At 42.1% G+C, this 137,677-nt stretch overlaps 2 protein-coding genes and 1 pseudogene across 2 annotated transcripts in view; 1 reads left to right on the top strand and 2 right to left on the bottom strand.

Annotated features, from left to right (window-relative positions):
- Nucleotides 1-16,411: 16,411 nt before the first annotated feature.
- Nucleotides 16,412-96,434, bottom strand: C7 (complement C7). Its single transcript, XM_075543012.1, has 18 exons — nt 96,213-96,434; nt 91,002-91,057; nt 79,559-79,634; nt 76,736-76,877; nt 74,024-74,171; nt 72,102-72,240; nt 59,078-59,248; nt 56,996-57,239; nt 53,208-53,321; nt 50,124-50,290; nt 44,890-45,118; nt 42,588-42,759; nt 39,987-40,074; nt 37,268-37,400; nt 31,630-31,821; nt 28,570-28,660; nt 20,038-20,222; nt 16,412-17,510 (listed from the first exon to the last, which is right to left on the bottom strand). The coding sequence occupies exons 1-18, from the start codon at nt 96,216-96,218 to the stop codon at nt 17,329-17,331; spliced, it is 2,535 nt and encodes an 844-aa protein (XP_075399127.1). The 5' UTR covers nt 96,219-96,434; the 3' UTR covers nt 16,412-17,328.
- Nucleotides 96,435-117,041: 20,607 nt separating this feature from the next.
- LOC142439954 (E3 ubiquitin-protein ligase Mdm2 pseudogene) lies at nt 117,042-118,504 on the top strand (annotated as a pseudogene).
- A 15,518-nt stretch (nt 118,505-134,022) lies between these two features.
- CARD6 (caspase recruitment domain family member 6) overlaps nt 134,023-137,677 on the bottom strand; it is an 11,837-nt gene continuing 8,182 nt past the window's right edge. Inside the window, exon 3 of the mRNA XM_075540974.1 lies at nt 134,023-137,677. This exon is cut by the window's right edge and continues 3,065 nt beyond it. The gene's annotated coding sequence lies outside the window, so the exon portion shown is untranslated.

Genomic DNA, 137,677 nt, shown 5'->3' with positions numbered 1-137,677 from the left:
CAGGGAGGAGGTCACATGTAGATCCTTGTAATCAGTTCCCCCTTTCCAACCCACTCTCCCTCTCCCCTCCCAGTATCACCCCTCACAACCCTGGTCCTGAAGGTATCATCCACCCTGGATTCCCTGTGCCTCCAGCTCCTATCTGCACCAGTGTACATCCTCTGCTCTATCCAGACTTGCAAGGTAGAATTCGGATCATGGTAGTTGGGGGTTAGGAAGCATTTAGGATCTGGGGGAAAGCTGTGTTCTTCATCGGTGCTACATCACACCCTGACTGACTCATCTCCTCCCCTAGACCCCTCTGTGAGGGGATCTCCAGTGGCCGACAAATGGGCTTTGGGTCTCCACTCTGCACTTACCCCTTCATTCACTATGGTAAGATTCTTTTTTTTTATGATGCCTTTTGCCTGATCCCTTTGACACCTCATGATTGCACAGGCTAGTGTGCTTCTTCCATGTGGGCTTTGTTGCTTCTGAGCTGGATGGCCGCTTGTTCACCTTCAAGCCTTTAAGACCCCAGACACTATCTCTTTTGATAGCCGGGCACCATCAGCTTTCTTCACCATATTTACTTGTTCACCCGCTTTGGCTTCAGCAGTTGTGTCGGGAGGGTGAGCATCATAGACTGCCAATTTAATAGAAGAAAGTATTCATGCATTGAGGGAGTGCTTGAGTAGAGGCCCAACGTCCTTCCACCACCTTAATACTAAACCTATAAATATAGGCACATAGATCTATTTCCCCATCCTCATATGTATTTGCATGTACATGTCTTTGTCTAGACCTCTATAAATGCCCTTTGCCTCCTAGCTCTTTCCTCTATTTCCCTTGACTTTCCTCCTGCCCCACTATCATGCTCCGTCCCCACATGGGTTACAGCTATACCTCTTCTTTACGTAACCTTACCTTTGATCATAGGAGCAAATAGACACGTCTTTCTCCTTCAGAATGGCTGACGGGTCTGGGCCACTGGCCTTAGGATTAGCAGTCCATTGCTGAGGCTGCTTCCTAACTACTGCCATCATCTACTCAACTCCTCATTTGCCCTCCTAGCAGCACAAACCCCAGGCGATGTGGCAGGAGAGAGTTCACCTTAAGTTAGACTTTGTCATTGATTTCTGTTAATCGCCTCACACCCACCACTTTTCCTCTCAGAAAGTCACCAGCAGCCTTCCTTGATGCCTCGTTCCCCACTAACTCCTCCAAGGGCACTCTACAGCTCATCTCTGTGGTTGAAGCATCGCTGTGGTACACCACGGAGAGAGACTAGATTAAAGAGGGAAGGCACGTTCTGAGGGGTAAAATAATTAAAAATTGCTGTGAGTCTGGCTGCTGGCAACCCCATGTAGGGATAAAGTCATTAGGCCTGCCTTCTGAGGTTGTGTCAGTCTGGGTAGACTAGAGAAGCAAATTCATAGACATAAGAGCAATTGAATGTTGAGAAAACATCCCAGCCCAGTCCAGATCAAGTCTGATATTAGCCCAAATGTCTGATACAAATCTATAAAGTCCTCTTCAGACTCAGGACACACATGAAACAATGCTGAGTGCAGGAAGATCACTGGTCAGTGGGTGGGAAATCTTGTGGATCCAGCGGGGGTGTAAGCATCTCAGCGCTGGCAGGGGTCTCTATGTGGCTCCTCCAGCACTAGTGTACCTCCATGTGTCTGTCAGCTGCAATGTCTCCCAGGGAGTGAGTCTGTGTCCCGCTTGCAGCAAACTATTTCTCTCCTTTCGCTTCTAAATGAGGTCATCAAATTGTGACCGACCTGATTGACAGGCTAAACCACCCATTCACTCTTAAGTCTAAAATTGACAACAGATTATGTAACTACCACAGAGGTACTGTGTGAGGCTTTTGCTATAAAGAAACAAAACCAGTGACACTCCTAAACCTATACGAAATTTATATCAAGAAAGCAGCCCACACAACCACAGAGCAGGCAATTCCGGGCCAATTCAATCTGTGCCTCACATGATAAACTGGAGGCCCATCCTGATTCACACATCTGACAGCGGATGACCAAGGAATTAAGAGGTAGAAGCAGATAGAAGGAAGACTGCAGCCTAGTAGCGGCCTCGTTGAGTGGATTCAAGGCATGCAGCATGGCAGGCAGCCAACAGCTCCCCGGGTCAGCAGGCCACATGGCAGTCTGCTGGCCAAGTCCCAGGAGGCCAACAGGAAGTAGAAGATAAATCCAGCTCTCCACGATCTATTTATAGGTATGGAATAGGCCACACCCCCAAGGAGATACCATCAGGTTGTGAACTGCTCCTTATAGGGGAGTTCTTAAGGCCAACATACTGGGTTTGGCCCAACTAAGTTGATATCAAATGTAACTATTGTTGGTGCCTCAGCGTGAATGCGAACCTCCAATATTTGGGTCAGCAGCGGAAGAAAATATTGACTTTTTTTTAGTCTCACTCCTACTGCTTGTCTCATGAGGTGCATATTTAATAATTTTTTCAATTCATGCGTACTGCAGGATGGAGATTCTGTAATGTTCACAGACTGCTGAATGGGCTAGCTATGCTTTGGAGAACTCTGAATCACATTATGTTGCAATTCAATACTCTTTCCTTTAAACCAGTTGTGAGAGCCAGTGCTCTGCTGGTAAATTATGTACGTCTGGCTTGGCTGAGCATGCTCAGAAGGCATTTTCATCAGCATAGAGGAGAACAAGGCTCACAGATGGGAAGAAAGAAATAGGCTGCCTGAGCATGAAGCAAGGGGCATTTCTGAACTGGAATTGCCCACTCACTATCACTCAAAAGGCAAAAAGACACAATATGTACTTCATACTGCATATTAAAAGAAGGAAGAAAATAAAAATTAAAAAGAGAATAAGGGTCTCAAAAGACTCTGGAATTAGAGCAAAAATTTTCTAACAGTATTTTATTATCTGATTTAGTCTCCAACCTTAGCATTGCCCTTCAGTTTACTGAAGTACAAGGATGAGAAAAAAACATGGCCAATCAGACATAGTATTAATCTATAGTCTGGAGGCTTTAGTCTTTGCCCCTGACTGATATAAACTCAGGGACTAGGAATATTGTATAACTGCAGCCTGAAAACTCTCATTTCTTGAAATTTCTGCTCTTTACTCATTCGGTACAAGTATCGCTTCAAACAGGAGAGCTGAAAACGTAACTGAGTCAAAAGAAACATGAGAAAGAAATAGAGAGATTCATTATATAAAAAATGTGTGTCTGCATATTTCAAAATCTCCAAGTCAAGGCCTGAAAAATAGCAGTTGCTTCCTACCTCTATCCTATCAAGCTTTGTTTAGCTAACAAAAATATTCTTGCATATTTATACTCCTTCTGGGCAGTGTCCTGTACTCTATTTATGGAAGTAAGTAGTTATTATGTGGTTATACTGAAAGCAAGATAAATTTGAATACAATATTTCACATTATGAATCATAACTTCCTTTTCAACTATGGAGTCACTGAAGAATACAATATAAAGAGCACTCTCCTTTTCCATTACCTACCACTTTCTCCAAATCTTCAGAAGTAGTAACTCTTACAGGTTAAGATGGCCAATGCTCTAATACTTTCTTATCTTCACAGTGGTCAAACAAACAAAAAAACATTTATATTGGAGATGCAGAGCCTCAGGAATTGCTTATCACATACAGGATAGATTCACCAGGAGTCCCTGAAGTTTGCGTAGAGGGTAGAGTCAAACCCACCTTTACCCTATTCTAAACCAAACTAAACTCATTGCCGCCGAATCAGTTCTGACACATAGCAATTCTATAGGACAGGATATAACAGTCCATGTAGATTTCCAAGACTGCAACCCCTTACAGGAGTAGAAAGCCTCATCTGCTTCTGTGGAGCTGCTGATGGTTTCAAACTGCTAACCTCAAGGGTAACAGCCCAACGTGTAACCCACTACTCCTAGAGGTATCATAAGATCAAAGGGTGAAGAGAGACATCGGTCAGTGTAAGACATGAAAAAATAACAATAATCAATAAATCATCAAGGGTTCTTGAAGGAAAGAGAGTGGAGAAATGAGGGAATAAAAATGAGGGGCTGGTACCAAGGGCTCGAGTAGAAAGACATTTTTGAAAATGATGGCAACATATGTACAAATGTGCTTGACACAATGGATGGATATATGAATTGTGATAAGAGATGTAAGAGCTCCCAATAAAAGTATTTAATATATAAAAATAAAGTCATTTTTTAACTCAGAAGGTCAAGAATGGGTAGGAAGGGTGGATGAATGGAAATAGTATCTTAGGAAGGAAGTGGGAAAAGTGCTGTTACATTGAGGGGAGTGCAACAGATGTCATGAAATAAAATGTGTAGAAATCGAAGGGAGGAAAAAAGATCATTAATTACTGCACATTCAATTTAAGAGGCTCTGCTGAAGGTTGGCCTTGGCATCATGAATAGGTGCCACGCTTATGGATGGGGCCAGATGGGCAAAGCTTGTGGGGCTGGTGGTTTTTCTGTCTGCTATGTTCTACAAAGGCTAGAATGTCGCTCCATCAGGCTACAGCTGAAAGGTTCTATCAGTAGATAAAGATGTCTAAAAGCCTAGAGTGTATTCCCTCTGATCATGAATAGCCTTCCTGTCAGATAGAGAGCTCTTTGTAAACGTGATTACGGCTGATGTAGTTAGGTTAAAATGTAATACTTTGTCATTTGATCTCCCTTTTGACCCATTCTAAAGGTATTGCATAGTGTTTTTTGACAAAGAGAAGGGAAGATGCACATGGATTGAGCCATGGACCAGGGATGTGAACAGCCTTGCTCTCCTGCAGAGCGCAGTGGAAAGTAGATTGTGGCGGAACCAGTTAGGTTAAAATCTAACAGATTATCGGTTTTTAAAACTCATCTTATTGGGGGCTCTTACAGCTCTAATGGCAATCATACATCCATCCATTGTGTCAAGCGCATTTGTGCATAATATGCCATCATCATTTTCAGAGCAGTTTCTTTCTACTTGAGCCCTTGGTATCAGCTCATTTCCCCCCACTCCCACCCTCCCTCCCTAATGAACCCTTGATAATTTGTAAATTATTATTTGTTTCCTGTCTTACAACGAACACTGCCTCCCTTCATCCACTTTTCTGTTGTTTGTTTCCCTGGGAGGGGGTTATATATCGATCATGGTGATTGGTTCCCCCTTCCTCCCCTCACCTTCCCCTTCCTCTCCTGGTATAGCTACTCTCGTTATTGGTCCGGAGGGGTTTACTTTCCTGGATTCCCAGTGTTTCCAGCTCCTATCTGTACCAGTGTACATGCTCTGGTCTAGTGTGGGGAGGATTAAAGAACCAGAGGAAAGTTGTCTGTTTCATCAGTGCTATACTGCACCTGACAGGTTTGTCCCCTTCTGTGAGGGGATGTCCAATTGTCTACAGAAGGGCCTTGGGTTTCCACTCTGCCCTCCCTTCCCCTCATTCACATTAATATAATTTTTTGTTCTGGGTCTTTGATGCCTGATCCCATCGACACCTTGAGATCACACAGAGGGGTGTGCTTCTTCAATGTGGGCTTTGTTGCTTCAAGCTAGATGGTTTCTGTTTTATCTTCAAACCTTTAAGACCCCCCGATGCTATATCTTTTGATAGCCAGGCACCATCAGCTTTCTTACCCACATTTGTTTATGCACCCGCTTTGTCTTCTGCGATCACGTCAGGTAAGGTGAGCATCACAGAACACTGGGTTATTAGAACAAAGTGTTCTTGTGTTGAGGGAATACTTGAGTAAAAACCAGTTGTCCATCTGCTGCCTTAATACTTAACATATAAAAATAAGTACATAGGTCTATTTCCCATAGGTCCTTTGCCTCCTAGTTCTTTCCTCTATTTCCTTTTGCTTTCCTCTTGTCCCACTATCATGTTCTACCTTCATTCAGGTTTTAATAATTCCTCTCAGCTGCATTGCCCTTGATCAAGCCTCAACAGGCATCCTATGCCCTCCTTGCCATATTTGTTGGCAACCCCTTTCCTTTCCCTCGCCTCCCCTCCTCCCATGTCCCCCAGAATGTCAGCTTTGTTGTTTTCTCCTCTGGATTGTGTATCCCACCTATCTATCTAGATAGACAGACAGAGACAACAATAAGCACAAACACAAAGCAGAGCAAAACAAAACAACAACAACAACCAAAAAGAAAAACCTATAAATAGTTCCAGGTCTGTGTATTGACCTTTATTGACCCAGTGGGGTAATGCACAATTCCCGTACTGTTTCTCCAGTGCTGTCCCCCTTAGCGCTAAGGATGAGTGAGGGACATCATGTCTCATGGTGGGGCCGGCCCCATGGTCCTTTCTGTGCATTGGCTGCTCTGAGCAGGAATATGGTCAACTGTAGGTCAGGATGTGTCCCACTCTCTCTCCTTCCCTCTTCGTTTAGGCCTTATCATTGAATTCCCTTTTGACACGTTTTTTATTTCTTTTGGCTTTTTCTATTTCCTGAGTTATTTTCAATTGGGGTTTTTCTCTGTTTGTTTTTTCTGTTCTTACTGTTGAGGTTTTTTGTTTTGCTTTTTTATTGGTTTTGGTTTATTTTGCAGGTCTTTTAAAATATTTTCCAGCATATGAAATCCAGGATAGGGGTCATCATGGACATAGTAACTGGATTAATGGCTTATTAGGGTTGTGGATCAGGAGTGGTTAGAAGGAAAGACAGAAACAGTGGGTGCAGGAAGAAAGGAAACATTCAGGAACTGGTGGTGGTAATGATTGTACAACTCTTTATTATCTGACCTAACTACTGAAGTGTATGGCATGTGAATTGTATGTCAATAAAACTATTACAAAAATATGACTAAATAGCAGGCGGCCAAGTGTTAAGTTAAGAATTTAGGTACACTTTATCTAGAAGATAGTAAGTCGACAAAAGAATGTCTTTATCAAGGTAGTAAAATGATGAAATAAGGTCTTAAGGATGTGACTAACAGATGAGGTAAGCTGATAACATCAACATTCTATGTGGTACCCTGAGTTGACTAGAGAAACAAATCCAGAGACACTCATATGTGTGTAAGAGAGAGCTTTATATCAAAAAGCAATCATATATTGAAAAAACATCCTAGGCAGCCCAGATTAAGTCCATTAGTCCAATATTAGTTCATATGTCCCATACTAGTCCATAAAGTCCTCTTCAGCCTCATGAAGCACACATAATGACGCAAAATGCAGGAAGATCACAGGCCAGTAGGTGGAAAGTCTTGCGGATCCAGTGGTGTTAGAAGCATCTCAATGCTGGCGTGGGTCTCCATGTGGCTTCTCCAGCTCTGAGTATCTCCTCCACAGGAAGGTGAAGCAGAGAGAGAATTGTGGCCCACCTCCAGGGAGAATGAGAGGAAGTTCCCAGAATCCTCAAGAGAAGGCCATGCCCACAAGGAGGCATCATCAGGCTGTGACCTGATTGACAGGCTAGACTCCACCCCTATAACCTATTAATCAAGTTGACGTGAAATTATGGAACTACCACATTCTAACATGAGTTTTTAGACAAGGAAAAAATGGCAGATGATCTTGTCTGGAAGACTGAAAAGGGTGAGGCAAAGAAGACTAAGATCTTAAGCCTTTATGACCTGGAAAACAGGTGAGTATTGAGAGGTTAATGTACTTAGGATGAACTATCTTCTGAAGGCTTCTGAAAACCAAACAATAGCTTAGCTTAACGATGGAGCTTTCTACTCTCATAAACAGTTAAGAGTCTCAGAAGCTCAAAGAGGCTGTTCTACCCTTTCCTATAGGGTCACTATGAGTCAGCACTGACTCCATGGCAGTGAGAATAAAATGTCAGTCTCTGCACTATGCTATTTCAAGGTCTATCTATCAGAGACCAAGTTGACAACAGCCATTCAAAGTAAATAAGGAACTCTGAGGACCATGAGCTTAATCAGGCTGGAACGACTTTCTAGAGGACAAAAGAAACCCTACATTCAAATATAATTGATAGTGACAAAGTTACCAAGTTTTAATAGACCAAATACAAGACAGAGATACATCATCCAGATGAGGAATCCCATCCACAAGAAATCATAATGGTGTCCAAAGATTTACAGAAAGGCGACCACTTAAACAGGCCATGGAGTACAAAAGAAACAATCATTAAAACAAACTCCACTGTGGAGAAGTAAACCACAGCTTCAGGCTTGACTCTAAACTGGGCCCTTTGTTTATTATCTACAGACAATGAGCCATCAGTGACAGAGAACAAGAGAACAGTGACAAGACAACATCCCTACTCTCATCATTTCAGGGGATGCTAAGGTCTGAAGCTCTTCAAAGATGCCTATCCCTCACACTTCTAATGCGACTCTCGTGCATTCTGTTCACACTTGTGATCCATCATGAGCCTGTCCTGAGACTCAAATTACTCTGGAAGGCTTATTATCTTCATCCCACAGCTGCCGAATCCCATAGATCCTGCCCATAGTTTTCCATCACCCCTGCCTTCAGAAGGGCCTCTTGGGGCTTACCTTTCTGTGCGGAGAAGAGTTTGGGATTGTGGAGTGCAGTTGTGCTCCTGTGCGGAGTGCACTGTCTCGCCGTGGCTCTTCTACATAGGAGTCCTGGTGGCGGCTGGGTTTTCAGTTGGGCTGCAGCTCAAAACCACCAGCCACTGGTTGGGATAGGCGTTCTACTGCCAAAACGAGGTGGAGTCTCAGAAATGCACCATGGCAGTCCCCTGTAGGGGTGCTATGCAAGCCAGAATCTACCCTGTAACTCCCATCAAAGGATTGGGTGGGACTACACCAATGGGTTGCATGTAACTCTAGCAGAAAGGTGAGGACCGTTTTCATCATCACCCTCTGGCTATAAGGAGAAGCCTCTGGCTATAAGGAGAAGCCTCTGGCTATAAGGAGAAGCCTCTGGCTATAAGGAGAAGCCACGTTTGAATTATTGAAGCAGCAGAGAGAGAGACCTGGGCCCTTGGAAGTGGCAGAGGTCCCCGAGACCAGCTATATCAGAGACTTTGGCACAGAGTGCCGCAGTCTAGCCGCAGCGGGTTTGGGTCCCCCGCTAGGTGGATAAGGCTTCGATGAGTGGGAGACAGAAATCACACAACTCAAAGGTTGCAGTTACTGTTCCAATTTTATTCATGCAAAGCTTCAACTTATATATTCTTTTTCTTGGCTTAAAGCTTATGGCCTGAGATCATACATTAGGAAATTCTCAGGCCACAAGACCGTAACAAGTTACATCAATCACATCATGATTCTTGGTTAAAAATTAGTACATCTTGAAACTAAAACTTTCTCAACTACAAGGGTGATAGACATAAACCTTCTAACAATAACTGAGCACACTTCATCCAACTTTGGTGTATTGTTCTAACTATGAAATCAAGAAAGCATTAATACATTTCATTATCAAAAATTACTTGATGGGCTTTGGCTGTTCTTTCTTAAGCTGTTCTTCTAGGGCTTTCATTTCTTCTTCTTACTTTTCCACTAAGTTTCCATAAATTAAACTCCCAAAAGTCTTTCTGTATCAAGGCATGAGTTGCCTCACAATAGGTAGCTTTGCTTCAGTGGACTTCAAACATCATGGAGGCCCTCTTCTTGCTAACCGTTCCATAAAACTTAAACTACTAAAAGGAACTTGTACACCTTTCTTTGTTAACTATTCTTATGCCATTTTCATTGTAAGCCACTGTATAAGGTAAATCAGGGCCAGAAACTCTGTTTCTCTTTGGGTTATTTCCTGGAGGGGGATGCCGTATTCTGCCACCTATACGGTAACCAAGATAAGGAAAGGGAAAGATTGTGGGAAGAGGATGATAAACTTTTTTAGAATCTTGCACAAAAGCACTCCAAATAATTATGGCAAGGCCAATCAAACAAGTCCAAATACATGTCGAGAGTGGGTTTGGGCAGCCAACTCCCACCGTCTAGCTTCTTTGAAGCCGGGCCAGGCATCGTTCGACTCTGTCTTCAACATCATGCGGCAGGACTGGTCCCCTCAACAGAGGCTAAGAGTTGCAGCACCAAGATGATTGGGGTACCTCCTCCTCATCAGACCTGGGACTTTGAAAGTACAGGACAAAGTGACAGGCAGGCTGGCTTCCCGGCCCACAGAGGCAAAATTCAAGGGACTATGTAGCAGAGAGACAGAACAGGAAAGAGACTGCTAGCTGCAGAGACCAATGACTGTCCCCTTACTGTGTGCGGATCCTGACTTGTGGTAACCTATTGACTTCCCTAATAACCACTTTAATAGTGAGTATTGTCTGTGAGTTCTGTGTGGCATCTTTAATGAATTATTAAACGAGCACAGAGTGGTATGCGAGGAATGACTTAATGGGAATGGGTCAGAATAGAGAACAAAGGCTGGAACATGGAAGCGTGCTTGACCCTTGCCTGGGGACAGCAGGGAAGCCAGGGAGGTCAGCTAGTCCCAGATCCATGGCATTTGTCCTAGATCCTGGTTAAATGCAGTCATCAAGCTCACAGCTCAGTGGTCTGCTAATCCTGAGCCTTTCATGAAACCACTTTCTCAAAATGTCGGGGAAAACCCTGTCTTTTGTTGAGAAAATTCCACGTCATGACTGCAGAAAATCTCCTTGGCTTCTCTGCATCCCCAGGCAACTTGATCCCCTTGTTATTATTTAATGTGTCCGGTTGGCATTGCATGCCATGTAGCCTTCCGATCCATGCTGCCGAGCCTTGGGCAGCACGGAGCTGTTATCTGCTTGCATTGAAATACAGTGCATGCCTCTTCTCATAGGGACCCATGGGAATAACGGTGTTCACAGAGCTGTCCTTCATGCTTGCCCCTTTACAGGAAATTGTTCTCCGCCTGTGAATCGAAAAGAACGTTTTCATGTTCTTTCATTTCCTGCCCACCTCCTCACCTCCACCCCACCCCTTCTGAAGTATCGGCCATCTTTCCAACTCATGGTGTTAACCCTTTGCGGAAAAGGCAAATGCTCTCAAGTGATGGATGCTTTGCTTTTAAGTCTGAAGCCTCCCCGCCAGAGCCTGACAGAAATAAATAAAAAGACAAATTGTAGGTGCTTAGCTACCACAGCAGGAGCCCCCATCATGCCATCAGCTTTCTTGTCCCCAAAAGTGTGAAGTGTTTGAAAGACTAAAGTAATTGAAAGATATGCATAAACCTCTCTGGTTTCTCAGATATTAGCAGAAATTGCCTCCTGCTGGGGTTGCTTTCTGGCTCAGTGTTCCGGAAGGAAAACATTCCATTCCTAGCACAAGTATTGAATATATTTTAAAACATGTTTGCTAAGGGAGAACTATCCCAGGGCGCAAGAATGTAACAGGACTGATACTGCCACTCAGCTCTACCAATTCACTCTCGCTCCCTCTGTTGCTCTTCTCCCTTCCTCTTTACTCGCGCAACTGAGGTTTTCAATCAACTTCCACCTGTGTGAAAGTGCAGGGGTGGAGTCCAACTTATCAATCAGGTTACAGACTGATGATGCCACCTTCGGACTGCGGCCTTTTTAGAGGGACAGTGAGGACTTCTCTCCCACTGGCCCCTCACCTTCATCATCAGTGTCTACCGCCAGAGGTGGCCCCATCTGGGTTTCCCGACCCTGAGGGCTGTCCAACTCTGGATCGTCAAGACTCAACTCACTTGCCTGGGATCTCCCCCTAGCCCTCTGCACCTTTCGGTGCCGTTGGCCTGCAGCTATGTGTGTCATAAGAGGACTCTGGCTAATATCAGACTTATGGATAACTTCTTAATACAGAACTGCTTCCTGACCAGAAACACAGGGAATCCAGGGCGGATGATACCTTCAAGGCCAGAGGTGTGAGTGGTGATACTGGGAACATAGAAGAAGGGTGGGTTGGAAAGGGGGAACCGATTACAAGGATCTACATGTGACCTCCTCCCTGGGGGATGAACAACAGAAAAGTGGGTGAAGGAAGACATCAGACAGGGTGGGATATGACAAAATAATAATTTATGAATTATCAAGGGCTCATGAGGGAGTGAAGAGCGGGAAGGGAGGGGAAAAATGAGGAGCTGATGCCAGGGGCTTAAGTGGAGAGCAGATGTTTTGAGAATGACGAGGGCAATGAATGTACAAATGTGCCTTACACAATTGATATATGTATGGATTGTGATAAGAGTTGTATGAGCCCCTAATAAAACAATTTTAAAAAAGAATTACTTCCTGATATATAGCTCTTTCTTGCACATATGTGAGTGTCACTGGTCCTGTTTCTCTAGACAACCCAGGCTAACACAATACTTACCTACCCCCACCTCCACCTCTATTCAAAAGAGGGAAAGAGAAGCAGCAAATAGATCTGAATATGTTTCAGCGTTACCCCAAGTATGTGCATTTCTGGTTTCTTTCAAGGTTCTGTTGACCACCTTAACTAGGCAGTAGGCTACCAAAAACCTGAAACCCATTCCCACTGAGTCTATCTTACTATTAGCCACCCTGTCTAGGGCTTCTGAGGCTGTAAATCGTATGGGAGTGGAGCGCCTCATCATTCTCCCACAGAGTGATAGTTGGGTTTGAGCAGCCAACCTTTCCATTAGCAGCCCAACACTCAGTCAACACTGCCATCCTCAAATAATCCAAATGCTTCGGATGTGTGTAGGTGAACATAAGAAACGTGGGTAGGAACAGAAAGAAAATCGGAATCAAAGGTAAACGGTAGGAATCAGGAGTGTTGACTAGTGTGGTACACAGAGGGACTGGATGAGAGTGTGGTACAGCTAAATCCCCTGTGCTCATAATCACGGGTCTGGAGAGCTGACCCTGGTAGGGGAAGACCCTCACATGTAGGAGATACAAATGAATCTCCATACGCATTCTCATGACTGGACCCAGTCCCTCCAACAACCCCCCACCCCCAAAAAGAACTCTCACAAAGGAGCCACCATATGAGATAAATCATTCCTGCATCTGGCTATTCTCTGTGCTGGGAGTTTATCTGTCGGTGAGAGCAATCAGGTTCTACAGGTGAACCCACCACACAGCAATCCCCTGGGGAGGGCTAAGGGTGTTCAAGGTCAACTAGCTCTAGGTTGAGATGATGGCTCATCTCATTGCTGGTTTATTATGTTTCCAGCTTATGATGTTATCCATTGCCTATGTAATATGGTTGCTGAATGACAGGTTTGCTTTTTGAAAGATCTGTAAGCCCCATTACACATACCCATTGGAGAATACTACACTCACTCTCTTGGTCCTGACGTAGAGCTGAGGAGCCCCTGTGCCCGGCTTTGTCTATCTGTCTTTATTATTTTCCACAATGGCAAAGTCACTCCTGAGGACCCATTCGAGTGTTGGGAACCCTCTCATCCCCACAGAATAATACACATACTTGATTATAGCTGAATGGAAAAGTGAAAATGTATTAATGGGGAAAGGGCCAACTGGTTCAGAGAATGTTTCGAAAACCAGCTTCCCAAAACTGGCACCCTTGGCTGCTACTGGGCAGCTGGGCAGGAAAGCACAGCCCCATGTGCAGCTGAGATGGACCGTGACCTCGCTAGCTTAGAGTGGAAGCCCTCAGTCAACTGGGCCAGTTACCAGAGTTCCAAGGTTCATTTTTCAGATAGGTCTGCTTGTCCCACCTCAGCATCCAGAACGCTCTTTGCTCAGCTTTGAGGGGACCCCAGTGTCCTGAACTATCTGTAGGGTGGCGAGCTTGCACACAGAGCAGTTTGGATGGGGCTCTTCAAGTCCTGGGCACTGACGAGCATCACGGCTGCTGATCGGTTGGCAAACGTGTGAGAAGTTACACGAAGATCCTCCAAAAATGCCATTAGAAGCCCTGCCAAAGCAGCTGCTCTGCCCGATGACTTCAGTCCCACTTAAATGGTGAGTGACAGTCTTCAGGATCTGGCTTGCCTTCCATTGAACTCCCCGAAGTAAGTGACAGCTCAATCCTTAGCCAGTGTCCTCCTCTTCTCATTCACCTGCTGCAGATGACCATAACCACAGCCCTGCTGCCTGCCTTCTTCTCTAAGGCTGCATCCCGTCCTGGTCCAGGGATGCTCGCCAGGCTTGAACCAGTACCAGCAGGCCAGGAGTCCATGCTGACTCAAGGCAAACCTGTGCTGTCAGGGCAGTACTGTGCTCCACTGTTTGAGGCCTCACCTTTAGGTTGCCGGGTCCTTGTTCCACAGAACTCTGCGTAGACCCAAGCTGCCCTTTTCCCATTTAGCAGACTAACCATTTTCATCACCCAAGGACCCCAGGAGAGGGTTAGGGTAGGGGCACATCATATTCCTTCTGTGCTTTTCCAACCTGTTTCCATGACATAAACTATAGTCTGCTTTAGCCAAAGCCAACTCTTAAAATGTCCGTCTACTTTAGATGTTCTTTTTATTTTTTTATTTTCCATTTAAAACTGGATGCTACTGTCTGCTTGCAAGTAGCCCTGATGGCATAGTGGTTACACATTGGCCTGGTAGCTGCAAGGTCAGCAGTTCAAAACCGCCAGACACCCTACTGGAGACAGACAAGTCTTTCAACTTCCATCAAGAGTTAGAATCTCAAAAAAGAATAATAATAAAAAAAAAATTTAAGAGAATCGTGAGAACCCACAGAGGCAGTTCTACGCTGCCCGCGTAGGGTTGCTATGAGTCAGACTGGACTCAATAGGAATAGGTGTAGTTTGGTTTTCTTCTTTCATTCCAGCTTCAACCATCTCAATCCTTCCATAAGATGTCGCTGATGCCAGGGAAATTTGAGAGCAAGAATATCCAGAAAAGAATAAAGTTCAAAAATCAGTATTCCACAAGAATATTTCTCTACAATCACATTCCCTGCTCCCCTCTTCATCACCAATTATTAACTCGTTGGTGGTGGTGGTGGTGGTGGTGGTGGTGGTGGTGGTGGTGGTGGTGGTGGTGGTGGTGGTTACTTTGGTTTTGACTTGTGGCAACCTTATGTATGACAGAACAAAATGTTTCTTGGCCTTGCATCTTTTCCATGATCACTGGTATATTTCTACTCCTTCCCTAAATCTGCTGAATCTTTTGTCCAGCCTCTTGTCTCAGATTCTGAAACCTGGGTTTTCAAACCCAGCCCTCTACCCAGAGAGGTAGAGAGTCCCTGGGTACTACAAATGGTAAGTTGCATGCTCAGCCATGAAGCTAAAGGTTAGCAGTTCGAAACCATCGAGAAGATCAGTCTGGTGGCTGCATCTGAAAGGCCACCATCTTTCAACTTCTATGGAGCATTCTACTCGGCAACAAGGAGGGTTACAGAGTCAGATTCTTCTTGGTGGCAACTTGTCTGGTTATCCAGGGAATTAATGAATTCCATAATATCTCTGACAAACGCAATTGGCTCTGGTTTAACACTGTCTGATATTTTTTCATTTCCCCCCTTGTAACTATTACATACAGCCAGGACTCTGTCAACACGGTTAGATTCCAAAAATGTCATCATTCAGATATTGGAATTGGGGCAAAATGGAAGAGGTTTATTTCTTTCTGTTTCAGATATCTCATTTTTTTTTTACTTTTTATTTAGAAAAATTGTTGTAGAAATAGTAACAGCCAAGATCTAGTCATCACTGTGCTGCAGAGACCACTTAGGGATTATCCCTCGTGGAGAAGGAGGCGTGGAGGAGACCTAGGCAGATAAAAGACTTCCTCTGGAGCTTCCCTCACCAAGTCACCGGGGGTTCCATTTCCACCTCTGCAAACCCTACACTCATGACCCTGGAGCCTGCGCGGCCCTCTGGGCTGGTGAGTCGAGGGTGCTGGCACTCAGAGTCTACCTGTGACCCTGTCCCACCAAGGATTCCCAGTCAATGCAGCTCATTTTAAACATTATTAAACTGGCACACAGCCCTTCCAAACACCCGCCTTGATACCTCTGTCTGTCCTCCCTTCCCACCCCAGAGTAAATTTTAAGCTGCCCCTCAAGCCGCACCAGAACTGCTGGCTCTGCGCTAAGCCCACACTCGCCCAGAAGATGCAGGGAAGAGGGCCCCAAATGACAGCTGCGGGCAGAAGGGAGTAAGGAGATTGGACACTCTGACCCAGTTGTTGCTCGACAAAAAATGGATGCTGGAAACCATTGCCACTACCCCTCCTTAATGCAAAATCATTATCATCATCATCATCATCACCTGATAGTAGATTTTTTTATTGTTGTTTTTAGGTGCTATTGAGTTGGTTCCAGCCCATAGCGACCCTGTGCACAACAGAACCAAACCCTGCCCAGGGCTGCCCATCCTCACAACTGTCCCTGTGCCGGAGCCCCTGGCTGCAGCCATGCTGTGAGTCCAGCTCGTTCCTCAATGTCAGATGAGAGATTGAGAAGTGAGGGGTCGATGTACTATATCTGAACCTTCTCTCGAGGGCAGAGTTGACATCAAAGAACTGACTCTGAGTCGGACGTGAAACACCAGGCAACAACACGCAGTGACCATTCCTCATGGAAAGGACCTCTCAAGAGAAGTACAATACAAACCCCAAAGATTGTTCAAGGACTTTTTTTAATCACTGTCATTTTAAGTAAAGTTTTGCGAGAGTATATTAATCAGCAAAAGAAAAATATAGGGATATTATTTGTATATAACGGTGCCTTTCAGATGACATTGAAACCCACGCAGCTCACCTCCCACAGGTGCATAGCTGTGGAGCCAAGTGAAGAACGAGGAGCAAACAGAAGGCGACGCTTCCAACTCACCTGCCTGGCTGCCCCCTGAACAACGCAGAGTGGGTCTGAATGAGGGAACTGGTTCTCTCAAAATTGCAATCACCCTCCGCGGTTGGGGCATCGACTGGATTGTATTCATTCTCACACAGGAGGACAGATGACATTTAAAGGTTTCTGTCTCCTGAAATATCAAGCCAGGGACCCGCGGTGTGGTGCTTGACTCGGTAAGGGGAGCCATGAGATCATGCCTGGGGCTAGAGGTTCACTGTGTCCATCCTTTTTCACCCAAGGACCTGCCCTGGCTTTGGCTTCACTCAGAGCAAGCTGACCTCTCTAACCAAGGGATCCTGTCCTTTCTTGTTCCCTAATTAGCGTGGAGAGTGTGTTCTGGCCCCTGGGCTGGATCAATCATCCCTAAAAGAAGCACAGGGGTGAATGGAACATTCATAATTCTCTAGTCCCCATGGTGTAATGTCACATATTAAAATCCTAAGGTCTGGAAGTTTGCATCTTTTTCCAAGAACACAGCTGCCCTGCAAAGGCAAGCCTGACATTAAAAGGAACAAGGGCAAATGAAAGGTGAAAAATTGGAACTGGAGTATCCAGGAGTTTGGGACAAGAAAGAATTGTGCTTCTATTCGTGGCTGGGAGGTGACAAGCAGAATGGGTCTCTAAGCTGGCCCCCATCTGCTCCTGCTTTAACTTGGCCACAGGTGGCTGCTGGCTTCCAGGCAAGGCCACAGACTACTGAGTTTCCACCGCGCAGGGCGTGATGCTGGTGATGGAGAGGCTCTGCCCTTGGCATCTCAGGGCGCCAGCCTGGCACTCAGTCATCGTCTGCTCCCGGCCGTTCACTTCCACACACACCCGGAAGCCTCCGTCCTCACACTCTGCGGCGTCTCGGCATGCACACTTGCTGCCCTGGGCTGGAAAACACACGGGAGGCTGAGTTCAAAGAGCCGGCCTTCCTTAGGTAGAAACTGCTTGTGACACCCACGGGCCTCTTTAAGGCCGGAGACAGATGATAATAATAATTAATAATAATAATAGAACTTACTTTGAGAGAGAGTGTGAAAACAATCCAGAGAAAAGTTGAGACGGAAAGACTGCTGATGAAGGAGGGCCAGTAGAAGACACCAGCCAGGCGTCTCCAAAGGAAAGGACAAGGCTGCCCAGATGCCTGTGGTGACTGGCAGACCATGAGTGACAGGTGTGGCTAGATGTATGTGTGCTACAAAGCAAGACAAGGAGGACGGGCCATGGCACCAGTGGGTGGGGACCAGGAGAGGAAGGGCCTAAAGAGCCCACCTTAAGGATCTTTCTTTTTTACTTTCTCTTACAGAAGCCCTGGGGGGTTCACATGATGTGTGATTGGAACATTTAAAGGGAACTGTGAACCATTTAAAATTGAGAAACAATGTATCTGTCATAAGCACTTTTGTAAATATTACATTTAGCTACTTTACTACAGACACCTGCTTGGCTATGATAAGGCATGCCATAACCAAAACCAAACTCACTGACCCTGAGCCAAAGTCAAGTCATAGAGACCCTACAGGACAAGGTAGAAGTTGGTCCTGTGATATTCCAAATGGTAACTTTTTATGGGGGGGTAGAAAGCCTCGTCTTTCTCCCTCAGAGTGGCTAGTGATTTTAAACTTCTGACCTTGAGGTTCTCAGTCCAACATGTAACCCCCATGCCATCAGGGCATAGTCCTTAGTTTCTCTTTATTAAGGTACTCAGTATGCATCCCTGATAACAAACGCAAGGTTTAAGTTGTCCTGATGCAATGGGAATTAAACTTCCCTTGCCTTACTCTGCTCAGACCAGAGCGACTAGGCAGACAGTCCATCAAGCCTTGGATCCACTGGAAGACTAACACTCTCCCAGAATGCCTGCCAAGGTCTCTGCCTTCCACTCCATCTCTGCGGATCTTCCACCAAGGAAGAGCCACTAGTCAAGACCTTCTTCCAAGGCCACTCATCAAAGGCTGAAGTTTGGGGCTGGAAGTAGTCCTGGTGGCACGATGGGGCAACCCCTGAGTGCTACCACAAAGCCTCAGCAAACCTGTATATAGATAGGGTCCCTCTGAGTCAGAACTGACTCGGTGGCCATGGGTTTGGCATTAGCCTAACATTACCCTCACCTTACCCCCCAACATAAATGTCTTGGGGTCTTACCTACATGCTGCACCATGAATACACTGCAATAAAGGGAATGAGTTTATATACGACCCGCCTGAGCATTTCTCTCTTTAAAAATAAAATCTTCAGGAGACATAGAATATTGTTGGATCTGTGGGAGGTGTGCCGTGCCTTCTTCAAGGTTACTGTACGTGCTGCTTGGCTAACCTTGACTCACAACACCTAAGAGTCATCCTTTTCCTATTCTCTTCAAACCGTGACGATCTCTAGGAGAAAGCGTCACTGTGGGTCAGGTATGCTGTTAACACTCCTCCAGCACTTATGAAACTCCATTTAACACAAGGAAAGTTCTTCCTTCAAACTCAAGAGTTTGGCCGGAAGCCATATCTGGTTAGAACTTAAAGCTCTATCATGTTTCATTATACTGACCTGTTTTTATGCAGGACCTGGTGGCATAGTGGTTAGGCACTGATCTGCTGACAGCAAGGTCACCAGTTTGAAAGCACCCCCTGGGCCACAAGAGAAAGATGAGGTTTGCTACTCCCTTTAAGAGTTATAGTCTTGGAAACTGATTGGGGTGCTTGTAGCCAACACATAGGGTCACTAGCAGTTGGATTAGACTTGATGGCAGTGAGTTTGGGTTTTGACTTGAGTGTGTATGGTGCAGAGGTTAAGCACTCGGTGCTAACCAAAAGGTGTCTGGTTCAAACCCACCCCAGCTTCTCAGGGGAGGGAGGAAGCCTGGGAAAGTCTGTGGGGCACTTCTCCTCTGCCACTCTAAGTCAAAAAGACTTCACACACCTACCAACAACAGTGTGTATGGCCTTGAGTTGATTCTGATATATAGCAACTTTATATATAGGGTTTCTGAAACGATAAATCTTTACAAGAGACACAGCCCAATGCCTAACCCGCGGTGCCTCCAGATTTTTCCTTTTAAGGAAGTGACATAGTGTCTTAAAAAAGGAGTTTTATGTCTTTAGCAACGTATTTTAAGGGAAACTATGAGTACATATAGAATGCAGATACTAGGAAGGCAAAGGAAACACTGTGAAAGCAGCATGGGAGTCATAGACGTTTAGGAAGAGCGTGTGACCATCAGATAACAGCCCTTGTTTTCTTAGGCGCGTGGTCCGCCCCACTCCTAAGGAAGAGTGTAAGAGGACAGCTCACTCTTGGACCAGTGAACCATCAGGGACTCCCTTCCGTGTAGTTGTAAACTGGACCTGGCTTTTCTCCTAGCCCCGGTCCCATGACTTTAGTTAGCATTCTTACGGTTTCGAACCATGGAACGTGACCTGCTCTTACCATCGCACTTTTCCCACAGCGAGCATGCTCCACACGCTTTCTCGGCGGTAGCCCGCAGAGCACAGCTCTCTCTGGCAGCAAGAGTGTAACTCCTGCCCTGACAGGCAAGAACATGCATCTTGCACACTGTCAGAGGCAAGAAGCGTTTGCTCCTCCCATCCTGAGCACACACGTCTAAGGAAGATCTGAAAAGAATTTTAAATCACATTATAGTCAGTTCCCAACGATGACAGGCCTATGTTCCTAGCATTGCTTTGTAAATGGGTTTGACATAGAACGGATGCCTCTCTTCTTTCTGATTTTAGCTTTCTTTATGATAGTCTTTTACTATAAGTGCCTTTATCTGTACCCAATCTTTATTGCCTTTGGGGGAGAAAACATTCTGTATAAACTTACAGCCTTGACAACACAAGCAAATAACCTACTGCAATATTGCAAGCAGCATGTATAACTAGCCGTAAGATGTACACAACCTTTAAAAAAGGGTGGGGATTGGACTGTCAAGAGTGTATTGGTCGTAGGGAAAAACTACTGTATACAAACACTTGGGGGGTGAGGTCCAGGTAGTATGGCAGCGGCCAGACCAAATCCAGGGATACATATGGTAGCCAGGTAAAAGGAAGGGGAAAAGTGGGGGAGACATGGGTAGCAGGGGCACAGGGCACTAACCCACCCAAGGGTGGGGTATTGTTTCTATCTCCACAGGGAAAGAGGGACCAGACTTCAACCCCGTGCTCCAAGATGTGAATGCAACATGCCAGCATGAAGCAGGGAACTAGTAGAGAGGTCTGAGGGGCCAGCCCAAATCCCAACTACTTGGACAGCTGCCCCTCCCCCCAGAAGCATTTTCTTCAGAGGACAGCACTGAAGCTACAACTCAGGGAGAGGGACATGTCTGATCAGAGCACACAGGAGCAAATGAAGGGGGAGGAAGAGAGAGTGGAACACATCCTGGTCCATCAAGCCTTGAGGACGATATCCCTGCTCAGAGCAGTCAATGCACAAAGAGGACCATATGGTTGGCCCCACTAAGAGACACAACATCCCTTACTGACCCATAGCCCTATGAGGACAACACTGGACACACAGTGCAGGGATTGCACCCAATCTGACCCCACCACACCAAGGCGAAACACTAAGGGTGGGCAACAGAACAGTAAGGGGAGCAGAGCAAAGAAGTCCTGAGGGAATACCAAAAATAGACTTTGCGGCACCTCATCAGACTTGACCGGTAAACACTCCTAAAGGTGAATAAACAGACCTTGAACTATTTATAGGCCTTTCCTTTTTTTGTCATTGGATTTTTGTTATTGTTGTTTTGTTTTCTTTTGTTGCTTTGTTTTGCTCTATCTTTGTTTTTGTACATATTATTATCTCCCCAGGTCTATCTAGATTATATAGGCGGGATAACCAATCTGGAGGAGAAAACAATGGGGTAGAGGGTTCAGGAGGACATGGGAGTGGTGGGGGGGAGGAAATGGATGTTAACAAACTGAGGGACAAGGGAACAAGTGATCCAAAATTGATGGCAAAAGGGTGTAGGGGGCATGGTAGGGCGTGATCAAGGGCAATGTAACTGAGAGGAATTCATGAAAGCCAAGTGAAGGCTGAGTATGATGATAGTACAAGAGGAAAGTAAACTGGAATAGAGGAAATAACTAGGAGGTAAAGGACATTTATAGAGATCTAAATACGGGCATGTACATATGTAAATATATTCATATATGAGGATGGGAAAATAGATATATGTGCATATAGTTATAGGTTTAGAATTAAGGTAGTAGATGGACATTGGGCCTCTACTCAAGTACTCTCTCAATTCAAGAATACTTTGTTCTATTAAACAGGCATTCCATGATGCTCACCTTCCCGAAACAGTCACAGAAGACAAAATGGGTACATAATCAAATGTGGTGAAGAAAGCTGATGTTGCCTGGCTATCAAAAGATATAGCATCTGGGGTCTGAAAGGCTTGAAGAGAAACAAGCAGCCATATGGCTGAGAAGCAACAAAGTCCTCATGGATGAAGCAAACCAGCCTATGTGATCATGAGGTGTTGAATAAATCAGTTGTCAGGCAACAAAGAACAAATAATCATATCATTGTGAATGGGGGGGGGATTGTGGAGGGGAGACCCAAAGCCCATCTGTAAGCAACTGGACATCCCCTTACAGAAGGGATGCAAGGAGAAGACAAGTCAGTCAGGGTGCAGTATAGCAACGATGAAACATACAACTTTCCTCTAGTTCTTTAATGCTTCTGATCCCAATTCTACCTTAAAAATCTGACTAGACCAGAGGATGTACACTGGTACAGATAAGAACTGGAAACACAGGGAATCCAGGGCAGATAAACCCCTCAGGACCAATAATGAGAGTAGTGATACCAAGAGGGTAAGTGGAGTTGGGGTAGAAAGGGGGAACTGATCACAAGGATCTACATATAACTCCATCCCTGGGGGACGGACGACAGGAAAGTGGGTGAAGGGAGACGTCAAACAGGGTAAGACATGACAAGGAGGAGGGACAGGGAGGGGGAAATGAGGAGCTGATACCAAGGCCTCAAGTACTAAGAAAATGTTTTGAAAATGATGATGGCAACAAATATACAAATGTGCTTGACACAATGGATGGGTATACGAATTGTGATAAGAGTTTTATTAGCCCGCACTAAAATGATTTTTTTTAAAGAGTACCATTGGTGGTAACGTGAGTCCACTATATCAAGGACCACCTGCATGTCCCTTGTGAAAATTGGAGGATGAGAATAAATTGGAGGATGAGAGAGCTCAGTGCCATTTATGACACTCCCAGAGCAAAAGACAAGCAGAAAGAAAACGCTAATCCCCTTCATTCTTAGACCCAATCCCCTCAGATCTCCAAAGTGAGCAGATTTACACTTCTAAACACTTAGTTATCTAGAATTCATTACATACAATAAAAAGAGAAAACAAGGTTGGCTAGCAACAGCAAGTAGGTTGCCAACAAAGAGGGAGACAAATTCTGCAGAGAGCAAACCCTCAAAGAAACACAATCAAAACCGGGAGAAACTCATCGCCTTCAACACCCTCAGGATCCCTGTCTATGAGACAGCAGTGCCAGCGAGGGACGACTCACTCTCTCAGGACAGATGCAACCAGATTTCTCGGTGCTCTTTATTGATGTCTGTCTGCATGTTTACAAGTTAGAATGGGTATTTCTATTACGGATGGACCCGAAGAACATTATGCTGAGTGAAATTAACTCAACTCACTGCCGTAGAGTCAATGCTGACTCACAGCGACCCGGTGTGGATTTCTGAGACTGTAGCCTTACAGGAGTAGAAAGCCGTCTTTCTTACATGGAGCTGCTGGTGGTTTCAAACTGCCAACCATCTGGACTCTAGCCCAACACGTAACCACAACACCAACGGGCCTCCATGAGTGAAAGCAGTCAATCACAAATGGGAAAATATGGTAGGGTCAACTAATAAAGAAAAAGCCAAGACAAAGTTTTTCATACCAAAGGAAACAGACTTTGAAGGTTACCAAGAGATGGAGAAAAAGGGAAAGGCGGGAAGAGGAAGCAATAGGCTAGAGGGTAGACACATGTTCTCTTGGATGAAGAAGAGGCCAGCCTGCCACAATGGGTGGGGGTGGGGCAAGCAGCTGGAGGGTGTGAGTTGTTGAATACAAAATTGATGATCTGAAATGTAACCCCTCACCCAATTCACAATCAACATCTTAAAAATGAAAAAAGAGTATTTCCATAAAGCATGTTGCCTTTGAGCATGGGTGCTCAAATGATAAGATCTATTTAGAAAAGTCACTGATAAAAAGAACCCTATGTGTGAACGATGCTGGACCAAGAAGCCCATAGTGTAGTGAAATCTGCGCTGTGCCAAAGAGAGCAGTGGGAGTCTACAGTCCCATATTTCACTTAGTTCTAATGTGTTCTCTTTCCAGAGGAGCTCTGGTAACTTAAGGGTCAACCACTCCACTGAACGTGCAATAACTCAAACCCACCAGTCACTCTGCGGGACTAAACACCTGGGGATCTTCCACCATAAAGATGTTCATTGTTAGACACCATCCAGTCAGTTCTCAATCATAGCAACGTTTTGTACAACAGAACTAAATCTTGGCCAGCCCTCTGCCTTCCTCAACATCTCTCACATGATGTTAACCCGGCTCACTGAGCATGTCCCTCTTCCTCTCTAGCCCTCTACTGCACGAAATACGATGTCCTTCTCCAGAGACTGTTCTCTCCTGAGAACACATCCAAAGTATGTGAGTCCAGCCATCCTTGCTTCTACGGAGCATTTTAACTTGTGGCAGAGAGATTTTTAGGTCAACCTTCCACCTATGTGAACATGTAGGGGAATCCAACCTGTCAGTCATGTCACAACCTGAGGATGCCTTCCTGGGGACGTGCCTGCTATAGAGAGGAGTAACCGCTTCTTCCTCACCTGCCACTCTGTCTTTCTCTTCACTGGGGCTCCAATGGGACTCTGTGCCTGCCCACAAGGACAGCCCCATGTGGGCTGATGCACCCTGAGAGCTGTCTGTTCCCTGGCATGCTTCCACCAACTTTGGAGTCACACAATTTTGCACCCACAGGCCTGTGACCTCTTTACATCCCATTTCACCTTTCTGCATCATTGACCTGCAGCTATGTGAGTCTGAATAAGGCCCCAGCTAGATCAGACCTGTGGACGTGAGTTGGATTGGGCTTGAAAGCCTTCTTGATGTGAAGTAAAAAGAAATTCTTTCTAAGCTGACTATTTTCTCCATTTATCTTTATGACTTGTGAGGATTTTTGAAATTGATGTTGATGTATAACCCATACTGAAGGCTATATTTTTTATCTTGATTAGTATGTGCTTCAAGTCCTCCTTACTTTCATCAAGCAAGGTTGTGTCGATTGCAAGTTCTTAATGAGTCTTCAATCCTAATGCCCAGTTTTCTTCATATCGTTCAGCTTCTCATCTTACCTGCTCAGTATACAGATTGAATAAATATGGTGAAGGGTTGCTATCCCGATGTACACATTTCCTAATTTTAAATCACACAGTGTTTCCTTGTTTTGTTTGATAAACTGCTTTTTCATCTATGTACAAGTTGTGTGTGAGCATAATTAACTGTTCTGGAATTCTCATACTTTACAGTGCTGTGGTTACGTGGATTGTTTGATAAGTTTTCTAGCCACAATATTTGTACCCCCACCAAATGACTGGTTGGGACCCTGCAGATGGGGTGGATTTCCTCTTTTCTTGATGGGTCTGGTTAAAATAAGACAGAGGAAGCTAATGATAGGATTATACAATTCAGTTGTAAGTGACTGCTAACAGCATTTGTTGTTATTATTATAAAACCTTGAAGTTATAATATGGAGATTGATCGATTTTGGCATCTGGCTGGGTATCAAATGAGCCATCTCAGAAGCAAAGAGTGAGGGTCTTACTATCATTCATTAAAAAAAAGGGGGGCCAGGAGTGGCACCCTGAGATCCCTGCACCCTGAACATTCTCCATCCAGGAGACAGAGTTGTGATATCAGGATAGTAACAGAGGAGGGATGGCAACAGCAAAAACAGAAACAGAGTAGGTAAAGCTAAGTATCTTCCAGCAAGAGGCTCACTTGCACAGTAGCGTGCCTCCAAGCACTTCATTGGGAGAGCTAAGTTTACTGATCCACAGAGATAGGTCTGAGACATATGGAAAGTGAAATTTCCTTGAACATTGATCAGCCACACTGGGAGGGGGGAGGAGCTTTTTAAAATTGCCCAAGCAGGGAAGAGGTTAGGCAAAAAGATCCAAGGTCAGGCAGGAGGCCAAAGGTGTGCCAGAATGCTCCAGGGGCCTGTCCTGCCATAGAACTGTCACCTGAACATTTGGGATCCTGAACTGTAATCTGTTAACTTCTCTAATAAGCCCCATAATTGTGAGTACAGACTGTGAGCCCTGTGTGGCACTGCAATTATCCAACACAGCAGAAAGAGAGGGCTGTGGGAGGGACAAGTAGGGGCAGATCTGTAATGAAGGTTGGAAGGTGGTGTTGGGCTGGCGAGTTTGATTCTCTTTCCTCATTGAGAAGACAAAGGACGCCTGATCCTGCCACCATGCTGTTTTTACAAATGTGCACCATAAGTAGTTCACACAGTGATGGTTAGAACTTTTCTCAGTTCCCTGGGTGAAGGCAGGGGTGGAACCCAAACTTTCAATCAGGTTGCAGCCTGACGACATCTCCTTGGGGAAGATGCCTTTGAGAGAGACCCTGAGCAGAGTCAAGCTCTTTCTTTCCCCCTTGGCTCCTGCTGGATCTGGATCCATCATCTGGTTCGCTGATCTGTTGTGTTGTCTTATGATCCCAGGAGCATCAACCGACTGCCAAACTTAGATTCATTCAGCCAAACTCAGATTCAACAATCTCTACATCCAACAGCGTGTGACTCTCTTGCTTTGTCATCCTGTTTCCTGTTCTTAGCTTCCACCGCTACACACATCAGGAAAAGCGCCCAGCTTACATCTACCTAAAAACGGGAATGGACTCCATTTACCGACTTCTACTGCCGTGTAAGCCATTTCATGATATAAATCTCTTTCTATGTTATTATTGTTGTGGTTAAGAGCCATCGAGTCAGCTTTGACCCATAACAACCCTATGCACAAAAGAACAAAACAGTGCACGGTCCTGTGCCATCCTCACAATTGTTCCTATTCCTGATCCCACTGATGCAGCCACAGTGCCGATCAATCTGCTTGGTGGCCTTCCACTTTACTAAACCTGATGTCCTTCTCCAGGGATAGGTTTCTCCTGATCATTTGTCCAAAGTATGTAAGGTGAACTCTTGACATCCTTGCTAATGAGCAGCACACTGGCCTTCCTTCATCCAGCACAGATCAGATTGTCCGTTTAGCAGTGTCCCATGAGCACTGACTGCCGATGCAAACAAGACAACACCCTTATCAACCTTTTCTCCCTTTATCACAGTACAGTTGTGAAGATTTGGATCTCCCTTGCATGGAATTGTAATCCATCCTGAAGGCTACAATCCTGCTGCCCATCAACAACAAAGACTGTACCATCTGCGTATGGCGGGCTGGAAAGAAGTCTTCCTCCAATCCTGATGCCACATTCTTCTTCAGATAAGCCAACTCCTATGATGCTCTGCTCGGCATTCACATTGGACAAGTATGGCGAAAGGATCGATCCTGACACACACGATTCCTGATTCAAAACCACGCTGTATTTCCTTGTTCTCTTCACACAACCGCCTCTTGATACATGTATATACACATACAAATATAGAAACGCGTATATACATACACGTATACATGCACGTGCAAATGTCACTGGTTTTTCTTCTCTAGAGACCCCATCCTAACACATATGGTAAAACACAGGTCAACATCTTTCTGCTAATCTCCACATTCAGCCAAGGTCTGTCTAGTATCAGCAGTGCTAGCCCTACTTCCACGTCCTCTTCTGAATCTGGCTTGAATTTCTTATTTTTAATTTTTAGTTTTTGGCAGTTTCCTGTTGATGTGCTTTGGCGGCCATTTAATTATCTTCAGTCAAATTTTGCTGTCAACTAATATTAATGATGTTGTTTAATAATTTCCTCATTCCATTGAATCATTTACCTCGGGAATGGGCACAAACCCGGCTCTCTTCCAGTCGTTTGGCCAGGTGACTAGCTTCTAAATTCCTTGGCAAAGAAACAAGCGACAGATTCCAGCGTGTGTGTTTACTGACGCATCAGCCTGGGTAGAATTCTCATAATGAAACTTTAGAGGTAATTCTTTCCAGAATCAGAAAAACAGCTATTCTTTATTCTATTCATATTGAGTTTATCCCAAGGGAATTTCAGTCCTTATCCGCTGAAGCTCTAAATCGTCATTTTGTGCCATTTTGTATACAGAGCATGCAGTGATCAAGCAACCCTTCCATTTTACTCTCTAGCCAGATGAGAACACGGATTGCCAACATGATGGCAGCCCTATCGGTGCAGGAAGATAGCGGATTGAATGCAGAGATCGTTAGCGGTGTCACTGACAAGCAATGCCTTTTGAGCTCGAAAGACTTGTTTTTGTTGTTGTTAGGTGTCTTTGAGTAGATTTTGACTCATAACAACCCCAAGTGACAGAGTAGGGCTTTCCTGGTTATGCTCTTACAGAAGCAAAGAGCCCGATCGTGTCTTCCACTGAGGTGATGAGGGGTTTCAAACCAGCAACCTTTGGGTTAACAGCTGTTGTTTATGCAGCCAGGGCTCCTCAAAAAGTGTCTCAAACAAACTGAAACCGATCCACCACCTAGGACAGAAGTCAACTGCCCTTTGGTTTTCTGAGGCTGTACACCTGATGGGAGCAGATAGCCTCCTCTCTCTCCTTTGGAGTGGCTGGTGGGTTCAAACTGCTGACCTTGTAGTTAACAGCCTAAATTGGAACCCCCTAAGAAACCAGAGCCCCTTCTAAAAGAGACCACTGGCAGCAAAATAACATCAATTCTCTGGAATAAAATAAGACCTACAGAAAAAGCCAGAGCAAGCTTACCCACACTCATAGGGCATTTTACAAACACATCTTGAACTCTGAAGTTTCTCCCAGGGCTGACATTCAGGTTCTGCCCGTGTCAAAGGGGCTTCTGAAAGAAAAGGACACGGTGGCACAATGGTCAGTAATGTAAGAGCAACAGTGTAAACGTATCAACTGCACTTTGTTCTGTTTCTTGTAGAATTATTGGTAAAGGTCTATCCCTTTAAAAGTCCCCGAAAAACCCATACTTATTTTGATAGTTAAGATTTTGTGGCAAGTTCGTTGTTGTAGGATTCTCGGTGGCTTAGCAATTAATACCTACTTAACCCCCAACTTAATTTAATTATTTAATTCAATTTAATCGCAGTGACCCACTTGTCATCCTCCATAATGGAATAAGATTAAGGTGGAATGTAACACCTCTACTGAGGTCACGCCCCTGAAGCAATCAGGGAGAATCATCAGAAACTTGCCATCTTGCCATCTGACCTTCAGTTCATCACCTCTGCAGCCACAAGCCTGTGGTCTTCCTGCTGATTATCAGCACCCCCAGCTATGTGAATCAGGGCAAGCCTCCAGCCTCATATCAGGCCAATGACCTTGCAACCTGCCTAGACTTAGACTTGTCTGCTTCTAAACTTTGACTTCCTTGCTATACATATATACACGTATACAAGTATCATTGTTTTTGCTACTCTATAAAACCTAGCCTAAAACACTTCTGCTTCAGAGTGTATAGAAAACAAAGTACCTGCGGCCTTTGAAAGCTATACAGCACATTCGGAGTGGCAGCATGGAAGGCCTTCTGTCCACCATGCTCCTTCCCTGCCCTGTCACCCGGTATTGACTGGGTAGCATAGCCCCGAGCCACCGTGAATAGCACTGCTCCTCCTAGCTTGCCTCCTCTCTGTGGTTGTAACTGTCTAATTCACCTAATTGTATCATTCAGGGTGTTAGACACTTCATCCACAGCACCGAAAGACAAATTGTAGCACGGACTTAAAATAAAAACCCAGTTAGATTAAATAGTGAAGTTCAGGCCAGTGTGCAGCGGAAGTATTCTGTGTGCCGGACACATGGCATGGTGCATTTGACCAGCCCCTTAAGGCTGCACAACACACAGAGAGAGTCCTAATGTCGAGTGAAGTGACCCCACGAGCAACAGAGCAGATCTGCCCTGGGGTTTCCTAGCTATACCCTTTATAGAAGCAGAGTGCCCGGCCTCGCTTCTTCAGTGCTTCTGGGTCGGTTTGAACTTCCAGCTTTAAGTTCGTAATCAACCCCAAGGCATGTACCCCACCAAGAACCCTAGCTCACATAAGCCTTCTCGACTTTGGTTTTGATTCCGACTCATAGAGTGCCTATTGGGAAAAGTAGGAATGCTATCTAAGTTAGCTTTAAATCCCTGTAGGAATAAACCACCTCAGCTTTCTCCTGCGGAACCGGATGGTGCATTCAAACTTCTGACTCTGTGGTGAGCAGCTCAGCGTGCAATCCACGACGCCACCAGAGCTCCTAACATAAGGATTACATTTCGCTAACATACTACTGAACTCCAGTAACAAGTGTCCTCCAGTGGTGCAAGATGTGAGTAAGTGGAGAAACGGGGTCCAAGGAGAAAAGGGTGCGCGGAAACTCTGTGTTTGGGCACCGTTTCTCTGCATGCCCACTGTGGCTCTAAAAATGGCAATGGGGCTTTTCATATGGTCAAGAAAATAAGGATAGTATATAAGATAGTGTCCAAATGAATTGTTCTTCTTTCCTTTTCATTAATACAGTATTTTTCTATTTATCTGAAAAACCTAAACAAATAGAAAATAGGTGATTTTAGAAACCAGTAGATTCGACCCGCAATATCTTTAAAAAGAACTACTTTGGCTTTCAAAACAGTTCTACCTAATTTTTAAAGGCTTTTTCAAAGTGTTATTTGCATGAAAGTTTACAAAACAAATTGCATTTCCATTTTAAAAATTCATGCACATTTTGTTTTGTGTCGTTGATAGCAATCCTCACAATGTAACGAAATTCTTCCAACTTCCTATCTGTATTTCCAGTTTCCATTCATCGCTCTTCACCATTCCTCCTTCCTTCTAAGTTCTCTGCCTCCCAAACTTACCACACCAGGCAGGTTCCAGCCCATAGCAAACCTATAGAATGGAACTCACTCCCCGTGTGGGCTTCCAAGACTGTAAATCTTCCCAGGAAAGCTGCTGGTGATTTCAAACTGCGTACCTGGCAATGGACAGCCCAACTCACGGCCCACTACACATATGTCTGGTTGTATAAGGAGGGCCCATGTCCTTGCTATTATTGTTCACTGTGTAGACCTGTCTGTTACTTCGATGTAAATTGAACACTAGAAAAAAATCAATTTTAAAGAACTTACTTTAATTTTTTTTCTGGTTCTCAGAATACTGTATTCTGGCTTTCCACCATTTTTATTTATTTATTTTTGGCTTTTCCACTATGAAGAGTAACTTCACAAGGCATGATTTTCTCTTCCATAACTTTTTCTTTTCAGTCTCACATTGCCAAAATTGAATTTTCAAATAAACTTTTCATTTTCAAAAATACCAATAAACCCTCTAAGAACTCAGAAGTGAGCATACAAAATCTTATGTAAATTATAGTATCAATTATGGACTTGTGGGGTTGGGGGAGAAACCCAAAAACATCTTTTAAAAAACTACACGAATAACAATGTGTACAAGGAAGAAAATGTTCTAAAAAAGACTGTGGTAAGCATTGTGCAACTCTTCTGTATGTGATTGAACTATTGAATTTTATAATATGTGGATTAAATGCCAATAAAACAGTTTTTTTTAAATCTTTCTTTTCTTAGTACCATACAGCAATATAAAATTCGTGTTTCTTATAGAGGATTTCATATGTAGAAATTTCAGTTTTGTATCACATGAAAAAACAAAAAACATATTACCCACCCAGTACACTAGCCTTCGTCCCGTAAAGGGACAGGGAGGGGAATGGATCCCACAGTGCAATACCATCAGGAACCAGGACAAGGACTCTCCCACACTCGAAGGTGGTGTTCTCTAGAGGACTCCGGGAGCCACTTACCTCTCCGCACGCACCGGACATTCTTCACCTCAGGACTCCACTTAAGGCTGGAGCCACAGAGAAAGACTGAAGGACCTTCTAAGGACATGTCACCTGAGCAAGAAAGAGTCACCTTCTCGCCCACCGAGTAGAAGAGCTTGTGGGGCTCGCTCTGCATGCCATCCATCAGTGCGGGTAAGACACAGGCTATTTCTAAATATAAAACAAAACAGAACACAAGGGCATTGCTCTTATAAACTATCTTTTTTTTAATGACAGCATTGATAAGTACTGTTAGACTTCGTCTCTTCCACCACATTAGAGAACAGGGAGAGGTAGGTTTTAGGGGGCCTTGGATGACACTTCCCATAGTGCCCGGCATGACTAATGAATGACCACATTCTAAAAACATTATCACATCTTTTCTATCCCTGCCCTCAAAGCAATGTGATATTTGAAATCAATAACCTTTATAACTCCAGAGTCCTAAATTCTGACCTGAGGAGCCCCGGTAGTGTAGTGGTGATGTTTTAGCTGCTAATCACAAGGTCAGCAGCTTGAAACCGTCAGCAGCTCTGTGGGTGAAAGACAATGCTTTCTACTCCTGCAAAGAGTTACAGGAACTCTGCGTGGGCAGTTGTACCCTGTTCGGCAGGGTTCAGCAATGAGTCAGAATGGGCTCGATGGCTGGCAGTTTGAGTGAGAAAATCTGGCCCACTGTTAAAGTCTGACTCTTCATTTTGGCCACTTCTCTCTGTGGTCAATGGCGGCCCACCAGAATACTCATGTTCTGATGCCTTTGGGTATCATTAACATATCTCCAATTCAATGTTTCATTATTGGAAACTTTCAAAGGGCTGATGTTAGTTAAACTTGAAACTATAAAAGTGTTAAAATTCCCCTTGCTCTCTAGCTCGGTTTTTTTCTGACTCAATTATAATTGTTAACTCATCTTCTCCTAAAAAGAAAAGAGATAAATGAGAAACATGTAAGTCACGATTCATTTTTAAACAAAAATCTTGATAATGTCCCTAGTAGACTTTGAAAATATTCTAGAAAATTCTACTCTACCTCTTTCCTTATTATTACTTTTAAAGTAGTTACACGTTTTCTTTTTCTACCCTTTTGTCTGGCTGTTGTTGAGGGTATGCACAGCATGTCATGCCCAACTCAACATTTCTACGTGTGCAATGCTGTGACATCGATGACCTTCTTCAAGTCATGCAACCACTCTCCTCCTCCTCCTCTGAATTGTTCCTCCCCTGCTCACATAAACTCAAGTCTCCTGTCTAATTTTGGGGGGTGCTTTGTTTTAAAAGATTTCAAGAGATCATTTTGGCTAAATTTTGGCTAAAGATCATATCAGGGAAATAGTTTGAAGAATTCATCTAGATTCCATGACTCCAAAAATTCTAGATTGCATGATAAAATTTCTGCTCTGATTCCTGACTGTTTTCATCAGGGAATGCATTCATTCACTCATTCATAAAAAACATTTTTTTAAGTTTTACTAAGTACTATTTTAGGAATGTCCGTTGATTTGGAGTGATTGTGTAATAATGCAGTCCCCAGGTAGATTAAGCCTCTGGTGAATCTCTTCTGACCATGAATCAGGGATGTGAATAGTCTTGCTATCAGTAGAGTGCATTGAAAAATGAATGAATGCAGATGTTGTTAGGTTAAAATTAACACCTTATCATTTGTTCTCCCTTTTGACCCATGTTTAATTTGTCCTAGTTTTTATTATTTTCTGTTTTCTTTTCAACAGAGGTTTTTCTGTAGTTAATTTTGTTCCTGTTGTTGGCTTGGGGATTGTACATTTTTCTTTATATAAAATTCAAGATAGGTAAATCCACAGTCAGTAACTGGCTTCATAGTTTCTTAGGGCTGTGGCGGGGGGTTGGAGGAAATGGGGAGCTAATAGCAGCAAGTACAAGAAAGGAGACATTGTTCTAAAAGTTATTGGTGGTGATGATGGCCCAACTCTTTTAATGCCTCAAAGTCACTAAATTGTGTTTTATCTGATTCTATAGCAATGAAACTGCTAGTTCTGTTAATCATTTATGGATTGCCTATATTTTTGCAAAATGCTGGACGTTGTTGATATCACAAGTCACATATTCTGCCCTCAAAGCGCAAATCCTCTCTCACTGGATTTGTTTGCTTCCGGCTGTGACACATTTGAAAATCTCACATTTATACTTCCACCAAAAATAAGTAGAAAAGCTATACAGCGATGAAAGTACAAAAGGATTTTTGAGAGAAGCAGGGTGGTACTCGGTTCCTCCTTCAAGCCCTTCCAGTGGCGGGCCCACGGCACTTCCAGCAAAGCGGGAAGGTCAAGCTTTCAAAAAGGAGAGAAGCCGCTGTGCTGATCACAGCATTTGCAGACCCTGCTCTCCTTGTGCAGTTGAGATTGTGAAGAAAGCGATCTGAAGGGCTATGGGATTGAACAGACAATCCCGGCTCGGAGGTTGGAAGCTGAGTAGTGTATTTGGCATTCCCACAGGGTTAACCAAACCCACTGCCTGAGAAGCTATTCCAACTCCTGAGACCTCTCTAGGTCCGAGCAGAATTGCCCCATTAGTTTGCACAGCTATCGATCCCTGCAGAAGCGGGCTGCCATATCGTTCTCCCCAGGAGTGGTTCAGACTGCCAACGGTTCAATTGCTTCCAAACTTTTATTCACTGGGGCTGCTTCTCATGACTTCAGGTGTCTAAACTTTTGAGACAAGTCTGAAAAAATAAAAAAGAGGGGATACCAGATAGGAATCCTCTACTCTTAGTTGCTGTTGTTGTTAGGGACTGTTGAGTCAGTTCTGACCCATAGCAACCCTATGCACAACAGAATGAAGTGCTGTCCAGCCTTGTGCCATCCTCACAGTGGCTCCTCTGCTTGAGCCTACCATTGCAGTCACTGAGTCATCTATCTCAATGAGGGGACTTCTTTTTTGCTCCCCCTCTAGTTTACAAAGCATGACATCCTTCTCCAGGAGCTGGTCTCTCCTGACAACAGGTCCAGTGTATGTAAGAGGAAGTTTCAACAGCCCTGCCTGTAAGGAGCACCCTGGCCGTGCTTCTTCCAAGACAGCTCAGTTAGTCCTTTGAGCAGTCCACAGTACTTTGAATATTCTTCGCCAGCAGCAATTCCTCTTCAGTCTTCCTCATTCCATGTCCAACTTCCACATGTGTATGAGACAACTGAATATACCATGGCTAGGATCAGGTACACCTTGGTACTCAGAGTAACCTACTTGCTTTCCAATATTCTAAAGCGGTCTTATGGAACAGATTTACCTAACGCAAATCATCTTTTGATCTCTTGACTGCTGCTTCCATGAGCATTGATTGTGGATTCAAGCAAAACAATATCCTTAACAACTTCAACCTTCTCTCTACATTTCATGATGTTATCAATTAGTCCACTTGTGAGGATTCTGGCCTTCTTTACACTGAGTTGCAATCCAGACCAAAGGAAGCAATTCTTGATCTTCATCAGCAAGTCCTCCTCACTGTCAGCAAGCACGGTTGTGTCATCTGCACATCACAGGTGTTTATAAGCCTTCCTCCAATCTTGACACTGCATTCTTTTTTAATAATTTTATTGACATACAATTCCCATAGCACACCCTTCCATAGACGGGCCATATTAAAAGAGTTGTAAAGTCATCACCAGATTTAGTTATATTTAGTTTTCTTCCTTCTTCTGTTCATTATTAGCTTCCCATTTCATTACATCCTCCCCGCCCCTGAGTCACCAATAAGCCATCAATCCAGTTACTGTGCTATAGTTTACCTGTCCTGGATTTCATGTACTGGAAAACATAATCCCCAAAAGACCAACAACAATAACAAAATAAAGCAGGGGAAAACACCTCAATTGGGGCAGGGAGCCAGAATAATTAAGAAGTAACACAACTTAAAATGGATCCAATGAGAGATTGGGTGATCAGGTCTTACATTTTAACCTAATTACACATGCCGGAGTTGAGTACACAATCCTCTCTGATGATAGCCAGGCTAGTCGCCTCCCTCAACTATGGTCGGAAGGGTTCATCCGAGGATGCATCCACGCAGGAATGCTGCAAATGGGTTTGGGAACTCCACTGCTATCCACAGCCCTCTGCAACCTGGGTGTTCATCATTAAACTCTGACACCATAATTAATGAGAGAATGTTCAAGAATACTCTAAAATTGGCACACAGCGAAAGTATTGACTCACACCTTTAAGAAGCATCTTAAGCTTCAGCAAGAAACATAACCCATGGCCATCGAGCCCATTTTAACTCAGCAACCCTACAGAGCAAGAACTGCCCCCCGAGGACTCAGCCTTTATGAACGCAGACTGCCGCAGAGCCCCCTGCAGGATCACTGGCGGGAGAGCAGCTGAGCAGTTTCACTACTGTGCCACCAGAGTTCCCGTGAACACCAGGCAGGATACGTGCAAAAGAGAAAAAGAAATATCACAACTGGTATGTTGGAGTAGATCCTCTGAAAAAATAGACTTAATAAATAAATAAAATCTTAAAAACAAGAGGAAATAATACATGACCTCCAAAACAGAAACAAGTAGACTGACAGTTGGCTTCTCCCCTAGAAAACAATGACATTAAAGGCAGTGTAGTAACATCTTCAAAGGACTTAATATAACTGCTAACCTACGAGGGGGACCCCCTCAACAGAACTTTTTTTTCAAAGCTATATATTTAATTTTTTACAAAACAACCTTATCCCCTTCAAAATACTCTCCATTACACTTCAAACATTAGCCAATTCTGTGATTCCATTCTTGAAAACATTTTTCAAACTCATTTGTTTGGATGGCTGACATCTCCTCCTTCGGTTTTTACTTCAGTTCTTCTAGGTCATCAAACTGCTGCCCTTTCATGTCCCTCTTCATTCAGAGAAACACAAAGAAGTCACACGGGGGCGAGGTCAGATGAGTAAGGAGCATGGGGCAGAGAGGCATGCTGCTTTCTTTTTTTTTTTTTTTGTCATAAACTGGTGCACTGAGATGGCTGCGTGAGCAGGTGCATTGTTGTGGTGGCAAAACCAGTCCCCTATCTGCCACAAATCAGTCCCTTTTCATCACACACTGTTATGCAATCTTTTTAGGACCTCTAAATAGAAAGTTTGATTGACAGTATGACCCGGTATTAGGAGCTCCAAATGCTCTATCCCTCTCACATCAGCAGAGCTTTTTAAAGCAGGGGTTTTTTTGGGGGGGGGGGCACCACCTCATACAACACCTTACCTAGGAAGAATATTCTTCAAAAATGCAGGTTAAAATCACTTATTCTTGCCCTTGTGTGTCATTCAGTCAATGCTGACTCGTAGTGAAGCTACAGAGCACAGTAGAACTGTCCCCATTGGACTTTCTAAGCTGTAATATTCGCAGGAACAGATTTGCAGGGTTCGAATCACCAACCGTTCAGTTAGCTAACGACTGCTTAACCATTGGGCCACCAAGACTCCTAAACAGAGAATAGTGAGGGCTTAATTGCAGGTACTCCTGAAACTTGGACAGGATCGTGTTTGTCTTTCAGGAAGAACAGTCATGATCTGGTTATACGGTGAGCAGGCAGTCATGTATCTTGATTCGTTCTCTTCCACGTATTCTCTCATCTTAAGCTGCATGTTAGAACCAAGGCCACTCACTCTGACAGTGCATGTCTCCAACAAGCCACTTTAAGTCTTCTCCACATCTGGCAACAGCGTTTCCAATAAGAGAGTATCCCTCTTTACAAGTGTATACTATGTTTTTCCCAACAGGAAACAGGGCACCTTCATCCTAAGCAAAATAAAGTATAGAGAGGGTAGATTTGTTGATTTTGCATAAAGAAGTTATTTCTTTAGGAAATATACCTTTTTTAATCATCCAACAGCCTACATTCAAAAAAATTTATTTAGAGAATTGTCTGTGAAACATTTTCCCCTGTATAGTCTTAGTCAATACCACCATAAATGAAGTAAGAATATTAATGGCACTATACTATAATGTATTGATTGCTTTCAAAATTACATCTGTTACTAAAGTTATTTTAATGGGAATTACCCAAACATCTTCTTTCCCTTATATTTTTAGGAAAAAATAGCATTATTATCTTTAGGGAACATATTAACAATTATAAGAGGTTCACTGGAAATAAACAACAACAAAGTCACTATTAATTCCAACTCACAGTAACCCCAAAGGCTTTGCAATGGTTAATTTTTCAGAATTATACAATCAGGATCTGTGACTGAACTTGAACTGCCAGCCCTTCAACTAGCAACCAAGTGCATTAATTGTACCACCTAGTCCATGAACAGTCAGGAATATGCAAATCCTATCAACATGTTCATGAAAGATTTTAAGTTTCTCACTGATACGTAACCCTCCATCTTTCTGCTGTACGTGAACTCGTGCTGGGGTGGGTAGCTTCAACATTTCATTGACCTATCGTGCCAGGAGGTCAAGCTTTCTCCCTGAAGCATGGAAAGACCTGAAGTAAGAGGGGGTACTTAGGCTCCTGGTGTCTTTCTTGATTCCTTTCTTTACCTATCCGGTTCTCTCCAATCCGAAGTGGTAGTGAAGAAACTCAGGCCGAGAGAGGACTTGGTCCTGGCCCTTCACCCACTCTGCACTATGAATTAGTACAAAGTTATCGAGTGGCTCCCTCCTCTCGCTGCCAGAGCTCAGCCTGGCCACTCCATTTGTGGGAGGGGTAAAACAGAAGGCACTTGTTGAGGTTTGAGAAACATGAGGTAAAGAAGGACACTTGGCCGGCTTTGGTCGTAGCCTCTAGAAAGGACTCCCTTACAAAGAAGGCTAACGCAACAAAGTTCAAACTCAGCTCTGTCTTAGAACCACTCACGTTAATTTAATAACATACAGACTCCTCGAGCTTCTAAATAAAAAATTAAAGATGAAGAGCTGGCAACCATCTCTATTGTTAAGTTTTCCAGGAGAGAGACCTTACAGCCCACAGCTCCTGACAAGACACTGTGAGCACTGCAGCTGTGAGCCACGGCTTCATGGTTGGATAAAGCCTGTGCATTTGCTTGGTCTCGTGCCTTATTCCCTGATCATAAGCTTCCCTTGGGAGCATCAGAAACCTTACTCAGGAACACAATTATTCCCCATTATCCCTCCCCGGTAGGATCTGCATTTGCGGAAATTATAAGGCGTTCTTAGAGAGTGATCCTCAAGGACCTAGAATTTTGGAGGGAAAAAAAAATCCTTCATGAAGAAAGCAACAATGACATTTCGGAGGAGGAGGAAGAGGAGAGTGAGGAAGAAGACAGTGAGGAAGGGGAAGCTGAGCTGTGCCGAGTCCTGCCTGCCAACAGAGGGGCAGGACCGAGCGCACCTTGGTCGGCCTGCCTGTGACTTGCACCATGCACCGTGCATTTCTGGAGAGGGCTCAAGAAGCCGAAATGCATCTTCTCCATTGAGGAGGAGGGCTCTGGGGGGCCTAGAGGGACTTGAGCTGGTACTAGGAGAAAAGGGAATCGGTTCTCCATGGGGCCCTGTCCCCCAGCCAACCAGGGCACGGCTTCCCTTTTCTCCCAGGAAGGATGGCTCAACGTCTACCTGACCCTTCTCCCCCCACCCCCAACCTTCCCCTGAGGAGTTGAGGTCAGTAGTTGTAGCTCAGGTTGCGTATTTTCACCCCTTTTGACATTTTTTGGATAAAAGTTGAAATAAAATGGCACGCATGTTTTGTTTTAAAAAGAAAGAAAGGCAGACAGCAGTGAGAAACTCACTGCGAGAGCAAAGACGAGACTTCACTGGGATTTGGCACCAAAGCCAAGGCGTGAGGCCAGCGCTAATTAATGTGACCCCCAAAGCCAGCAAACTCCCTGAGTGACAACTGGCAAACGACTAGTGATCCTTCCGAAAACAGGAAAACTGCTCAAAGTGCAATGACCTGCACTATCTCTAAATCTCTTCCTCCAGAAGTAAAATTAATACTTAATTCCCAGTCTCCACATTGATGGTGGGGCAGGGAAGGGAGGCCTCGTAAGGGCAGGAATAAGGAAAGTTGTCTACATTGAAGAACTTGCTTTTGATTTCTACTTTAATGTCCAGAGTGAAAATGTTTAGTAACCCTCTGGCATGATTACATTTCTAATTAACTGGGCAGCAATATTGATTTCTCTTACCACCAAAGATCTACTGTTTTCTGAAGAATCCTAATCACCTTGGGCCAAAGGAGAAAATTCACAAACTAAAAACCTCACCACTAAAAGTAAAATGTTCACATAAAGTAGTTTCAGCATTTTTTTTTCACCACAGAAGGAGGATTATGGCATTATGGATTATACTGGAGAGATGGAACTTGGAGCAAAGGCTATATGTGAAAGAAAACAATGATTAACTTTCATAACCAACTTGGATAAATCCGTCTTTCAAGTCAGGGGGTGATGGGCAGAATTCCGTCGGAACCAAAGACAAAGAAAAACAATGTGGTTCAAGTAATCTGAAAGAAAAGGGGAAAACAACGTGTAATTAATGTGACTGCTGTCACAGTTTAATTATTTTTCACTACAGTGAATTTTTTGTTCCTATCTGAAGATACTCCACTGATGTGAAATTGTTGTCATTTTCGGAATGAAATATCTCCTTATACTCTCAAACCCTAAAAAGGTATAAAACAGTCACTTTATCCATAATATGAAAAACAGACCAAAAGCATGAAAAATAAACAAACGTCATGGATACCATGCCTACTTGTTCTCGTGATGTTTGGATCTGAAATTCTCTTAATACTAAATGAATTCTAGCTTAAAAATAAGCCATTAGAATTAGTGATCCTGTGAGAGAGTATCAAATAACAAGGTCAGTGGTTCAAACCCAGCAGCTAATCCAAGGAGAAAGATGCTTCTACTCTCATGAAGATTTAAAGTGTCCAAAACCCAAAGGGGCAAATCCACTTTGTCCTGTAGGGTCGCTATGAGTTGGCATTGGTTCAATGGCAGTGAATTTTTGTTTCTGTTTTTTGCATCTTCACTTAATATTTAATGTATCTAGGCACCATGGGAGGTCCTCTTGTTGCATACTGAGTCAATTTTGACTTACAGTGACACTATTTGAGGGCCTCCTCCCCAAAAAATGGGGGAAATGCTCTGCTGGTGTGAGGGGGATAGTGTATTTGGAGTTCATTCCACCAGATCAGACTGTTAAGGTTTTTATTTAGAGGTTCTGAAAAGATTGTGTAACAGCGTATGACAAAAAAGGTCGATTTGTGGCAGGCAGAGAACTGGGTTAGCCACCATAACAATGCACCTGCTCACACAGCCTCCTCAGTGCACCCGTGTTTGGCAAAAAACAACATTCCTCTCCTGCCCCACACATCTTACTCACGTGACCTCACTCCATGTGATTTCTTTCTTTCTTTAAGTGACAAAAACTATGAAAGGACAGCAATTTGAAGATGTAGAAGAGGTGAATTTAAAAAATGAGGGAGGTGCTGTCAGCCATCCAAACACGAGTTTGAAAAAGGTTTCCAAGAATGTAATCGCAGATTTGAATGTACTAAGTGTAATGGAGAATACTTTGAAGGTGATAAGGTTGTTTTGTTAAAAAAAAATGTTAAATATATAACTTTGAAAAAAAATCCATTTGGGTGGGGTATTCCTTTGTAGAACAAAGTAGAACTGTCCCATTGGGTCTTTTTGGCTATCTTGAAGGAGGCAGATTGACAGACTTTTTTCCCCACAGAAGAAAAACCACTTGTGGATTGAAACTGCCGACCTTTCCTTTAGCAGCTACGTGTTTAACCTCTGCCCCATCAGAACTCGCTGCCAATTCTATACGGTCTCAATTCATACTCACAATAACTTTAAGAATACATGGAGATAACATAAAATGGAAACAACTGATGCAGGCTTATAAACTAATGACACTAGGGAGTGATTCATGTTAAGTGGCTTTGTCTCCTTCTTTATATCTTCTCAAGGCAATGAGGAAGAACAAGGAGCCATAGAGTATATATATATACATATATATGACCAGTATGTGATTGCTGGGGACTGGGGCAGGAATCTTAGACCTCAGAGGAGAGTCAAAGCCCTCCTGGCATCATAAGAAACTCTACGGAGAGCTAGAGTCATGAGAGTGATAGTGATGGCGTCTCCCATTATACAATGATTGTCAAGGACATCTGAGGTCAATATGCCACCAGAATTACCTCTAAGCTAGTGTTCATGTCTCAGGGAAAGTGTTAACATAGCCTATTGATTTTGCTGTTTGTACAAGAAACATTTCCACTCTCCAAAGTACCAAAAAGTGAAAATGTTTTCAACATCTTTCATAGGTGCCCCTTCCCTTCAGCTTTATGTCTAGCAGGAGAGACAGATTCACTTACTCAGAGACCTCCCATAAGTCCCTCATCACCCTGAAGCCCAAATCACACTAATAATAATCCAAAATCCAAAGCTCACTTCCATTGAGTCGATTCACATTCACAGCAACCCTGTAGGACTGGGTAGGACATTTCTATGGAGGGTACGACTACCCTGAGGGTTTCAGAGACTCCAATTCTGTATGGGAAGAGAAAGCCTGGTCTTCCTCCCAATAATACCAATAGTAATAGTCAGTTTTATACATGAAAAGCAATGCTATTATTTATTGAATAATCCCTCTGTACCAGGCAGCCACTGTACTAAGGACTTCATCACATTAAATCCTGATAACGTCCTATTATGATTTGATCTACTGTTATTATCCTCAAGTTACAAGTGTGGCAAATAACTTGCCCAAGGTCATAAAGCAATTGGGTGGCTGATTTGACCGGAGGACTGCCTGCCAGATCTGCCTCGCTCACATTCACTGGCTCAGTGAAATCACACGCAGGAGTGCGAAGTGGCTGCAGGAGTTTCCCTTCAACCTCCAGTCATTGCTAAAATTGGTCATTTAACTTGCAACCATGTTGTTCACATTCACAGCGAGGGCACGGGCCAGGTAACTGCCCCGGGCTCTGTGCCCACTTACCGGAGATGCTCTAACTCCTCGTCTTCGCACTGCCTGCTTTCTGATGTCTCTCCAATACAGGATTTCCCTCCCCGGCTGGGAGGTGGGTTATTGCATTTCCGGCTCCTGGTTTTCTTCCCTTGAACACAGGGGCTCCAAGGGGACCAGCAACTCCAACCTCCATCAACCCCTCCTGTAAGAAAGAGAGGTTCCTCAGGAAACTCTGGAGAGGGGATTCCACCTTTTACTGTCTGTTTCCTGCCAGGGCTACTGGGAAGGACATGAAAGACTTCAAAGCTTCATCCGCTCAAGGGACCACATAGAATGGCCAACCTGTCTCTGACTTAGTATCCATAGGAAGGCTGACTTAGCATCCCTCTAGCAATGATATAACTCTTTCAAATCACTTTGGGAAGCATATTATTTATTGACTCCTCAGAACAATGAATTCAGGTGAGCCCGTGGTCCGTCATCACCCCCACATAAGCAGTGAAAAATCGGTGGCTAGTTGCCATGCCCAAGGTTACAATGGCTGACATCCCCGTCTGTGACCCAATACTCCAAGGGCTTCTCCTCACACTGAAGTGTGTCCGTAAGGTCAGCTTTCATCATTAAAGCAGTGACTGAGCACAGCAGGAACATACCCAGTTGGGCACTCCGAGGCTGCACACCCCAGGGCTGGCACAGTACCAAATGGAATATAGAAGTAGAAAACAGCCACTTAAAAACCAACCCTTTTACATTCTTTCAACTTATTTCTCCAACCTACAAGCACTTCCTCGACTCACGCTGACTACCTTGTATCCCTGGGACCTATTCAAGACCCAGATTTCTAGTCTTTCCCCTGTTGCATCCCCTAAGGGGAAACCGGAGCCTTTTTCATACTGAGCCATTTGCAACCTTCGGTGATGCTATAAGACAGAGCAGAACTGCTGTAGACGGGCTGCTCAGCCTCAAGCTATGCACTTGCCCACCGGACCAGCAGGGCTCCTGGCTCCCGGGGGGGTGGGGGGATGGAGAATCGGAACCCCCTTCGAAGAGTCTTCGTTAGAAAGTGCTCTCAGAAATTATCCTCCCAAACTGTTATGTCCCCATGGTAGATGACTGTGTCACTGCCCCCTGACCCTGTGAAACCTTCGTTCCTTTTCCCATTTACTCCGCATCCCCTCCCCAGGATCCCATAACAGAACTAAATAACATGCATATTTTCCTGTGACTTTCCTTATGTCATCAGAAATTCATTTGATAAAATAGATCCCTGAATGTGGCATTTTGTCTGTCTGGTTCCAGGGGTCAATGAATTGGTCGTGGTGGCTATGTGTGTGCAAAACAGGTCCATGGCCATGACATTGTGGAGACAGACTAGGCGGTCTTTCTTCTCAGGCTCCTCTGAGTGGACTCAAGCCTCCAACCTTTCCGTTAGTAGTTGAATGATCAACTGGTTCCACTACCCAAGATAGTAACAGGGTGATAATAATGCATTGCTAGGTTGTGCTTTCTATCCCAAAATTTACTGTTTAGGGGTACTTTCATTTTAACAAATAACTGGAAATCCATATCACAAAAGGATGACTCACAGCCAGGTCAGCTATTAAAGCTTATCTATAAGCAACTATAATTCAGCTATGTATTTATTAGTCAAAATGTTATTGAGTGACTTTTATCAATCCAGCACAATATTATGGTCTGGGAGTAAGGAGAGGCATCGAACAGGCCTGAAGGTATGATTTTCTAGGGCAGAGAAATGTATAAATAGACATAAAAACATATAGATAGGTAAATAGCAGTCATATTTTGCCTACCCAGAAAGTCAACATTATGTGACCCTGTACTAAGTGGTTGAAGCCCAAAACACATGGTTGAGCAAAGAGAAATTGTTCAACAAATATCTATGAATGATTGGATCAATTTTACATAATGCAAAATAGAAACAAAGACGCTTCCATGAGTTTATCATCAGACAGGTGAGCCCCGCAAACACAGCTCTACATACATATGATGATTTGGGGGGGGGGGAAGAAAACTTTAATAAGATGATTTGGGGGGTGGGAAGAAAATATTTTAGAGCTAGTTCTGTTTCACTGAAAAATAGAAAGTAGGGGCAAAATGGTTTTATTCAACAGGAAAACAGGAGCGAGCATTAGAGGCTTACCAGAGTAGCCGTCAGACAGAAATGATAAAGGGAGAGGAATACTAAATTCAAATATCCAGCGAGATGTTCGCTTCTCCATACACGTCAGTGCAAGATTTCAGGGGCCGCAGAGAACAGTCAATTCCCATTTCAGTGCGTGCAGCATGATTAGAGACAATTGAGAACACTGACCTGGCTGGTTCCCTACAAGGACTCCAAGTTCACATGCTGCACCAAAGGTGTATGGCTTGCAATGGCACTGGCACTGGGTCCCCTCGACAATGGCCAGGCCCTCATTTTGACAAGGCCTACAATGGCAGGGGTCAAATTCATCTAAGTACTCCTCCAGGGCCCGTTTCATGTAGAGTCTCTTCACAGAGGCACAAGGCACTTCCTTTACCAGCTCGTAGATAGGTGTCAACTGGAAAGAAAAACATCAGAGATGGCCATCAGGGTTTGAATATGTTTCCTTTTGCCACTCGGGCTTAATCCCCATTCCAACAATGAAAATCCATCTGCATGTTAATTCCTTTTTGTGGTAGACATTTTAAAAGAGAGTAATTCACTCTCTTTCCAACAAAATAAAAAAAAAAACCTAGGGGAAATGTGGATCCAATAAAGGAGAAATGTTTTGGATATACATACATCTATTTGTTTGTTTTTAGAACTCAGCAAAACAAAATTCTGGTTCATTGGTGGACAACATTGCTTCACACATACGTCAAACAGGCCAAAAAAAACCAAAACAAAAAACCCAGCAACTTCATAGACAAAAAAAGGAAAACAGAAGAAAGCTTTATCTTTGGCCTTTTTAACCATCTCATGCAAACCAACTACTTATAATACAGCTAAGTACATACACAAAAACAGTTGCTGGAATGCTCGGAATAAGATTGTAATTTTTTGTTGCTGTTTTTGCTTTTTTTACAAGGTTTTTTTTCTCCTTTGAGATTATAATGAACATGGTCACATCACTAGTCGAGTCAGACTTGGACAGAGAACGCTCCAAAGGCTGGCTTGGTTGTCCGAAATCATTAAAAATGTCTGACCCCTAACAATATGTTCAAAAATAGAAAATGTAAATAACAAATACAAACAAATTTCCCTTTTTAAAGTACTTTTAAGAAAAAAAAAGCAGGGCCCAGGATGTTGGGGTTCTTTTTGCTTCCCCTGTTGCAAATTCACGGTGTGGTTCTGGTGGGGTGGTGGTGAGCTCGTGTCTGCAGGGGCGCAGCCCGAGGTGAGCGGGCGGGACTCTTACTGGAAGGTGACCACGTTTAGATTCGGAGACGAAGGTGACCACGGTTAGATTCTGAGGCCGGAAGTGGCGGGTGAATAGGTCACGGTGGCCTTTGTGGTTTGGTTTTGTTGTTCTAAGTTGGACTTTTCCGTTTGCTGTCTAATCATCCTCGTCAGTCTTCTGCTTCTTGGTGGACACATCGGCATCCTCATCCTCTTCAGCTGCCCGTTTGCCTGTAGCTGCCTCAGCCTCCTCCTCCTCATCTTCTTCACCATCCCCTTCCTCCTCTTCGTCCTCCTATTCCCCACCTGCTTCCTCTTCTTCATCTACCTCGTTGTCAGTCTCCTGTCCCTCGTGTTCCTCATTAGCGTACCCATTGGCGGGGGGCCTCCCTCCCATTCTCCGCCTCCTCCACCACCTCCTTCTTCTCCTTTCAGTCCTTGGTGGCGATCTGGGCGGCTGGGGTCCCTGGCCGCGTCTGATGTGCTGGGGCGCGCTGATGACCTGGTACAGCGGACTGCGCTAGCGGAACCCGGGAACAATGCAAAGCGGCTTTTCAGAGCAGCCAGTCTATGTATGCATTTTAAAACCAACAAATAGTGTTTAACTTTTCAGTGAGTGAAAGATTCTTTTGAGAACAAATCATCCCTGGACCATAAAAAAGAGAAAACACGTCTAAAGGGGTTGGTCCCTCCTGATGACCTTTCCAAAGTACATAAGGTGAGGTGGAGCTACCTCATCTCTAAGGAGCATGTTAACTGTAACAACACAGATTTGTTTGGTCTCAATAATCTTCACCAACACCATAACTCAGCCGCATCAAGTCTTTCATGTTCCTGTTCATTTCCCCTCTTTGGCATATATACCTGTCATTTGAAAACAGCAGGACACAGGTGCATGTTACTCTTCAAGGCGACCTCTGCTTCTTTATCACATGGAAGATGTCTTGTTCAGCAGATTGGCCCAGTGCAACATGACATTTGCTTTCCTGAGAGCTGCCTCCATGAGCGTTGGTTGTGCATCCCAGCAAAAAGGTGCTGACAACTTCAATCTTTTCTTTTATAAAGATGCTGCTCATTGGTCCAGTTGGGATGACTTTTGTGTTATGCTGAAGTATAATCCATACTGAAGACTACAATCTATGATCTTCATCAGTAAATGCTTCAAGTCCCCTTCACTTTCAGTAAATAATGTTGTATCATCTGCATATTGAAGGTTGTTCATGAGTCTTGCTCTTATCCTGAAGCCATGTAAAACTTCATGTAAGCTAGCTTCCCCTAGGATTGATTGTTTACTTAGCATAAAAATTGAGTGAGTATGGCAAAAGGATACAACCCTGACAGTCACCTCCTCTGATTATAAACCATGCAGTATGCACTTGTTTGAATGACCGTCTCTGGTGTATATATAAAAGTTCTGCAGGAGCATAATTGTCTGGAATTCCCATTCATGTGTTTTCCATATTTTGTCAGGATCCACACGATCAAAAGCCTTTGCGTAGTTAGTGAAACATAAGGAAGCATCCTTCTGGCATCCTATGCTGCCAGCCAAGATCCATCTGATAATCACGTTTTTCTGAATGCAGCTTGAATTTCTGAGAGTTCTCTATCTGCTGCGACCATTTTTTAATTATCTTGTCCAAAATGTTGCTTGTGTGGCATATAAAAGATATTATCATATCATTTCTTCATTCTGTTGGGTCATCTTTCTTTGGAACAAGCACAAATATGGATCTCTTCCAGTCCGTGGGCCAAGTAGCTAGCTTCCAAATTTCTTGGCATAGATAAGTAAGTGCCTCCAGCATCGCTTGTTGAAACATACCCGTTAGTGTTTCCATCAGCTTCTGGAGGCTGGTTTTTAACCTCAAGGTCTTCAGTGCAGCTTGGACTTGTTTCTGAAACACCACTTCTTGATCATATGCTACCTCCTGAAATGACTGAAGATTAACCAATCCTTGTGGTTAGAGTGGCTCTGGGTACTCCTTCCATCTTCTTTGGATATTTCCTGTGTTGTTCATTATTTTGCTCATCCTAAAATAAAACCCACTACCATTGAGTCAATTCCAACTAATAATGACCCTTTAGGACAGAGTGGAACTGCCCTGTTGTGTTTCTGAGGTTGCACATATTGACAGGAGGAGACAGCCTCATATTTTACCAGTGGCTCGACCAGTGAGTTCAAACCCAAAGGTTAGTAGGCAGCAAGTAACTCGCCAGGTTGTCAAGGCTCAGAATCCTTCAACATTTCAACCCAAGGCTTGATTTTTTTTCCTTCAGGTCTTGCAGTTTGGGAAAAACTAAGCATATTCTTTCCTTTAGGTTTCCCAACGCCAGGTCTTTGCACATCCCCGTGCTTTACTTCATCTTCTCCAAAGGCCTCTGGAGCTTGTCTGTTCAGCTGGTTTACTTCGTTGCTTCCATTTGCCTTGGCTACTCAACATTCAAGGGCGAGTTTCAGAGTCTCTTCTAATGTCCTCTTTGGTTCTTTCTTCCTTTGCCTTTCTCCCCTGTCTTTTTAGTGTCTTTTGCTTTCTAAATGATATCTATGATGTCATTTCCCAACTTCTTTGGGTTTTGGCCCTTAGTGTTCAGTGTATTAAATGTATTCTTGATACGCTATTTTAAATAATGTGTAATTTACCTCGCTGTGATGATTGAGAAGATATGGCCCTTAATGGGGTAGATACGGGCGCCTCCATGGCAAATGGTCCAGGCTCTGCTGCCGTTAACCTTCCCACCAGTGATCCTTGCCTCTATCTCCCCTGTTCCCACTCCTCCCCAGATAAGGGTGGAAATTCTGACTTTGTAGCTCACTGATTAAAGTGTCTGAATTTCCTGAAATAAATAAATAAGGTGTAATACACTTAAGATTGCCTTTGGCGCTCAACTTTTTTTTTTAGATTTTTTTTTTTCTTCAGCTTGAGTTTTTGTGCAAGCCAAGGATGGTTTCTTCCACAGTCTGGCCCCTGGCGTCATTCTGACTGATGATAATGAACTTCTTTAGTATCACTTTCCATTGACTTAGCAAATTTTATTCCTGTTTACTCCATCTGACAAAGTACACATGTCTAGCCACCAAGTATGTTATCCCCAAAAAAAGTATTTGTAATGAATACAGAGTTGATCTTGCAAAATTCTAGCATGCTATCTCTAGTGTCATTTCTATTACCAAGGTTCTACTTTCCAGCTACCAATCTGTCCTTTGCTTCAGTATTCTAATTTCAACCAGTAGTAATTGTCATTTCATCTTGATGGCATGTTTGATCAAATTGAGATTGCAGAATTTGGCAAAATATTATAATTTCCTCCACTTTAGAATTAGTGATTGTGCATACATTTGAATAATAGTCATATAAATAGTTTTTCTGTAGGCCTATAAATATTCTCTTTCCTTCCCAACATTGTACTTCAGGATCGACCTTAAAATGTTCTTTTTGACGATGAATGTGACGTCATTCCTGGCTTAGCAATTACATAATTGTCCAACATAAAATGGAAAATGCCAGTCCATTTCAGTTCACTACTGCCTAAGATATTGATCTTCAAGAGTTCTATTTGATTTTTCTAGCTTCCAGTTTCCTTTGCACATGCCATGTTCCAATTATAACAGAAGTTCACAACAGTCTCTTCTCGTTTTCATTCAGGCCATATCAGCAAATGAAGGTCATCTACATCGAGTTTGACTCTACTGAAAGGAGGCAGCTCTTTCCCGGTTGTATTTTGGATGCAATCCAACCTGAAGACCTTGTCTCCATTACTATGCATAAGGTTTCCCCGGACCAATTTTCTTGGAGATAGATCATGACATCCTTCTTTCTGGTCTGACTGGGTCTGAACGCTCCACTGAATAGTGGCCACCATACGTCTCTGCTAATATGTGAAATACCAGTGTCAGAGCACCAGCACCACCACACTACCTCAGTCACCACAGTACAAAGAGCTGACAGATGAGTGGTGTTTTTGAAAAACATTTATTTACCCTTTGCAATTAAAACTCGAACATGCCAGATCATTCGCCTACTATTTTGTATTATCATGTATGCAAGAATCTCATCTAAAAAACACATAATTGGTATGCAAAATGTGCTAACCAAAGAAGTCTCTGTTTAGCTACCTTGATTTAACCTCATTTTCTCAAAGCAAATAAGCATGACTGCATTCCAGTGTTTTCCACAAGCGTCACATACCCTTTGTTTTATGACTTGAGGAAGACTCGACACAGATTCTGCCCAGGAAGAGTAGCGCCTTTTGTTGCCAGCAGGATTATCCAGCTCTAGGAAACTGAGGCCAGCTATGAAGCCTAAATTTCCCCCTCTGACAAGTGGGACTCCTCGTAATACGTGGTTCTGGGTTCCTAGTCAAGGAACAAATAAATGAAGTAAGTCAGAATACACAAATGAAATAAAAATGGACCCTACAAGTGGAAAGTCTATTGAGTATTTTTTAAACAATCTAATGTCTAATCTAAAATGATACTGGAGAGTGATTAGCAATGTGAACATCCATTGTAATTGGAATGTGGTATGTACAAAGCACACTCCCCCCATGGGTTTAAGAGACTTTACCTGTTTATGGGAGTAAAAAGTTCAGTCGTTCTCCCCCTGAGCTGCTGGTGACTTTGAACTGCTGACCATGTGGACTGCAGCCCAACACTTAACCACTATACCACCAGGGTTCCACAGATATATATTATAAAATGTCCAAATAATTGTGTAGCAGATATGAGTAATAGATATTTATTAGTATGCTCTTTCAATGCTTCCATGTGTTTGGAACTTTTCATGATAAAATATTTGGGGAACAGCCTGTATGGTCATGAAGTGTCTATGGGATCAGGTATCAGGCATTAAAGAACAAAAAATCATATCATTGTGAGTGGGGGGGGAGTGCGGAGTGAAGACCCAAAGTCCATCTGTAGGCAACTGGACATCCCCTGACAGAAGGGTCACGGGGAGGAGACAGGCCAATCAGGCTGGAGTATACCAACGATGAAACATACAGCTTTCCTCTAGTTACTTAAGGCTTCCTTCCCCATTATCATGATCCCAATTCTACCTTAAAAATCTGGCTAGACAGTGCGTTCACGAGGTGCCAAAGGGACCAGGTATAAGGTATCATGCAAAATATATATATATATGTGTATATATGTGTGTGTATGTATGTGTGTGTGTGTGTGTGTATATATACCATATTGAATGAAGGGGGAAGAGCAGAGTGGAGACCCAAGGCCCAAGTGTCGGCCACTGAAGATCCCCTTATAGAGGGGTTTAGGAGAGGAGATGGGTCAGTCAGGGTGTGAGGTAGTACCCATGAAGAACACAGCTTTCCCCCAGATCCTGGATGCTTCCTCCCGCCAACTACCATGATCCGAATTCTACCTTGCAGGACTGGATAGGGCAGAGGTTGTACACTGGTGCATATGGGGGCTGGAGGCACAGGGAATCCAGGGTGGATGATACCTTCAAGACCAAGGGTGTGAGGGGCGATGCTGGGAGAGTGGAGGGCGAGTGGGTTGGAAATGGGGGACTGATTACAAGGATCCACATGTGACCTCCTCCCTGGGAGATGGACGGCAGAGAAGGCGGGGAAGGGAGACTCCGGATAGGGAAAGATATGACAAAATAACTATGTATAAATTACCAAGGGCACATGAGGGAGGGGTGAGCGGGGAAGGAGGGGAAAAAAAAGAGGACCTGATGCAACGGGCTTAAGTGGAGAGCAAATGCTTTGAAAATGATTGGGGCAGGGAATGTGCGGATATGCTTTATACAATTGATGTATGTATATATATGGATTGTGATAAGAGTTGTATGAGCCCCTAATAAAATGTAAAAAAAATAAAAGGGAAAAAAAGAAAATGATTAGGGTAAAGAATGTACAGATGTGCTTTATACAATTGATGTATGTATATGTATGGATTGTGATAAGAGTTGTATGAGCCCCTAATAAAATGTTTAAGAAAAAAAAAGAAAGAAAATCTGGCTAGACCAGAACATGTACACTAGTACAGATAAGAACTGGAAACACAGGGAATCCAGGACAGATAAACCTCTCAGGACCAATAATGGGAGTAGCCATACAAGGAGGGGAAGGGGAAGGTCGGGGAGAAAGGGGGAACCGATCACAAGGATCTACATATAACCCTTTCCTTGGGGGGATGGACAACAGAAAAGTGGGTGAAGGGAGACGTCAGACAGTGTAAGACTAGACAAAATAATAATAATTTATAAATTATCAAGGGTTCATGAGGGAGAGTGGGTGGGGAGGGAGGGAGAAATGAGGAGCTGATATCAAGGGCTCAAGCAGAAAGAAAATATTTTGAGAATGATATGGCAACAAATGTACAAATGTGCTTATCACAATGGATGGATGGATGGATGGATGGATGAATGGATTGTGATAAGAGTTGTATAAGCCCCCAATAAATTGATAATATATATATGGAAAATAATTAGTTGAATCTGGAATAAAAGCAATAGGCCACAAAGTTGTTAAGTGCAGGTATACATCAACACATGACAAATTTTCTAAAACAACTGAATACAAATTGAAACTTTTTTTCAATTTGTGTCTCATAATTTTATAGGTATTTTTGTGTAGACTTGAAATTGCTTGTTAGGGAGTCCTAGTAACAGACACGAGGGAGAAAGATGACACTTTCCTCTCCCATAAAGGTTTAAAATCTCAGAAACTCAAAGGCACAATTCTACCTGCTCTATAGGGTCCGTATGAGTTGGAATCAACTCGAAGACAGTCGGTTGGCTTTTGCTTGGTTTGATTGTTGTTGTTGTTTTATTTTATTTTGTTGGTTTTTTTTTACAAACGTATCTTCCCTGGGCGAAATGCCACCAGAATTCTCCCTAAAAGCAAGTTGGGGGCGGGGGGGGCGGGTGGTGACAAACTTATTCTCACATGTTTCAAGGAAAGGTCAGTCCTTAGCAAAGAATGCCGTGTTTGGAAGAAGGTCAGCCAAAGAGAAGACTCCGAAATGGATTTGCATAGGGTAGAACTGAACCTTATCCTCTTGTTGTCATTTTACTATCCTTGTTTGCTAACCATTTGGGGAGAGGAGGTCAGTATCTACTGAAGATCTATTTACAATAAGCAAATTGTACTCAGTGGCCTCCTCATACTGCATGATGCCAAGCTGCTGTGGTTATGCCTGAGAGATCACAGGTAAAAAGAGCTAGCGTCATGGAATACTCACACAGACCTGCTATGGAGACGGGGAGAAAGTACATGTTTGTAATAGAAGTAGCCCCTTTGTTTACCTGAAGCTGCTTTCAATGCAGTTAGCAGGTCCTTGCATTTGCTTTCTGATGTTTTAAAAATTACATAATTGGAATTTGAAGAAGAGCATTCTTTCATATCCAAGGTATCAAAACCTGGGAAAAAAGATTAAGAAACATATTCTTAATTTCCACATTCACTGAAGACCTCCATTAGAAGTGACCAAATGTGACAGTGGCAGAGTAATCAGATTACCAGCGATTGGTAGGAGGGAGGGGAAAGACACGATGCTGAAGGTACACTGAACTTCTATTTGTGAAGTGTGCCAGAAAAAATCTGGAATTATTAATATTGATGGCTGAATGTGATGAACATGCTAATGTCACAGTTTACATATTTAAAGCACATGTGCCTGCTGTTGAAATATTGTGTTACCAATACAGTTACCATAGGGCACTGGCTGCATAGTGAGTTATAGGTTAACCTACTAACCACCAGTAGCTCTAGGAGAGAAAGAAGTGTGCTAGAAGGTCAGGAGGAGTAATGTTTGTTTTTGTTACATTTCAGGAAGGAAAAAAGATGAGGACAATTTCTACAGGAAATAATCGAAGAAGCAGGGGACTGGGGATGGGGGCTGGGACAAAGAATCCGAACACCTGTCTAGCAGATGCCATTCTGAACACTGGTGGGAAGCACTGGACTGCTCTCCACGAGGTCAGTTATTCAAACCCGGCAGGTGCTAGGTGGGGAAAGTTGAGGTTGTCTGTGCCTGTAAAGATTTGTAGTCCCAGAAAGCTTATATAGTCACTGTGAGTTAGACTGTACTTAATGGGAGTGGATGAGATACACCTAGGCATGCGACAGCCTGCAGGCCACCTTGTGGAAACCTCAAGAGTTTGGTCCTAGTTCTATGGTAATTAATTCCTAATACCTTAATTCTACTGCCTCTTATCTACATATTTAACATATGTGGTTCCAAGCATCTCCTTTATTATTGTATTAAATTTACCGATAAAAGAAAATAGAAAGTAATAAATTACAGAAGTCTATTTCTCATAACACTTTACTAACTATAAGTAGAGGAACCCTAATATTCCTTAAAACAAATAACAATTGGGGAGGCACATATTATATCTTCCAGGTTTTGATTACATTTAAATTGAAACAGAATAAAACCATCTTAAGAGTAAACTTTTTACTAAATAAATACTTTGACCAACTTGGACAGCTGTTTTTTTGTTTGTTTGTTTTAAAATCCTTTTCACTTCTATTAAATGATAAACAACAACAACACTAAAAGTTGATAGTGAAACTGAAGTTAGACCAAGTCCGTTGCTGGATTAATTTTTAAGGAAACATTGGCCCCATGTTTAATACAGAAACCATTGTTTATGCATTCATTTCTTATCCATTCTACTCCTTGTAGATTAGAAAACTTCAAATTCTAGTTAAATCTTATTTGGTAGAGATATACAAAAAATACAGAAAATTCTTATAGTCCATCCATAAGAAAAGGCTCCAAGAGCCTCTCTAGATTTCATACAAGAATTCTGACTCTTGGAAGATTAAGGAAGCCTTTATTCACGGAAGACCATCAAAATGAATATGATTTGGAGAGCTGAAGGAAGTGTGGGCGTAAGCTAAAGACAGAGATGAAGGGGAAGAATGGTAACTTGAGACGTTGGTAAGCTGGGGGAAAACACTTGGAAATAGTAGGTGCTAAGAGACCCCTCTCTCTCACCTTACATCAAAGCAGTTGGAGAAGTTCCTTTTCCTATTGTGAAGCCAGCATAACATAAAGGCAGTTGTGTAGCCTGGTTCCAATAAGAATCAGGTCAGGCTAGCAGCAGCAGTGCACACTCATAAGTCAAGCTGACCTTGCAGCTAAATAGGCTAAGGCTTAAGCATTTTCCTTAAAATCCATGACTTTGCACTAAGTGCCTTAGTAACACTGAGTCTCCATTTAGTAACACTGAGTCTCCATTTCCCCAATCTGTGGACAGGAATTTTGGTGTTCACTTCACTGGATGGTAGTGAGGAAAATCACTAACATACAAGGGGGTATCCTCCCCACCAAAAAAAAAAAACAGAAAAACCTCCGCTGGGTAGAGCTTTTGTAGTATGCATTTTTCCTGCTAGGCAAGCATCAAGTAACTAACTCATGCTGAGCTGGTGCACCCAGTGGCGTCACTTGGGGAGGTTCTCTCTGGTCGCAGTAATTTTTTTCATAAAAGCAGTTTCAGTTGAACCTCATTTTTTGTGATGGCAAATTTAAGAGAACAGTGTGTGGCTGTGAAATTTTTTGTTTCCTGCTCTGGAAAAATGTTGCAGAAACTGTTGTGATGTTGAACACAGCTTACAAGGGCAGCACAATGGGGAAAACTCAGATGTGCGAATGGTCTTCTTGTTTCAAAAAGGTGAAATATTGATTGATGACACTAGACATCTGTCAACATCTCAAACAGACAAAAATGTTGACAAAATGCATGCACTTGTCCTCAACGACTGACAACGATGGACCATTGAAGAGATGGAAACTATCTGGACTATCTTGGAGCTCAGTTCTGCACATTTTAAGGGAAGATTTGAAAATGGGAAGGGTCACTTCAAACTTTGTGCCCCTGATTCTGACTGACCAGCAAAATGAATGTCACCAAAAACATGCCATGATTTGAAAGAATGGCTTTAAAGCGACCCAAGTTCTTTTTTCAAGGTCATTACTGGAGACAAGACATGGGGCTATTCTTACTACCCTAAAAGCAAACATCAAGAAGATGCCAGCTTCTTCTTGTCCAAAAGAAGTTCGTCAAGTGAAAGCAAAGATCAAGATGATGTTCACTAGGTTTTGTGATGTGAGGGGGATAGTGCTTTGGAGTTCATTACACCAGGTCAGTCAGTTAATCAAGCGTTCTATTTAGAGGTTCTGAAAAGATTGTATAAGAGTGCATGGCCCAAAAAAGGGAGGGCCTGATTTGTGGCAGACAGGGGACTGGTTTTGCCACCACGACAATGCACCTGCTCATGTAGTCATCTCAGTGTGCCAGTTTTGGGCAAAAACAGCACACCTCTCTTACCCCACACACCTTACTCACCTGACCTCTCTCTGTGCAACTTTTTCTGTTTCCACAAATGACCGGGGTATTAGAAGACAGTGATTTGACGATGTAGAAGAAATAGAGGAAAATATGAGGGAGATGCTATCAGCCATCCAAACAGATGAGCTTGAAAAAATGTTTCCACGAATAGAATCACATATTTGACAAATGTATTATGTGCAATGAAGAGTACTTTGAAGATGATAATGTTGTTTTGTTTAAAAAATTAAACACATAGCTTTGAAAAGAATATTTTTGTGTCATATATAACTCACTTGCCATAAGGAAAGTATTCAATTATTACAAGTATTAGGTAGAAAGCAAACTTGTGATATTCAGTCTAGATTTTTATAAAGGAGTGGTAAGAACAGAAGCACATAAAATACCTTGAGTTTTTTATTTCTGTAATATTAATAGATTTGAATTTCCTTGAGGAATATTGATCAATCATCAAAATAGGAAAGGCTAAAAATAATCCAAGAATCTAATTAGCACCTTTTGACTAGTTTAAATCACCTTGCAGGACAACAGGCAAAAGAGTTTCAGGAGGTTTTCCTTAAAGCCTGCCACATTTTGCATAGGGATTCGTGGGGTTCTTGAAATGTCGGGCTCCTTTGCAGTTTAAATCTTTACTTGTCACATGTCAGTGTGCCAGAGTTGGAATTAGCAAAATGTTACTTTCCCCCATTAAAATCCCTGTAATGATTTTCCATAACACTTTTCAAATACTCTACCGTACTGCTTCATTTTTTCCGAGTCCACATAAAAGAGAACCTTGTATTCTCCTCCTAAGGATCCAGATTGCAAATAGTGAGTCCCATATTGGTCAATTAGTTTTCGGTAAGCACTGTAGTCGTAGAGAGAGGGGAGGTAGGAGAGCTCCTTCCAGAATGGCTCAGCAAGATTTAAAAATTCTGGATTGTTATTGATGAACTGAGCCACTTCCACAGTATTCTGAACAACCATCAATTGGTAACTCTAAGGGAAGAAGAAAAATAGGACAAGGAATGTTTGGTTGGAATAAAAATAAAGTTGGAATCGTTCCCTTTAAGAAGTCTCCATCAATTAAGTGCCAATTCCAATTAACTAGATTATGGATTTTTATTGTAATACATAAGGAGATCTCTTCCGAGACCACCTGCTGGAAGTAATCTCAAGAGCGTTTGAAGTCCCAAATAGCAACTGGGGAATGCCGCATCTTTGATGCCTGACCTCTGAGTCCCTGACTTCCTCTACCAGAAATAGAAAATAAACTTTATAAACTGCAAAGTACTCTCACAAAGAAGTATAAAAATAACATGCCCGTCTTGAGGGTAATTTATAGTTAGTATGATCATCTAAGTGTCTTATATTGGAGTGCTTGTGAGTGAGGCTATCACAGCTTTTAACACGTCTTCAACATCCCTTGGGAGGAAGAGAAAGCTTTGCACTCCCATAAAGAGTCACAGTTTTGGAAACTCAGAGAGGCAGTTCCACCATTTAGGGTCACTGTGTGGCATAATCAACTCTATAGCTGTGAGTTTTTAGAGAAACACCCTTTAATTGTATCAAGAAAGATCCACTGTGATAGCTTTTATGTCAACGTGCACCTGGCAGGGATGAAGTCTCGCTTGTCAATCAGATTGCAGCCCCACAATGCCTCCTTGGGGGTGTGGCCTTTGTATAAGGAACCACTGAGCAATGCTGGGCTCTCTCTGGCACCTCGTCACCTTCCTGCTTGCTTGGATTCCACATTTGGCTTCAGGGGCAGCCCATGTGTCCAGCAGTGTTCTTAAGGAACTTGGATCCATGTAACTGCACCCATCAGTCTGTGCTCTCCTAGCTTCCCGCTTCAATTTCCCGATTCAGTGACCTGCAGCTGTGTAATCTGGAATAGGCTCCAGTTAGCCTCTGAACCAGGGACTTGAGTGAAGGTGGGCTGGGTCACTTTCTTATAACATTTCTTTCTTGATATCAAGTTGTTTCTTATACATGCATGTTGCCCACTGGTTTGTTTCTCTAGAAAACTCAGCTAAACATATCTACCTTTTTACCAAATTATGATAAAAATTATTTACTTCACTTATGTGGATGATATGATATGGAGTCTGTACTTTTTTTTTACAATTTATGGTCCCACAATCAGTTTCTTAAGTATGAAACAAAAGAAACCAATATCCTTTTATATCTTTCTTTGTTTGATTTATTATCAGGTTTCCTTAAAATACATAGATTATGAATAATCAACCTGAAAAATCAACAATTTTGTGTGTATCAATTAGTCCAATCTCTCTCAATCATTCATATTTCATAAAGTTAAAGTATTAATATCTCAAGACAGTGATGTTTTAAAATAAATCATTTACCTTCCCCAATAAAGAATTTGATATCTCAAATATGATTAAGAGACTTTTAAAAATATTTCAGCTTCATGCATCTTCTTGAAACACTCAAGCTTTAGCGTTTAGAAAGTATAAATAAGCACTAATTGTATTTTTAAATGGGTATGTTGTAAACACTTAAAATAAGTGTCAAGAATCTGGACTGAGAAACTCGGGACAGTTTTTGTTTACTCTGAGGGATAGTTTAAATTATGTGTTTTTGCTCAGATTTACAAATAAAAGCAAATATTTTAATGAGCAGTATAGGAAATATATAATCAAAGAGAATTTAGCAACACAAAGCTGTATATTTTAAAGAAATATACTTGATAAAAGTATACTATCGTTCTCAATTAAAAAATGAAAGCCTATCCTCTTGGTCAATGTATTTATGCTAAAGTTACCGATACTTAATCCAGGATAATATGGAAAAGCAAACTGATATTACATACTGACCTTTCTGTTGTGTACTTCCTGGCTGCTTGAAGCAGTACTGTGTGAACTAGATGATGAAGAACTAAAAAGGAAGCTCTTCCTCTTAGATGATGTATGTATTGTTGATGTGTGCTTTACATAAGACCAACTGCTGTTGTAAAATTCATAATTAAAATCATTATTTACTTTCACCTGTAGAGAAAATTGAAATATTTACTATAATCAAAATAAGACTTTGGAAATATTCAGGGAATGTTCACCATAGATCCTTTAATGAGAATGTTTCTTTATACCATCTGCCCCCAAAGAACAGGCTCCTCCTTGAGAAAAAAAAATCTTTAACTTGGACACCATATGCGATGGGAAGGGCCATATATGGAAAATCAATCCTTTCTGTAGAATTTGTCAGTACACATAACTTATCTATAATGAAAAAACTTTACATTTCATTGAAGTAAGACTTGTATGATAATAAAGATATAAGGATAAAGAGTAATTTTTAGTCTATGATTACTATACATTAAGCAGGAGACATGGTATCCGTAATAGCAATCCTGAACAGTTCATAAAATGCATCTCTATGTGGACGTTTGTCATTTTCCTTGAATGACAGCATTTTAACACAGCAGCAAGCAAATTAACAATATTGTAATTACAGGAAATTCCCAGCATTTCACTCTCCAGTTCTCGTCTAATATAGGAGATCAGAAATGCAAATAGGTCATGGAAAGCCAATAGATTGTTCAGACTCAGTTTGTAATGTTTTATGTGACCTAAAAATGAATTTAATTTTCTAATTCTGTTTGACTTGAACAAATGCCAAAATTGTCTTTTTTTTATTTAGATGGTAGAGGGGGAAAAGGACCTCCCCAAAGAATTTTAAAACAGACATGAGATTGGTCACATATGACTGAGAAGTGAGAGCTCACTCAAGTATGGTTTATTTATCCATTGAATATCGAAGACATTCATTATGTGTCTTATTTACTGTAGGTCAGGTGTGAGGATGGAGCAGGACCAGGCAGACTTTCATTCTGTTGTGTACAGGGTCACTGTGGGTTGCAACAACAACAACAGCAGCAGCAAAATACTGAATGGTGCAAAAAGCACTGGTCAACATTCAACCATTTCAAGAGGTTGCATGTGGTCAAAAAGGTATTAAAGGAATAAATTCAAGCTGCACCAAAGGCATTAACTCCAGGAACTGGTATCCAACAGAGAGGTTTCAAAAGATCATATTCACTTACTAGCCTTTGTCAAAAACTTTAGAAGACAACTAGTGGACAGCCAAAAGAAGACATCTGTATTTTGTGCTCATTAAAGAAATGTTATCCAACAGAATATGGGGATTGTTGTACATGATCATTAATAGCATATGCAAGTGAAATTTTTCTGACAATAATTCAACAATGGTTGCAGCAGGACTTCAACATGGAATTGCCAGAATTCAAGTTAAATTCAAAAGAGGACTTGGAAAGAGATGTGGTTTCAAGTATCAGATGGGTCCTGGCTGCAAGCAAAGAACAGCAGCAACATGTTTGCCTCTGTGTTGGCTCTTTAAAGGGATTTGATGGTGTGGATCATAACAAACGACGGATAAAATTGTGAGAAATGGCCATTCCTATACATCGATCAAGAAACAGTCCTTTGTCAAAACAAGGAGATGCTGTACAGTTCAACATCAGGAAAGAAGCATAAGGGTTATATCCTCTCACCATACTTATTCAATCTGTGTGCTAGGCGAAATGAATAAGAGTCTGAGAACCTGGACTGCGTGAAGCACATAGTATCAGAAAGTTCTCTAACAACCTGCATTTGGGTATCTGTCAGTACAACACTAGCTCTCCTCTGCATCAAATTGTCTTATCCAGTGCTGCTGTAACAGGTGTCTCACAAGTGGGTGACATTAACAAACAGAAATTTACTTTCTCACAGTTTAAGATGCAAAAAGGCTAAATTCAAACACTGGCTATAAGGGAAGACTTTTCTTTCTGTTACCTCTATAGGGAGGTTCTTATCTCTTTAGCCTCTGCTTCCTGGTTCCTTAGAGATCTCTAAATTATACCATCTCTCCTATGCTTTTAATCCCTTATACCTCAAGAGATTAACATACTGCTTTTTAACATAATAAAATGCTCATTCCTTAATAGGACTATAACCACAGGTATTGCTCTTGGTTAGGTGTCATCAAGTCTGTCAAGTCAGTTCTGATCCATAACAACTACAGAACTAAACTCTGCCTGGTCCCAGGCCATCCTCACAATTGTTCTTATGACTGAGCTCATTGTTGCAGCCAATGTCGATCCATCTAGTCAAGGGCCTTCCTCTTTCTCCATGCCCCTCCTCTTTAACAAGCATAATATCCTCCTCCATGTGTTCTGGAAGTGTCGCCTGACAACATGGCTAAAGTACATGAGACCAAGTCTTTCCATCCTTGCCCATACTCTGGACATACTTCTTCCAAGTCAGATCTGTTTGTTCTTTTGTCAGGTATATATATTCTTCCAGCACCGTACTTCAAATGCATCGATTTTTCTTCAGTATTCCTTAACCAATGCCTAACTTTCACATACAGAGGAGGCTACTGAATATATACTGTGACTTGGGTTAGGTGTATCTTAGTTCCCAAAGTAACATCCTTGCGTATGTTGGGTTTGTATTGCTCTGTTTGGTTTGTCTCTTCCTTGTGACCTTTCTGCGAGGGGATGTCTAATTTTCTACAGATGGGCTTTGGGTCTCCACTATGCACTGGCCCTCATTCACCTTGATAGGATTTTTTTTGTTCTGTCTTTGATGCCTGATACCTGATCCCATCAACACCTCATGATCACACAGGCTGGTGTGCTTCTTCCATGTGGGCTTTATTGCTTCTCAGCTAGATGGCCACTTGTTCTTCAAGTCTTTAAGACCCAGACACTGTATCTTTTGATAGCCAGGCACCATCAGCTTTCTTCACCACATCTACTTATGCACCCATTTGTCTTCAGTGATCACCCATTTGTCTTCAGTGATCACCCATTTGTCTTCAGTGTCTTCAGTGATCAGGAAGGTGAGCATCTCAGAATTCTAGATTATTAGAACAAAGTGTTCTTGTGTTGAGGGAGTACTTGAGTAGAGGCTTTTTTTAATTTTCTAACTGTGGGTCTTTGTACATTTCCATCAGAATATTTTACTTTGTCTTCTCAAACTGCTCTTTGAAATGTTCTGTTCATCTCATTGACTATCACATCTTCCATTTACCTTAGCTCCTCTATGATCAAGAGCAAGGTTGAGAGTCTCTTCTGACATCCACAACTCATTACTTTCAGTGAATCGCCCACAACAAATTGTCTTTAACTTCTCATCTCCCATTCACTCATCCATCTTTAGTGATCTGACTTGCCCTTAGGTTACCAGTAACTCCTTTATTTCATGGAATGGTAGATCTTCTCAGATTATGTAACACAGTTGATTATTTTCTTCTCCTAAAAACATTTCTATTGGCTTTCATAACATGACATTCAGACAATTTTCATTTTTATCTCTCTGGTTGTATCTTCTAAGACTCCTTTTCTGCCTCTCTTCTACATTCTTTCTACGACCCTATGACTTCAATAACCAAACATGTGCTATTCTTTCCAGCCCAGGTTTTTCTTCTGAGCACTCAGTTCCCCGGCCCCACCACCCACATATCTACTTACACTAAACTTGTTTCCTGGCTACAAATCTCCCCTCAATGAAAAATTCTCAGTGAATAGTTTTTCTCTTGGTAATTCATCCAAGTCAGATATCCATTCATTTCCCTGAGATCACACTCACCGTCATTCCCCTTATAAATCATTCTACACAATTTTTCAAACCTTTATCAGCTCCCATCGGCCTGGTCACCACAGCTTTCTAACCACTTTTCTTCCCTTAGCATCTTTCAATCCCTTCTCCAGCCAGCAACCAGAGTTGTGTCACAGAATTCCTCTTCCCAATGCCTTTTATAGACAAACCACTTAACTGACTAAAAATTCCTCTCTGAGTGCAGTGTAGCAATAATGAAACATTCAACTTTCCTCTAGTTCTTGAATGCTTCCTCCCCCAACTATCATGATCCAAATTCTACCTTACAAACCTGGCTAGACCAGAGGATGTACACTGGTACAGATAGGAACTGGAAACGCAGGGAATCAGGACAGATGATCTCTTCAGGACCAGTGGCAATACTGAGAATGGCAATACCAAGAGGGTGGAGAGAGGGTAGGGTAGAAAGGGGGAACCGATTATAAGGATCTACATATAACCTCCTCCATAGGGGATGGACAGCAGAGAAGTGGGTGAAGGCAAATGTCAGACAGTGTAAGATATGACAAAATAATAACAATTTATAAATTATCAAGGGTTCATGGGAGAGGGGGAGCAGGGAGGGAGGAGGAAAAAATGAGGACCAAATACTAGGGGCTCAAGTAGAAAGCAAATGTTCTAAGAATGATGAGGGAAACAAACGTACAAAGTGCTTGACACAATGGATGTATGTGATTGTAATAAGAGTTGTACAAGTCCCCAATAAAATGATTTATTTTTTTTAAAAAGAAGAACGTCATATACATGTAAAAAAAAAGTTCTCTTTTAAATGTGCAGCCTCATTCCTTGTTGCTCTCACCCTATGCTTTGCCATGCAGCCATGAGGGACTTCTTGCACTTGCAGGGAAGCTCTTGCTCTCAGTTTCCACTCTCTATTTCTCTACCTCATTTTCTCACTTTCCCTCCCTCTTCTCTTCCTTCTTAGTCTCCCGCCCCTTCTAGAAATGCAGTATACAGCTCAAAGCAGAACTCTGGAAATTAGACTAAACCAGTTGCTATAAAGTCTATTAGGACTCATGGCGATCCATGTGTCTCTACGCAGCACTGTATTCCATCAGGTTTTCAATGATGGTGACCCTGAAAGTCTGTCACCAGACCTTGCCTCTGAGGCCTCCGACTAGATGGAGTCAATCTGCCATCTTTTCCGTTAGTAGTCAAGCATGTAGTCATGGGCACCACCCAGAGACTCCTGGAGTAGGATACACCAAGACTCAAACCCTAGGTCAGTCATCTTCTACCTCTGTAATGTGGTGAAATGAGGGCATTTCTTTTGGCCTTATCTCACCTATGAAACAAAGATGAAAAGGCCTATTTCCTATGATGAGGGCACTGAATATACAGATGTGCTTGACACAATGGATGTATGTGTAGATGGTGATAAGACTTGTATGAGCCCCTAATAAAATGATTTTTTAAACAAAAGAAGAAAAAAAAAGAGTTGTACGAACTCCCAATAAAATGATTACCAAAAAAAACCTACCTGCTTCAGTTATCAGGAGGGGGGGAAATATCACTGTAAAGCCCTCAAAACAATGCTGAGTTTATAAAAGATTTAATCCATCTAAGTTCTTACCTTTGTTCTTATCTAGATTATCCTAGTTTAGTAAGGTAGATTTAGAAATCTGCCAGGTCTCCAGTGCTCATCTCATTGGAAAGAGCTGAGCTCCGATAACAGCCTGAGTTACTACTGCCGTTAGAATATGTTTCTGCCATTTCTCCATCATGCATCTGAGATCCCTCTTCAAAAAATATCATGAAACACATTTAAGATTTAAAAAAGAAAGGTCCAGGAAGTTGTCTCTGTTATCCACCCTTCTCTTTACTCATTCCCATCTGTATCACATCATATACTAAAATTAAACACAAGTCTTCCAGCAGATTCCCAGGCTGAACTAAGTCAAGGGGCATCTTCCCAAAGCAACCAAGGAGCAGGAATGCACTTATTGTTCAAAGACTTTCCATGCCCCAAATCAAAGAATAAATAGAGACTGTCATGACCTCAAAAAAAATGGCTTACTCAACAAGAAACCAGTCCTAAAAACAACAAAAAAATTAACCAAAACAGATTATAAGAGATTTTGAGTGATTCTGTGTTGTAATAATTAATTTACATTTATTTATTAATATTTGTAGTAAAAGCCCTGTGTCATAGTGGTTAAACACCGAAAGGTCAACTGTTTGAACTCACTAGTCACTTGGTGAAGAAAGATGTGGCAGTGTGCTCTCATAAAAATTACAGCTTTACAAGCAGCCATCTTGCTCAGAAGCAACAAAGTCCCCATGGAGGCATCACACCAGCCTGTGCGATCACGAGATGTTGAAGGGATCAGGTATCAGGCATAGTGAATGAGGGGGAGTGCAGAGTGGAGGTTCAAAGCCCATTTGTAGGCCACTGGACATCCCATTACAGAAGGGTCTCGGGGAGGAGACGAGCCAGTCAGGGTGTGATGTAGCGACGATGGAACATACAACTTTCCTCTAGTTCCCAAATGCTTCCTCCTCCCTCACTATCATGATCCCAATTCTGCCTTACAAGTCTGGCTAGACCAGAGGATGTGCACTGGTACAGATAGGAACTGGAAACACAGGGAATCCAAGGTGGATGATCCCTTCAGGACCAGTGGTGAGAGTGGCGATACTGGGAGGGTAGTGGGAGGGTGGGTTGGAAAGGGGGAACCGATTACAAGGATCTACATGTGACCTCCTCCCTGGGGGATGGACAACAGAAAAGTAGATGAAGGGAGACGTCCGACAGGGCAAGATATGACCAAATAATAATTTATAAATTATCAAGGGTTATTGAGGGAAGGGCGAGTGGGGAGTGGGGGGAAAAAGTGAGGAGTTGATGCCAGGAGCTTACGTGGAGAGCAAATGTTTTGAGAATGATGAGGGCAATGAATGTACAAATGTGCTTTACACAATGGATGGATGTATGGATTGTGATAAGAGTTGCATGAGCCCCTAATAAAATAATTTTTTTAAAAGATTCCAGCTTTGGAAGTTCCCTGGGGGCCATGATTGTCCTCTGTCCTGCCAGGTGACTCACCATGAGACGGATCAACTCAGCAGCAATGAGTAAAAAGTTGCAGCAAGCGAACACAATACCAACACAATACCAACCTCCTAATAAAAGGCTGCATTCTGCTCTCGATTGATACTCTGTGAAAGCCACTGGGCCCAGGGTCAATATATTTGAATCACCAAAATTGCTCATTGCCTGAGCAGCCACAGGAGGGTTGAACACCTCAGAGTTGACTCACCTGACTGTTGCTTCCACCTCAATTCCCTTAAGCACAAGCCTCAAAACATCTCTGTTCTTCACTTAGTAACAGACTCTAATTTCTACTTCTGGCAAACATCTTTGAAGTCAGTGCTTGGAAAGTATTCCAGATGTCAATCCAAAATTCAAGCCATGCTGAGGAAAATGAATGTCGGGATCACGCTGTTACTAAATTAACCCTCTTCTTTAGAAGCTGCAGACTTACAGCCTGTCAACTTTCCAAAACAGAAATTCTCTTCCTTTATTATTTTCACTGCTTAGTAACTTTCTAAATTTAACCAAGAAATACACATGAAATTCCTCCTCTTAAAATTATTAAAGATGGATGGCAGAGAAGCGGGGGAAGGGAGACTCCGGATAGGGCAAGATACAACAAAATAACAATCTATAAATTATCAAGGGCTCATGAGGGAAGGGGGAGCGGGGAGGGAGGGGGAAAAAAAGAGGACCTGATGCAAAGGGCTTAAGTGGAGAGCAAATGCTTTGAGAATGATTAGGGCAAAGAATGTACAGATGTGCTTTATACAATTGATGCATGTATATGTATGGATTGTGGTAAGAGTTGTATGAGCCCCTAATAAAATGTAAACAAAATTATGAAAAAGTTAGCAACATCACGTAGAAATGGAATGGAAAATTCTCTGGACCTATGTGCCTATCACATATGCTCCGTTTGAACGAAGGTCAAAATCACCGTACAAATTGGTTCCCATTTGGAACTGAGTTGAAAGGGGAAAAGAATGCAACACAATGCGAGAGTAAAATGTAGTACAGCAATGACATATTTTCGAATTTGGCAGACATGCCTGTAAGCTCTGTTGTTGACTAGTTAGGTCAGTTCTGACGTGTGGTGCCCCCGTGTGGTAAAGCAGACCTGCAACAGAAGGTTTCCTTGACACGTCATCTTCACCACAGGAGATTCCCAGGTCTTGCTCCTATGGAGTCACTTGATCAGTTACAACCACCACCATTTCTGCTCTGATTGGAGCACTTAACCATTGTAGCACCAAACCATCGTAGCACCAGATTCCTTGTGTAAGCTTTAAAGCCAAAATAACCCAGCCCAGTGATGCCAAGTCAGTTCTGATTTATCAAGACGCTCTAGGACAGAAGAGAAGTGCCCCCATAAGGTTCGAAAGGCTGTAACAATTTACAGAAGTGGTTGACCACACTGTGCTCCCAAGAACACCAACCTTTCTGTTAGTGACAAGACTCTAACCACTCTTCCACCAGGCCTCTGTGCAAGCAGCATGACTAATGTGGTGACTCAGAGCAAATCAGTGTAAGTCCCCTGAGCCTGTTTTCACACATCTAAAAAAGCAAAAAATTATTTCACTTCCAAGCCTTAAATTTATATAGATTTCCTGAGATGGTGCAGACGCCAAAAGTAGGCACTTACATTTCCAGATCATTTTCAACTTTTATGCTTCAACAACTCTTGAATATATAACTTATTCTGTTATTAATTGAAAGATGGTGATTTTGCTATTTATAATCAAAACTTCTTTCCGGGATACCTACTAATATGTGCAGGTTTGACAGAGGATATTTTCACCCAGATATTTACCTTTGCAGCAAATATATCCATGAATGTGGTGGAGCATGTAGGGGTATTAAGTTATTAAAACATCTTAGATGTAGCCAAACCCCTTGAGGGAATGAGTCACTGGGCCTGGAGGGTCAGGACTAAAGCTTTGGGGGCCTCCAACATCAATTGTCATAACATAATTCATAAAGATCATTTTTTATATCCTCAGGTGTCTTCAAAGGTCTTAAAAGCTTGTGATCAACCATCGAAGGCAGCTATTGGTCTTTCCCTCAATGGAGGACGGAAAGTCTTGGAAATCAAAGACGCATGGAAACAACTGGTTCAGTGAACCCAAAGACCACTCAAAAGAACATCAGGTCCTGTGACCCTAAGACCAGAAGAATTACAGGGTGCCCCAATACCACAAGCAACTGCTCTGAAAGGGTCACATTGGAAAGTCCTGGGTAAAGTGAAAGGATCAACCAAATTTCAAAATAATCAAAGCAACCAGGGCTTGTTGATAGGATAAAGACTAGTAGAACTCTTGAGATGATGGCCCTTCGTGTCCATCACCGAGCTCACTGGGGGGCTCAAATTTCAATCGACCCACGAACAGATCTATAAAGGAAACAGTAACACTCGGAAGGTGTGCCCAGTAATAAACAATTTAATATCAAAATGGACACATTTACCCAAGGACATAGTTCAGAGAGCTAAATAAAATGGAATGGAAACAGGAAACATAAGAAGGATGTGGGATATGATGTTACATTGAGGAGATTGCAATGGATGAAATGAAATAAAATGTGTGTGAATTGTTGGATGTAAAATTGACTATCTGCTCTGTGAGTTTTCTCTCAGTTAACACTAAAAGGTTGTTTGTTTTTTTGTTCTTTTAAAACTGTATTCTGGCCGGGATTAATCTTGGTAAACGATAGGCTGTTTTGTCTCAACGTGCCAAGTAGCTTGGTTTACATACTTGGGAGTAGTAGATAAAGAGAGCCAAGCCAGATGTTTTTGGAGTTCTAAAGAAAAAAAGGGAAAGTGGGAGAGACAAAAACTAAGGAAAGGAAGCAAAAACAGACTGAACCAGAATGAGAACAGACTTCTTTTGTTTGATCAAAGCTGTGAAAGAACATTTTAAGATCTAAGTTGCCAAAATACTTTTTAACTTTTCAAGATCAAGTTGCTAACTGTTTTGCTTGAATGTGTTTTTGCACTACCACTGTAGAAAGTCTCTCCTCTATCTTGTCTCTGAATCAGCAGGAAAGTTCCCTAAACCCATAACTGTATTACATGGTAGATTGTGTGCAGGAATTGAGGAACGGGGTGCATTTTATTGCAGGATGGGTGTGCTGGAAACAGCATGCAAAAGTAAAGGCTTGGAGCTGAAGGAGACAGTGAGGCTGGAAGCAAAATTAACAAATTAGACAAGACCAGTGTTGGCATGATAGCAGTGAGGGATAGAACAGTGAAACTCCTTTGGTAACTTTACAGATCAAAGTTGAACCTATACATAATCTATAAATCAGCAATTACAGATTTAGGCACATACCCTCAAGAAACTCTCTAGTCCATCTACATTGGGACTCATGCATACAAAATGTTCAAGGGATTTTCATAAGAAAAATCTGAAAACAAACCAACTGCTCAAAAAAGTCAGGTGGATAAAATATTTATACAAAGGTACACTGTACTGAAATAAAAATACCTCCTGGATCAACATGAATAAATCTCAACACCATAATTTTGAGTGAAAATAAGCAAATCATAAAAGACTGTACATTGTGTGGTTTTATAGATTTATATAGACACACACACATATATATAAAACAAAAAAAGTTTTATTCATAGACAAAGACAGTAAATAAACCTATATTTAAAAAACACAAAAGAAAATGATTCAAACAAACTTTGATGAGAAAGTGGTTGCCTGGAAAATGAAAAAAAAAACAAAAACCAACTCACTGTCATCAAGTCAATGCTGACTCACAGCGACCCTACAGGACAGGGTAGAACTGTCCCTGTGAGCTTCGGAGATTGTAACTCTTGACAGTAGTAGAAAGCCCCATCTTTCCCCATGGAAAATGAAGGAGGATTAAAAAGAGAATGCATGAAATATTCTATTTTTCTTCAGGATAAACTTGAATATATAGATATTTTATTTTATTCTTATTCATGAAACATCTTCCCGGCATCCCCCTCACCCCATGAGAGCAAACAAAGAAAGAAAGGAAGTGAGGGACTAGACCCCATTCTGGCCCACCAAGTCCTGAGGACGAGGTCCCTGCTCAGAGCAGCTGCGGCACAGAGAGAACTGCAGGGCGGACAGCAGCTTGAGACATGATGTCACCAGAGGAGAGCATCACACTACAGAGGACACGGCACCTAAAGTGAGCCTCGTCTGTGCCCCGCCTCCCGCAGAACACAGTGCAACATAACAGAACAACAATGGGAGCAAAGTCACGGCATCCTGGAGGACTCCCCAAAATTGATTTTAGACTCAGAGGGGCAGTACCAGGAGCCCTGCCGAATCAGTGGGGAGAGAGTCAAAAGGTCAGCAGACTGACCAGAAACTATAGTTTGATTTTTTTTTTGGGGGGGGGTGTTAGTTTTCTTCTTTCTCTCTTTGTTGTTGTTGTTGTTCGCTTGTTGCTCGGTTGGTTGGTGTTTTGTCTTCATTGATTCCATTTTGTCTATCTTTATAAGATAGGCATGAGAAGCAAGCCCAAGGAGGAAACAATGGGTCTGACGGTTGGGGGCTGGGGATCTTGCCGGAGGAGAAGCAGGGAGAAGGGCACACACAAGGTCACAGACAGGGGAACAATGCATCCTCTCAAGGGTGGTTTAGCACTGGCAAAACACACAGCATTCCTCTCGTTCTTCAATACTCCTGCCCCCCACTATTATGATCTTAAGCCAATGTCACAACTCCCACTAGACCAGTGTACAGACAGTGGCACAAATGAGAGATTTCAATATACAGAATTCAGAAAAGACAAACTCCCTCATAAACAGTAATGGGAACAACAATTTCAGGCAGATAAGGGAAGGGGGACAAAGGAAGGGAAGGGGGATGGATAACAATGACTGCAGAATAAACACCCTCAGGGGAAGAATCCCAGGATAGTAGGTAAAGGGATAGAATGGGCGGTGGAAGATATTTATAAGTAATAATAACAATACATTATACAATAAGGGTTGGTGGGGGGGAGGGGGCAGGATGGGGGAAGGAGGGACAAAAAATGAGAAGCTAATATCAAAGGGCTCAAAAAGAATGATAATGTTTAGAAATTATTGATGCCATAATTGTACATGTCTGCTTGAGATAATGGATGTATGGTTTGGTATAATATATGTAAGAGACCCCAATAAAATTATTTATTAAAAAAGAAAGAAAATAACCCCTAAATTTAAAAAGGAAAACTTTTTTCATGAAGCATTCTAGAATATGCCAGTGTAAAGAGACCAAAGTTCATTAGTAGATCCAGAGTTGCTGGAGGGGAAGAGAAAAATTACTTGACAAATATTGAATTTGTATTAAGAGAAATGAAAAATATTGGAAATAGATCATGAATGATTACATTAAATGATGAGCATGAATAATTTCACTTAATTGTGCGTGTGCTGATATGGCCAACATCTCACCCCATATATATTTGTTGTTGTTGTCTGTTGTCATTGAGTCCATTCAAACTCATGGTGACTCCGTGTGTGATAAAGCACTGCTCTGTGTGGTTTCCTAGCTGCACTTTCAATGGAAGCAAGTCATCAACTGTTTCTTTCACAGCACTCTGGGGGGGTTCAAACCACCAACCTTGAAGTTAACAGCCAAGCACAAACCATCAGTCCCATCCAGGGACCTTTCACACACCACAGTAGTTTTTCTAACTATATATATTTATCCACACAGATTTTCATATATGAACTATTACATAATTTCAAAATAAAATCATTTTTAATGGACTGGCTCTGGGATCATCCTAAAAGAATCATCATAAGCAGTCATGGCCAGGACTTGAGTTTTAGCATCCATTCAAGGACATGCTATACATTCCTGGACCCCCATGGATCACAGAATTTTTCTCAAAAGCATAAACACACAGGCGCTTCAAAATTTTCATGGAAAAGTTCCATTATCTTTCAATTCCCTTTTTCCATGAACTTTTTGAAGTCCCCTCCTATTTCATCTAAAAGTGATGTAATTTTCGTCACTGCTCAGTACCCAAGTTATACCCAAGTTAAAGAATACCTACTCTTTTTAAGCCCACATGGAACACTGAAAGCTATTTTTATTGACTGCATACTACACTACAAGTAAATTCTCAGCAAATATCCTAAAATCAACATCATATAAGCAGTAGTTTATGACAATGATTAACAAATTCAAAATTAATTTAATTAATTACCTGGAATGTGTAGGAGAGGACATTTCCACTCAGCCTGTAGTAATCTTTTTTGTCTCCACTAAACACCTTTCTGCACTGACCACCAAAACTTTTAGTGTTGATTACTCTGCCCCTAAACTGGCCAGTGAGTGTATTGTACCTTGAAGAAGAGGAAGAAAAGACAGTTAAAAAACAAAAGATGTACTTATCGTAAAAAGCATCTTTAGGGAACTCTAGAAATTATTGAAATTTATTACAGTTGAGCACTTGATTGGAGAGAGCTAGAATAAAGAAAACAGCCTCCTAACACACACTAATACATTTCCTCTGCTTGGGATAATAGCTAGTACCAAATCCTGGGAAATCCAGCATGCTTTCAGCCTAAGAATGTGTTTATTTAGGAAGTACACACTCTCGTATCCATGGCAACAGCTGGTTTTGAACTGAATCTACAGATACAATCATACAATTAAAGCTACTCAGGAGAAAAAGCTACCTACAGTGAATTTCAACCCATTGCTTCTTAGCATGCTGAATATTATATTCTTAGAGTAACTTTATCTTGTTTCTCTATTCATAAATTTTAAGATATTGTTTTTTAACCGGTAACTACTCGTTGCTTTAAACCCAATTCTTTCATACTCTTGGAAACTTTACTTGGGTCCGATGACCTTTAATTGTTACTCAGAAATATTTTTGAAAAGACAAACACAGGATTCTCCCAATTTCTCTTGGAAATGAAAGTTCCCAGCTGGTTGGTTAATTACTTGTCATTCTGTCTATTACAACAAACCATTTGTCTCTTCGTTTGTTTTTACCCCTTGCTTTCTCTTCTCTCTTCCTTCTCTTTATTGCATTAATCAATGGCCCTACACCAGTGAATCATTCCTCTCCCTTCACCCTCCTCTTATGGCTTGATTGTGTTTAAAATGTGTATTGAAATCCTGAAGCTCCTAATTGTGCAAAGGAGCCCTTGTGGCTCAGTGGGCTATGAATTGAGCTGGTGACCACGAGGAGGACAATTCAAACCCACCAGACACTGCCTGGAAGAAAGATGTGGCTTTCTGCTCCTGTACAAGTTTACAGCCTCGGAAACCCTAAGGAGACTTCTAACCTGACCGATAGGGTTGCTATGCATCAGAACGGATGCGCTGGTAAGCGGTATGCATGTGACATGATCCCGTTTGGGAGTGGGCTTTCCTATGTGGTTAATGGTGCTCTGTTAGCTCAGGGTATGCCCTAGACCTAATTCCTTTTGAATTATCGAAAACAAGTTAGACTCAGGAGCAGACAAAGATCACCTAGTAACCGAGGAGCCCCAGTGTTCCAGAAGCTGAAACAAGACATAAGAGAGTGAACCTTCTCCAGTAGGCAGGGCCCTGAACTCAGACTTGGAGCCTCCTAAACGTGTGCTCTTACTATTACAGCATCGCTAGTAAACTGGTGCTCTGCCAATCTCCAGAGGGACCAATCGTCCAAGTTTTCCTAGAACCAAGGGGGTGGGATTCTCAGGGCTAAAATCCGTCACTCTCCACCTTATGTGTGTGTGTTTACATGTGTACATTTTGCCACATGTTACAAAAAATATTTCCATTCCAAGCTAGGTAAATCTATAGAGACAGCAATTAAATTAAGATTTCCTTAGGGTTTTGACAGATGAGGTTCAGTCAGAAAAGGGGACGACGGTAGACAATGTTCTATAATTTATAGTGGGGATGATGGCACTTTCTCTTTTAATATATGCAAACCATTGAATCGTACGGTATGTAAACTCTGTCCATAAAACTGCTTATTGCAGCATGTGACAAAGAACTCTGAGGCAGACACGTCTTGGCTATAAAGTGACTCGCTCTTACATTTACCCATGCCAAAAAATAAAACAAATCAAAAATGAAAGACTATCATATATTGTAGGGCGTGCGTGGAATTGTCCGGTGCTTTACCCGTTTCCGGTCAGTTCTACGTTTGGAGGAGGTTTATCAATGTCACAGGCAGTCCTGCTTTCTGAGCCTTCGCATTTGTCTTCATCAGAGCTATCCTCCTCGCAGTCAGCATCCCCGTTGCAAACCAAAGATCTGCTGATGCACTGACCTGCGAGCAAGAAAGGACGACAGGGAAGTAAAGAAACTACTGGATGAAGCAGGCTCCTCTCCAGCCCTTCATCCTTCTCTGGGAGTCGGATGAGCTTGAGGCAAATCCTCAGGGTGTCTGGGCGTGGCAGCACACCAAATCGATCCTGACCCTGGCCGGCCACAAATAGAACCTTAATTCCAGATGCCTCTTTCTGCACCATAACCAAGCAGCATTTCAGAATCCTCTGAAATCATGCGATGCCACCTACTGGGAAGGCAGATTGATCTCTGCTCTTCAATTTCCCATTCCTTTCTGTAATCTCTGAGACACCAAAACACTATTTTCTTGGTGATTTAGGTTTATCAACTTGAGAACTGGGCCACCATGATAAAACTCAACATTCTTTATTGCCTACTCTATGTAAGACATTCTTCTGCCTGTCAGAGAGGGGCGGGGGAGGGAACACAATAAATGTGGTCCCCGCCAAGCTTTTCATATACTTTACAATGGAACGGGGTAATATGGAAAGACATACCCTACTGTAATTCAGCATCATGAATTACAGAATTTTGAATTTTGTTATACATAAATTCCGGGGCCCAAGAAAGCACAGAAGGACACTGGACAATTTACCTCCCAAGCAACCTCTCCAGCCATTTTTCTAATATCTTTAGATAGTGGACACTAGTGTGCTTTCTGTTCTCCCCCAGTAATCTGCATGTATAGTTCTCTCTCATAGAAAGGTTTTCTCTCGCTATCTGCTATTTGTCCCCAAGAATCCAATTAAACATGATCTCCTCACAGTAACCACCCCTCCCCCACAGACTAAGGAGGGTGTTCTTCTTGTGTCTTTGTAATGTGCTCTGTACACAACTACCACAGCATGCAGCCCACTGCACTGTCACTCTGTCTCATGCAGTAGACATTAGTGGGGCGTTACTGTGCACTAGGAACTCCAGATGCAACAAATAAACAACTAGCCAACCAACTACCATCTGTGTCATCAAGGAGCTCACGATCTGCCAATAAGACATCCAGGACAACAGACAGTCTGGATGACAGGATGGTGGAAGGTACAGAAGGCGCCTGGAGAAGTGAGATGTGAATTATCCGTTCAAGTGGGGCTTGAGGGAAGGCTTCCCACAGGAGGCATCCTCAGATTGAGGTTTGAAAGCAATTTGGAGTTTGAGCGTGTCAAATAAAAGTAAGACATTTTATTGAGGACATCAGCACAGTGGTTTCTGGGGAGATATTTTTCAGTGCAAAATGCTGCAAGGAGGTGCAAACATACAGGCATAAATCCAGATAGTTAGAACAAGAGCTAATAACATAATATTCTTATTGGCTTACAATGACTGAGGTCAGTTTAAGGCGGGGAAAAGCAGTGTGATTATTAATATTATTGATTGTATAGGAATGAATTGATTGGCTAAAAGATCATTACAAAAGGACACGGACCTGTCATAGGACACTGTTTGCTAGGTGTTGATTAACCATCTTCAAAAATTTCAAGGAAAAATTCCATTATCTTTGAATTTCATTTTTCTATGAACTTTTTGAAGCCCTCCTGGTAGGTTTTCTGTGATGTGTAGCGCGGGCATTTCATGTGAATTTAGCTGCATTGTTTTCAACCTGGTAAGCAAGATAGGTTTGAAATAACTCTCTTGAGATCATCCTGCAAAAAGGGATTTCAGATCACAGTTTGGGTCGCAAGCCTCTCTGGGGGAGAACACATATGGGAAAAGTGTAGCATAAAACACAAAGAAGGAGGGGGGAAATCCCCACAGTTACACACAGAGGTAAGAAGCAGACAGGTGTTTGTTAAGGCAGAGAAGGCAAGATGACGTTAGTTGAAGCCTGGACCGGATGTCAGTCATTTTACATTGATGAAGTATCTTTACTGTGCAGCTCCGCCTTAACAGATATTATTGAGAAGTTCCAACATGGAGGTGATTTATGCACAATTCTTCCCAGAAGACTATAATATATGTGAGATAACTATGTATTTCATTTCTGGATTCACTATTCTCATCACTATCTCTGAAACATGACAAAGTTAATCAGTATTTGTTCAAATTCGTTTAGCCCATCTGAAAACATAAATGCTACAGATGATAGATTAAATAATATCCAGAGCAAGATGACATTTTACACACAACAGAGATAGAAATTACCTGTGGAGCTCCTTGATGAGCTGATGGGTTTTTCTTTTCTTGTAAGCATAATTTGGGCAGTAAAATTGCTTTTGTCTATTCTCGGTGTTAATGCCAGCCTTACTTTACATATTTACCAAAAATGTGATGTTAGAAAATGTCTGTCAATAACCGTGGCTTCCTTTAAAAGATAGCAGGGAGTGCCCACCTGCATCTCATGGCTGTGTGTATGATCAAGACACCAACAAAAACACTGATGATGCAGGGGGGTGATTTATAGACCAATATAACTTCTAATATTCAACAAGTATGTACAGTCGCTATCACTCTGAATTGACTAAATAGCGGTGAGTTATATATTGACCAAGGTATCAACTAATATCTGAATTTATGTACAGTCTGTGTCCAGAGGTTGTGGGGACAAGTTACCTGAAAAACACCTGAAGCGCTCTCCACATCCCTCTTCTGTCGGGCAGCCTCGTGTGGGCTCACAGGTTTGTGTTTCAAAGGCACTTCCGACGCAAGGTTGGCCCCCATACTGACCATAAACAGCAATTGACTGCCTGCGAGTCTAAACATAAAACAGTGCTTTCAGATAGTCCAAGTTTCCTTTATCAAAGATAAACTGATGCAATTGGAGAGATGATGTTCGGGAACCATTCTTGTGCTCTTTAGAAATAAAACCCCCAAAATCATTGAACCCACAGACTTACTTGTCCTTGAATTCAGTGACATTTAGGTATTTACAGAGCATTCTCAGTTAGATATTTACCTTCAAGATTGAATACAAAAAGAGAGAGAATCTAAGAATATGAGCTAAAAGAGTCAGGTTATAGACAGAGAGGCAAATAAGATTCCAATATAGAAAAATTAATATTTTTATAGAATGGTTAATATTTTTTCCAAAACTGTGTGTCAAGAGTTCATTAGAAAGGTAAAATAAATTCTATTAGAGGATGTGCAGGTCCTGGGAAGTAGGCTAGAAATGAAGTGGAGTCAAGAAAATCTTTAGACATAAGATGGCATTTGATTTGAGCTGAATTTTTTAAGGCAGGCAAGAAAAGAAAGAGTCTTCATATGAAATATGCTAATATTGAATTTATATTTTTTTTAAAACACACCTCCAAATAGTCCAAAGGTGAAGCTACATCTATAATGGAATTTTACCAGACAATTGAAAACACTGACCTCTGAAGAGGATTATTTTAAACACACCCACACACCCCCACCCTAAAATATTAAATGGATAATGTTTCAAAAACAAGCCTGTCATGCTACCTCCTAATTCACAACAAAAAGGTTACATCAATAAACAAGCACACAAGCAAGCTTCTGACAGGGGAAAGGTATTGGAAAATTGAGAACATTATCAGACAAAATGAGAAACAACTAAAATCCATTTAATTCTTATTCAGTATGAAGGCATACATCAAACATTTAATTAAAAAGAGGGAAAGCTTCCGAATGTGCGCACGCATACACACACACCCCACTGTAATCAGAGGAGCATCTCTTAGGCCTCAGGCCATCCTCACCTCTCACTCCCTCACACAGATGAACCGAGACTGAGATTTCAGAGGATTTAAACCTGGAGTGCAAGTCAAAGGGAAGGTAGATATGCAAGTCCATATGGAATGCATTCTTCCAGCATAAATGGAGGCAAGGGATCCCATCCCCGTAATGGAAGGAGACTCTTGGTTTGCACCAGGAGTCTGGAGCCTAGATCCGATGCCTTTCATTGTGGGTCAGCAGAGAAACCGTGAAGAAATGCATGAGCAATGGAGCCCAGCGCCCAGCACAGTTTTGATTGATGTAAGCATCTCTCATGTAACTTATTAATTTATCCTTGTCTGATCTATCAATGTCCTAATAAGACAGATTGTGTTGCTTGTATAAGTAATGTTTTCTCTTTCTATATTTCCAATTCCCTTGATGGCGGTACACTCGCAGCAGTTCTGTTCCCACCTGACAAATTCTCTTCTCATGCCGTTTATCATTTTCACTCGTCTGCTTGGGCATAACGATTTCATTTCATACTCCTGGATATGTACCTTTATGATGAACTTTCCATTCAAAATATTTAAAATGGAAAGCATATTCTATGTGTAGCTAAAGTTTTCTCTTGCTTTTCAATTATAAAAGTTTCCGCGTGTTTGATGTGGGCTTGACATTTGCTTTGTGATTCCGAGTTGCCTGTAATCAGAGCTGTCATCTATTACATTTGCTAGAAGCCAAGTTCTGCATTTGTGTGACTTTCTTTGTGAACACTACCCATAGAGATATTAAATAAATGTTTGATGAAAATTCTGATTATGATGTTTCAAAATAGAAATGACCTTCTATAACATGGTTCTGTTATTTTAATCATTTTAAATCCACATTTCTATCTGAATTAAACCACTTTAAATGAGCAGATGTGTATATAAAAAATATTCATTAAATTTTCAATGAAACCAATTTAAAATACTGAACAATAGGAATATAAATAAATTTCTTCTATCATATAATAGAGTATTGTATAACTCAAAACTCATGCCAATTATTAGTTGTTAGAATAAAATTATAGGATATAGAACTATGGGAAAAAATCCTGCTTCTAGACACCATAAACAGAAAATAAACTAAAAGAATATATGCTAAATTACTATTTTTACTAGATGGTGGAATTATGAGTTGATTTTCCTTTCTTTATGCTTTTTGGTATATTCTACAGTAAGCAATTTTATATATAATTTTAAGATAGACATTTCAAAATTACCCTAGTTAAGTTTGATTTTTTTCATACTATATGGGATCTAAACTTCCTCAGATTAAAAATGTTTAAATATCCATGGTCACTCATTATTTGTGAAGTAATGCATCCTGCTTAAGCAGCTACTGATTAGTTTTTGTTTCAAATGAAATGAAAACTTGAACATAGCTAATATTAAAAGGATTTTTAATTACCAGATTTCATTTCATGCCATTCCTATTTCTTTATTAGGTAGAGCTAGCAAGTTGACATTCATTTTTATCCTATGTACATTTCTAGGTCAAAGGTAACAGTTTCCAAAGTTTTCCAGAAGAATTAAAATTGAAAAATTACTATATTTTAATATTATTTATTAAACAAATCATATTTTCTCCCTTCAAAGTTACCAACATAATTTTAAAAGAAAAATAAATTATCATTCAAAGCCAATACCATTTTGACCCTTTCTATGCTTATTCTGCACATAAACAATCAAATATAAAGATTTTTCAAGGTCCTACCTGTGTCTTGGTACAGCCATTGCATTCTGACCAAGGGGCATAGGAACCCCACTGGCAATTGACTGGAGAGGAGGCACTGTCATAGGGTCAAATTGTCCATCGTAAAACAGGTAAAAAAGTAAGAGAAAAGGCACAAAAAGAAGAGTCAAAATGCAATGACATACCCACTCAATTATTTTTCAAATACATTTTCAAGTATCCTAGGATGTGTAAAACTAGAAGAAAATACTCATTTATTAAAGATCAATTAATTCAGTCAATATTAATTAATAACGTGCCAGTCTACTTAGAGACACACTAGGGTTGTAGATATGAAAAAGGAGATAGGCCATTTACTATGGATGGAGGGGGAGGAGAAGGATACAGATGTATAGATAAGTCATCATAATATAAGTAACAATATATTTCACAATAGCATCATGTATAATAGGAAATGTTCAGGAGGTAGAAGAAGCAAAGGAGTAGAGCAGAAATGTGAAAACTTATAGGAGGAAGATATAAGGATTTTGAAGGTTTTCTGAATAATGCATTGAAGAGATATCCATAAACTTGTTAGTTAGGGAAAGGCCCTAACACAATGGTTCTCAACCTTCCTCATGCCGCGACCCCTTCATACAGTTCCTCACGTGGTGGTGACCCCCAACCATTAAATTATTTTCATTGCTACTTCATCATTGTAATTTTGCTACTCTTATGAACCATAATGTAAATATCTGACATGCAGGATGTATTTTCATTGTTCCAAATTGAACATAATTAAAGCATAGTGATTAATCACAAAAACAATATGTAATTATATATTGTGAAATATTTATTTCTAATGACAAATAAATAAAATTTTGTCTTGAAGCATGATGTATGTAGCATGGCTAACAGTCTTCACACAGGGTACTCGTATGTGGGCGTATCTGAATTTGGGCAGACCCACCTGGAGATGATAGAGGAGCTGTGTCTCGGTTCCTAAAACCATCGGAAATGTTTTCCGATGGTCTTAGGTGACCCCTGTGAAAGGATAGTTGGACCCCCCAAAGGGGTTGTGACCCACAGGTTGAGAACCCTGCTCTAACAAGACCCACGGGGAGATTTGGTGGGACATCCCACTTAATTGACCTAATAGTGTGTTTAGCATTTCTTTTCTACCTTCTAGATCATTGCATAGTGTCTGGAATCTTAAAAGCTTGCAAGTGGCTACCAGGCAAGACAATTAGTGTCAATTTGCCTAGAGCAGCAGAGGTTAGTCAAGAATGGAAAAGGAGAATGGGATGTGTGGCTGATACCCTTCATAAACAACTGTCTCCTTTACCAAGAGATTGAAAAAAACGCAATGGTGCTTGGCTACCATTACTAAATATTTTCAGCTAAGGAATTTTCTGTAGAAGAATTTAGTCAAAGAGGGGAAAATGAAGAGCATAATTTAAAGTTCGTATGGAGCTATGGAGGACGGATGACTCCCAAAATTATTGCTCTACTTCCTTAAACCTTAAACATAAAATAGCTTCTGAACTCTTCAAAATTCAAACAATAAGATTAACATATCTAAGTAAGGGGTGTCTGCGTTGAGCATTATGCTCTTTTAAGACCAATCTATATGTCATAAAAACAAATTTTTATTTAAATCATTTTATTGGGGCTCATACAACTCTTATCACAATCCATACATACATCAATTGTGTAAAGCACACTTACACATTTGTTGGCCTCATCATTCTCAAAATTCACCTTCCTTTTGGGTTCCTGGAATCAGCTCCTCCTTTTCATTTTTCCCTCCCTCTCCTTCCCCACTCCCCCTCCCTCATGAATCCTTAATAATTTATAAATTATTATTTTATCTTATCTTACACTGCCCAGTGTCTCCCTTCACCCACTTTCCTGTTGCCCATCCCCCAGAGAGGAGGTTATATGTAGATCCCTGAGATCGGTTCCCCCTTTCTACCCTCCCTTCCCTCCCGGTATCACCATTCTCACCGTGGGTCCTGAGGGGTTATTGCATTAAACTCAAAAGATTAAATAATAACACCAAGGGACAGGGGCTTTATGTCAATGCGGGAGATACACCTCAGCAAAGGAGAGTGACAGACACACTTGTAACCTAAGGAACTAAGACCCAAAATACATGGTGTTTGAGGAAGCAGAAGACAGCTGTATCAAGATTGTTGAACTGTTGGTAGGCTGATAAACATGGTCTTCCAACATCAATACCCTATATACTTTATTGAGGTAGGTATTATTCCAGCAAACCTGTCTCTGATATTCTCAATGGTTATTATTGTAAATTTTGCCTGACAGCCCCCATTGTTTGTATGAATAGTGTAAATAGTCACAGAATGGATTTATTCTGTACAAGAGAACAATTCAGGTACTATGATATGGAGTTAGCCTACATTGGTCCAATATCAAATATCAACAGGGCTCTAAAAACTTTGTACCAGGGACTATATTCAAAGACATCAACAGAAGATCATTATGTCCATGGGGATGATCAAGAAGACTCTACCATAAATTAACAAGGATGTTTTGAAAGGGGGCCAAAGGCAAATAAGCACTCACACACAGAGATCCAGGAATGGGTTTGGGACACACACTAGATCCCAGCTCCAGCTTAAGAAGAATTAGTTCCTACATCATGGCCCTGCTCAATACTCCCCTCAGGAACAGAAGATAGAAGACATGGGGCTGTAGCAAAATGTGGTGAAGAAATTAGATGGTGCCAGCCTATCAGATGAAATTGTATCTTGTCTCCAAACAAGCAGCCACCAAGGGAGATGTCAACTAAGTCCACATGGAAGAAGCACACCAACATCAGTCACCAAAGGATTGTAAAACACATAATCCAAAATTGAAGGAGGAAATAGTATCAGAGCCTAAATTGTGAGAACCTGGTTTGTAGAAGGCGATGGATGACAGTAGGAGCCCCAGATACATTTGTGGGAACCACACACGAAATAAGCCTCCAATAATTTCCTTCTATTCATACTTGAGAGATGGGAGAAACGTGGTTACTAAACAGAGTGTATTGGAGAAATGACTATAGAAGTTCCAAAGGATAGGACTGGCTGTTTTTCAACATTTTCTGTATTTGGGTTGGGAGTGTGAGGTAGTTAGTTTATTGTGTCAACCTGGCAGATAAACACATATGGGGTTAATTGAAGGACGGAGGAATAAATGGCTCGATGAACCTCACCTTTCTACTTCTCGGGTCTCTTGCATTTTTATGGTCACTTCCTGCAAGACATCCCCAAGGAGAAGCCACATGGACCTACCCCAATGCAGCCCTGAGTGCTGGAGCACTCGTGTGGAGACCCCTGCCAGCACTGAGATGTTTACGCATTCACTGACTCAGCTTTCCTCCTACAGTCGGCATCATTGCATCTGTTTTGTAAGATGGAGGAGGATTTTGTGGATTAGTGTTGGACATGTGGGTTAATGGGTTAATGTTGGACTTGTGGGCTTGGGCAGCACTGGGTTGGGATGTTTTCTGGATGCATACTTAACCTGTATATCAAACTCTCTTTTATACATGAGTTTCTGTGGATTTGTTTCTCTAAAGTTCCCAGATGAACACAGGGTGTTTGTTCGTATTGGTGTTTTTCTCAGATGTGTCCTGTCATTAGGGGTCACCCTCTTGAATTTATGTTATATGGTTTCTAGTATATGAAAGCCAGGATGGATGAACCTATAGGGACAGCAAGTAGAATAAGGGTTAGTTGGGTTGGAGTGGGAGGGAGGTGTGGGGGGAGGTGGGGTGAAAGGGAACTGATGTCAAGGAGTTTAGGAGTTGAGGAAGGGAAATAGTGTTTGGAAACTGATTGTGGTAGCACAGGTGCAATACTGTGAAATGATACATGCCTTCACTCCCAATTAAAAACAAAGTAGGAAAAGGAGACTGCGTGTGGTTGCACAGCTTGAAGAAGGTAACCAAGACGTGTCGAACTGGTGCATCGGCGCATGCTATGTCTGCTCTCAACAACAACACACAATAAAACTTTGGCTCTTTTAGAAGTGAACTTGGCTAACCCTGAATGATTCAAGAAACTTAAAATCATTGTCTTCAACCAGAAAATGAACCAGGATTTCTGCTCTCTGTATTTTGAGCAAAGAGCCAGTAAGGTGATTCTTCCACCAGTTGTCTGTCACTTTGTCATACTGTGGTGGCTATGTGTTACTATGATACTGGAAGATCTGCCAGCAGTATTTCAAATACTAACAAGGTCAACTATAGGGAACAGTTTTCAGCAAAACTTTCAAACAAAGACAGACTGTGAAAAAGGATTTCACAATCTATTTCTTGACACACACAAAAATAGCTGATGAAAGCCTTATGAAAGTTGTCTAAATGTTGTGTAATTTAATAACAGAAAATGAACTACTTGAGTGGGAAGGCACTCAAAATATGACTGAAGAAGAGCTGCCTCCACAAAGCAGGAGTAGTAGTGATTTTTGTTGGTTTTCAATGCCATCTTGTTGGTTCTGACTCATAGCAACCCTTGTACACCAGGATGAAAGACTACCAGATCCTGCACCATCCTGCAATCACCGTCATGTTGAGAGTATTGTGATCGCCATCTCACTGAAGATTTTCCTCTTTTTCACTGACCCTCTTCTTTACCAAACATGATGTCCTTCTCCAAGGACTGGTCTCTCCTGACCACAAGTCTAAAGTATGAGACAAACTCTCACCATCCTGGCCTCTAAAGGAGCACTCTGCCTGTACTTCTTCCAAGACAGATTTGTTTCTTCTTCTGGTAGTCCATGGAACTTTCAATATTCTTCACCAACACCATACTGCAAATGTGTGCATTCTTCTGTGAGCTTCGTATTCATTGTCCACAGCTTTCATATGAGGTGATTGAAAATAACATGTCAGGCACAGCTTAGTCCTCAAGACTCTTGTGCTTCAAACATTTAAAGAGGTCTTGTGCAGCAACTTTGCCCAGTGCAATATTGTCGATTCTTTCCTTTACTGTTGCTTCCATGTGCAGTGATTGTGGATACAAGGAAATTAAAATCTTTGACTACTTCACTCTTTCTCCACTTTTCGCGATGTTTTTTTTATTGGTCCAGTTAGTTGTAAAGATTATTGTTTCCTTTGCATTTAGTTATAATCTATATCGAAGGCTAGTTCTCATCAACGAGTGCTTAAATTCCTTGTCACTTTCAATGAAACTGTTGTCTTTCACTGATTATGTTATCTGCATACCTCTGGTTGTCCATAAGCCCTCCTCCGACCTTGATGCCTCATACTTCATATAGACCAGTTTCTCGGATGATTTGCTTAGCATACAAAGTAGAGAAAACTTTCATGATGTGGAGGGAGTAAAACTTTCAGGGCCTTAACTGGTTGATACAGCATGATTCAAAATGAAAAGGTGCAAAGATCTATTAATTATCATAACATTAATGGAATGTGTGAAGTATGGATTGAGAAAATTTTAAATTATCAACAGTGAAATTGAACCCTTGAAGATTAGTTAGTGAGTTAGGCCTGAGTGAGCTGAAATTAACTGGTATTGTCCATTTTTAATCAGACAATTATACGGTCTACTATGCCCACAACAAACTGAAGAGAAATATCTCATTCACTAACAAAAAGAACATTTCAAAATCTATCCTGAACTAAAATGCTATCAGTGACAGGATAATATCTATACATCCACAGGGAAGACTAGTTAAATTGCTATTATACAAGCAACCACTAAATAAACCAAGCACTAAAACCAAAGATAAAGAAATTTTTAAAGTTTTCAACTTCTGAAGTCTGAAACTAATTAAACATGACGGATTGATAACTCCTGATGATTGGAATTTGAAAACTGGAAGCAAAAAAAAAAGGATAATTCGTTCAAAAGTAGGGTCTTGGTGATAGAAAAATCATGACAGCATTTTGCAAGAACAATTACCTGTTCACTGGAAACAATTTTCCTCAACAGCATACCTGGCGGCTGAACACATGGCCCTCACCAGGTAGAGTGCACGAGAATTAAATCAATCACAGTGAGCTGATTTGTCGAATAGCTCCAAGCTCAAACTTTCCACTTCTTGAGCAGCAAAGTTTGAAAAAAAAATTCTACTAGGAGTTTGTATCTTTTCTTCATGTTTGAACCAAAACTCCAACCTGAAAAAGCCGACTAACCCACCCAAGGGGACGGTATTGTTTCTATCTCCACAGGAAAAGAGGGGCCAGACTTCAACCTGATGCTCCAAGATGTGAATGCAACATGCCAGCCTGGAGTAGGAAATCAGAGGAGAAGTCTCAGGAGATGACCCTAATCCCAAGTACATGGAAAGCACCCCTCTCTGCAGAAGAATTTGCTTCAGAGGACAGCACTGAAGCTACAGCTCAGGGAGAGGGACATGTCTGAGCAGAGCACATGGGAGCAAATGAAGGGGGAGGAAGAGAGAATTGAGCATCTCCTGGTCCACCAAGCCTTGAGGACGATATCCCTACTCAGAGCAGCCAAAGCACAGAGAAGACCATATGGCCGGCCCCACGACAATACACCAAATCCCTCACTGACCCATAGCCCTACAGGGGACAACACTGGAGGCACATTGTGAGAACTGCACCCGATCTGACCCCACCACACCAAGGCAAAACACTAAGGGCATGCAACAGAACAGCAAGGAGAAAAAAGCAACAAAGTCCCCAGGTTGGACCAAAAATATACTTTGAGGAAAGAGTGTGACATTCCATGAAACTCAAATGGAAAACACTTCTAAAGGTCAACAAACATACCTTGAACTACTTACAGGCTTTTCTGTTTTTGTCACTGTTTTGTGTGTGTGTGTGTGTGTGTGTATTGTTGTTTTTTTGTGTGTGGTTTTGTTTTGCTCTGTCTTGTTTTTATGCATATAATTATCTCTGCAGGTCTACCTAGACAAGACAGGCTGGATAAACAATCTGGAGGAGAAAGCAACAGGACCAACGGTTCCGGGGAGACATGGGAGAGGGGGAGGTAGGGTAAGGCTAGTGGTGTTAACAAACCCAGGGACAAGGGAGCAACAAGTGATCCAAAATCAGTGGTGAGGAGGGTGTAGCAGGCCTGGTAGGGCATGATCAAGGGTAATGTAATGGAGAGGAATTACTGAAACTCAAATGAAAGCTGAGCATGATAGTGGGACAAGAAGAAAATAAAAGGAAATAGAGTAAAGAACTAGGAGGCAAAGGGCATTTAGAGAGGTCTAATTACAGGCATGTACATATGTAAATATATTTCTATATGAGGATGGGGAAATAGACCTATGTGCATATATTTATAGTTTAGTATTAAGGTAGCAGATGGACATAGGGCCTCTACTCAAGTACTCCCTCAATGGAAGAATATTTTGTTCTATTAAACTGGCATTCCATGGTGCTCACCTGCCCAACATGATTGCTGAAGACAAAGTGGGTGCATAAGCAAATGTGGTGAAGAAAGCTGGTTGAGCCCAGCTATCAAAAGATACAGTGTCTGGGGTCTTAAAGGCTTGAAGGTAAACAAGTCGTCATCTAGCTGAGAAGCAACAAAGCCTGCATGGAAGAAGCACATCAGCCTGTGTGATCACGAGGTGTCGATAGGACCAGGTATCAGACATGAAAGAGCAAAACATCATATCATTGAAAATGAGGGACAATGTGGAGTGGGTACACAAAGCCTATCTGTAGACAACTGGGCATCCCCTTACAGAAGGGTCACAAGGAGGAAACGAGCCAGTCAGGGTACAGTGTAGCAACAATAAAATATCCAACTTTCCTCTATTTCTTAAATGCTTCCTCTCCCCCAGTATCATGATCCCAATTCTACCTTAAAAATCCAGCTAGATCAGAGGATATATACTGGTACAGATAGGAACTGGAAACACAGGGAAACAAGGACAGATGGTCCTTTCAGGACCAGTACTGGGAGTGGCAATACCAGGAGGGTTGAGAAAGGGTGGGGTAGAAAGAGGCAACCAATTACAAAGATCTACATATAACCCTCTCCCTGGGGGACAGGCAACAGAAAAGTGGGTGAAGGGAGACATCTGACAGTGGAAGATATGACAAAATAATAATAATTTATAAATCATCAAGGGTTCATGAGGAAGGGGGCAACAGGTAGGGAGGGGGGAAAAGAGGAGCTGATACCAAGGGCTCAAGTAGAAAGTAAATGTTTTGAGAATGATGACAGCAATAAATGGACAAATGTGCTTGACACAACGGATGTATGTATGGATTGTGATAAGAGTTGTATGAGCCCCCAATAAAATGATTTTAAAAAGAAGAAATAAGTAGTGGTTAAAAAAAAAGAAAGGACAAAAACCTGTACAGGCAGAAAGTGATTCAGGTGATGCATCTGGCCACTGCCACAAAGGGGTAGTGCTTCGGTCTCAGCGCACTGAGGCATTGTAACAAGATGAATTGTCCAGTGTTTGACCATTTCAGGAGGTAGTATATGATCAAAATCTAATAGTTTTGAACATAGAAGTTCAAGCTCTAGTGCAGGCATTGGTGAAAAATAAGGCTCCAGGAATTGAGAGAGTACCAAGAGAAATGTTTCAGCAAATGAATGTAAGACTCATCTCTGCCAAGAAACTTTGAAGAAAGCCACCTGGTCAATCAGCTGAACCTATGCCCATTCTGAAGAAATGTGATCCACTGGATGTAGGAATTATCAGACAATGTCATTGATATCGCACCTATGTACATTTTGCTGAAGTTAATTCAAAAGCTGCTCTAGCAGTACATCAGTAGGGAACTAGCCAGACTCAGAAGAGAGCATACAATGCGGGCAATCAGATGGATCTAGGCGGAAAACACAGAATACCAGAGGATGTATACCTGTATTCTATTGACTATACAAAAGCATTCAGCTATACATCATAACAAATTATTATGTAAATAAATTAACATTGCCAAAAATGGGAATTCCATAACACTTAACGGTACTCATGCAGAACCTGCACATAGAGCAAGAGGCTCTATGTTCAACCAAAACAAGGGGTGGTTGGTTCACAATCAGGAAAGATGTGCTTGAGAGTTTGTTAGGAAGCGAGAGGCAGAATCAGGGGTGTCCCTCTACAAGCCAAAGCCTCCCTCCCCCATTACAGGAATTTGGAAGCTGCTTAAGCCTGGAGGGCATGCGTACATTCAGGTCTTTGGAACAGGAAACCAGTAAACCTGGGTGGGACCCCATCCAGGACAGGTGGGTTTAATTCAGCCATTGGGGTTAACCACTACCATCAACCACACCTCCCAAGTGGGGGCTAGGGGGAGGGGTGCCCCCAAAGCCAGAAGTTTTCTCTCTGGCTCTCTCTCCCAGCAGCTCTGACACACAGTGCAGCGTGGCCGGGATGCGGCTGCACACATTTGTGTCGCCTCTATCCTTTATAAACTCCCTTGGATCACAAACCAGGCTTCGGTGTGAATTCTTTCTCATGCGAAGCCAAAGACCGAGGTATTTCTCCCACGAGAGAGACCTAACGAGGTGTTTACTTTCATTATATTGTTTCAATATGTATGTTGAGCAAAGAATCCAAAAAACTAGAATATATGAAAAAGAACCCAGCACCAGGACTGGAGAAAGACTCATTACCGACCAACAATATGCAAATGACACAAGCTTGCTTGCTAAAGGTGAAGAGGACTTGAAGTATCTACAGATAAAGATAAAAATTTACTGTCTCAGTACATGTTACACCTCAATATAAAGGAGCCTTGGTGGCATTGTGGGCTGCAATTCACAGGAGAAAGACGAGGCTTTCTACAGCAGTAAAGAGTTACAATCTCAGCAATGCACTAGGACATTCTACCCTACCTATAGATTGTCTGTGAGTCAGAATTAGCTCAAGGCAGTGAGTTTTGGTGTTGAATCAATAAAAGAAAGCAAAGATCCTCACCTCAGGACCAAGAGGCAGCATCATGATAAAGAAAAGATGGAAGTTATCAAGTTTATTATTTCACTTCAATCCACAATCAGTGACCAAGGGAGCCGCAGGCAAGAAAGTAAATGACATTACTTTGGGCAAATCTGTTGCAAAGACAACTGCTAAGTGTTCGAGAGTAAAGATGTCATTTTGAGCCTGACCCGAGTCATAGTATTTTCAATCAAATTATATGCATGCAAAAGCTGGACAATGAATAGGAAGATCAAAGAATTGATGCCTTTGAGTTATGGTATTGACTCTACCATGGACTGCCAGAGCCAACAATTCTATCTTGGAAGAAATACAACCAGAATGCTCCTTAGAAGTGAGAGGGCAAGGCTTTATCTTACGTACTTTGTACTTTGGAGATGTGAGCTGGAGAGACCCGTTCTGGACAAAAACACCACGCTTGGTAAAGTAGATCAGTGAAATAGAGGTAGGTCAAGGAGACAGATGGCACAGTGCCTGCAACAATGGACTCAAACGTTACATCAATTGGGAGGATGGCCCAGTACCAGCAGTGTTGTGTGTAGGATCACTATGATTTGGAAGCAGCCCGGTGGCACTAACAAAAGGATCTCTAGAAGTTAAGTCAGAACCAACTCCTAACACCTACCAATCAACAAGAACACAGTGGTTCTTACTTCCCCTAAGCCTGCCAATTTACACCCTACTTGATGCGTCCCAGTATAGAATCCTGTTTATCTCAGTTAGTTCTCTAGAACAAATCTTGTTAGCCTGTGGTTTTTACCATTATATTTGCCATATATCTAATATGTGACCAACATTGAACTAGCTTTGCTTTTCCGACACTTAAGTGGTCTCAACTTAGTGTTTCCCCTTCTGTGTGAAAGCCAAAAGCCTTTCCCACGCCGTGAACCTTAGGAAGGTGAGTGGGCTCAGACTCATTGCCCACAAAATCCTATAGTCTCTCTCAGAGCACTCATCACATTGGTATGGAAATGAGTCCTTTCACACTCAGATCTCTTCACCTCTCCATGCAGCATCCCCATGCTTGTTCTCCCCAGTACCCAGCACTGTGTGGGCACAACTGGTCTGAGAATTAACGTCCATGACCTGACACTGTCCCAGCAAACTGACTGAAAGCAAAGCAAGACCAGGAGTAAATTACAATGGCTTTTTCCCAGGCTTCAAGAGCAGATAATAACTAATCCCTTTAAAAATGCACAGTCTTTAAAGTCCAGATGATATTTTGCAAGAATTGTTTATAAAGATAAAACACTGCTCTAAAATTTGTGGGTCTGCTAGGATTCTCTGAATTTCAGGTCCTGGGCCAACCAAAATGTTGATGTGGTTTACAGGAAAACCAAGTAAGAAAAGAAAATGCCTTGTCCTCTCTAAAAATAGAAATAAAGAGTCTTTGAGGTATGAACGCACTCAAGCTGTGATGGAAAAGTCAGATCCTAATCAAGAATGGCCAAAGAACAAAGGCATAATTTTCTAATTGTGATATATATATGTATATGTATCTTGATATAGATCAAAACATTTGCCATTTTAATAAGGTTTACACGCAATCCAAAGAAAAGAAAAATCTCACCTTAACATAATTTGGAACTCCTCTATAAGCCCCACCAACAGGAAGAAGCACCGTGCCTGAGGAAAAGAACAACAAAGTATGGTGTCAGCGCTCAATTGATGAGCTGAAAATCAATGAACTTGTCAAGTTCTGTGAACTGGAAATATACGAGAGTAAAAGAAACACAGGAGAGATTTTATGATTCCGTTTTTTCTTTTCTGTTTTATATTTAACAATTTCCTTGGGGTCCCATTATCTCCTAATGGGATCTCTGCTCCCCTTCTCTTGAACATCAGCACCCACGTGAATGTCCCGGGGGAAATAGCCCGAGGAAAGTGACAGTGGTGACTACTGAGAAACTCCAAGGGAAATGGGCTTCAACGCTGACTACTGAAGCGCTGATGCAGAGCCCGCGGCACAGAATGACGAGCCTGTCTTCTTCCAGAGGACTGCACTCACGTTTAAAACACCTTGAAGCCCTTTAAAGTCATTGTGTGATAGCATATCGACAGTCTATCACAAAATTGAATGTAAAATGTGAGAAAACAAGTGTGGATTGAAAAAATATATCTAGATAGAAGTAAAACAAGCAATAATCGTTTATTTCCAGGTGGTGAGGTTGTATATAATTCCTATTGTATTATTTTTTACTTACCTATGTTTTCCTCCTATAACTGACAACTTAAGGCAGATAATACAACATATCAAATGCATACAATTCATAGTCCAATATAAATGTGTTCTAAAACTTTTTTCCACAGTCAACAGACCAATAAGCACCCCCTTCTCTCTGAATTCCTCAATTCTTCTTTTGTGTTCAGTTGCTCGAAAAAGTTACAGGATTACTGCTTATTGTTTTGGTTTGGTTTTGTCCTAGACCCCATCATTAGCTTTCCTAGATCATCAATTCTCCTTTGATGCTCTCTGCCTTTCCATTGTAAAATCCTACTTCTCTGTTTCTGGATGGCATCGTGATATACTGGGTTATGTGTTGGGTAGCTACCTGGAAGGTCAGCAGTTCGAACCTGCCAGCTGCAGTCTCCATAAAGATTTACAGGATTGGCAACCCGATACATAGTCATTTTGGAATCTTGAAAAACAAGTATGTTACTATGAGAATTAATATACACCTGACCCAAACCGTGGTATATTTTTTATCATTTTTATTGAGGGCTCATACAACTCATCACAATCTGTACATCCATCCATTGTGTCAAGCACATTTGTACATTTGTTGCCCTCATCTTTCTCAAAACATTTGCTTTCTACTTGAACCCTTGGTATCAGCTCCTCATTTTTCCCCTCCCTCCCCACCCCACCACCTCCACCCCACTGGGAGTTTGGGCTGAGTCCAAACCAGGCTGCCCCTTTCCCTACCCTCTCAGAAAGACAGATGACCTGCTGGACTGTGCAGCCCCTGCTTCCAGCATTCCAGGGAGCTTATCTCTCCAGACAGGGTCCACTCAGTCCCTTCCCCCAGCATTCCAAGAAGCAAGTCTGCAAAAACAAGATTTTCCCACAGGCTCTATCCTCACTCAAATCCTGCAGCTGCAGCACTAAAAGCCTCCCTTCCCCTTATCAGTGCATCCGTCCTTGGCTCAACCCCTATATCTATCCCACCACCTTACTGCCGGGCGCGACTTCCTGGACCTAACTCACTGGGCTGTGGAATCGGCCCAGGAGTTCTTTCCCAGACTCAATAAAGCCTTTCTTAAATCCACATTCCTGGCTGATTCTATCTCTGCTCCGTGCCTCCATTTTCACCTCTCACTGGGTATTTTCAGTGTGTGTGAAAGTTGGACACTGAATGAGATAGTTAAGGTTTATTGTGCCAAGCTGGCCAATAAACACATGTGGGATTAGTTGAAGGGGAAGAGATAAATGGCTTGCCTTTCTAGTTCTTTGCTCTCTGATAGTCAGACCAGGTGCAGCTGCCTTAGCCATTTCCCTGCTTCAGCTGGCAAGGCTCACTTCCTGTGAGACATCCCTGAGGAGAAGCCACATGGACCTACTCTGGGTGCTGGACCAGCCCTGGGTGCTGGAGCAGCCATGTGGAGATCCCTGTCAGCGCTGAGATGCTTACACACTCACTGATTTGGCTTTCCTCCTGCAGCCGGTGTCATTGTGTGTGTTTTGTGACATTGAGGAGGACTTTGTAAATTGGTGTCAGACTTATGGACTTGGACAGCACTGGGTTGGGATGCTTTCTTAAAGTACACTTACCCTTTTTATAAACCTCTCTTATATACATATGAGTTCCTGTGGATTTGTTTCTCTGGTCTACCCAGACTAACACACTGAACAAGGATGATGACCAAAGACACTCAATACATTGAATGATGGTGCTGGCAAAGAATATTGGCAGTACCATGAACTGCCAAAAGAACAAACAAATCTCTCTTGGAAGAAGCTACAGCCAGAATGAGCTTTAAAAGCAAGGATGGCTGAACATCATCTCACATTGTCAGAAGAGACCAGTCCCTGGAGTAGGACATCATCATATTTGGTAGAGTAGTGGGATTCGAAAAAGAGGGAGATCCTTGACAAGATGGCTGACACTGTGGCTACATCAATGGGCTCAAACATAAGAGCAATTGTAAGGATGGTGCAGGACCAGGCAGTGTTTGATTCTATTGTCACTATGAGTCAGAATCGACTCAATGGCACCTAACAATAACAATGAATTGGAGTAGCCATGATGGCAATGGATTTGAAATATTTTTATGGTCCTGTACATCTTTAAGTGTGTTTTGTGGATTAGCGTAAGAGGCACAGAGGTACAAAGGAGCTGTAAGTAGCTGGAAATAGGTTAACCCTGATTCCGGTGACATCAGCTCTGGATGTGGCATGGAAGCATGGACCTAATTTGTGAGGTCACCGTGTCTGACCGCATGCTAGTCCCTTGTGAGGGAATGATGTCCTTACCCACAAAACCCAGGGTTGGCTGGGTCCCAGGCAGCTCAGAGGAGAGCCAGCCTCTTTTGGTCCAGAGCTTTTCTAGAACATCATAGATGCAAGTTGACTCAGTCACAAGGAACCTAGAAGTAACAAGTTGCTCTGGCACTCCCTCTATGATTTAGTCACGTGGATGTGAAGGCCAAAGCATCCCACCACCACCCCAGGTTCACTCCTAAAAGACCAGTCTTAGAAACCACTGTTGGCTTCCGAAGAAAAACAGGTTTTCTTTGGTTGACCATGACTCATTGAGACCCCAACTCATGGTGACCATATGTGTGTCAAAGTACAGTTGTTTTCCATATGATTTTCAATGTTTGATTTTTTTTCCCAAAGGAGATCACCGTCTCTTTCGTTCAAGGCACCTCTGGATGGACTTGCTTTTCAATATGCCAACGTTTTGGGTTCGAATAGCCAAAGCTTTCCCAACTTGCCCTATTCTGAAGCTCATGGTTCAGAGTGATTGCAACACTGTGACTGTGTTTTCAAAGATAGATCTCAACTCTGCCTGCAGCTTCGAGCGAAAGAATTACTTTATCTGTTAATGTTCTAGCATCAATTTAAAGATTATGTGCATATTGTCATATCAGCAAACTATCATAATAATCAATGATTGTGGATGCTCATTTTAACCACAAGACAACTATTATGATGTCTCATGATGAAATAAATAAGCAGATGGGTTGCTAGTTAATACAACTATAAAAAGTGACAAGACTTTTAGAAAGATTAGATTCCTTTTGAGCTAACCCGTCTTCAATTTTAAATAGAAGTACAAGCCAGAGCATTAGAAATTACATTTTACCATAATTCTGAGTCTATAGCACTACTTGCTATTCTATCAGTAACAAATTTGAGTTGTGTTTAATTTTCATTTATTGAATTCCACATTAAAATTCCATTGCTATTGCGTTGACTCTGCCTCATATTGACACTATATAAGCTTTCTTTACCGGAGTAGATAACCTCGGAGCAGCTGACCTTGGTGTTAGAAGTCCCCTGCTTCGTCAACAGTGCCACAGGGCACCTTCCTGCACTGCATACTCACTCGCTGCCATCAAGCTGAGCCCAACTCCTAACGACCCTGTATGACCAGCTAAACTACCCCTCGTTATGGGAGCAGAAAGCCTCATCTTGCTCCCCTGGTGCAGCTTTCTGTTTGAATTGCTGACTTGCAGTTAGCAGTGCAAAGCCTATTCCACCAGGGCTCCAGCAGGGCTCCCGCACATTGCCACCAGGGCTCCTTGATTCCACATCAGCCAGGAGTTATTCAGAACCCTATTTAGCCTGCCATCCAACACCAGGAGACAGTAAATGTGCATCCAGGGCTGCAAATAGACAACACATCCACTTCGGGACCAAGAAACAGAAACTGCTGCTCCAGCAATATAATTCAAGAATTATTTTATTTTAAAAATTTAAATGTATCATAAGAAAATTGCAATAATTATTTCAACTTGCTTCCAGTCCCAGAGAGAAAGATGAGGCTTTTCCGTCCAGGAAAGGGTTAAAGTCTGGAAACCCACAGGGGCAGGTCCATTTTGTACAATGGGGTTACTGTAAGTCAGCATGGACAGGGTGACAGCGGACTACATCCCAGAAAATCGGTCCCTGCTGATTTCTGTCTTAGGCTTTCACTGAACAGTAATGTTTAGGGAGATTTTTTTAGGTTTTTCTGTTTTTAACTCTGACCATTTTGTATGGCCAACGTACTGATTGCTCTCTCGTTTCATTCCACCTGTCTGTTGTTTCTACTCTCACAACCCTAACCCTCTTGCCCACGATCCCAAATTCTACAGTTCCAAGTCCACTTTGCTCCAAAGTTCTTAGTCAAGTAGGTTAAATCCTGGGGCCCAAATGTGTGGCTCCAGGTCAAGCAAAATAATACATTTTTTTTTGTAAAAAATAAGTATATTGTTGAATTCTTTGTAACATTCTCTAGATTTTCATAAGCAATGTCTGCATGTTTTCTTTAATTTTGTTGTGGATTGAGTGAGTTTACAGAGAGATTGGTTTTCCACTCAACAATTCATACACGTTTTGTTCTGTGACTGTCTCCAATTCTTAGTTCCCAGGCCTCTGAACCAGCAATTTAAACCAAGACAATTAAAAGGAATTCACTTCAGCTGAGCAAAATTTATTCAAATAGAATTTTTTTAAATCACTCCATCTTTTCCTCTCTTCCCATGCATCACACCTTATCTAATTGCTTTTTAGTAAAGGATTACTTCCGTTTGAGATCGCTTCAGTTACAAAGTAATGAAATTATTACCTTACCTTCATGTTTGGGGAAGCCTTCAGTTCAGAAAACAGGAGAAAAGTTTCCACTGTAGTCACTGGGTGAATTTTGCAATAACAGAAATAACCTGGGGGGCAGCCTCCCTCGGTCTCCGTGCTGTGGACTGACTTGGCACTTATAGCTAGAGAAAGTGGTCTTGTGACTTAGCTCCTGCCCCAACCAGATTCTCCCGGGACACGGAGGCTCTCCTTGTACTTAGCCTAAGTCTGGAAGCCCAGATGCGTTTTATCAGTGACATCGGCCTTAGTTAGAGCCAGCTGCGACTATTTGGAACTATTTAGACTATTTTTCTATGAAAAAAATATCTGTATATAACAAAAGACAGAAAATGTTCTCCTATCACTGTGTAAGTGGTTTTCAACCAAAGGACATTTTGTGTGTAAGGAAAAAGATAAGCCTCCTTCCTGTATCGGCTAATAAGCTAAACAGATGTCATGACTCTCTTAAAGGGTGCTGTCTCAGAATTTTGAAACCAGTGGAAGAAAATAACTAAGTGCAGTTCTTTCGCCCACAGTGTAAATGGAACATTCTGGACTGGAATTGTACCTCAAAATAAACAGTGTGTGGTAGTTACGTAATTTGTTGTCAGTTTTAGACTTAAGAGTGAAGGTGTGAAGTTTAGCCTGTCCCTCAGGTAACAGCTTGATGACCTCATTTGGAGGTGCTAAAGAAATGAATAGTTTGTTGGAGGCAGGACACATGCTCTCTCCCTACAAGACATTCCTGTTGAGAAGACACATGGAGCCATGCAAGAGCCCTATGGAGACCCCTGTCAGCACTGAGATTCTTCCACTGCCATTGGATCCACAGGCTTTCCACCCACCGGCCTGTGATCTTCCTGAATTCAGCATCATTGCATGTGTTGTGTGAGTCTGAAGAGGTATTTATAGGTTGGTATCAGACATATTGGCTAATATTGGACTTATGGACTTGATCTGGACTGGGCTGGAATGTTTTCATAATAGTACATTGTTCTTGTATATAAAGCTCTTTCTTAGACATATATGAGTGTCTATGAATTTGTTTCTAGGCAGCCTAGACTGACACACAATGCAAGATGCAGCCCTTTGAGACCTGGTAGAGGAGCAAGAGTAGAGACACCTAGACCAGAGATGGAGCAGAGTGGTACATATGACTGCAGTGACTATAGCTCAGAGGAGTTCCTAGAGTAGGGCCTTCTCTTTCAACAAAATCCTCAAGCTATTTTCCACAGGTATTGCCTCAGAGACTGACAACCAATGCCAGATGGTGTACTACAATCCCCTGAATCCTTTGCGTGCAATGTCATTTGATGGAAATAGAAATGTTTAAACTGAAATGTCAGAATTCCTCACACCCCCAGGAATCTTTAAATCCCCCCAACAGTTGTGTGAGCCAAGCCACTTTTGTTCTTTGACATCCCTAGCTTTTAGGTCTGAAAGTTTAATCAATTCTCCAGCATTGTTTTTCTGTCTCACCTGAGTAATTCTTTTTCTTGGTTAAAGACAAAAACCTGATTCCAGTAAGAGATATTGGTGAGATATTATTAAACCTTCTGAAAGTTTAATAAATTCTCCAGCATTGTTTTTTGTTTTGTTTGTTTTTGTATCACCAGGGTAACTCTTTCTCTTGGTTAAAGACAAAAACCTGATTCCACCAGGACAGATGACCAGTTGTGAGAGTCCAATTACACCTTGTATTTCACCACCAGGACCAGTGGTGAGAGTCGCGATGCCTGGAGCGTGGAGAGAATATGGGGTAGAAAGGGGGAACTTATTACAAGAATCTACGTATAGCCTCCTCCCTGGGGGAGGGACAGCAGAGAAGAAGGCGGGGGGAGATGGCGAACATTGTAATATATGACAAAAATAGTAATAATTTATGAATGATGAAGGGTTCATGAGGGAGGGGGAGTGGGGAGAGAGGGGGAAAATGAGCAGCAGATATTAAGGGCTCAAGTAGAAGGCAAATGTTTTGAGAATGATGATGGCAACAAATGTACATATGTTCTTGACACAATGGATGTATGTATGGATTGTGATAAGAATTATACAAGTCCCCAATAAAATGATAAAATAATAATAATGTGAAGTCAACCGAAAAAAGAAAAAGAAAGAAACACCTGATTCCAGTAAGAGATGTTGGTGAGACCGGCAGGAGAAAGAGGAGACACTGAGAAAGGAAGCATCCTTCTCCACCAAAGGACTGACCCAGAATCTTGCCCAGTCAAGATGATAAGGGCCACCAGAATTCTGTGTCTGGCTGCCTTGGGTGGGCATCCAGCAAGATGAGAGGACGTGAAGCTACCTGCTTCTCGCCAATATTCACGGTCTTGGGAAAACCTACAGGATTGGAAAACTCTGTTCTATAGTTTCACTATGAATCACAATCTGAGCAGCAGTAGGTTTCTTTTGTTTGTTTTTCTGTTTGGGTTCGATTGGTTTCGTGTGGAAAATGGAGATCCAGTTCCCCTCCCTACACCCATGTTGATAAATGCAGTTGAAATTGGCACAGCAGATCTTTCCCTTGTTCCGTGTGTCCCCCTTGTAGCCCACTCCTCTGTCAGTTATTGTTACTTTGACGTTCCTGGTTCCTGTGATGCGGACAGCTATGCGACCAGCATTTAAACACTCTCTGGGCCGCCCCCTGGTGGACAGGTAAGAACAGACTAAGAAGAAGGGAAAGACTAGGTACTTTTGAAAAACCCGCCCTGAAAACCTTATAAATAGCAGGAGGACTTGTTTTCATAGCGAGGGAACGTGAGCCCCTCGGGTTTGAAGACCCCACTGTTGCTTCATGGTAGAGTTGGCCCTAGTGATGGAGCCAAGCATTGAGGACCCTCATTCGCTGATGGATCCTGGCTCAAAGTAATAAGACATACCGACAAATACCCATTAATAATCAGAATGTGGAATGAACAAAATATGAGCCTAGAAAATTTGGAAGTTATTAAAATGAGATAGAATGCATAAATATCTATTCCCTGAGCATAAAAAAAAGGAAAGCCCAGTGCCGTTGAGTAGATGTTCTGAGGCTGCAAATACTTACAGGAGCTAATTACCATGGATCAATCCAATGTGGCCACGGTTGGAGGCTCCCTGAAACTGTCTTCCAACAAAACTTTTGGAAAAGTGCAGAAGAGTTAAGAACCTGAGTCCTGAGCTGCCCCTGAGAAGCAGAAACCTCTTCCAATTACACCCTTGTATTTCCGAGATAGGAATATTCACAAAGAGCTTCCCCACCCCCCACCCCCAAAGACACAGGTTCTACACTGCCCCAGAAGTAGGCCTGCAGGGCTGCCCCTCCCCCACAGCACTGCAGACCTCAAAAGAGGGGTGGGGGTCAACTGATGCTTTCTCTCCACACTAGCACACACCACAGAAGACACTGGCAATTCTCCCCCAATATACTTCAGGGAGTGGGTCGAGTCTGTACTGGAGAAAGAAAAAGGGGGTGGAGGGGGCAGGCGCAGGCATATGTGATTAAACTCAATCTGGAAAATTCACGGGTTCCTGCACCCTGTGAGAGTCATGGTCCATTCACTGCATTCTGACCAACTAAAGGAGATTCAAGTCACTGGAGGCTTACTCTCAGAATCCAGCTAGAACTTTGGCACCAGACGGTGGCAACACTTCCCCAGAATACTGGGAGATGAGCCAGCCCCAGGGAATGGAAGCAGGATTCAAAGTGGCATCACTTGCCTGCCTGTCTGTCTGTGGGCCCACACCCAAAGTGACCCCGGGTCAGTGACTACAGCTTGGGCAGGCAAGTGGGCAGTGCCTTGGACACTTGGATAATGTCTTCTCTTCCATTCACTGCATTTGTATTGATCATTGGCCGGAATTCTCTGAAGACTGGGGGGCTGATTTCAAACCTGGGATCTTGATGGAGACAATATTGAATTCTTTCTTGCCTTTGGCGCCTGCTCCACAAATGGCTGGTGTCTAACAACCTGCCCACCCTTGACACTCTGGAATCTGTAACAGGTGTACAGAGATTGTGTTTGGCCAGGAGCAAATATAAAAATAACACTCAGCATAGGAAGCAGCAGTCAGTCTTTGAAATGCAAAAACAAGGGAAAATAAGGGGAAATGGTTCCGTTCAGTACAATGCATGCAGATGTGGATTCAGAGGGGGCTTAGGGGGAAGAAAACACTTTAGCTCTTCCTATGGCAGTTTAGGTCAATAAGTGGCAACTGCTTGAAACAAATAGGGGAAATATTTCTATAGAAACAGCAAAAACAGAAGAGAAGGTAGAAGAACTCAAGAAAGTACTACAAGATCAAGCTGGAAAAACAAATTAAAAACTAGCAATAATTCAACAACTCTAAAGATTAATTCAAAAGGCAAACAGATAATAGAACTGGGTAACTTTTTGAAAAAAAAATAAAACAGAAGAATAGAAACATCAATCAGTGCTCTCAAAGACAAATCTCTTGAGAGCAAAATACAAGACTAGCAAGCTATTAAAAAACATCCAAAAAACTGAAGATAAACTAAGAATTCTATATGAAAGCATCAATAAGGGACATAATTGATAAGCCTCCCAGAACAAAAAAGAAAAAAGAATTACAGAAAAAAGTAGTTAAAGAAGTATTAAAGATTATGGGGGAGCAGAAAATAACTATCCAAGAACCCCAGAGAACACAAAGAGAATCAATACCAAAAGAAAACCAGCATGACACATCATAGTCAAATTTTCTAACATCAAAGAAGGGAAAGAATCCTTGGAGCAATGGAAAAAGAATAATCACCTACAGCGATGAATCAATTAGAATAAGCTCCGATCTTTCTTTTACTGCATGTAACCAGGCAGGCAAGAAAGCAATGAATCGATATATGTACAAAATCTTGAAAGAGAAAAATTGCCAACCTATAATAATACATCCAGTAAAACTTAAATATGAAGGAGATTCTCTGGTCTAGCCAGAGTTGAGACAGAACGGGGGTCATGATAGTGGGGGGAGGAAGCGTTAAAGAGCTAGGAGAATGTTGTGTGTTTCGTTGGTGCGATACTGCACTCTGGCTGGCTTGTCCCTTCCTTGTGACCCTTCTGTGAGGGGATGTCCAATTGTCTACAGATGGGCTTTGGGTCTCCATATGCTTTATCTTCTAATAAACAGGCACAATCATCTTTCTTCACCACATTAGCTTATGCACCCATTTTGACTTCGGGGATCACGTTGGGAAGGTGAGCATCACTCAATGCCAGGTTATTAGAACAGTGTTCTTGCATTGAGGGAGGGCTTAAGTAGAGGTCCGATGTCCATCTGCTACCTTGATACTTAACATAAATATATGTATATAGGCCTATATTCTTATTGCTATATATTAATATTCACACATATACATGCCTACATTTATACCTCTATAAATGTCTTTTGCCTCCTAGTTCTTTTCTCTATATCTTTTCACTTTCCTCCTGTCTCACTATCATGTTTGACCTTAATTCAGCTCTTGGCTACATTTTACTTGCTCTTACATTTTAATTCCTCTTGGCTACATTTTACTTGCTCAAATCTCACAAGGCATTCTACCCCCTCCTCGCCATCGATTTTAGATCTCTTATTTTTCCCTTGTCCCTGGGATTGTTGAACCTCTGGTCCCAGTGTTTTCTTCTTGGGATTGTATATCTTGCCTATCTTATGTAGACAGACATGAAAAAGAAGACAAAGCCTATTAATAGTTCCAGGTCTGTCTGCTACCCCTGATGTTTTCCAATTAAGTCTGATGAGGACCCAAGCCCTGACCTCCAAGTGTGAAGTCTATCTCTTTCGGAATTCCTTGGGGAATTGGGGGGGGGGGGTGTCATACTAGAAACAATTCACCTACTGTATCTTCAGTGCTGTCCCCTGCAGCACTGTGGGTCAGTGAGGGGATGACATGACTCATGGTGGGGTTGGCCCTACAGTCCTCACTGTGCTTTGGCTGTTCTGAGCAGGAGTGTTGTCCTAGGGGCTTGGTGGGCCAGAATGCATGTCTCTCCCTTTGCCTCTCCCCTTTGCTCCCCCATCCCTCTCCCTTTTCCTTTCTCTCTTTGTCCTGTTAGTTTGTTACTGCTACTCTCCCTGAGCTGTATGTTCAATGCTGTCCTCTATAGTGTAATCTTCTGGGAAGGGGCTTGAAGTAGCTGGGTTGAAGCACCACAGACCTCTCTGTTCTGCTTCATGTCAGTATGTTGCCCTCAAGGCTTGGCATACCAGGTTGAGGTCTGGTCCCTCTCTCACTTTCCTGTGGAGATATGCACAATACCCTCCCTTGGGTGGGTGAATGCCCTGTTCCCCAACTATCCTCGTCCTTTTTTTTTTCTTTCCCCCTCCTTTTTAGTTGTCTGCCATATGTATCCCTGGGTTGGGTCTGACCCTTGCCAGATTGCCTGGACCGCATCCCAGGAATTTGTGCATTTAATGACTTTACCCCTAAGCCCCTGTGCTTTTTAAGTTTACTTCAGTGGACTCATGTTTTACTTGTGCTTTTGTGTTTAACTTACTGTGCATAGCATAATTTCCTCCAACTCTGCTCATGCTACCTGTGCTTCATGTGTTCATTGCTGCTTTTTAGGGAAGCGTAGTACTCCATTGTATGTATGTACCACCATTTTTTAATCCATTCATCTGTTGATGGAAATTTAAGTTGTTTCCAACTCTTTGTGACTGTGGACTGCACTGTAATGAACATTGGAGTGCAATGTCTGGCCACGGTCTGTTTCTTACCTCTTCTTGGTATTTGCCAAGTAGGGAGATCGCTGTGACAAATGGTAGATCAGTTTCTAATTGTTTTAGGTATCACCAAATCTATTTCCATAATAGCTGCACAAACCTACAGGTCTGCCAGCAGTGGATGGGAATTGCTATCTCACCACACCCACTCCAACACTTGTTTTTCAATAAGTGGTCATCTAAGTGAGGCATCAACGAAGTCCACATGGAAGAAGCACACCAGCCTGTGTGAGCCAAGGGTTGTAAAAAATAAAATCCAAATCTGAAGGAGGAAATGGTATCTGAGTTTAAATTGTGAACACATATGCCAATTAAACTGTTCTTAAAATGAGCACAAGACATGAATAGTCAGGTGGCCAACAATCATATAGAGAAATGCTAATGTTCCATAAATATAAAAGAAATACACATTAAAACAGCAGTGAGATATCATCTCACACAACTCAGCAAAAAAAGTTTTAAACAAACAAAATAATTGGGATAGTCATGTATAACTTTTCTAATAAAGATTGTGTCATAAGCTGTAAAATAATAACAGTAAGTACTGGAGAGGATGTGGAGACATTGCAGGCTCTCTCCGCTGCTGGTGGGATTACAGAATTGTACGACTCCTGTGGGAAGCAATATGGTTCTTCCTTAAACAAGTGCAAATACAAATACCTTTTGAGGCACTGATAATTACTGGTTATTGGAATGTGAACGTTGGAAACTGACGAGTAGGGCCTTGATGGTGACAACAATGCCGAAGGTTGAACGACAGAATTTTGCAAGAACTTCTTCCTTGCAAATACTTGTTTTCAATAACATAAATGGTACGTATGCATGTGTATCTCACCAGACAGAATACACAGAAACCAAATGGACTTCTTTTGTGGGAAGAGATTATAGAGAAGCTCAATATCATGAGCCAAAACAAGTCTAGGGGCCGCAGTGCAACAGATCATCAATTACTCGTGTGCAAATTAAGGTTGCAGTTGAAGAAAAGCAAAATAAGCCCACAAGAGCCAAAATATGACCTTGTTTATATCCCACCTCACTTGAGAGGCCATCTCAAGACTGGATTTGATGCACTTGACACCAATAGGTGAAGACCAGATGAATTGTGTAACAACATCAAGAACATCATAAATTAGGAAAGCAAAAACTCATTTAAAAGAAAGAAAAGACCCCATTGGGGTTGCCAGTTGGGGTCAGAAGAGACTCTGGCACTTGCTGTTGCAAAAAGACTGACTGAAGCAAATAGAAGAAATAATGAATGAAAAGAGCAGAATAGAAATTTTCGAAAGGGAACTGAAGAAAACAAAGTAAAGTATTATCATGAAATAAGCAAAGACTTGTAATTAGAAAATCAAATGGGAAGAACACATTCAACATATCTCAAACTGAAAGAACTAAATTCAAGCTTTGAGTTCCAGTGTTGAAGTATTTTATGGGCAAAAATTAAATGAGGCAGTAAGCATCAAAATGAGATGAAAAGAAACAGAGAATCTCTGTCTAAAATAATTGGTTGACATCCAGCTATTTCAAGAAGTAGCGTATGGCCAAGAGCCAATAGTATCAAAAGAAGTCCAATATGCACTGAAAGCATTGGTTAAAAAAAGGCTCCAGGAATTGAAGGAATACCAACTGAAATGTTTGAACAAGCTGATGAAGAACTGGAATCACTCATTCTTCTATGCCAAGAAATCTGGAAGACAGCTAATTACCTGGCCAGCCAACTGGAAGAGATCCTTATTTGCGCCCAATTTAAAGAAAGGTTCCCCAATGTAATTCAGAAATTACTAAAAATATCCTTAATAACATATACAAGTAAAATTTTGCAAAACAAAAATTTGTTTTAAGCTGCAGCAGTACATCAACAAGGTGCTGCCTTAAATTCAAGTCAAATTCAAAAGAGAACTTGGAATGAGGGATATCATTGTTGACACCATTTGGATCTTGGTTGAAAGCTAAGAATTTCAGAAAGATTTTGACTATAAAGGCATCTGACTGTGGGTTAAAATAAGCTATAGATTGCAACTACAGCATTGCAAAGAATGGGAAGTCCAGAACATTTGGCCTGTACCTAAACCAAGTGGCACTCCCTCAACTGAGGGAGTACTGATTGGTTTAAAATCAAGAAAGGTCTGAGAATGAAGAGGGCAACAAATGTACATATGTTCTTGACACAATGGATGTATGTATGGATTGTGATAAGAAATGTATGAGTCCCCAATAAAATGATTTTTTTAAATAATAAAATAAAATGAAATCAAGAAAGATCTGTGTCAGGGTTGGGTGTTTCCATCATACTAATCAATCTGTACACTGAGCAATTAATCTGATAAACCGGACTATATGAAGAAGAGTACAACAGGATTAGAGGATGACTCATAGTCTATAATATGTATGTGACACAATCTTGCTTGCTAAAATCCAAGAGGCCTTGAAGCACTTGTTGATGAAACTCCAAGACTTCTGTGTAGGTTGCAAGTCAATGTCAAGAAAACAAAAATCATCACAATGGGACCAATCGACATCATCATGATAAACGGAGAAAAAAATGAAAATTGTAAAATATTTCATTCTACTTAGACCAACAGTCCACACTCTGGAAAGCTGTCATCGAGGACACTAGTTTCTTATTGTACTGGATAAATCTGCTAGACAAGGGCTAATTAAATTGTTTAAAAAGCAAGGATGTTACTTTGAAGACTAATGTGCACCTGACCCAGGCCACAGTATTTTTAATTGACTCGTGTGCATGTGAAAGCTGGATGATGAATAAAGAACATTGAATGATTGATGCATTTTAATTATGGTGTGGTGAAAAATATTAAAAATTCCTGGATTTCCTGAAGAACAAACAAATCTTTCTTGGAAGAACTACTTTCAAATTCTCATTGAAAAAGAGGGTGAGACTTTGTACATGATATCAGGAGAGACCAGCTCCTGGAGAAGGAAGGACGTCATAGCTGGAAAAAATTGAGCATCAGTGAACAAGAAGATCCTTGTGGCAGTTACATAATCTCCTATCAACTTTAGCAAAGGGGTGGAGTCTAGGCTGTCGATCGGGTCACAGCTTGAGGATCTCATTTGGAAACACAATGGAGATAAATTGCTCACTGGAGACCAGATTCAGTCTCTCTGCCTTCCCTTTCCTGCTTTTGAGACACTCAGAGAGCTGAAGGAGACATGTGGAGACCTGTGCCAGCATTGAGATGGTTCCACTGCCACTGGATCCACAAGACCTTCTACCCACTGGCTGTGACCTTCTGCATTTGGTTTGATTGCATGTGCTGCATGAATCTAAAGAGGAACGTATGGACTAGTATTGGACATATAGGCTAATATCAAACTATGGGCTAATATGGACTTTATCTGGACTGGGTTGGGATGTTTTCTCAATAAACAATTGCTCTTTTATATAAAGTTCTTTCTTATACACATGAGTGTCTATGAATTTGTTTCTCTAGTCCACTTGGTCTAACACAACCTTCAATGCAATGAACTGACTGGTGGACGGAACGATGGGTTCAAACATCCCAACAATTGTAAGGGTGGTGCAGGATGTGAGACTTGTTTGGTTCTGTTGTGGATAGGGCCACTATGAGTGAGAAGCGTTGTTGTCATATGTCATCAAGTTATTGCAGATACTGGGTCAACCCATCTCATGGAGGGCCTTCTTCCTTTGGGATGCTCCTCTACTTTACCAAACATGATGTCTTTCTCTGGTGGACTGGCATGTACACCATGTACAAAGTACATGCAGCAAAGTCTCTCCATCTCTGTTGCTAAGGAGCATTCTGGATGTATTTCTCCCAAGACAGGTTTGTTTGTTCATTTGGCAGTCTATGGCACTTTTAATGATATTTTCTAGCACATAATTCAAATGCATTGATTCCTTTCTGCTCTTCCTTATTCAGTGTAAAAGTTTCACTTGCATATGAGGTGATTGAAAAATGGTACCTTAGTCATCAAAGTAATATCCTTGCTTTCCAACATTTTAAAGATGTCTTGTGCTGTAGATTTACCCCCACAAAAGTCTTCTTTTAATCTCTTGACTGGTGCTTCCACAAGGATTGGTTGTGGATCCAAGCAAGACGGAATCCTTTACAACTTCAATCTTTTCTCATTTTTTCATGATGTTACCTATTGGTCCAGTTGTGAAAATTTTTATTTTCTTGATACTAAGTGAATCCATACTTTGTTAGGATCCATATAGTCTAATGCCTTTGAATAGTCAATAAAACACAAGTAAACATCTTTCTGGTATTCTCTGCTTCCAGCCAAGAGCCGTGTGACACCAGTAATGAAATCTTTTGTTGTTAATCCTCTTCTGAATCTGAACTGAACCACTAACAGCTCCTTTCAGTGTACTGCTGCCACCATTGTTGGAGGCTCTTCAGCAACACTATACTTGCATGTGATATCAATGATATTGTTTTGTAATTTGCTCGTTCTGTTTGGTCACCTTTCTTTGGAATGGATACAAATATGGATCTCTTCCAGTCAGTTGGCTAGAAATTGTCTTCAACAATAACTTTCTATTAATTCTCCCATGCATTTCTTTACTTGTTGATTAATTTGTTCATTTTAAATTCCACAAAGATTTACTAACATATGCGAACTGAAAATCTAAGGCAGTCTAAAAAGGAACACAGCTCCATTTTCAGGTCTTGATATTTGAAAGGTGGCCTTTGTAGCAGCAGTTTCTCAAACCCTATGCTGACCTCACCACGTGCCCTAAAGGAGTCCCTCCTTTCCTCTGAGGCGAGATGTGGGAAGTTGCACCCAGAGAGTTGTGGTGCACTGTATTATTGATGCATCTTTGTGTATTTTTCTCATTGTCTGATGAGTGGTCATTTTCATCCTGTTTGGGCTCCTTCTTGATCTGGACTGTCTCTATCCCTCAGTAAATCTCTGTCATTACTTTAAGCTGACCATGTGATGTTGCTCCATGACACTGGAAAGTTATAATGCCATACGATTGACAAATAGGAGGGTTGGTAAAAGCCTCCAGCCTACCTTTTCCTTGATTCCTTAAAAGCTGTTAACATAACATTTAGCCCCTTATACGCAATCGATAGAGTTGCTATGAATCTGAATCAACTTAACAGCACTTGGTTTGGCTCTGGTTTAAGGGATGATTCACATACATTCAGATGTAGCTACATGCAGTTACAGCTAGAGTTCTTCAGCTCAAGTAGTGAATATATTTCACAACTTGAAGAACTTTTTAAATCGTACAAAAACTACTTTTCAAGGAAGAAAATTCCTATAATTGATTAGAGTGATTAATGTACAACTGTTATTAATATGATGGAAACACTAAATTGTATGATATTCGAATTATATTCCAATAAACATTTTTTAAAAGCTGTTTAAAAAAACTACTTTTCTCCACATGTCATGCACTATTCCCTACCCATATCTTAGCTCTCACATGAACAATGTGTCTTCTGCTTGGAATTTCAATTAGGGAACCAGTGAAATAAAGCCTCATATGTAGGTAGGAGTCAGACTGTAAAAGCCTGGCCACCAATCTGTGATGCTCACCTTCCCGACATGATCACTGAAGACAAAATGGGGGCATAAGCAAATGTGGTGAAGAAAGCTGATGATCAGATATTAAGGGCTCAAGTAGAAGGCAAATGTTTTGAGAATGATGATGGCAACAAATGTACATATGTTCTTGACACAATGTATGTATGTATGGATTGATAAGAATTGTACGAGCCCCCAATAAAATGATTTTTTTTTTAATTTTTAAAGGGAATAAAAAAGAAAGAAAGCTGATGGTGCCCGGCTATCAAAAGACAAAGCATCTGGGGTCTTAAAAGCTTTAAGATAAATAAGCAGCCATCTAGCTGAGAAGCAACAAAGCCCACATATAAGAAGCACACCAGCCTGTGTGATCATGAGGTATCAGTGAGAACAGGTATCAGGCATCTAAGACCCAGAACAAAATCATACCCAATGTGAATTGGGCAGGCCCTGGAATGGAGACCCAAAGCCCATCTGTAGACATTTGGATGTCCCCTCACAGAAGGGTCACAAGGAAGAGGTGACTCAGATAGTATAGCACAGGGTGCAGTGTAGCACTGATGAAACACACAACTTTCCTCTAGTTCTTCGGTGTTTCCTCTCCCCCCACTATCATGACCCCAATTCTACCTTACAAATCGGATTAGACCAGAACATGCACACTGCTACAGATAAGAGCCTGAAATACAGGTAATCCAGGATAGATAACCCCCTCAGGGTCAACAATGAGAATAGAGGTACCAGGAGGATAGGGGTAGGTATGGGGAGAAAGGGGGAATCGATCACAAGGATCAACATATAACCCGCTCCCATGGGGATGAACATCAGAAAAATGGGTGAAGGGTGATAGAGGACGATGTATGATATGAAAATAATAATCTATAACTTATCAAGGGTTCATGAGGGAGGGAGGTGGGGGAGAGGAAAGGGAGGGGGAAATGAGCTGATATCAAGGGCTCAAGTAGAAAGAATATGCTTTGAAAATGTGATGGCAGCATGTGTACAAATGTGCTTGACACACAGATGATTGTATGGATTATGATAAGAGATGTAAGAGCCCCCAATAAAAGTATTTAATTAAAAAAACCTGACCACCAGCTTAAGTTGTGTGGCTTTTATTTAATATAGAATAGGAATATAGAGAGTACCATGGACTAAAAGGACAAAGAAATCTGTGTTGGAACAAGTAAGGCACTCCTTAGATGCAAGGATGACAAGACTTCGTCTTACATACTTTGGACATATTGTCAGAAGAGACCAGTCCCTGAAGAAGGACATCACATTTGGTAAAGTGGAGGGGCAGTAAAAAAAAAAGGGAAGAACCTCTAAAAGATGGATGGACACAGTGGCTGCAACAATTGGCTCAGGCACAGGAACAATTGTGAGGATGGTACAGGACCCTGCAGCGTTTCATTCTGTTGTCGGAGCCAAGTCAACGAGAGCACCTAACAACAATAGAAATGCATTGGAATTTTTTTAAGGATGTGACCAGATCCAAGTGGTGTTTTAAGATGATTGACACAGTGGCTGTGGGACAATTACACACCAAAGGCAAAGTAAAGCATCAGAAAGAACGAGGTGGAACTTATTTCAGGAGTTCAGGCAGGAACACTCTGGGCCTCATTTAAGAATGGATAGACAGAAGAACTGCAGAATTCACAACTATGTGTCTAATTGAACATGGTTTCAAGTCCGATTGACCAAGAGAATGGGAAATTTTAAGGAATAAATTAAAGTAAAAGATAAATAAAAAGTCTAAGATGTTTTTGAAGAGGAAGCTTTCATTAAGGAAAAAAAATAATTTGAAATACAAGTTTCCTTGAGGAGAACAATTTGAAATGGTGATATAGTTGGATTCACTGGCATGAAACATTCCTAAAATCATGTGACTGGGTGAGATCTTACAGAGACTGAAAAAAAGCCCTTATAAAGGAAACCAGGAGCCCTGATGGCATCGTGGTTACTTGAGTTGAGCTGAGACCTTAACATCAGCAGTTCAAATCCATCAGTTGCTCTGCTGGGAAAACACATGGAAGTAACCGTCTCAGAAACTCAAATGGAGCAGTTCTACGCGATCCGGTAAGGGTGCTATGAGTTGGCATCAACTCCATGGCAGTGAGCTTTATTTTTATTTTTTTAACTCGGAAACAAGAAAAATATGGGAAAGAAAAAGAAACTACAGAAGGAGATGGAAAACTAAAACAATTCACTTTCAAGCCAATTTATAAGAATTACAAGAAGAAAAGATGAATCAAGAAAAAAATACTATTGAAGGAAGACTTACTGATAAACATAAATCAGCTTTTTCAACATATTTTCTGCAAAATTCTCATACTACAAGACACTTCAAGAAAAAAGTAGTTTTTTTGGGTTATGCACACGTAAGAATCTGAGGATCATTTAGAAGACGATTCCTCAATCTCTGGATTAGTGTCATTTGGGACTAAAGGCGAGGGAACAGTCCTATGTCCTGTTTTGCTACTGCCCCAGTCACTGCGCTCGGTTGTGATAACAAAATGTCTCCAGATATGGCCAAATGTCTCCCACGTGAGAGCCAGAGTTAAACAGTCAGTGTCTGCCAAACATCAGGCCTTGGAGATTCACAAAATAACAATCCTTGTTAAATCAAATGTTCTAAAATATTATACACAAAATAAAACTTTTTAACTTTGTTCAATCCAGAATTTCCCAAATTTGTGATGTTAGGAGTTATAGTTCTAATAATCCTGAACATTTAAATGCAAGGGACACACTTGGGCAAAAGGTGCTTGAACCAATAGTGTATCATAGAAGGAGAAGAAGATTTCTTCCCAAGAAGGAGAGGTTAGCAAAAGCAAGAAAAAAACTCTCTCCCCATCTTTTGCTCCAACATATTCCCTATTCCCCATTGGTCCTGGTTGTGTTGCTTATTTCTACCATATCAGTTTAGAGCCACATATATCGCAATGACCCCGTATAAAACAGAACAAAACACTGACCCATCCTGTTCCATTCCCCAATGGTTATGTTTGAGTCCATGATGGTAGCTACTATAAGCCATCTCATTAACAATCTTTTCTTTTTCACTGACCCTCTACTTTACCAGACATGATGCACAGGTCTCTCCTGATAACACATCTAAAGCACACGAGACAAAGTCTTACCACGTGTGCTTCTAAGGAGCATTCTCATTTTGAGTGGTGCCCCATCAGCAAATAACGGTCTTGAAAGTTTTGCTCCACACATGGAACTAAAATCGACTCGACTTTGAGGTGGCAGCTCTTTCCCAGTTGTATTTTGGGCGCCTTCCAGCCTGAGGAATTCATCGTCCAATATTATATCAGACAATGTTCCGCTGCTATTCATAAGGCTTATTTTAGTGGCTAATTTTTTGAAAGTGGGTTGCCTCTCCTTCTTCCTAGTGTGTTCAAGGTCTGGAAACTCTGCTGCTGAAACATGCTGGTATTTGCAATTCTGGTTGGATAGCTTCTAGCATCCAAAAAAGCCACCACAGCAAGACAAACCAACAAATGATTTGGGTTTGCCCAGGTAAACCTACAAAAATTAACAAAATCTTGAGCCATAATGAAGCTCTAAGGCCATTGAGAGCATCAGGAAGCTGTTCTGGTCCACTTTGCCAAGAAATTTTAAAGCATTTTTCATTCACTAGTCATTCCATTTTGTTCTGAATTTTCCAACAGACACAGTTGGGGATGACTGTGGGTGGAGAAGAGGGAACCTTGCTTGTCTTTCTGCTACTTTTGAGGGTCTCTGACACAGGGGCCAAAGCAAAAGGCTGATGACCAAAATATCACCGTTTCAAACTCACTGGTTACTCCACAGAAGAAATATGCAAATCCAGTTCTGTGCCTGTACATTATAATTAAACTCACTTTAAATCCATGACTATGAACCTCAAGTGGGCCTTTTGAGTGGTAATCATACCCCCTGACTAGTCATTCCTCTATACACATATAGACATATATATTTATGATTATGTCATGCAACAGTGTGAAGATGGTGCAGAACCAAGCAGAGTTTTGTTCTATTATACATAGGGTCACTATGAGTTGGAACTGATTCAATGGAACCTAACAATAACATTTCACAGTTGGTCTTCTCAGCAGTTTGAAACCACTGGACGCTCCATGGGAGAAAAAGGAGGCAATCCATTCTCGTAAGGAGCGACAGTCTTAGAAACCCATATGAGCAGTCACACCCTGCCCTATAGGTCACGGAGTCAAAATCATCTCAACTGTACCAGGTTTTCTCTTCTAAACCTCTTCCCACAGATAACAACTTTTCCCCCAGTTCACATAGTGAACTGAACCAAGAAAGAGAGGTTCCACTCACGCACCCTGCGCTAATGCAGTCTACTGTCCCTCCCATTGCAGTGCATCGTCCCTCTGTGCTCGTGATCCGGTCAATAGACATTCTACTTCCTGTTTCTGTAGCAGAACCCTGCAGGGAAGAAAGATAACGTGGTGTTCATCCTGAGTCACGTCACTCTTCAGATTCCCTGGGATGCGGATCAGAAGAAATTGGTGCAGAAAAAAAAACTCTGGCCGGGGCTGTAGACATGGAAGAAAGTGCTGCTCCAACTCCTGATCCCACAAACAAGTCAACGTAACTCGATGAACAAGATAACAATGACACTCCCAAGATTCAAGGGGCAGAAACTGAGCTCCCTCAGCAGCATGGGACTCTCTAGAATCTGTATTGCATTTAACCACTGTTTGTCTTGAATGTCGGTACCCTGTGACTTCCCTCCTGACTCCTCTCATCATGAATTTTTCTTTCCTACGTGCTTTGAAAAATTGATCAGAAATAGGTGAGAAGTTTGATAGGGAAAAGTTGCCAAGTATAGCTTAGAATGAAATAATTCTTGCTCTGAGAGTTTGTGGGTCACTCTTTCTTACCTCTTCTCTATGTACCTCCAACACCTACTGTCCCATTTTCCTCCTTAACCAATGACTTCTATATTTTAGTGAAAACCACCATAATTTCAGCAAGTTTCATACATTCCCATCATTCATCTATCCACATAGCAACATCTGTGCTCAAATAATACCTTATCTAGTATTAAATAAGTTGCTCTAGAGCAGTGGTTCTCAACCTTCCTAATGCCATGGCTCTTTAATACGGTTCCTCATGTTGTGGTGACTCCAACCATAAAATTATTTTCGTTGTTACTCCATTCACTTTCATTTTGCTATTGTTAGGAATCGAAATGTAAGTATCTGATATGCAGGATGTATTTTTATGCTTATCAATTGAACATAATTAAAACAGTGATTAATAACAATATGCAATTGTATATTGTGAAAGATTTATTTCTAATGACAAATAAATGAAATCTTGTCTTGAAGCATGGTGTTGAAGCATGGGTAACAGTCTTCACGTCAGGTACTCATCTGTGGGCATGTCTGCATGTAGGTGGACCCACCTACAGACAGATAAAGGAGCAACATCTCAGTTCCTAAGACCATAGGAAATATGTGGGTTTTGATGGTCTTAGGTGACCCCTGTGAAAGGGTTGTTTGACCTCTGTGATAGTCTGGGTACTTTAGAGAAACAAATCCACAGAAACTCATGTATAAGAGAGAGTTTTATATAAAGTATAAGTGTGCATCAAAAAACATCCCAACCCAGTGCTGCCCAAGCCCACAAGTCCAACATTAACCCATATGTCCAACACCAATCCACAAAATCCTCCTCCATCTCACACAACAGATGCAATGATGCCGACTGCAAGAGGAAAGCCAAGTCAGCACTGGCAGGGGTCTCCACACTGGTGCTCCATCACCCAGGGCTGCATCGAGGTAGGTCCATGTGGCTTCTCCTCAGGGATGTCTTGCAGGAAGTGAGCCTTGCCAGCTAAAGCAGGGAACTGGCTAAAACAGCTGCACCGTAGTCTGACCATCAGAAAGCAAGAGACCCAAGAACTCGAAAGGCAAGGCTCACCAAGCCATTTATCCCTCTGCCTTTCAATTAACCCCACATGTGTTTATCAGCCAGGTTGGCACAATATACTAACTACCTCAACCTCCAAAGGGGTCATGACCCACAGGTTGAGAGCCGCTGCTATAGAGTCTAATCTGACTCATAATAAATCCATGAGAGTAACCCTTGTCTCACCAAAGATATTTAAGTGCTTTTCTAAACCAGCTACATTTACAAAACTCAATAACACTATGCATTTTGGTCTGTGGTGTATGTTCAGGGCACTCTGCAGAGTGAACAGCATCCAGAGATCCCACCCAAGAGCACAGCATTGCAACGCTAGTCAGAGTTTCTCTTTCAGGAAAAACTTTAGTGTTTGATCCATTATTGAAGAATGCCTCAGGGAAATTACTAAAAACTGCATTGATTCGGCTCATTTCAAGAAAGAGTTTATTTATACTTTTGAATCCAATTGATCTGCACCCCTGATGCTGAGAGCCTTTTTTCACTCTCAGAACCAGTAAGTATTCAGCTGAGTGGTTGGTTACCTGGGAGTGCTCCTGGTATAAAATGATAAAATTGACCCTCTATTAATCCTCTCTTCATCACGAATATGGTTTTTGAGATAAACATGCTTGTAACTAAAGGGTATTTTTAAAATATGAGACAGCCAATAATTAAGACTGCCCACCCCCCCCCCCCAACAATTTATATTCCACCTGTGGGACAATATACCACAGGTGAAGTAAGCTCCCAAGGAAGGTCAGGCATGTCTGAGTCTGACTCTGCTATAACATTGATTTAATACATTAGAACTGTGTTTCTCATGCACCAGTACAACACAAAGACTGTTCCCTGAGCACAGCCTCTGTTCTCTGCTCTTTTTTCCATTACTTCTCTTTAAACCAAATCATGTCATGTGCCAATTTCCATGCGTCTACTCGGGGATATTTTCAGGATATGCCCTCACCTGAACAATTTTCTAATTCGACATGGCATTATGACGTGAACAATGTATTCTTTTTTCCAGGCAGTTTTCCAGGCGGAGTTCTTTACAAAACCACTTGAAAACAATAAGCTATTTGAAGGGAAACAGGAAAAGGGGATAAAGGAGCCCCCTTATTTTCATCTCTTCTCCTTCCAAAGGAGATGTATGTAAAAATGTCTAATCCGGTACCCTACACACAGAAAGAAATGTTAGTTCCCATTTATTCCTCCCAGCCTACCTTGTGAGCTATGGAACATATTAAATTCCACAAGTAAGCAAGCAAACATCAGAACATTGAACTAGATGGTATAAGAGTAGTAACCCATAACCAGATGGCTGGACATAGTCGATGTTATCTACCGACTGCCCCTTTACAAACAGGATCGGAGACCTTTTTTAGGGTGCCGTATGCTCATCTCCCCTTCTTCTATCGTCAGATAACTCTCATCATGAACTGGGCAGGGGATGACCTGGAATTAGGACTAAATTATAAGCTCCCTTGCAGTTTCTGTAGCTACAAGGTTAATTCTGACCAACAAAATATTGGCAAAAGTACTTTGCACAACTTCCTGCAACTGACCCTTCTTGCTGATTACTTTGTAGATAAGATGGCCAAGGTTGGAGTGACCATGTTGGACCAAGAGGTAGAAGCCATGAACTGAAAATAAGGTCACAACACAATCTCAGAAGACCAATCCCATGATTATCATAAAGATGCCTGACTGCCTTGATTTTTTTACTGAGAGAAGAAAAACATTTACTTCTATGTGATGATTATTTTTATGTGTCAATTTGTCTAGTCCATGGTCCCAGTAAGAAACGCTGGTGTCTGTCAGTGAAGTATTGGTTTCAACCCACCAGTCATTCTGTGAGAGGAACATGAAGCTACCTTTTCCCTTTGAGTAAAGACAGTATATTCAAAGTTTACGATAGCATTGAAAGCGTTAGACTCACCTGGTATTACACAGAAGTCCTCGTGGCTATGCTTTGGGTTTCTAACTGCAAGGTCAGCAGTTTGGAACCCCCAGCCACTCCTCTGTAGAAAGATGAGGTTTCCTACTCTAACAGAGAGTTACCATCTCAGAACCCAACAGGGGCAGATCTACCCTGTCGTGTAGGGCCGCCATGAGTCAAAATTGATTCGATGGCATTGAGTTATATATTTTTTTATTTGGGGGTGAATTTTGGTTTGTTTGCTTGTTTGGTATGAAGTAACCAGATTGTCGTTGATGTGTAAATACTCAAAATATCCAGAAGAGGGCAGTATAAGGGTGTACTTCCTAAATCTCAGCGCTGAAATGTTTGAGCAGGTACGCTTTAGAATAATCCGCCATTTGAAATCAAAAGGGAACTTTTGCCTAAGGACGATGTTCAGAAAGCAGCGAAGAGTGGGGAAAGGAGGAATGGAGGCCTTTTACCAACTCCGTTCCTTGGGGGTCTCTGAGGGCCCAGCGTGGCAGGAAGGGGGGCCACTATGGGACACGAAACTCACCCCGAGGGGCAGCCCTGGCCGCTTTCCAAGTCAAGAGCCTCCTTCAGACCCCCAGTGTGCGGACCCTGCGGGAGGAAGGTCGCCCAGGCCGGGACGGCGGATTTCTGCGGGCTCCTTGAAGGGAACAGGGAAGTCTGAGGATCCCCTCCCCGCTGAACCGCGCACAGTGAGAAGCAGGCAAATGTGCAATCCCAACATGTCTGTGTCTTCAATCGATGGTGCTACTGCGGGCTCCTGCACAGATTCCTGCTTGCGAACCAGAGACGCTGGTAAGACCAAAGCCATTGCTTTGGGAGCTGTTGAAGTCTGTTGGTGCACACAAAGACACTTCTATGAAAGAGGTTGTATTTTCTCTTGGCCAATGTATTATGGCTAAACGACTGTATGATGAGAAGCAACTGCATGCGATATATTGTTCAAAGGATCTCCTAGGGGATTTGTTTGGGGAACCGAGCTTCTCTGTGAGAGACCACCGGAAAGTATATACAATGATCTACAGAAACTTGGGAATAGTAAATCAACAGGAGGCACTGGACTCTGGCACATCTGTGAGTGAGAACAGGTGTCAGCCTGGAGATGAGAATGTTCAAAAGGACTCTCTGCAAGAGTGACAGGAAGAGAAACCTTCATCCTCAAATTTGATTTGTAAACCAACTACCTCATCTAGAAGGAGAGCGATTAGTGAGACGGAAGACCATTCAGAGGAGTTATCTATTGAAGTTCAACGAAATTGCCACCGATCTGATGTTTCCCTTTCCTTCAACGAGGGCTTTGCACTGCGTGTCCTCAGGGGGATATGCGTGAAAGAAGCAGTAGCAGTGAGTCTGTAGAAACGCCATCAATTCCGGATGCTGACACTGGTGTAAGAGAACATCCTGGTGATTGGTTGGACCAGGATTCTGTTTCAGATCAATTCAGTGTAGAATTTGAAGTTGACTCTCCTGATTCCTTTGTGAAGAAGGACAAGAACTCTCAGATGCTGATGAAGACATATATCGTGTTACTGTCTATCAGGCTGAGGAAAGCGATACAGATTCATGTGAAGATGAGTCTGAAATCCCCTTAGCGACTATTGGAAGTGTGCTTCATGCAATGAAATGAATCCTCCACTTCCACCCCATTGTAACAGATGTTGGACACCTTGTGAGAACTGGCTTCCTGAAGATAAAGGGAAAGAAGAGAAAATGCTTGAGAGTCCCACACTAGAAAGCACAACTCAAGTAGAAGAGGGTTTCGATGTTCCCGACTGTAAAGAAACAGCAGCGAGTGACTCCAAAAAGTCCTGTGTTGAAGAAAATGATGATCATGTAATACAAGCCTCCCAGTCTCTGGGGACTATCCCCAGCCATCCACTTCCAGCAGCATCATTCACAGCAGCCAAGCAGTGAGCGAGCTTGAGAGGAAAGAAGCACAAGGCAAAGAAACGTGTGGAATCCAGATCTCGCCCTTCTGCCACTGAACCTTGAGTGATTTGCCAAGATCGACCTTAAAATGGTTGCATGGTCCACGGCAAAACAGAACATTTAATGGCCTGCTTTACATGTGCAAAGAAACAAGCCCTGCCCAGTGTGTACACAACCAATCCAATCCAAGTATTGTGTTAACTTATTTCCTCTAGTTGACCTGTCTGTAAAATTAGGATGATATATTTCTACATATATATATGAACCTGAAAATGTATAAGATCTCTCTCTCCAGGCTAGAGTTACACCTCGGACCTTGGCTCCACACGAGAAAGAATTCACGCCGAAGCCTGGCTCGTGATCCAAGTGAATTTAATGAGCGTTAAAAGAAGCTTCAGGTTTTACGCGGCACCCATAGGATTGCTTTCGACCATGCAGCCTGGCAGAGACTGCTCGGGGTCACGCAAAGATCTCTCTCCCAAGTTTTCCTCCAAAAAGGACTATCTCAAATTCTTTCTCAAGTTCTCTCCCAAGTTCCTAAAGTTTCTCTCCTTTCTCCCCCCTGGCTCCTGCCTTTTCAAGGATTCCAGGGGGAGGCGTGGTGGACAACCCCAGATCGACCCCATTGGCTGGATTGAATTCACCTGGCCCAGGTGGGCCGATCCAGGATTAGTGTCCACCCCTGCCCACCAGGGGGAAACCTAGGCCTTTGTTCTCTCGTGCTTGGCTCTCTTGGGCATGCGTCAATGAACATCCCATCCCTGCCTATCTGTCTAACAAATGTAGATGGTTATTTTGTCAACTTGAAATTTATTTTCATTTTTTTTAATACATTAAGTGACAGATTATTTCAGTCCATATAGATTTCTACCTCTGGGAAGGGAGGAGGTAGTGAAAATTCACTTTCTTTTAGGAAAATTTCACTTTTGTTTATATTGGGATTTTAATATAATTTGAATTGGATTAACAACTCATACTTTAGCCCTTCCCCTCATTTTCCATTTTATCTCCTGTAGAACATTCAAACATAATTTATTATCAGTCATGGAAGGACATTGTGTGTGAAAAATTTACTTTTTAAATTTTAGATATTCTTAAACCTGGTCTGTGGTTTCCCTGTTCTCTCAGAAATCCTTAAAATATGCTTAATAGAAAGTTGTTACTAATGTACAGATGTGCTTTATACAATTGATGTATGTATATGTATGGATTGTGATAAGAGTTGTATGAGACCCTAATAAAATGTTGTTGTTTTTTTTAAAAAGTTGTTACTAATAAAAGAAAAGAAAAGGAGGTCTGGAAATAGAAGCACAAGAGGAAGTAAAATCAGTGATGTTAAAAAATAACCTCAATCACACTCATTGGTGCTCAGTCTTTCTGACTCAAAGGACCTAGAGGTCTGGGTCAAACTGCCCCTGCGGGCTTCTGAGACTGTAGCTCTGGACCAGAGTGGAAAGCTTCATCTTTCTAGTTTCCAACTGTGGCCTCCGTAGTTAACAGCCCAGTGACTAACCACGGTGACACCAGGGCTCCTATTAAGGATATTATGTTATTGGAGTTGCCATCAATGACATGAAAAAAAATGGGTATGAAATGTTGAATGACAAGTGGACCTGTCTGGGGGAAATGAGCTGATACCAGGGGCTCAGGTAGAAAGAAAATGTTTTGAGAATGATGACGGCAATAAAAGTAGAAATGTGCTTGACACAATGGATAGATGGATGGATGGATGGATGGATGGATGGATGGATGGATGGATGGATGGATGGTGATAAGCTGGACAAGCCCCAATAAGATGATGAAACAATAAAGAAACAAACAAAAATGGACCTGTTTTGCAAACCTGCATTCAATTCAAAACAAATGTGGGGGGAGGTCAGATGCTCACAGGTGTCTTCCCTGAAGCACTTCTCTGCCAGACTGCTGTCTCCCCACACCACAGGGGTGGGGGCCTGTGACCATTAGCTTGGTTCCTGTAGGTGGAGTTCACACCCCACCAATAATGGTCTCTATCAGTTGAGCCAGGGAACAGGCCAAACTGGTTCTGTGACATCCAAAGTTAGGCTGCCATCCTGTATCTAGGATCCGCCCATCTTGTCACATGTGTACCCCAAATCCCTCCTCTTCCAATTGCATGGATACCCCTAGATCATCCACTCCCATTACTGTATTATCTATAGCGCAACCCCTTCCTGTGACTTCTTCACCAGTGATTAGGGGGCTTGCGAATCCCCAGAGAATATAAAAAACCTGGACTAGCATTAAATATCTCTCTCCCTCCATGTGAACCACCAAGTGGGGCTGAGGTTAACATGCTACTATGAATTGTGTCTGACTCAATTTATTTCAATACTTCTCTTCTATCTCTCATGCTCTCTATAACTTTACTATATTCTTTACTTATTATCACTGTACAATTGTGCCTAACAGATCCGTAATGATGTGTTAGGGGCTGGCTTCCCCTGACAAACAAATAAAAATGTTAAAGTCTTGGAAATATTTATGTCCCACACGCACCTCTTTTGGTTTTTCTAGTTCCTAAAATATGATACAAGATGACAAGAAACAATACTAACGAAGAGTAGTGAGGGGCCCTTCATGACACAGGAGAAACTATTATAAGGCGGAAATACTGGATAAATGTCAGCCCCTTGGCTAAGTCTCTTCATCTCAGAGTTGATGTCTCCTTGAAGGCGAAACCATCCGGGAACGCACAATCCTCTGCAAAGTCACTGTGAAGAAGAACTCTGATGAACTCTATTGCTGTGCGTAGCTGTGTGGAACGTTGAGAATAAAATAAGCATTCAACCAATAGTATTTGATGGAACTCTGTCTGGAACTACTGAAAGGTCTTAAAGGAAATTTTCATTTACTACTTCCTAATTACACACCAGGTGCCCTGGTGGTGTAGGGTTAAAGCTCTTGATGGCTAATTAAAAGATCCACAGCTAACGCCCACCAGCTGCTCCGTGGGAAAAAGATACAGCAGTCTGTGGCTGTAAAAAGGTACATGATTTACATCCTTGGAAAATTTCAGAGAAATGACCATTGGAATCTAGTCCATAATGTCACTATGAATCTGAAGATACTGCTGGCGGGGTGATATTTTGAGGTGCGCGTGCGTCAACTCTCTTCAACATGATTTCTGTGAGCCTTTATCTTTTAAACCTTACTAAAATGGCAATGCAGTTGATCAGGGTGACATAGTGGGTTATAAATTGGGCTGCTAACCACAGGTCAGTTGGAAGTGTTTAGAAACCACTAGCAAAGATGAGGCTTTCTTTGCCCTTAGAAGTTACAGCTTCAGAAACCCACAAGGGTGGGTCTACTCTGCCCTCTGGTGGCCATGAGTCCAAATCATCTCCATAGCAGTGAGTTTGGTTTGGGGTTTATTGTTATTGTTGTTGCTGTTAGGTGCATTCAAGTCAGTTCTGACTCATAGAAGCTCTATGCACAACAGAACGAAACACTGGCCGGTCCTGCACTGCCCTCACAATTGTCCCTATGTTTGAGCTCATTGTTGAAGCTACTGTGTCCATCCACCTCCTTGAGGGCCTTCCTCTTCCTCCCCCCCCCCCCGCCCCTCTACTTTGCCAAATGTAATGTCCTTCAGGGACTGGACTCTTCTGACATGTCCAAAGTGCAAAAGCCAAAATCTTGCCATCCTTGCCTGGCCATACTTCTCCCAAGACAGATTTATTTGTCCATTAGCCCTGAGAATGTGGTGGTACACATTTGCCTGATACCTGAGAGACTGAACCCACCAGCCTTGCCTCAGGCAAAAGACGAAGGACTCCGTTTGCCTAAATATTCATATCTTTGGAAAGCTCCTGGGGCTGTTCGTCTCTGTCCTATAAAGTCTCTGTGAAGTGGAATAAACTGGACAGCAGTGATGGGTTTTATGGACACCCCCCCCCACAGGCCCTGTTCTATCCTTAGAGTCCCTGGGAGTCAGAATGCCCTCAATGGCAGTGAGTTTTTGTAGGATTTTCTTGGTGTAGAAGTTATACATTGAGCTGCTAACCACAGCGTCAGCAGTTCAAAACCACTGACAACTCCTTGGGAAAAGATGAGACTTTCTACTCCTATAAAGAGTGACTCTCTCTGTGCCCAATCTGATCCCATAACACTGAGGCAAACACTAAAGGCGTGCAAAAGAACAGCAACGGGAACAGAGCAACATAGTACTCCGGCAATACCAAAAACAGACTTTGGGGCCAGGGCTTGGCACCCCATCAGACTTGACCAGAAAACACTCCTAAAGGCCAACAAATAGTCCTTGAACTAACTACAGGTTTTTCTTGTTTGTTGTTTCTGTTTTCTTTTTTTTTTCATTGGCTTTTTGTTGTTCTTGTTGATGATGATGATGTTTTGTTTTCATTTGTTGCTTTGTTTTGCTCTGTCTTGTTTTTGTGCATGTTATTATCTCCACAGGTCTGTCAAAATAAGATAGGCTGGATGAACAATCTGGAGGGAAAAATAATGGGACTGATGGTTCCGTGGGGGGGGGGCAGATGGGTGAGGAGGAGGTGGTGGGGAAGGTAGTGGTGTTAACAAACCCAAAGACAAGGGAACAACAAGGGTGTAGGAGGCCTGATAGGGTGTGATCAAGGGTAACATAACCGAGAGGAATTACTGAAACCTTAATGAAGGCTGAGCATGATAGTAGGACAATAGGAAAGTAAAAGGATATTAAGGAAAGAACTAGGAGGCAAGGGGCATTTATAGAGGTCTAAATACAGGTATGTATATATGTAAGTATATTTATATATGAGGATGGGGAAATCGATCTAAATGCATATATTTATAGCTTTAGTATTAAGGTAGCAGATAGACATTGGGCTTCCACTCAAGTTCTCCCTCAGGTCAGGAACACTTTGTTCTATTAAACTGTCATTCCATGATGCTCATTTTCCCGACACGATCACTGAAGACAAAGCAGGTACATAATCAAATGTGGTAAAAAAAAAAAAAAGTTGATGAGTGCCCGGTTATCAAAAGATATAGTGTCTGGGGTCTTAAAGGCTTGAAGATAAACAAGTGGCCATCTAGCTCAGAAGCAACAAAGCCCACATGGAAGAAGCACACCAGCCTGTGTGACCACGAGGTGTTCAAGGGATCAGGCATCACAGAACAAAAATTCATATTGTGAATGAAGGTGAGTGCAGATTGGGGACCCAAAGTCCATCTGTAGGCAACACTGGACATCCCCTTACAGAAAGGTCTCGGGGAGGAGACAAGCCAGTCAGGGTGCAGTGTAGCAATGATGAAACATGCCGAGACGACTTCCAACCGTGGGCCTTGACAAAGTCAGCACATGGAGGAGGAGCATTCAAAGAAGGCTCCACCAAGGAAGGTCCCTTCCGTGAATCCTTTGAAATAATTGGCCTGATATCATTATTGATAATTGTAGGTGCTCTCTGCTTCTTGATAATTTTGATCACTTCCCCTTTTTGGGAAACAACTGATGTCAACTGAGGAATATTCCCCAGAAGTTGAGATTACTCCTACACCCCTTCCCATGGCTTTGAAAGATCCATGTCCTGACTACGTGTAAAGTGTATTGTATAATAAAACTAGAAACTGGAAGCCAGTGACCCCCCTTAAGGAATTTATGTTAGCTCTTGAGCAGGCTGAGCTATTGCAACCGAAACCCCCGGAATTCTCAGAGGCCTGTTTGGAAGCTTTCATGCAAGACCCTAAAAAAGTTTATCATCCTCTTCCCACAGTTTTTCCCTTTCCTTATCTTGGTTACTGCATAGGGGGTAAAATACGGCATCCCCCTCCAGGAAATAACCCAAAGAGAAAGAGAGTTCCTGACTCTGATTTACCTTATACAGGGGCTTACAATGAAAATGGCATAAGAATAGTTAACAACGAAGGTATACAAGTTCCTTTTAGTAGTTTAAGTTTTATGGAACGGTTAGCAAGAGGAGGGCCTCCGTGATGTTTGAAGTCCACTGAAGCAAAGCTACCTATTGTGAGGCAACTCATACCTTGGTACAGAAAGACTTTTGGGAGTTTAATTTATGGGAACTTAGTGGAAAAGTAAGAACAAGAAATGAAAGCCCTAAAGGAACAGCCTAAGAAAGAACAGCCAAAGCCCGTCAAGTAATTTTTGATAATTAAATGTATTAATGCTTTCTTGATTTCATAGTTAGAACAATGCGCCTAGTTGGATGAAGTGTGCTCAGTTATTGTTAGAAGGTTTATGTCTATCACCCTTGTATGAGAAAGTTTTAGTTTCAAGATGTACTAATTTTTAACCAAGAATCATGATGTGATTGATGTAACTTGTTACGGTCTTATGGCCTGAGAATTTCCTAATATATGATCTCAGGCCATAAGCTTTAAGCCAAGAAAAAGAATATATAAGTTGAAGCTTTGCATAAATAAAATTGGAACAGTCACCCGCAACCTTTGCGTCGTGTGGTTTCTGTCTCCCACTCGCGTCGACGCCTTACCCACCTAGCAGGGGACCCCCGACCTGCTGCGGCTGGACCACGGCAGAAACATACAACTTTCCTCTAGTTCCTAAATGCTTTCCCCTCCCCTCCCCTCCCCACCCCTACCCCCACTATCGTGATTCCAATTCTACCTTACAAATATAACTAGACCAGAGGATTTACACTGGTACAGAGAGGAATTGGAAACACAGGGAATCCAGGACAGATTATCCCTTCAGAACCAGAGTTAAGAGTGGCAATACCTGGAAGGTGGGGGGGAGAGTGGGGTGGAAAGGGGGAACTGATTACAGGGATCTACATATAACCTCCTCCCTGGGAGATGGACAACAGAAAAGTGGATGAAGGGAGACATCATACAGTGTAAGATATGATAAAATAATAATAATTTGTAAATTATCGGGGTTCATGAGGGAGGGGCAATGGGGAGGGAGCAGAAAAAAGATGAGGAGCTGACACCAAGGACTCGAGTGGAAAGCAAGTATTTTGAGAATGATGATGGCAACAAATGTACAAATGTGCTTGACACATGGATGGATGTATGGATTGTAATAAGAGCTGCATGAGTCCCCAATAAAAAGATTTTTTAATACAGAAATATTTCACAATATATATATACATTATTTTTTAAAAAGAGTGACTGTCTCAGAAACCCATAGGGGCATTTCTCTTCTGTCCTATAGGGTTGATATGAGTTGGTATCAACTATTTGGCAATGAGTTTGATTTGTAAGGAGGAATTATAGCCAGGATGTTACTTAGAGGCCAGCATGGCAAGACTTCGCTTCATTTCATGTTGTCAGCAGAGACCATTCCCAAGGGAAGGACATCTTGCATGGCAAAGTGCAAGGCCATGAGAAAGGAGAAGACTCTCAACAAGTTGGATTGACAACAGTAACTGCAACAATAGGCTTACGCATAGAAACAATTGTGAGGGGGGTGCAGGATGTGGCCATGTTTTGTACAGTTGTACATAGGGTTGCCATGGGTCAGAACCAACTTGATAGCACCTAACTCTTAATGCCAATAGCAACAGCAATAGGAGCCCTGGTGGAGTAGAGGTCACAGATTGTGCTATAGACTACAAGGTCAGCAGTTCAAAAATAGCAACACTCCTTGGAGAAAAGATGAGACTTTCCATTCCCATAAAGAGTTACTCTCTGTGAATGGGGTGGAGTCTAGCTTGTCAATCAGTCATAGCCAATGAGGCTATGTGTGTGCATGGATTTCTGCTGAGGATTCTGGGAACTCCTGTCTTCCTCCTGGAGGCAGGACACATTCTCTGCTTTACATTCCTTCTGACAAGCCACATGACATGGAGACACATTGATGGAGCCAGAACCCTGGACCTCGAGAAGCCACGTGGAAACGCACACCAGCTCTGAGATGCTTCCACCACCACTGAATCTATAAGACTTTCTACCCACTGCCCTGTGATCTTCCTGCATTCAGCATCATTGCATGTGTTATGAGTCTGCAGAGGAGTTTATAAACTGGTATTGGACATATGGGTTAATATTAACTGATGGACTTGATCTGGACTGGGCTGGGATGTTTTCTTAATATACAATTATTCTTTATATAAAGCTCTTTCTTACATGCAAAAAAAAGAGTTACTCTCTTCTTCTTATCCCATTTTAAAGTTGCTTCCATTTTTAATATTTTCTTCATTCTTTTTGATTGAGTTTCTTCAGTATTTTGTTTAGTCTTTGTTGGGGTTTTGTTTGTTTGTTTGGTTGGTTGGTTGCTTCCTGTTTGTGTTTTGTATGATTTTCTGTATATTAAATACAAGAGCAGTAGATCTGTATAGACAGTAGCTGGATGGATAATAGCCTAGAGGCATGGCAGGGGAGGATAGGGGAAATGAGGAGCTAACCATGAATAAAAGAAGAAAATGTTCTGAAATTGCTTTTGGGGTGGATTGCACACATTTGAATATGATCAATTAAATGTATGATATGCAAGGTATATGCCAATAAAACTATTTTTTTATATTTAGTCTCAGAAACCCATAGGAGCACTATAGGCACTCTGAGTTGGAATCAACTGGATAACAAGGAGTTTGACTCACTGACATCAAGTCAATGCTGATTGGCAGCAGCACATTATGAAAGATTACGGACACACGGTGGTTCAATAGTGGAATTCCTGCGTTCCATGAAGAAGGTAAGGGTTCCATTTCTGGCCAGTGCACCACCCATCTGTCAGTGGAGATATTTGCCTTGCTATGATGCTGAACAGGTTTCGGTTGAGCTTCCAGACTAAGATGGTCTAAAACAGTGGTTCTCAACCTTCCTGATACTGTGACCCTTTCATACAGTTCCTCATGCAGTGACCCCCAACCATAAAATTATTTTCGTTGCTACTTCACAACTGTAATTTTACTACTGTTATGAATCACAATGTAAATATCTGATATGCAGGATGCATTTTCACTGCTACAAATTGAACATAATTAAAGCATTGTGCTTAATCACAAAAACAATATGTAATTATGTATTGTGAATTATTTCTTTCTAATGACAAATAAATGAAATTTTGTCCTGAAGCCTGGTGTAGCATGGGTAACAGTCGTATTATAGCAACAGTAAGCTACATTGCTACATTTTCGACAGTATGCGTAAAAAGCCAACATCAGTGGGAAGGTTGCGATAGCTTCTTTCTCACCAGATCAGCATATCTGCATGTGGGTGGGCCCACCAGGAGACAGATAGGGAACATTGTCTCAGTTCCTAATACCATCAGAAATATAGTGTCTCAGGTCCTAATTCCATAGGAATATGTGTTTTCCAGTGGTCTTAGGCGACCCCTGGGGTCGTGACCCACCGGTTGAGAACCGCTGGTCTAGAAGCAAGGCCAGGGCATATACTTCCAAAGAGCAGCCACTGGAAACCCTATGGATCACAGACAATCCCCAACCAGTCCTGAGAAGGGCCCTGTGGTGAAGTGAATTTTTTTAATATGGCTCTTCTACCCGAGTCTTAGTGACTCCCATCAAATGATTGGGTGGAGCTATGCAAATAGGATGTGTGTAATATAATAGAGGGGATTGGTAGTGTTCCTTACCCCCCACCTCCATACCACCCCGTCCCCAGCTCAAAGGAGGAGCCATCTCTGAAGTAGCAGCAGAGAGAGAAATCCCTAGAACTGTGGAAGAGCACATTCAAGATCTTTCTGAAGTATCAGAGACCGCCAAGACCAAAAGCATCAGAGACCTTGGCAGCGAGACTCAGAGGAACAGCATCAAGGTTATGGGGGTGCCTTCTCCTCCTCTGGCCCAAGACTATGAAACTGGGGGACAGAGTGACAGGTGGGCTTCTTCACTGCCCCTGGAGGCAAACACCACGGACCATCTGACTAGGAGACTGAGGACCAGAGGAAAACTTGGCTGCAGGCTGAGGAGACCAATTACGGTTGGTCAATTCCAACTTGGGACAGCTTACTGCCTTCCCTCAAAACCTGCCTTAATTGTGAGTCTTGTCTGTGAGTTCTGGGTGGCATTGCAATGAATTATTGAACCCAGCCAGCATAGGTGTAGAGTAGTGTGGGAGAAACGGTGGGTGTCGGCATAGGTAAAGAAGGGTGGAGCATGGAGGCATGTCTGAACCGTCTCATGGTAATGAAGAAGCCAGCAGAGGTCAGATAAGGACATCCATGGCCATTTATTGTAGGACCAGAACCAGGCAGTGTTTCATTCCAATTGCATACTGCATCGCCAATGGTGCTGACTCAATGGGAATGAAGTTTTCTTTCCCATTGAAATAGATTCATAGTTATAGACCAAAAGCTTAGCCTACTTTACTACAAAATGTGAGAAGGGGACTCACTTCCCGTTCTCAAAAGCACATTGTCAAAAAAGCCTGTGCGTTAACTTATTGTGCCAACCTGGCCAATAAACACATGTGGGGTTAACTGAAGGTCAGAGGTATAAATGGCTCGGAGAGCCTTGTCGCCTTTCTATTTCTCAGATCTCTTGCTTTCTGATTGGCGGATCAGGGTACAACTGCCTTAGCCAGTTCCCTGCTTTATCTGGCAAGGCTCACTTCCTGCAAGATATTCCTGAGGAGAAGCCACATGGACCTACCCTGATGCAGCCCTGGGTGCGGGAGCAGCCGTGTGGAGACCACTGCCAGCCCTGAGATGTTTACACATTCACTGACTCAGCTTTCCTCCTGAAGTCAGCATCATTGTGTGTGTTTTGTGAGATAGAGGAGGACTTTGTAGACTGGTGTTGGACATATTGGTTAATGTTAGATTTGTGGGCTTGGGCAGCATTGGGTTGGGATGTTTTCTTGATGCACACTTAAACTTTATATAAAACTCTCTCTTATCCATGAGTTTCTCTAAATTACCCAGACTAACACAGCCTGGTACTGGTACAATAACAGATAAATGGACGTGGAACAGAATTGAGAACCCAGAAGTAAATTCATCCACATACAGACAGCTGATCTTTGACAAAGGGGGAAAAAATGGGGGAAAGAGAATCACTTCAAAAAATGGTGCTGACAAAATGGAACCTCTAACTGCAGAACAGTGAAACAGAACCCATACCTCACAGCACACAGAAAAATGAAGTCAAGAAGGATCAAAGATCGAATGTAAATCCCAGGTCTATAAAGATGGCCAATGATCAAATAGGGACGAACTTAAGGGCCCTGTTACAGGGCATAGACATGTAATCAAATGTAATGAAGGAAATGACAGAACACAGTGGAAGACAAAATAGATGACTATAACCTACTAAAAACCAGTGCACATCAAAAGAGTTAAAACATACAAGGAACTAATCCATAGAAAATTGTAATATTTCAATGAGAGAATGACAAATAACCCAATTCAAAAAGTGGGCAAAGGACGTAACAGACCAGTCACCAAATGTGATATCCAAATGGCTAACAACCATGAAAAAGTGCCTAACAATCACTAGTCATCCAGGAGAAGCAAATCAAAACAGTGGTGAGATACCACCTTTCACTGCAGAAACAGCCAATTTTTTTTTTAATGCAAAGAGATGAGAACCCTCATCTACTGTGGGTGGGAATATAAATTTGTGTAACCACTATGAAAAACAATTTGGCACTACCTCAAAAACCTGGGAATAGAACTCCTGTATAATCTAGTAATACCCCTGATGTTTATCTACCCAAAGGAAGTAAGAGACACAGCACAAATGGACATATGCACACCCATGTCCATTGCAGCGCTGTTGACAGCAGCTAGAAGCTGGAAGCAACCCAAATATACGTCAGCAGAAGAATGAAGAAAGAAACGTTGGTACTTAAGCACAATGGAATACTATTCATCACTTCACACTAGGGTGGAACCATGAACCACCTCATAGTATGGAAAGACCCAGAGACATTATGCTAAATGAAAGTAGCGAATCAAAAGGGAAGAAAGAAAATGTAAAAGCAAAAAATGTTTAAAGAATAATTATATTGTATGAGACCACTGTTATAAATGAGCTTTTTTTTTTTTAAGTCAACGCCTTTCACACTAATGGGAACAGACTGGGGTCACAAGGGTGGAAAGGGAGGGGGTGGGAGAAAAGATAAAGCAGTGGACTAGAGGGTGACAGGTGTTCACTTGGGTGACAGAGGATGGAGATCCACAAGAGGGGGGAGGGCAATCAGGGTAGGGGATGGAATGGACACAGTGGAGCTGGAGGGGGGTGGTGATTGATGAGTGGTTTGAACTGTTGAATGCAGACGTAAGGGTGTGAAATGTAACCCCCACTCCTCAGTCAAAAGAAATAGCTTTAAAAAATGAAAGAACGTGAAATGGGGAGATTCCTTAGCCCTGCTGCTAAGAGAAAGGTTGTTCATTTGAATCCACCCAGCAGTCTTTGGGGATGGGAAGGCCTTCCAGTAACATCTCAGCCAATGAGGGGAAATGGACCATAAACACTTCTCAGAGGTTTGGGGAAAAAAGGAAAAGGGAAAGAGAAGGAACTTTTTTAAAAGGTGGGGGGAAGACTTGAGTCACTTGAAGCCCTCCAGGAAGCAGGTGCTATTATGGAATTAAAGGTTAAATTAAAAACTAAATCTGTGGAGCATTGAAAGCAGAAGGAATGGGGAGGCCATTCAGGTCTGACACCTGTGAAGGAAGGGAGAGTAGGGAGCGCTGTGGAGGGGAAAAAATCCTCAGACCACAGTGCTGCTCTGAAAACAGCGCAGTCAGGCCAGCAGGACCCACTGGACAAACATGTCCTTGTAGAGGGGTTCCACATGGGCAGGAGTGGCTCAGCTCTGCACCTCCCCACCGCCAGCCCATGCCCGGACCGTGGCTGCAGGGAGCATGAACACTGCGGGGGAACCCCACAGTCCCACAGCTGGGAGCTGTCAGCCAGCTGAATTCCTCAGAATATGTTCCTTCCAGAAGCAAGAATGAGTCTGTGCACTCCAGCAGCTGGCTCTATGAATAATATTTGCATAGTTTTAAATATGGGCAGAAAATGAAGAGGCATTGGAATGCAAACACAATGACTGATCTTTCTCTTAGTTTCTGACACTTCCATCCTATTTCCAACCTGAAAAGCATGTCAGGTGGGGATGGTGAAAGGTGTATTCCCAGGGGAAATCCAAAGGCAGCCACTCTATGCCAAAGATGTACAGGTAGATGGAAGAAAGAAGCAGAGCACCCCAGAATGAATCATTACTCTGAGATGTATTATGGCAAAATAGACATGCAAGTGAGGTCTTGGGTAGCAAGAGAATGCGTAAGTAGGTAGACATATATCTGGGGGGACACAATTTAATCCATAACACTTGAGACTGTTAAGGTTAATGAAAAAGAGGAAGATTCTCAACAAGATGGATTGATATTGGCTGGATCAATGGCTCAAACACAACAACCAGATTGGGCAGTGTTTTGTTTTGTTTTTTACCGGGTTGTCTAGAGAAACAAATCTAGTAACAGTCATATATGTATAAGAAGGAGCTTTAAATTAAGAAGTGATTATATATTAAGAAGGCATCCCAACCCATTCGACTCAAGTCCATCAGTTCAATGCTAGTCCCTAAGTCCATCTTCAGACTCATACAGTCACATGCCATGATACAGAATGATGGATCAGGAAGCAGGAAACTCACAGTTCAGTGAGTGTACAGCAGCGGTTCTCAACCTATGAGTCGCAACCTCTCTGGGGGTCAAATGACCCTTTCACAGGGGTCACTAAGACTGCGGAAACAAATTTCTGCTTATCTTAGGAACTGAGACACCGCTCCTCTCTCTGTCGCTAGGCGGGTCCACCCACATGCAGATACGCCTACATATGAGTACCCAGCTTGATGACATCATCCTGCTAACCCCATTATATACACCCTATACAAATACAGGTGTATGTGACAGGGTTGGTGCCATAATGTACTTATGCGGACCAGTCACACATGTGTAGAGAGCAGCTACTGTGTAGAAACCAGTTGCTGTGTTGAAAGTAGCTACTCCGTTAAAAGCAGCTACTATGTTGAAAGCAGCAGTATTGGAGGTAAAATGACACTTCATGAATTATAATTACTGGGTATATGTAAAATCATGGACTGTAAAATCATCAACTACTGCAAATATATGTATGTATATATATATCATGGGGACTGAATCTGGATGGTGATCAGTCTTTTTATATTCAGCAGTGGTTGGTGTGACTACTGCCCCCTTGTGATAGTAACAGGTATGTAAAAAAAACAGAATGGTAACTCATAGGAAACTAATGAACTGTAGTGACTGAACTATGCCATGTATCATCTTTTGTGTTATTAAAGCTATTGTTATATATCATTTTCATTAGCAAACCAACGTGTGAAGAATGTTAAGAAAAGAAAATATAGTGAGGATTTTTTACACTATGATTTTACACAATAATTGCAGCAGGAATTGCGAAACCGCAATGTGTTAATTGTTGTGAAGTTCTTTTGGCTGAATCTATGAAGCCGAACAAACAAAAATGCCATTTTGATAGCAAGCATCCGAGCTTTGCTGACCAGGATACCAACTATTTTAGATGCAAAGCTGATGGAATCAAGAAAGCCAGACTTGACACTGGTGGCAAGTACCACAAACAAAACATAGCAGCCGTTGAAGCTTCACATTTGGTGGCACTCAGAATCACCAGAGCTATGAAACCTCACACCACTGCTGAGGATTTACTGTTGTGAGTGGCCAAAGAAATTGTTCGAGTTATGATCAGAGATGAATTTGTTATGAAATGGAGTGTAATTTCCTTATCTAACAACACTGTCAGCAAAATAGATGACATGTCTGCTGATATTCTTGATCAGGTAATCCAGGAAATTAAATCTGCTCCACTTCCAATTTTTAGCATCCAACTTGATGAATCTACAGACACAAACTGTTCACAACTACTCTTTTACGTAAGGTACATTAATGATGGCAGCTTCAAAGATGAGTTTCTTTTTTTAAAACTTCTTGAAACAACAATTACTGCACGTGACGCATTCGACACAGTTGGTTCATTTCTGAAAGAGCATAAGATCTCTTGGGAAAAGGTTTGTGGTTGTTTGCACAGATGGTGCTCCAGCTATGCTAGGATGTCGATCTGGATTTCACCGTTTGGTACTGAATGAGTTACCAAAAGTCATCAGAACTCACTGTATGATTCATGGGCAAATATTAGCAACAAAGACACTGCCACAGGAGTTACAAAACGTAATTAAAATCATCATAAATTCCGTCAATTTTGTAAAGGTGAGCACTTTAAGCAGTTGACTGTTTTCATAACTCAACTGTGCAAAGAATTGGATGCACCAAATAATGCTCTGCTATTTCACACTGAAATGAGATAGTTGTTGAGAGGAAAAGTTTTAAAACGTGTTTTTGAGCTTCATGATGAACTCAATATATGCTTTTTAATCAGAAAGCAAGACCGCAGTTCAAAGCACTTTTCAGCGATAAAAGTGAATTGCAGAAAATAGCTTACTTGGTTGACATCTTTGCCATCTTGAGTAAGTTAAATTTATCACTGCAAGGACAAAATGCAACATGCCTCAATTTGTCTGCAAGCACCTGATCATTCCAAATGAAACTTCGGCTTTGGCAGAAAAAAAATTGGATGAAAATAAAATGTACATGTTGCCTACCTTATCAGCTTTCTTTGAGGAACATGACATTGAATCAGACAAAATGAATGTGATGATAATTTCTGTGAAAGAACAGTTGCACATGCTTGCAAACGAAATCTCATCGAACTTTCCAAATCTACCTGACACCCCATTTGCACTTGCCAGAAACCCATTGTGTTAGTCTGGGTATACTAGAGAAACAAATCCACAGAAACTCATATGTATATAAGAGAGAGTTTTTATAAAGGGTAATTGTACATTAAACATCCAAATCTAGTTCAGCCCAAGCCCATAAGTCCAATATTAGCCCATATGTCTGACATCAATCTACAAAGTCCTCCTCACACTCACAAAACAAACGCAATAATGTCGATTGCAGGAGGAAAGCTGAATCAGTGAGTGTGTAGGCAACTCAGCGCTGACAGGGGTCTCCACACAGCTGCTCCAGCACCCAGGGCTGCGTCAGGATTGATAAACCCCTGTGGTAGTTACCTAATCTGGTGTCAATTTAAGGATTAAGAGTGTAGGGTGGAGTCTAGGCTGTCAATCTGGAAATAGCCAATGAGACATGTGTGGGCATGGCCTTCTCCTGAGAATTCTGGTACTTCCCTTGGAAGCAGAAGACACCTCTCTCTCTCTCTCTCTCTCTCTCTCTCTCTCTCTCTCTCTCTCTCTCTCTCTGCTACTTCCTGGGAGACATTGCAGAAGACAAGCTACATGCATGCAACCAGACCTCTGAAGCTGGAGAAGCCACAGAGAGAAAGACCCCTGCCAGGGCTGAGATGCTTACAACACCACTGGACCCAAAGACTTTCTACCCACTGGACTGTGATCATCCTGCATTCGGCATTATTGCATGTGTTTCATGAGTCTGAAGAGGACTTTATGGATTACTGTCAGACATATGGGCTAATCTTGGACTTATGGACTTGATCTGGACTGGACTGGTATGTTTTCTCAATGTTCAGTTGCTCTTGTATATAAACCTCCCCCTTATACACATATGTGTGGCCATGGATTTGTTTCTCTAGTCTACCCAGACTAACACAACCCCTCAGGGCCAACAATGAAAGTAGAGATACCAGGAGGATTAGGGGAGGGTGGAGGGAAAAGGGAGAATCGATCACAAGGATCAACCTAGAACCCCCTCCCAGGGGTACAAATAATGGAAAAGTGGGTGAGGGATGACAGAGGACGATGTAAGATATGGAAATAATAATTTATCAAATAATAACTTATCAAGAGTTTTTGAGGGAGAGAGGGTGGAGGAAGGAGGGGGAAGAAATGAGGAACTGATATCAGGGGACTAAGTGGAAAGAGAATGCTTTGAAAATGATTATGGAGGAATGTATGCATTGTGATAAGAGATATAAGAGCTCTCAATAAAAGTATTTTAAAAAACAATTAAAATGATGATGGCAGCATATGTGCAAATGTGTTTGACACACTGGATAAATGCATGGATTGTGATTAGACATGTAAGAGCCCCCAATAAAAGTATTCCAAAAAGAAAGAAAGAAAATCATTTGATGGTTGAAGGGGTCAGCACAACATGAGGAGCTGTATGAAAGGGTCGTGGCATGAGGGAGGTTGAGAACCACTGGTGTAGAGTAACATGGATCCAGTTTGACTGGAAACATGGCAGGGCACCAGGAGCCCTCGGTGTCAAGGGGTCCACACAGGGTCATCCCTCGAGGCAGGCAGAGTTCCAGCAGGCAGGAAGGCAGAACAACACAGAGAGAGGCGGTTCCCAGAGTCCTTGACTCTCATGTAAAAAACCACGTCCCCAAGAAGGTGTCATCAAGCTAACAATTGATTGACAGGTTTGGCTCACCCCCTAACCAAGTGTCAGGTTGACATAAAATCATCCAACTACCACACAATCCAAAGGCACTTAACAGCAACAGCAACTAATAAGGCAAATATGTTAGACTGAGTTCTCTAGAGAAGCAAAAACAGTGATGCTTATGTATGTAAATATGGAAATAAATTTGTGTATATATACAGGAAAAATGGCTGAGACAGTTGTAGAAGTAGGTCAGTCCAGTCTGGTTTCAAGTTCCTAGGTCTGATATTAAGTTGGGAACTTCTGATGCATGTAACTTCAAGTGCTGATGAGCTCAGGTTCAGCAGGAACAACATAGGCTGCTGAAGTGCGTGAATCAAGTTTGTGACTAGAGAGATGAATGAATCTAAGGTCAATAGATCGGATGGCAGGCATATGACAGGCCATTGACTCAAGTCCAAAGAACCAGAGGTTAACAAACCCAGGGTCCAGAATCCAGCAAAATCAGACAAGCTTTTCCACAGTATCTGCTTATATATGAAACAGACCTCACTCTGGAAGAACCCGCCAGGCAATTGTATTGAGATGAGACCTGAGCCAGAGAGTCGCCCTGCATCCTCATCCTCCTACAACTGCTGGACTCACACAGCTGTTCCCATCATGGAGTTGATTACATGATGTCACATCACTTTGTGGAGATTACTAGAGATCGACTGGCAAATCACCGAGAGAACACTGCCCCAGCAAACTTGACCCAAAATCCAACTATTATACCAAACTACTGAAGTATTACAAAGGCTTGAATGAAAATGAATTTATTTTATTGGTTTTCCTTTCATTTTTTTAAGTAAGAGAATTCTATCTCAGCAAATTATTGTTCCAAGATTCCAACTATGGTTCCTTCCTCTTTGTTTCCAACGTTTGCATTCTGATCCCGATGATTATCGGTGCATCATGATTGCCTGTTTGATCAATCTAAGATTGAAGCAGTTGGTGGAATTCTTCAATATCTTCCCCACTCGCTTTGAGGATGATACAGGACAGAGCAGTTTGCTGTTCTGTCATACATGGGGCTGCTGTGAGTCAAAACCTACTCACTGGTTACCTGTGTGAGTCTGGATAGACGACAGAAATAAATCCAGAGACACTCATATGTGTATATGAAAGAGATTTATATACAAGATCAATTAAATATTGAGAAAACATCCCAGCCCAGTCCATAAGTCCAATATTAGCCCATATGTCTGATACCAGTTTATAAATTCCTCTTCAGACTCATGAAGCACATGCAATGACACCAAATGCAGGAAGATCGCAGGCCAGTGGGTGGGAAGTCTTGTGGATCCAGTGGCAGTGGAAGCATCTCAGCACTGGCAGGGGTCTCCAGGTGGCTCCTCCAGCATCAGCGTAGCTCCACCAGGCTCATTGTCAGTGATGTCTCACAGGGAGTGAGCCTGTGTCCCGCCTCCAGCAGGTTATTTATTGCCTTGGCACCTCCAACTGAGGTCATCAAGCTCCGCCCTGATTGACAGACTAAACTCCACCCCTTCACTCTTAAGGCTCAAATTGACAACAGAGTATGTAACTACCACAGTACCCAACAACAACAAAAATGCCCCGAGAGTTTATTTAATTTCCCCCAAATAAATAGGATTACCTATTTAGCTGGCTGATGTTTGACCCAAAACCTTTCAGTCTTATCCTATGGTCACTCTGTAGCTTTTACTATTGTGGATAGTTACAACTTATGATAACCCAGAGTAGAACTACTCCATAGGATTTCCAAGACTTTCTGATTAGTTTGGCCAATTTGTCTTAGAAGCCACTTCACCATTTTCATCATCCCAACATTCCTCACTCTACAATGAGAGGCTGTAAATCCATGCTCCTCCAAGCAGAGGAGTACAGGAGAACAGAGGCAAGTACTATTTAGGCGCACAATCTGAAATAACAATAAATACACAGCTGAACGATTGTAGGAAGGAAAATAGGGCTCTCATCATGAATATGTAATGAAGTTATGAGGTGTGACAGAAAGCGCTTCTACATACATATCTATAGTTGCTGCTAACATACCCATAAACA

This window comes from Tenrec ecaudatus, chromosome 2, assembly GCF_050624435.1.
Source record: "Tenrec ecaudatus isolate mTenEca1 chromosome 2, mTenEca1.hap1, whole genome shotgun sequence".
NCBI classification, from domain to species: domain Eukaryota; kingdom Metazoa; phylum Chordata; class Mammalia; order Afrosoricida; family Tenrecidae; genus Tenrec; species Tenrec ecaudatus.
This window is presented reverse-complemented; position numbering and strand designations above follow the sequence as displayed.

Bases quoted from the DNA above. Each gene is read 5' to 3' on its own strand.
- C7 (XM_075543012.1), bottom strand. The intron at 79,635-91,001 runs GTGAGATTTTTC...ACCCTATGACAG, and splicing joins GAGTTCCAAATTATGTTAAG to TGCCTCCTCTCCAGTCAATT. The intron at 76,878-79,558 runs GTAGGACCTTGA...TTTTATGTTTAG, and splicing joins ATGGCTGTACCAAGACACAG to ACTCGCAGGCAGTCAATTGC.